Source organism: Monodelphis domestica, chromosome 4, assembly GCF_027887165.1.
Source record: "Monodelphis domestica isolate mMonDom1 chromosome 4, mMonDom1.pri, whole genome shotgun sequence".
Lineage (NCBI taxonomy): Eukaryota > Metazoa > Chordata > Mammalia > Didelphimorphia > Didelphidae > Monodelphis > Monodelphis domestica.
The window spans coordinates 110,823,761-110,935,796 of NC_077230.1; the positions used below are offsets into that span (position 1 = coordinate 110,823,761).

General features: G+C 38.4%; 1 protein-coding gene across 2 annotated transcripts; it reads left to right on the forward strand.

The window, feature by feature from the left end:
* Nucleotides 1-15,760: 15,760 nt before the first annotated feature.
* IWS1 (interacts with SUPT6H, CTD assembly factor 1) lies at nucleotides 15,761-68,769 on the forward strand. Of its 2 annotated transcripts, XM_056793711.1 has the most exons (15): nucleotides 15,787-16,657; nucleotides 18,931-19,046; nucleotides 41,908-43,204; nucleotides 48,772-48,967; nucleotides 49,482-49,539; nucleotides 50,713-50,813; nucleotides 53,113-53,263; nucleotides 54,145-54,227; nucleotides 54,715-54,844; nucleotides 60,297-60,414; nucleotides 61,597-61,708; nucleotides 62,060-62,116; nucleotides 65,586-65,697; nucleotides 66,157-66,315; nucleotides 68,392-68,528. In XM_056793711.1, the coding sequence occupies exons 1-14, from the start codon at nucleotides 16,624-16,626 to the stop codon at nucleotides 66,283-66,285; spliced, it is 2,694 nt and encodes an 897-aa protein (XP_056649689.1). In that variant the 5' UTR covers nucleotides 15,787-16,623; the 3' UTR covers nucleotides 66,286-66,315; nucleotides 68,392-68,528. The 2 variants fall into 2 exon arrangements, with proteins under 2 accessions (XP_007494058.1, XP_056649689.1); XM_007493996.3 differs by lacking the exon at nucleotides 66,157-66,315 and having other exon boundaries at nucleotides 15,761-16,657; nucleotides 68,392-68,769.
* Nucleotides 68,770-112,036: the final 43,267 nt, after the last annotated feature.

The following is a 112,036-nucleotide window of genomic DNA, read 5'->3' on the forward strand; positions in this document are numbered from 1 at the left end:
CTTTCTCTTAATGTCCTTCCCTTCCTATTTCCTTATTGAGTAATTACATCTCTATACACAACTGGGTATATTGCTTGATAATTTCTGTTGTCTACACTCATTTTTTTATCATAACTTTTGAGTTATGATATTGTCTCTTATATTGTCTCTCCTCAATATATTTTCCAGGGCATTTTCATATTTCACATTTTCTTCTATTTTTTAAAAATTATTTTGCTTTTTATTGTTTTTTGATGTTTCATGGAATCATTAGCTTCCACTTACCCAATTGTAATTTTTAAGGAATTATTTTCTTCAGTGGGATTTTCATTTTCCATTTGACCTTTATGTCTTTTTTTGTTTTTTTATTTTTAAAGGTATTTTATTTTCCCAATTATGTATAACAATTTTCAACATGTTTTCTGAAATTACAAGATCCAAATTATCTCCTTCCCTCCTCCCTCTCAGAGATGGTAAGCAATTTGTTCTGGGTCATACATGTATTATCATGCAAAACATATTTCCATATTGGCTAATGGTGTAAGAGAATACTCATATAAATCCAAAATCCCCAAATAAAAACATACATAAACTAATGTAAAAAATAGTATGCTTTATTGTGTATTCCAACTCCAACTATTCTTTCTCTGGAAAAGGAAAGCATTCTTTGTCATTTCAGAATTATTGTAAATCATTGTATTTCTGAAAACAGCTTTTACAGTTAATCATTGTACAATATAACTATTTGGGTATAATGTTCTCCTTGTTCTGCTTATTTCACTATGCATCGGTTCATGTAAATCTTTCCAGCTTTTTCTGAAATCATCCTGCTCATCATTTCCTATAGCACAAGAATGATTACCAATACGCACAACATTTTGTTCAGTCATTCCCTAGCTGATAGATATCTCCTCAATTTCTAATTCTTTATCACCACAAAAAAAAAGCTGCTATCAACATTTTTTGCGAAAGTAGGTTCTTTCCCCTTTTTTATGATCTCTTTGGGATATAGACCTGGTAGTGTATTACAGGATCAAAGGGTATGCACAATTTTATAGCCCTTTGGACATTGTCCTCCAGAATGACTGAATTATTTCACAACTCCACCAACAAGGCATTAGTGTCCCAATTTTACCATATCCCCTCCAACATTTATCACATTTATTTACTGTCCTGTTGGACAATTAGATAGGTATGAGATGATACCTCAGAGTTGTTTTAATCTGCATTTCTCTAATTATTATTTAGAATATTTTTTTCATATGATTATTGATAGCTTTGATTTCATCTGCAAATTGCTTATTCAAATCCTTCGACCATTTGTCAATTGGGGAATGACTTGTATTCTTATAAATTTAACTTAGTTCTCTACAAATTTGAGAAATTAGATCTTTATCAGAGAAATTTGATATAATTTTTTTTCCTCTAGTTTGTTGTTTCTCTTCTAATTTTGGTTATATCAGTTTTGTTTTTTTACAAAACCTTAATTTAAAGTCTTAAAAAATAATTCTTTTATATATTGTAATGCTCTCGTTTGGACATAAATTCTTCCCTTCTCTATATTTTTGCCAGGTGAAATACAGTATATTTTCCTAATTTACTTATGGTATCACCCTTTATATCTAACTCATATACCATTTTGACCATATCTTTGTAAAATATTGGTCTATACATAATTTCTGCCATACTGTTTCCCAGTTTTCCCAGCAGTTTTTGTCAAATGATGAATTCTTCTCTCAAGAGCTGGGATCTTTAGGTTTATCAAACACTAGGTTGCTAAAGCCATTTACCTCTGTATATGGTGTATCTATCCCATTGATCCACCATTCTATTTCTTAGGCAGTACCAGACTGTTTTGATGATTACTACTTTAAAGTATAGTTTGAGTTCTGGCACTGCTAGATCACCTTCCTTCACTTTTTTTTTCATTAATTCCCTTTATATTCTTGACCTTTTGTTCTTCTAAATGGATTTTATTTTTTCTAGTTCTAGAAAATAATGGGTAGTTTGATTGGTATGATATTGAATAAGTAAATTAACTTAGGTAGATTTATAATTTTTATTATTTTAGCTCAGGCTATGATGAACAACTAATATTTTTTCATTGTTTAGATATGACTTTATGTGAAAAGTGCTTTGTAATTGTGTTCATATAATTCCTATGTTTGTCTTGGCAAGTGTATTCCAAGGTATTTGATATTGCCTAGAGTTACTTCAAATGGAATTTATCTTTTTCTGCTGGATTTTGTTAGTAATATCCTTTTCTGCTTTTTAAAGAGTTCTTTCTTTCAGTGAATTTTTGTGCCTCTTTAACCATTATGTCAATTGTTTTTTAAAATGATATTTTCTCCAGTATTTTTGTGCCCCTTTTACCAAATTATTCATTCTCTTTCCATAATTTTTTAAAATCACTCCCATTTCTCTTCCTCAATTTTTCCTCAACCAATCTTGTTGCTTTCTTTAACTCTATGAATTTTTGTTGGTCTTGGGTCCAATGAACATTTTTCTTTGAAGGCTCATTTACAACTATTTTGAAATTTTTGTCTTCTGAGTTTATGTTTTGGTTTTCCCTGCCATTGTAGTGTCTTTCTATGGTCAACTTTTTTTTGTTTGTTTGCTCATTTCCCCAGACTATTTCTTGACTTTGAATTATGCTCATGTTAGGTTACGCTCAGTTGGGGGTAAAGAAGCACTGTTCCAAGTTTCAGATTTTTTTCATGCAGCTGTTCTGAGTTCTGGGCATCTTCAAATTTTTTGTTCTTCCAAGGTGGTGTGATCCTGGGAGACGTACAGTCACTGCTTTTCTTGTCTTTACCAAGGTGGGAGGGAAACTCTTTCTTAGATCTTTTTTTTTTACTTTTCCTCCTTTGATGATTTCATTTTCTCCCCATTTCTTCAAGTATCTTCTCTATGCAAATGACTTCCAGGTCTCTCTATTTTGAGATAGAGTATCTATCCATCTTTGAATTATTGTCTACTGCCTAGATCCCTTTATTTAAATATACTATAAACATCTCAGATTCAACATGTGCAAAACAGAAGCCATCATCTTCACTCCTTAGCTCATCCTGTCCTCCAAAACTTCTTCTACGTGCTAAAGGTACCACCAGTCTCCCAGTCACTCTCTTTTATAAGTCATCCTCTCTTTTGCCTCTATATCCAACAGGATTTCACGTAATCCTATGTAGTCTACCACTACAAAATCTCTCTTATAACTTCCCTCTTACTTCCCCCTCTTCTGTATCTTCCTTGATTTTTTTTCTTGGAAGATCATTGTATAAACCTTGCTCCAATCTTTTCCCTTCTCTAATGCAACAATAGTCTCTAACATGAAATAGCAATTCTTCAATCTGGTATTCAACCTTCTACAATCTGGCCCCAACTAACTTTTCCTGTCTTATTTTACACTATTTTCCTTTACATATTTTGTATCTCAGCCAAATCAACCTATTAGATGCAACCTAAACTCTATATCCCATCTCTTTTCCAGTGAATATTTTTACCATTCATCGCCCAAGCTAGCATGCCCTTCTTTTTTTTAAATAATATTTTATTTGATCATTTCCAAGCATTATTCATTAAAGACAAAGATCAACACTGCCTCTCAAACATCTTCTCTTCCTTCAAAGTTCAGTTCAGGTACAACCTCCTTCTTGAAGCCTTTTCTGATTTTCCCTGTCATTAGTGAGTGTTCTTTCTTCATATTATCTACATTTTATTTTCTTATCTGGAAGCTAGATAGCATGATGGATAGTGCCAGGCCTGGATATATAGATAGAGGCTGTTTTATTTTTGTCTTTGTATTTTCAACACTTAGCAAAATGATTTATACGTAGCAGATGCTTAATATTATTTGAGTTCTATGTAGATAACTGGTGCTTAATAAACATTTGATCAATTTTTAATCAGATGATCCTTGATCAGTAGAATCCCCCTTCCAAATAACCTAATGAAGTTATAGGATATAAACAGTGATGTATTGGAGTCCAGACTTAAAAGAACCAGTTGTTAAATTTTTTATGTGAGCACTTATGCCTCAAAAATCAACAAATGATATGAATCTTGAAAAGGCTTCCTGTAGAAGAGGGGATTTTTGTTGGGACTTGAAGGAAGGCAGGGAAGATAACAGCTGGAGAAGAGGAGGGAGAGCATTCCAGGCATCAAAAGTAGACAGAGAAAATGGCTGGAGTTGAGAAATGGGAAGTCTTGTTTGTGGAACAGTCTGGAAGCCAGTGTCACTAGATCAAAGACTACTCGGCAGGGAATAAGGTATAAGACTGGATATGCAGGAAGAGAGGAGATTATGAAGTCCAAACAGAGAGTTTTGAATTTGGTCCCGAAGGCAATAGGAAGTCCTTGACCCTGTGACTCTCTTACTCTGGTCTACAACAACTTGTTTACAAAGCCACACAATTGACTCATTTTGAGATAGACAGGCAAGAACAAGACATAAGAATACAAGCACCTAGACCAGAGAATGAGAAGAGAAAGGATGAGGGTACTGGAGCTGAGACCAAGCTAAGGTGGCAATTGTGACCGTTATGGCAGTTGGTAAGATTGGGATCCAATCACCCTCTTTAATTCCTCCACCTTTTCCCAGAACATGGTGCTGGGAATATTTCCACAGAATTCAAATGCCAATTTCTTTCTTCATTAGTTCCATCTCAGACTGGTTGGAAGGATCTTAGAGGAAAGAAGAAGGGGATTCTAGCTAAAAGCCCTATTTCTGCTTTTAATACCAAATTTGTTTACCTGAATTTCCATTTTACAATATGCTAATGAATTACAAAGAGAGGAAATCCATGGAATAGAATTCTCTGGTTTTACTCTAAGTTTATCAAGCTGCAATTTTAATAATTTACTAAGAATATTTCTTAGCATAAATCTGAACACGAGAGAAAAAAATCAATAAGGCAAGATGCAAAGATCAGTATGGTTGCTCCTGAAGAGGCATACTACTCACATTAAGATTACAATAACTGGCAGTGTTTAGTTTAAAGACTTGGAGTTGAATATTACAGATACATCCAAACACAGAAGCCTGTGTTCCTGCTTGTCCGACTTATCTTCTTGAATTGTTTTCCCCCAATTCCACAAAGATGATCCACTGAGAGAAAAAAACCGGAGGAGCAATTTCAGATGACTTCCCCTTCATTTCCATCTAGGACTCATTTGCAATAGGACAAAAGACACAAGACAAGATAAAAGGATGCTATCTGAATGTTGCAATATTCTTTTTTTCATTTCCTATCTTCCATCCTCTGACCTTGTCATTTGTACTTCTGAGGTTCAAAGTGACCAAGAACTACACGGCCAGTTCTATCAAGATACCCTAAAGAGAGTTTCCAAGGCTGGAACCAATGAAAATCCGGTATATTAGTGAGGAGAATGGACCAAAAATGACTGATAATCATCTATCGTGAAAGCTATTGGGCTGGCGAACTGAGAAGCAGATATCAGTTTTAGTATGTGAATCTGAGATGGAGGATGACTATCCCCCTATAGGTTTCTTTCTGTTTCGGATACATACAATTGGGATTCTGCCCTGTTGAACCTCTACTATTCTGGGCAACTCTCTAAGACTTTTGAGTTGTTCTTCCATAGTAGTTCCTCACCCGAAGGTTTGCTACATCACCGAAATCACAGCTCCAATCCCTATCCTTATTCCCCTCACCAACAGGAGGGTTCTTGAAGTCAGGGGTTATAGAGCTTTATTTATACTGTTATATCCCCAGGGCTTATCACAGCTTGCCCAGATGGCTCATAAATGTTCATTGTTAATAAGTGTTTGCTAATAAATGTTTGTTGAATTGATAGTATAAGGCTTAAATTTAGGTTTTTACTAAATATGAGTTATAAAATAATATTGTGGTAGCTGATTTTAAAATATTATAGTTTAAGTCAAAATGACTGTGGGCAGCTTTTATTTACAAAGAGGTGGAAAGAGTGAAAGTGTAAAATATAGTTAAGGAGACAGATTCCCAACAAACCTACCAGCCCTTCCCTGGGGAAGTCCAGCTCAGCACAAGCAGGGGCTTCCCCAAGTCCATCTCCATGTGGATTTTCCAGTAATCTTCAGCCAGAGTTCCACCCAGCAAGGTGAGGCAGGACCCAGGGAAAAAGGTCTCCTCCAAAGTCAAGGCAGGAATCTCATTCAAACACCAGGAAAGGAATGGTACCTGGACCATGCTGGTCTCTTCTTTGATGCTCCTTTCCCCACATCACTTACTTTCTCACAGAAACCAATTGCAGTCTTTCAATTTACCTAGCACTTTGGGGCAGGGGTGGGGGTGGGTGCAGTGGCCTTTGGAGGTGTGAGCTTACTCTAGTAAGTGACTTGTGACCTCTCACACTTAATGGTAATTAGGGGGGTTTTAAGTTCTTGATTTGATTAGCTAAAAATAGACAAGGGGAGAATTAATCCTATCTTCACAATAGGTTGGAACCAGATTTTAGAGGCCTTGAATGACAGGATCAGCAGTTTTCTGAGGAACTTCTTGACTTATCGCAACAAATAAGTGTACTACCATTACTCCAAAACTGAAAAGTCATGACAGTGAACATTATTTTTAAAAATCATTTTTGTGTTTCACGTCTGACAGACCTAAAATGTTAGAACTGAACACAATGGCAGCAGGAGGCTCCATCAATCAATTTGATGTACTTGGAGCAAGCAGGCACTCTGTATGCAAATTTATGTAAAACTGAATGTAAATTTAAATTGTCATCCTATGCTTTATTTTAATTGAACTATGTTACTGAGCCAATAACCCTATTATAGCAACAGACTAGTCATGACATGAAAGATGACCAGAAAACAAATCACTTAGCTTCATGAAGTGACCTATGCAGCAAATGACAAAAACCTTAAAAAAACCAAAAACACCTGCTCTGAAGTATTCAGATATTTCATATTTGGGAGATTTTTGCTTTCTACTTATCATTAGACACCAAAATCTCTCTACTTAGTCCTTATTTTTAAAATTACAGATTAAGAAACAAGGACTAGCATGGAAGAGTGTGGGGTTTTCCTTAATGGACTTCCCTGACCAGCAGGGTCCCACAAGGGAAGGGGCTCACCTTTGTGATGGGACTCGAGGAGAGGTAGGAACCGAGAACCAGGGTGGAAATGAAAGACACGGACAAGTCAGTGGTTGGACAGGGCAGGCAATCCCTATGATACTCCCTTTGGTAGGAAAGTATGAGTACAAAGGAACACGAGGTGGAGGAGAAGATTAAGATAGGAAATGCGGGCCGAGATGGTTACAGCCTCGGGGAAGGAGAAGGTCAAGAGGAGAGAGAGACAGTCATTGAGGAGCCCAGTGGAGCTCCATGAAAGGGAAAGGCCAAGAGGAAGTTCATGGGATTGCCTCTGAATTTATTCTTGTCCTGCTTGGGCGGTACTCCCAAGGACGTAGTACCCACATCACAAAGTATAGACAATCAAGATTGGGTGGCAAGGTAGAGGGAACGCCTTTGGGCGTGTAGATTGCAAACCACGCTTTCCCGGGGAATTGAGTCCGAGCATGTTAATGAGTTTGTCTTAGCCAAGGGCCGCATGGCCTGTTCAAGGTTACATTCACAAACCTCATTGGTATAACCTTATGCTTGGAGACACAGTCGCCATACAGTCATTTATATTTCATAGATGTGAATATGCTTGGGATGCTACAAAGAGTGGATAGAGTATACTTGTTATGTGACTAAGAATAAGTCACTTCATTCCTCTGAGACAACTCTAAGAATTAATCTACTCCATTCTAGATGGATTGAAATATATATTGATGATGGTGGAAAGGATCCTTGAGAACAACTCATTTGTTCTTCTCCGGGGATTGCAGATTTCTAAGTGGAATGAACTTTAGTGATCTTGTCCAACCCTACTGTTTCCAAAATGTAGAAAACGAGACCATGGAAATTTAAATATCTTGCCCAAAGTTAAATGATAAGTTATCAAATCCATGCATCAATGTGCTGTGTCCAAGGTACCTGCTACATTAATGATGGAAAGTTAACTTGGGTAAGGGCAGAACAGTGTGACTCGAACCATAATACCCTGTTAGTCCAGGTTCAATGTTGGGATGAAATGAGGTATTTCACTAGTCATTCAAGAAATAACAAAATGTTAACAGCCATTGCATAGAAAGGATGAACAACAAAAGGACTCCAATATTTAGTTTAGGGAAAGCTGGACATCTTTCTTCCCATCCTTCACCTGTCTCCATATGGAAACAAGTCTGGTTAGCAGGGCAGGGAATAGTGACTCAAAAGTCTCAGAACAACCACCAAGTCTGAAGTCATGACTTTACAGAGTGGACATTTTTTGCCTCTAGGTGATCAATAAGCCAACGAGAGGAAACACAGCTTGAACTCTGACTTCCTGGGCCAATCAAGTTCCATTGACAACTTTTTTGTCTTTTAGAGGAAAAGTAACCTAATCCATGTTGCAGAGGGCAAGATTATAAGAGGCAGCTCTAACACCAGCATAATAAAGCTCTTATAAGTCATTGAACAGTTACCAAAAAGATGATCTTTACTCAAAAGCATCAAGGATATACAAGATTAATAGAGCACTTATTTTCAACTTTGGCAGATATAGGCTCCTCACAGAAACTTATCTCAACATCAAGTCAGAAGGGTGAAAAGACCTAGATTCCAGATGGCTGGGACTTTTTATGCCCTTAGGTAACCAGGAAGCTGCATCAAAGAATCTGGACTCAATCATATCCCAAGGATAATGAATCTCTTTTTGGGAAAAGCTGATGGAGGAGGGAAAGAGGAGAGGCCTGGGTCTACCCAGGTAGAATAGGGAATGATGGGTAATGAAGAAAGCTACATGAGCTGGTAAATAGTAGTTTTATCCCTGCAGGAATCTAGGTAGCTATTGATCCTTTCATAGGGAGTCTACAAGTTCCTCATGACAGAATAGTCCCTTATTTATAGATGAGGAAATTGAGGTCCAGTTAAAATGTGACTTGCCCAAAGTCATACAGCTAGCAAATGAGAATCTGGATTCAAACCTCATCCTGACTCCAAATCAGGCACACCTTTCATTGATTTCATGATGGTTTCAATTAAATGTTTCATCAAAATGGCCAGTTTTCTTTCTAAAATATTACAAGATTTGTGCTGCATAAGACCAAACTCAATTTAAATTTTATACAATTGATTTAGCTCCTTATCAGTTTGAGTAATTAGACCTTTGTCAGAGGTTTTGTTATATTTTTTTCCCAATTTGTTGCTTCCCTGTTAATTTTGGTTACATTGGTTTAATTTGTACAAAACCTTTTTAATTTAATATAATCAAAATTATTTATTTTGAATTTTGTAATTTTTTTCTAACTCTTGCTTGGTCTTAAAATCTTTCCTTTCCCAAAGATCTGACAAGTATATTATTCTGTGTTTACCTAATTTATAGTTTCCTTCTTTATATTCAAGTCATTCACTCATTCTGAGTTTATCTTGGTGTAGGGTGTGAGATGTTGATCTAAACCTAATCTCTCCCATACTGTTTTCCAGTTTTCCCAGCAGTTTTTGTCAAATAGTGGATTTTTGTCTCAAAAGCTGGGATCTTTGGGCTTATCATAGACTGTCTTGCTGAGGTCATTTACCCCAAGTCTATTCCACTGATCCTCCCTTCTGTCTTTTAGCCAGTACCATATTGTTTTGATGATCACTGCTTTATAGTATAGTTTGAGATCTGTCCATTTAAATTTTAAAAAATTGGTGGTCAGCATGAAAGGAAAGGAATTTTTCCATCCATATTAGCCCTGAGGATAAGAAGATGGGAAGGTTGAGTTGTTACTCTCTAGAAGCTAAGTGGGTCTCCCAGATAAACAAGTCTGACTTTGCAACATACCATTTGTATAACCTGGGGCAAATCACCTTTGGCTTTAGTTTCCTCATCTTTTATACAAAAGGCTTGGATTACAAGAACTTTAAGGTCCCTTTAATTCTGAATCTATGATTTCATGGTCCCCAACCACATCAGTACCTCAACAGTAATCTCTAATAGTTGTTTAGAGAACTAAATGACACAGTGGATAAGGTGTTGGGCCTGGATTCAGAAGGAATTGAGTTAAAATCCACCTTCAGATATTAGCAGTGTGCCCCTAGCCAAGCCACTTAACATCTGTAGGCCTCAGTTTCCTTTTCTATAAAACAGGGATTATAATATCACCTACCTTCCAAAATGGCTGTGACAATCAAATGAGATATTTGTAAAGCAAATTAGCATGGTGCTTGACACATAATAGGCACTTAATAAATGCTTACTTCCATCCCTAATGAGAAATATAAATCTATAAGGACTTGGGGGGAAAAGCAAGCTTCCAGATGGGTTCTGGTATCTCCAAATGAAGACTACTGTAATTATAATCTTCGTCAAGGACATAATTTCTAGACTCAGCTAATTTTAAGGCATATTTTTCCAAACAGGATATCAATCAATTATACTTAAGCTATTTGTTAAATTTTTTTTAAATGCTTGCCTAAAATTCCTGCGTAAATTTAATTCATAACTGGGACCGAAGAGGGATAAATTCTTACTTTGAGAATAGTTTTGGGGAAACTTAGTCAAAGTCACTGAAAATGTAACTTTTTCGGTCAATGAAAACCTTTTCTTAGTAAAAAAAAACAAAACAAATATATTGTGGGGCATTAAAAACTAAACACTATCCAGAGACAGATTTCAGGTCAGTATGAGGAAGACCTGTTGAACTACTAGATTTGATCAATATTTATTGGACTGTTCCCTGAATTAGTAAGTTTTCAAATAGGGGTTGATTACCTATATATAAACTTGTAGAGGAGATAGCTCTATTAAAAAGGAAACAGGACCAAATGACTTCCCAGGGCCTTTACAATTCTAATATTCTGGGATCCTAAGTAATTTTGTAGTAATTATGAAATGTTAGTTTTATAACTATAACCCAAGCTTCAAACTCTATTTTTAAGGGACTCTTCTTATAGGCTGGGACTGATTATTCAACATTCTAAGCTTGTGTAAGGGATGTAATTGGTGAGAGCTTGGGGAAAGAGAACCTCAGACTTCTGACTTCTAATTTTGAGAGAGAAAACAGGCAGTTTTATGCTTTCTTAGAACCCTGAAAGACTGAGACTGAGTCAAAAATAGAAAGGAGCTAACAAACTCATTAATGTCTTTATCCCCAATTTACTAGAGATTTCAGAGATGACATCTGAGACTCTTGATTTTGCTTAACTCACACCCAATTTGTTCGCTGTTTTTTTTTTTTTGCTGACATATATTTTCCTATGTATACATTTCTGATTTCATGCTTGCTATTAGTTTTGGATACATGGATTTATTTTATGTTTGCTATATGCATTGTGTCACAGGTATCTGGTAGAGAGTCACGTCTTGGAAATATATATGTATGTATACATGTGTGCATACATATGTCTATGTAAATATAAATACACATGCACCCCTTGGGATCTTCCTCCCTTATTAAGGGATAGCAATCAGGAGTGCAGCTTGAACATAAAATTTGTTTGCCTTAGGCTAACCATATTTATTTGTAAACCCTTACCTTCTATCCTAGAATCAATACTGTGTCTTGGTTCTAAGACAGAAACGACAGAAGAGCTAGGCAATGGGGATTAAGTAAATTGCCCAGAGTCACAGAGCTAGGCAATGTTCTGAGGCCAAATTCAAACACAGGACCTCCTACATCTGGGAATGGCTCTCAATCCACTGAGCCACTTAGCTGCTCCTGACTAACAATATTTAAAGGAGCATACATAGATAGCTATCATTCTAGTCTAGTACCTCTTCTTTCTGAAGAGAACAGAATGCATTATTTCTGACCTCAACATTCTGGCTGGAGTGAGTCTCTTTTGGAGGAAGGGTGGGAGTAAGGAGGAGACCCTAGAGACATCTTTCCTCAGCATCTGGGCAGTGCCTTACCCATATTAGTAACTTAATAAATTCATGTTAATGACTTATCAAACTCTCTATTTTTCTCCGGTATCTTATGCCTTTTGTATTCTTCCTCTCAGGGAAAAGCAGGCCTTTGGGGGACCCAAATATTTAGCTGGCAGCTTCCTTTTTTACTTTACAGAGTGAATTCTAATAGGTCGTTCTTCTTTTTTGATCCCAACTAGGAGATTTTCTTTTGGATTCCACCGGGCCAACATGGCAAAGCAAGCAAACAAGAGTAATCATTCTGAGACAGAGCACATAAATCCCAGTGCACATGCACCTTTGCACACAACCTTCCTATTATTCTTTCTTTATACCTCTTTTTCTCCAACCCAGCTTTTGTGGATACACATCAGGGTAGATAGGTAAATTCTGTCTATATAAATCTATGTGGGGAAATATTTGAGAAATGGAAGCATTCCACATTTCTTCAGAAGTAGGGACATCTAGTGTTTTAGGCACTAAATGGAAACTGGAGCTAGAGAACTGTTATATTATTAGGGATAGAGACTGAACCTGTGATTTCACTAGAATTGGGAATTCTCAGAGAACTCCTTTTATCAGTACAGATAGCCTATTCACAAAAGGGTGCAAAGAGCACCGAAATGTTAACAGTTTGCCCAGTCACAGAGAAAAGTCAGAGGCAAGACATTTTTTTCCTGGCTCCAAGGCCTTCACCCTATACACCAGGCTATGCTGCCTCTCTTTATCATCATTATAATATCATGGTGCTTAGCAATCATCTAGAGTGCAATCATTCTTAAAAGGAAGAGATAAGCCCAAAGGAATTGAATTACTTCCCTTAGGTTACATAGCAAGCTGGAGGCAGTTCAGGCTAGACCACAAGTCTCCTAATATTTAGGTCGAAATGTTTTTTCATTATAGGCCAACAACAGCTTATCTTACATTGACTTTTGGCTCATTATAAAGATGAACAATGCCTCAGTGTCCTAATTTTTTTCCTGAATAAATGTAAAATTTGCATGAAAAAATATATATAAAATTAGGGGGCAGGTAGGTAGCTCAGTGGATAGAGAGCCAAGCCGAGAGACAGGGAGGAGGTCCCAGGTTCAAATGTGACCTCATACTCTTCCTAGCTAGCTGTGTGACCTGGGCAAGTCACTTGACCCCCATTGCCTAGCCCTTATTGCTCTTCTGCCTTAGAAACAATATACAATACTTATTCTACAAGATACAATACTGATTCTAAGACAGAAGTTAAGGGATTTTTTTTTTAAAACTCAATAAGGGAACTTTTAGGCCAAAAGTTGAGGGGAGTCATAGAATATGTGTTCCTTTCCTGTCTGCTACTCCCAAACCAGTTCTATTCATACCTTTCAGAGTTTAGTGCATGATGAGACTGAAAAGCCAAGACACTAGAAAGAGGTTAGTGGTTTGCCTTAGAAGGCTCACCAAAGTCCTTGGCAAAACCAAAAACCAAGATCTCCTGACCCTATGTACTTTCCACTGTCTACTTCTCCTTCTCCCTATCTTCCTACTGGCTTCCTCAACATCCCAATTAAAATCCCACCTTCTAAAGAAAACCTTTCCTAACTTTTCAATAAAAGAGCCTTCTCTTTTTCCTACATATCCAGTATACACTTTACTTTTACCTGTTTCATTTCTTGTCTCCCCCATTCGACTGTGAAGTTCTAGAGGACAAAGACTGTCTTTTGCTTTTTTTGCTCCAGAGCTTAGCATAATGCTTGGTATATAGTAGATTTTTAATATAAATATTTGCTATTATTGACTTTGTGGTTTTAAAAAATATCCATAGACTCCTTTCTCCTATCTCTACCTTTTTAATACCTCAATACCTAGTGTTGAAAGCAAATTTCTAGAAGAACATAACTGACTCCATCTTGTTCTGTATTAATCACTTTACTGTATATGATCCCTCATGAACTGTAAGCTGAGAAGTAGCAACTAAGTATCCATCAATGTCTCCTTTTCTCCTCTTATCAGTACAAAAAAACTTAGTTGTTGAAGATGGAGAATTCCGGATTTCTGGGAATGTCCTTCTCTCCCTTATCTGTACTGATGGGTAGATGTCTTTGATTTAGTTAAACTAGCTATAGTAAGAAGATAACTCCATTATCTATTACCTGTAGCAAATGACTTACACTTTCAACAAGTATACTATTTTTCTTGATTATGGCCACCTATATTTTAACCACTAGTCATGTTTTTCTTGTTTCATATAATGTCTGAATATTGTTAAACTGTTTGCTAAATTACAAATGACATATTCCCCATCAACTTTTGTGGAGAATGATAGACTCAATAATAAAACCTGCTTCTGATTTGTTCTGGCTTACTGGGCAAATTAAAAACCTTTGCTGTAGATTTATGGTGGTCTTCCTCTCTTGGGGTTTCTGCAGCTGTCCTTTATAGTGTCATAACTTATAGGTATTATGATAGGTAGAAGAGACCTTAAAGATCATCTAGTTCAACTCTTTTTCAGGATTTCAGGAGCAGATTTATTACATTTTCAGCAGAATTTTTACACCTAGTAAATTTGCAAATGCTACAAAACTAGGCTTATTTTGCTAATTGTATGGACTTAGAAAAACGATGGAGAAAATGTCAATAATGTAGATTGTATTTAAGTGTTGGTTTTGTTTGTTTTTGAGAGCTGGTTATTAAATATTTACCAAGCACACTCCTACCTCCTGCTCATTCTTTTGTTACCTAAGTATCCCAAAATTTGCTTTCAACACTAGGTATTGAGGTATTAAAAAGGTAGAGATAGGAGAAAGGAGTCTATAGATATTTTTTAAAACCACAAAGTCAATAATAGCAAATATTTACATTAAAAATCTACTATATACCAGGCTTTGCAAGTAGTGGGTAATTTCCTTTTTCCTTAGATTGTGAGTTTATTGAGAGCAGATCATAATTTGCCTTTTGCCTTTTTTCATAGCTCCATGGCTTAGAACAATGGCTGGCATATAGTAGTAGCTGCTTAATATCAAGAGATATTTGTAAGGAGCTTAGCACATACCAGACACTACATAAATGTTAATTCCCTTCCTCTTTAATAAAAGCATATTAATTAACTACTAACTTTCCTTATTAGAACTTAAACTCCTTGAAAACTAATTTGTATCATTTGTTTCTCCAGAGACCCTAGTATAGTCCCTTGTCATTTCATTTGGACCCTGGTTTTAATTTTTATTAGGAACTCCCGGAGGGAAACTCCCTCTACTCATGCAGATCTACAGGTGTAATTTATACTTTTACAGAATTACCTGAGACACTAAGCGATTGTGACTCTCTCCTGGTACACAATATGTACCAGAGACAGGACTTGACCTTAGATTTTCCGGTATTCAAAGCATGTTAGGTGTCTGCTTTACACAAAGTAAGACCTCAATAAATATTTGAATTGAAAACATGTGGACCGAGTAACGGGTGGAGGGCGATAACTGGAATTTTCTGTGAAAATGAAAAACTGCAATTCTTATTTTAAAAATAAAATCAACAGTCGTTGGTACCCCGATTCCCCGCACCTCCCCCCCTCAATGGAAATTCTTATTTTACAAAAGTCAGGTTATTTTCAACTATTTCAATTTCAATTTTTTTTTTAAATGTTCACTGGATCGTTGTTTGTTTGTTCCCTACCCATCCATGGTGAGAGTTCAGTAAAGTATATAGGCTCAGAAGTCCAGGGAAAAGCTTTGTCTGAGGTGAGCCTGCCCCTTCTTGCCCGGGTTTATTCGGACTACATTTCCCAAAGGTCCGTGCTCCACCGCCCCACAACCACCATCCCCAGCTCTACCAATCAGAGAGCAGAAAGAGGCTTGCCAGGCGAGGAGCTGAATTTGGGCCTAGCCCTTGAGGAGACTAGATAGCCCCGCCCCGTTCCAGATTTCTGGCCGGAATAGGAGAAGTCATCTTACCTCCCTGAAAGCATTTCTTGAGATATAGAAACTAACTGGTCCTTTTGGAAAAGAATAATGGTCAGAAACATTCACACAGTCTACTTTGAGACCCAGCGTGCATGACAACACTGACTAGGCTCGAAGAGGGGGGTAGTCTCGTTTCCTGGGGGCATGTTTGGGTCTAGTAGTTCTGAGGCACACGTTAGCATGTTGGGAACTGTAGTCTCGGTAGCTCGTCGCCTCTCCCTTCAGGAACAGAAACGCACGAAGATGAGGCCTCAGATCATTGAAGCACCCAAGATACGCACTCGAGTCGAGTCGGCAACTGGTGAAGCTCTGCCCCTCCTGGAACGCAACCAGAGTTCCCTTCTCAACGCTTTCCACTGTCTGTTCTCGAAGACCCTCCGCGGCCACCATTCCAGCCGCTCATTGGCCCTTTGACCCGTCGTAACGCCTGCGCAGTAGATCCCTTTGAGGGTCTTGGGCAGGCGCCATTTTGGTCGCGGAGGTGCTGCTGGGAAGCCTCTCTCCCGCCGGCTGGGGGACAAATCACACTAGGCCGGGCCTAGGCGGCGGTCGACTCTTCCTCCCGGAGGCTCCCGGCGCCCTCCCCGCCCCCTCACCTTCCCTCCTTGCTGCAAACTGCAGGGACCCTACCTATTTAGGGTCCTGTAGGTGGCCTCCCGAGCCCCAGGCAAGGCCGGACCTAGCCGGGAGGGGAGGAAAGGGGGTCGGTAGTGGGAAGGAAGCTGGGGGCGCAGCGCGGGGGGCCCGGAGCCTCCCGGTCCAGGCGCCCACCTCGGGCCCGGGACCGCCATGGAGATGGAGTATTACAGCGGCGACCAATCAGGTGAGGGCCTCCCGGGCGGGGATGATGAGGGCTGGAAAGGGGGCGAGAGTCAGGCTCCCCGCGAAAATCCCTGCCCTGTTCTTGGGGAGGGGATTCTTTAAAGTTTGGGGCTATCTCTGGCTCCTTCGAACGTCCCTGGGAGAAAAGAGATGATTGTGGCCGAGCAGAGAGGAGAGATCCGCGCCCTCGATCCCGGGGTTGGTGCCTGGGACAGTGCCCAGCACACAGTCGGCGTCTAATACATGGTTATTGAGTGGCCGACCGACCGACCGACCGTTTGTCCGCAGGGAGAGACCATTTTCCCCCGACGGTCAACGGTGCTCGAGGCGGGAGGAAGTTTAGGAAGGAGAGACTGAGACACTAGGTATCTTCGCAGCCCTTGTCAATTTCAAAGTCAATTTCTCTTTGGCTAGAGTTGCTAATCCGGGAGATTCCGAACTTGGTGTTTCTTTCCCGAGCATTGATTGTCCCAGGCCTGCATCTCACTGAGTTTGCAACTGTTCTTGCCTTCGAAATCCTCAACAGGCTTCCGGATTCGTTAACCAAAATTCCTACCGAAAAAAAAATCGTGGAGGATTTGGCGTTTATTTAGTGTTTTCCGTACAAAAGTACTGAGTTGAGTAGTGTAAAAGTAATCATTCCATTTTACAGAGGAAGAACCGAAGGTTTGGAAGAAATTGGGCAACTTACAGTAACTAAAACCCTAAATTCTAAATTATGCTTTGAGGACGTTGGACAAGTTGTTCTCTGTATTAGAAAAGTGTTGGATTAGGTCAGAAACTTGGGTTTAGTACCCTCGCTGCTTCTTACAGTCTTTGGCCCTTGGTTATACCGTATTTCATAGACTTCTGTTTCTTTACCTGTAAACTTAGTAATTAAGTAAGACTAGTTGGTCCCTAAAGGACATTTAAATTAATAAATTTCAATAGCCATAAACTCTTTGAATTCCTTTTCCATTCAAGAAATTTCTCTGATTTTAGACAATGGATATGTTGAAAATATGGTTCTGTTCTTGCCAAAATTGAGTAAATATTTTAAATCAAAGATGACCCAAAGTGCCATTTAGTTGTTAGTGACTTTTTTGCATTGTAAATTTTTCTTATTCTTCATTAAACCTTTTATGCCCCTGGTACTGTGTTAGGCACTGGGGATTCAAAGACCACTGTCCCCACAAAAAAATTAAGGAGTGGGAGAGAGAGGGAGTGAATCTTCAAAAAGCTTATGTTCTTTTCTTTTTCTAGCTCTTGTTTAAGTCACCCTTCTCTTCCATTTTTGTTTAAAGTCTTCCAGTGGCATCTGATGCTATTGGTTATCCCCACGGGGAATTCTTTGCCCTAAAAGCGACTAATTACTGTTTTTTAGAGTTATAGTTTAAATTGGATTCTGCTTACTTTTCAGATTAATTTCTAAGACCTTGTAATAAATAATTAATGACAATGCTTGCTAACATAAAGTACTAGGGAATGCTTAGTGTTATTTTCTTTAATACTTTCCAAATTGTTCTTACAACTCTTTTAAATAAATAATTTATTTTTACCATTAGTTGATGTAAATAGCCTAGCTAGGATCAATGGTTTTTGAGTTGAATGCTCCTTAAGTCTGTAACCATGTGTACTGTGATTGCTGGTGGATCAAAATAGATGTTGAAAGTAAAAAGTTCTTTTCAAGCCAGCGTATCTATACTGCAATTGGGAGTGTATCTAGAAGTTTTTATTTGAAAGCTATATAGATATTAACTTCCTTGACCTATTTCACCTGATGGTCTAGTCTTTGTAAGTATAAGTTGGTTTACTTTTTTAAATGATTACTTCAGATCTCTCATGTGCAAAATTAATATTTGGAATTGTTTATATTATCTTTTGGCCTTTCACATTTATGAATTACTTTGCAATGTAGTATTGTAGAGGCTCTATAATTCTCCTCACAGTAAAAAGGTTTCTGATTCTTAACATGAAAGTGAAATAGTATGATCTAGTTGGTCAAATGGGAGTGATGTTTAGAGATCTTTCACTTGCTCCCTGGCATCTCCATTGATGTTTGCTTAGTTCTTCTTACCTTTTACCATATTGACATGGTTACTAGTCATCATTACACTTGTCACTATATGACATATAACATTTTAAATACAAATCTAATGTAGAAACTAATTCCTTAGTTATGCTATTTGCTATTGGCAACTTTTGGCTGTACTTTAAACTTAATCCTTGTTGTAGCCCTAGACATTATTCATCTTACCCTTTAAGTGGGATTTTTATTGTTTTGTTTTTGAGCAGATGATGGTGGAGCTACCCCAGTACAGGATGAACGGGATTCAGGGTCGGACGTTGAAGATGATGTTATTGAGCAGCATTCTGGATCAGAAAATGGAAGTTTAGAGCATCATTCAGAGGTATTGACCGAACAGCATTATTTGGGGAGGATTCATTGTTGAATTTGACTAGAACTGCTTCCTTTAGAGTGGATCTTGGAAATTGTGTAAGAGCATGCCATCAAGGGGGAGGGGGAATTGATTAAACAACTTTTTTTGAAACAAAAGTAGAGTTGCCTTTTATTTATAAATTGGCAGTGAGAACAGTTTTGGTTGCTTTAAAATTTTCATTCCTTTCATTTCAAATACTAGGCAATTGCAACCTTAAAGGTCGGTATAAAGAATGGATTAACCCAATGGTGTCCTCTGTTCCTAGTCAAATATGCTGGTACCATTTGATGGCAGTAAGCATCGACAGCATAGTACCAGTCTTTAGTCATGGGTTGTGAATCATATTATTAATTTTTTTTAGGATACTATACCATCTGCTAAAACCTCACTTAAGGATCTGATCCTTACCAGTTTGTCTGATTAGAATAGTATATGAGAATTTGAAAGTTAAATTAAGTTGTCTGTTTTTACTGTTCAGTCAACATGAAGTTCCATCGATAAGTTGTTAAATTATATATATATATATTAATGACCAAAGCAAAATTCAACTTACAAAGCTATGGAGATTCAAGAACCCAAGATGTAAGTAAGTTCTGCACAAAAACATTTTAGAGTATTCAGTGTAGGAACTCAGGTTCCTCAGACTAGACGGCTGTAACACTGCTGGCAAACCTATGGGACAGATGTCAAAGGCACACAGAGCATTCTCTGTGGATACTCAGCTGCAACCACCACCACCCCTGCCACAGAGTTCATTATTAGAAGCAGAGGGACTCAGGCAGAGCTGCTCCCCTTCCCCTCTCCACCATGCCTGATGACATTTTTTCACATCCCCACCCCTTTGCCCAGCAGCCAATGCACAGAGGGTAAGGAGGATATCTCACAGGTGGCAGAGCTGGAGGGAAGTTACTTAGGCAACTCCCCTTCCCCTTTTCACCTGTATTGAGGACATTCTTCACAAGACCTTCCCCTCTGCCCAGAGCCCAATGAGAGCATTTCCTCCCTCCCCTATGGGGGGAGAGATGGAGTGCCAGGGCTTACCCCCACCCCCAGAGAGGGGAGGGAGGAAGTGTTCCCATTGAGTTGCTGGGCAAGGGGGCTTTTGATTAGAAGCTTGTGTGGAGAGGGGGAGGAGAGTGGCCTGAACACTCTGCTCCCCTCCAGCTGTGTGCCATGCTGTGAGCTATGCTCACCTCAAACCTATCTTCCTCTGCAACCCTACCTCACGCATCACTTTCACCACAGACTCAACAGGCTGCCATCTGTGCCACACACTCACACAGCATGTGAGCCTACCCCTAGCACCTTACCCAGACAGGGAAGGAGGAAGAGCTCCCATTGGGCTGCTGGGCAGAGAGGCGAGGGAAGTGAGGCATGTTATCAGGTGCATGGAAGTGGGAGGGGAGCAACTCCTCCCCAAGTTCCTCTGACTTTCTAGTAACAAACTTTTGGCAGGTGACCATAGGTATGCCCACAGAGAGGGCTCTGTCTGGCCTTTTGGGCACACATATCATAGGTTTGCCATCATGGATATTTTTACAAATAAAGTTGTTTGTAAAGTGAATTGAGAAGATGTCACTTAGTTTTCAGAAGTAAAATTTACAAAAAATTCTTAGTTTTCCTATTTCTTTAATGATTCCTTTGGATTATCATGGGTCTATAAGATTTTATCTCTTTCCAACTTTACATGTATGTGTAGATAACTTAAAAACCAGATTGCCACCTTCTTAGACAGTACTATACACTAGATAAAACTCACATTTATTACTTTGTCTACCATAAATTAAAATGTGTAAGATTTGAAAGAAGGAAATGGGAACAGTAAAGACACTTTGGGTTTTTGTTTAAGCAATACATTGTTGAATTAATGAAGAACCATATGTTGCATATGTGAAAATGAAACACACACACACTTCTTCAACAATGCAGTTTAAATCCATGTTCACAATGTTCCCTCGTTTGGTATAGATTACAATCCTTATGTTCCTTCCCAATCTTTGTATGTTCCTACAGATCCTTTACAGAGACTCTACCTAACAAATAGGAGGCCTTTAATAAAACAAATTTGATTTGTCAGTGGAGCAATCAAGCCATCCATTTCTCATATGCCACATGCTAACTCCCCTTTTCCAATTATTGCTTGCATGTTATCTCTTACACCATTTCTTTTGTATAGTTCATCATTTGGTATGTTATATATTTATGTGATCACTGCATTTCACCCTTGTTTCACCTGCAAATTTAATTCTTCGGAGATTATGGTGTTCATAGACCCGAGATTTGGAAGAGCCCCATTTAGTATTAGCTAAATCAAAAAAAAAGGAGTCTTTAAGATGCCTCAAAGTAGTTTTTTAACCTCTGCTCAAAGATCTCCAGTGAGGGGGAGTCTGCTGCTTCCCAAGTAGCCCATTCTTCTTTGAAACAACTCTAATTATTAGGATGCTTTTCCTGGTCTTATGCTTAAATTTTCCCTTTTGCAACTTCTAGCTCTTTAGGGTTAAAAAGAACAAATCTGAATTCTATTGCATATGACAACTTTTTAGAAACTTGACCAAAACTCTGACATTCCCTCTTAGCCTTTTCTTCTCTGGACTGAACATCCCTAAATTCCTTTAGCTGGTCCTCATGGACACAGGCTCAAGTCCTTCATCATTCTGGCTGCCCCCTCTGGTCTTTACAAAATGACTAGTCTAGTGCTAGGGACTAGAGAAAATGACACAGTTATAGTTCCTGCCCTGGTACATCAAAATCTAGCTAGGGACTACTGATTCACAAATATAAACAATCCAGAGAAGGTACCATACAGTCAGTTTTAAGACAAGTTATAAACTCCAAGAAAAAGATCGGAAGGAGCCAGAGCAACCAAAAGACCCTACCTGGAGGGAGAAGTCATAATATTTTAGATTTAGAACTGGAAGGGACCTTTGGACCTCTTGATCATCCTTTTTACACATAAGGAAACCAAAGCCCAAAGTGGCTAAGTACATTGCCCTGGGTCACCGAGGTAATAAGTGATATATCCAGGATTTGAACCTAGATCATCTGACAACAAATCTATCATCCTTTCCAATGTACCATGCTACTTTCCTAAGCACTTTAACGCCAGCTTGGAGGATGAACAGATTGGAACAAGTGGGCATGCCAGTTAAAAGAAGTGATATAGAGACAAGAATGAATATGGCCTGTGTGGCCTAGTTACAATGAAAGTTGAGCAGATACTGACATCATGAAACAAAATAGGTTGTTTTAAAGGTATTAGTAGTGAATTAAGGGCTTTTATTTAGTTGAACATTTTAAAGTGGTATTAATTTTTAAAATGGATATTTTTACAAATAAAGTTGTTTGTAAAGTGAATTGAGAAGATGTCACTTAGTTTTCAGAAGTAAAATTTACCAAAAATTCTTAGTTTTCCTATTTCTTTAATGATTCCTTTGGATTATCATTCCCTTCCCAATTTCTTAATGTGCCCCTAGGGTAGCATTAGTAAACCTTTTAGAGATCTTGTACCCAAACTGCACTTTCACTGCCTGTGAGCCCCTCACATTACCTAGACAGTGGAGGGAGGAGTGCTTGAAATGGGTTGCTGGGCAGAGTGGTCATGTGAACATTGTCCTCAGGCTTGCTGGAGAGACATAACAGAGCAGCCCCCTTCAGCATCCCAGGGCATGTGTGCCCCACCTTTGTCAACATAGTCCTAGGGACTCCTTTCCCTGTAACCTTATTTAGCAGCTTCTAACTCTCAAAAGACTAGGTTGTCATTTGAGTTCCATAAGGGTTTCTTTATTGACCTATATGACACACCTTCCTATAGTTTAGGCATATAGTAAAGACTTGTTTGATTGATCCTGATGATAGATGAAATTTATACAGCCTGTTAAAATTTACAAAGAACTAAATTCGTTGTTTAACATTTTAAAAACAGAACCTAGTGTATTTCTCTCCAAATCCGGCTCTTTGCCAGACTTCCACATTTCTGTTGAGAACATCATCACCATTCTTCCAATCATACAAAATCATCTAACACTTGGCACAGAACTTGATACCTAATAGGTAATCAGCTTAACTAACCTTATCCTCTATATGCAATCTATTCGTGAGTCTTAAAAAATGTTCTTCCACAGCATCTTTAGTACTAATTTTCTTCTTACGCATACCCCAGAGATAATTTGGATTTGGTTCCAAAACCATTGCAGTAAAGTGAATATACCAATAAAGCAAATTTAATTAATTTTTTGGTTTCTCAATTTATATAAAAATTTATTTTTACTTTTTTTTTATTTTAATTTTAAAATTTTTTTAATTTTTTTTAATTTTTAATTTTAAATACTTATTTTATTTATACCATACTATAGTCTACTAAGTGTGCAATAGTTGTTCAGTTATGTCCCACTCTTCTGTGACCCCATTATAGTTTTTTTGGCAAAGATACAGCCATTTCCTTTTCCAGCTCATTTTATAGATGAGGAAACTGAGGCAAATAGGGTTAAACAATTATACCCAGAGATTTGAACTCAGGAAGATGTCTTCCTGATTCTGGACTTGGCATTCTATGCCCTTTATCACCTAGCTGCCTGTGCATTAATATGTATTTTAAAAATCTGTACTTAAATGCAATAAAAATAAATAAATAAATACTTAGTTGCTTAAAAAAATTCTAACCCTCATCTGAGCCTTCATCTTTTGCTGATGGAGGGTCTTACCTTAATGTTGATGGCCATCAACTGATCAGGCAGGTGATGGTTATTGAAAATTGGGGTGGAGGGGCAATTCTTTAAATTAGACATCAGTGAAGTTTGCTGCATTGGTTGATTCTTTTCACAAAAGATTTCATTTATTCACAGAACTTTTAAATTGGGGTCAATCCTCTCAAACCCTGCCACTGCCTTGTTAACAAAATTTATGTAATATTCTTCAATATTGTTGTATCAAAGAGGATCAAGAGTCCTGAAGAGAAGGAGAGAGATGGGAATGGCTAGTCAGCGGAGCAGTCAGTACATATAGAACATTTATAGATTAAGCTCACAGTCTTATATGGGCATGATTTGTGGTGCCCCAAAACAATTAGAGGAGCACCATCAAAGATCAGAGATCACCATAACATAATGAAAAAATTCAAAACATTTTGAAAATCACCAAAATGTAACAGACACAATATGAGCATATGTTGGGAAAATGGCCTCAATGAACTTGCTTGATGCAGGATTGTCACAAACCTTTTTGTTTAAGGAATAAAAACCCACAATAATCAAAGTGCAGAAAAGTGAAGTATAATAAAATGAGGTATTCCTGTATACAACTTTTACTGTAATTCATCATCTTATCACTTCACTTAGCCCATTGTATTAGCCTCTTGTTTGGTCTTTCAGATTCTAGTTTCTCTATTTTCCATCCATCCTACATGTAGTTGCCAAATTGAAGTACATATCTGAAGGTGGTATCTCAACACTCAAAAACCTTCAAAGACTTCCTATTACCCTTGGGATTAATTCTTCACAATAACCCTATGACATAGGAATTATCACATTCGTAAATGAGGAAAACAGCCGTAGAGAGATTGTGACTTACCCTTGTCACGCAGTATCAAAAGTTGATTTTGAATCCTGGTCTCTCATTACTTCAAGTTCATTGTGCTCTTTTCACTGTACCACGGTTCCCTCCTGGTGTCCCCACAACACCAGTATAATTCACCACATCCTAATTTTGCCCTCTAAATTTATTCCTCCTTCCTTAATTCTGTCCAATTTTTTCAGTCTTGGGATTATATTTGAGACATAGCCAGGAACACATTGGTGTTAATATGGTGGAATTTTGTGTCCAAGTATGTGATCTGAACATGTGCCTAAAAGACTCCTTAGAGAAGAGCCTTTTACAACCACTTTTGCTTTACTGAATCCAATTTTTTTTGTGTGTGTGTGGTTTTTTTTTGTTGTTTTTTTTTGTGGTTATTGAGTACTACAGGGGTAGGCAATTCATTTAACTTTTCAGTGCCTGAGGCAACTTTTTAAAAGTTACTTCAAACTTGCAGTAATCCATTCTTATATCATAGGCCTGGACCAAAAATTCCATGTTTGGATCTTATACTATTTTTACTTCAGTCAGTTGTAAAAAGCTTAGTGAAAGCTTGCCTGTTCCTTTTACATACCATTTAATGATCATTAAAATTTGTTTTTTATAAAGATGGCAAAGTAAATGCATGAATTGGTAGTTATCAATGTCCTATCAGTTACCTTTTTAAGGAGTAAATGATTCTTATCCCATTCTTTTGTCATTTTCTCCCTGATATAAAAAAAAAAAAACAACCTCACAGTGTTTTCAAGACTGACCTCCAGCTTATATTTCCTGTGTATACTTAGTCTGGCCCAACCTTTCTTACTGAAACTTCTTTGTCTTAAATGTCATTTTTATGTTAACAACCCATTTAACATATAGCCCATTAGAAATTGTGGGCTATTGTCCATATGTGACAATGGAAACTATAAAAGCCCTGTTCCATTTTCCATTGATTTGTTGTCCTTCCAATTTCATGTGTGAATGCTCTTAGGCTAATTTTAGCTAGATCTTTCCCCAATGTGTCTATAGATTTGTTTTTGCTTCCACTGCTTTTCATTGTTTCATGAGGCAATTGTGCTCATTCTTGCCTATAGTGATTTACAAATGTTTGTATTCCAAACTGTTGACCTTTGTAAACATGCCTTTTTTTTAAAGATATTTTGTTTTCCCAGTTACATATAATAACATGTTTTTTGAAATTATAAAATGCATATTGTCTCCGTCCCTTCCCTCCCTCCTCCTAGAGATGGTAAGCAATTTGATTTGGGTTATACAGGTACTATCATGCAAAACATGCTTCCATATTGGTCACTGTTGTAAGAGAATACTCTTATAAAACCAAAACCCCAAAATAAAAACAAACTAGTGTGGAAAATTGCATGTTTTGATCTGTATTCCTACTCTAACAGTTCTTTCTCTAGTACTGAATAGCATTCTTTGTTGCAAGTCCTTCAGAATTGTCCTCGACCTTTGTATTCCTGGATAGCTAAGTCTTTCATAGTGGATCTTTGTACAGTACTGCTGTTACTATGTATTGTGTTCTGGTTCTGTTTGTTTAACTCTGCATCAGTTCATGTACATCTTTCCAGCCTTTTCTGAAATCATCCTGCTTATTGGTTCTTACAGCACAATAGTATTCCATCATTATCATGTACCACAATTTGTTCAGAATTTCTAATTCTTTGCTACCACATACGAAAAAGTTTCTATAAATATTTTTGTACAGATAGATCCTTTCCTCTTTTTTTTAGGGATACAGACCTAATAGTGGTATTCCAGGATCAAAAGGTATACGTGGTTTTATAACCCTTTGGGCATAGTGTAACTATGTCTTTACACTTGGCAAAGACATCTTTGCTAGCTAAGTCAGGTGAAATCAAGGTCAATATAATTTTTTTCTCATTTTTCAATATCATTGACATGATTGAGTATTCAGTGTTATCTTTTCATCTTTATGAATCTAATATGCTGAACTTAACTTATTTTAGTCAGTGGTTCAAGTATACAGAGACAGCCAGTGCTCATTATACCAGTCTTCTATCAGGAATTATTTTTTAAAATAATATTTGGTATTCACTGTATCAAGTGAATACAGGGAGTTCATAAAAGAATAAGATCTAGAGCTGGAAGGGCCTTCAAAGGCCATCTAGTCCAATCCCTTATTTTACAGAGTAGGAAACCAAGGCTCAGAGAGGTTAAGTGATTTGCCAATGGCCACACAGGAAATACTTTTATGTTTAGAATGTGTATAAGACTTGTGGCAGGTCACCTAAATTCTCAGTCACTTCATCTGTAAAAAGATGAGTAGATAGGCTCTCAGATGTTTTTCAGTTTTACATCAATAATACTATTAATTATCCTTAATAATAATAATAAACTTATGCTTTAAGAGTCATAAATTCACCAAATATATCTCATTTGATCTTCATTTTTAGCCTTATGTGATCTGCAAGATTGGTGTCACTATTGGGGACAGTCTGCTATCACAGTGGATAGAGCACCAGGCCTAGAGATGGGAGATCCTGGGTTCAAATCTGACCTCAGACACTTCCTAGATGTGTGACCCTGGGCTAGCCACTTAATCCCCATTTCCTAGCCCTTACTGCTCTTCTGCCTCAGAACCAATACTTAGTATTTATTCTAATATAGAAAGTAAGGCCTGTCCTCCCCCCGCACCCCCCCTTGCCCAAGGAAAAAATTGATACCACTCTTATTCTCATTTGGCAGGTAAGAAAACTTTGAAATTTGCCTGGGGTTACACATCCAGGACATATCTAAGGTTTGAACCTAGGTCTCGGCTCCAAATTCCCCAGCCACTAGACCAGTGATGGGGGGAACCTTTTAGAGATTGGAGTGCCAGGCCCTGCCCCCACCCCACCCCCAGACCAAGTGCTTGGTCCACAACAACCCCCCCCCCCCCCAATCACATTCTATGCCACTCCCCCATTGAATGCTGGGCTCACCCTACTTCCTGGCCTTACTCCACCCAGGGGAGGGAGGAAGCACTTCCACTGGACTGCTGGGCAGGGAGGCTGTTGATGTCAGGCTTTGGGAGAGGGAGAGGTAAGGGATACAAGCACTCTGCTCCCCTCTAGGCATGTGCCCCACTGAGAGCTATGATCCCCCTCAAACCTAGCCCTCTCCAACCTGTGAAGTAGAAATTGAGGAGACCTTGAAAATTTCAAAGTACATCCTCATTAGCCACTGTTTAAGGAACCAGGAAGCTATTTCAATTGCAATGCTTTATTGAGAAAGAAAGAAGACAAAAAAAGGGCAAAAAAGCCCCAGCTTACAGGAAAAACCATTATTTTTAGGAAATATAACCCTGTGGTTAAATGACCATCATCTTGACACATTCATCCCATCACATTCCAGCCTTCCTGAGGGGGGTTTCCTCCAAATTAACCTTTTTAGCAAATGGTCAAGAGTTGAAATCAGGTTTTAATATGTATACAAGCTCCAAACACTTTATAATACCCTTTGGGTGCAGGGCAGATTGGGAGATTGCTACCTCTGACAAGCCACTGTGTTTTCTAGTGCTTTGTAAGGGCCACAATGTAAGGGGTTAATATAAAAGGTTGGAATGGATTTATTTAAGAATAGGGTTGCCAGGAATTTAATCAATTCCAAAATGATTTTTAGTAATTTATAAAATATAGAAAGTGAAAGTAAGAAAATCAGAGAGGATAGGGTAAGATATCTAACCTAACACCAAGTATTTTGCTCCAACCCCTGGCTCAAACCAGGCAGGGCTAATTAGTCCTTAACTGGAGGGGCCTCAGCCTTGAAACAAGGATTTGGGGATGCATGAAGCCTCTCTCAAGAGGGGAGGCCTCTCCTGAGGCTAGTCCCTTCAGAAAATCCAAGAAAGGAGTCAGCCTTTTCCATTCACCCCATGTGGTAGTTCCAAGGGAAGAATCCAAGAGCAGTCTGAGGTCTCAAGCTGGAACTCCTTCAAGATCAAGTTCAAGGCGAAAAACCTCTTCATAGGAAGTTCTTGGTATTTTTAAAAGATCATTCCTTTTTGCCACTTCCTATGACTTCCTTCTATTTTCCGGGTACTAATTACAGCTAAAGCTTTGCTTAGGATTGCCCAGGGGACAGTCAGTCGATTCTGATTCATCACCCACTATTGAACAAGTGGGTCACAGACTTCCCCCACTCAAGTGTAAGTGGGGTATATATGCCTTTAGTGATTAAATCTAAAAATGGGTAGGGGGAGAGTTAATCCCATCTTCATAGCTTCTAGCCCACCTGGTCTCTTGAGCATGTACCCATTTAAGTGCAAATTGAACAGGCTGGGCTAGTAACAGGTGAAGGGACCAAGAATGCAAATTAAAGCAACCCAAGGTTGCTTATGAAAGAAACTGGGGAAAGGAGCTGTAAAACAGGGATGAGGCTATTGGCCTAGCCTCGGGTTCATAAAACTTATTCCCAAATCACTAGACTACAGTTTTGAACATTTTTAAAGTTCAGACTCAAAAGACACATCCCCAAAATACTTTCATATAGTAAAGACACTGGTTGCTTCTGATAGTAAAAACATAAGTTGTTTCTGTTTCACTCAGGCCATTCTGAATGGAGTGGGGCAATCTTGTCCTGCTATGGATGCTGTCTTGGATGCTTTTACTAACTCCTCCTGGGGTCCTAAGAGTATTCATTTTAGAGAGATTACTATTGCTAATATATTTGAGAATGATACACTAATTTCATAGGAATCAGCTTTACCACAGACTTGGAGACTCTCTGGTCTGTGCCTATGCTGCATTGTGACCCTCCCACCTTACTCCACCCAGGGAAGGGAGGAAGCACTCCCATTGGACTGCTGGGCAGGGAGAGTGTACCTGATGATATAGTTAGACTTGGAGGGGAGCAGCCCAGCTGCGCTTCCCTCCAGGTTTCTAGTTAAGAACTGGGGAGCTCTGCTACAGGGAAGGGCATACTGGGTCCTTCGCATGTGTGCCCACAGAGAGGTTCCTAAATGCCATCTCTGGCATGTATGCCATAGCTTCACCAACATGGCACTAGATTATGTGATAAAAGTTATTTTTGATCTATAGGCTTGAGACTTTTTAGTAGCCTTTGACTAACGTCATTTCCCAAACCTGACCTTGTTTATCTTTTCATCCTTACTCTAGAAGTTGGTACATAAGCTATAATTTTCTTTACTGTGTTTGTTGTTTTTTTAGGAAAGTGCTAAAAATCCAGGGCAGTTTATGAATTAATGTAACACTGTTCATAATCTTCTTTCTTCCATCTCTGGAGTTGAAGCACGGGTTTAAATCCCAATTCTGTCACTTAACTCTTCAGTTTTCGGTTTCCTCATCTGTGGATGACAAGTTGGATTAGAGAACTACTAAGATCTTTTCCAAGGTTAACCATTTGCTCTTTGTAGCACATTATCTCTCTTGGTTTTAATATTTTGTATCTATTACCTATGTCTTGAATATTAGATATTTATCAGTGATTGCAAATAGTAGGTGCAGGTAATTTTTTTTCTTTTCCTCACAGAGGTAGAAACAGAAATAGGAACTTCATACAGACTTGGAAAGGGACATACAACAAGCATTTTTTCTTGTTCATTGTCTTATTTGATTGATTCTACTTTGTTAAATGTTGAGGATTTTATGTAAGATTTCATGCCTTATTTTGTATGATAGTTGACTGTTTTTGCTGACTTCTAATTGTTTGTAATTTTAAAAATTGCAAATCAAGAATTTTCACTCAAACATTTTAAAAGAATTTTTGCTTATTAATAAGCTTATTTAAGTAGTTCATTCTGAATCACTCATAATTATTTCATAATTTAAGAAAGCAAAAGCATTTACATGGAACAAATTTACAAGAAATTCTTTTGAAACAACCATTTCCTTTTTATTTTTCTTTTCTTTTCTTTTTTAAACCCTTACCTTCTGTCTTAAAATCAATACTATGTATTGGTTCCAAGGCAGAAGAGTGGTAAGAGCTAGGCAACGGAGGTTAAGTGACTTGCCCAGGGTCACATAGCTAGGAAGTGTGAGGCCAGATTTGAACCTAGGATCTCCTGTTTCTAGACCTAGCTCTCAATCCAATGAGCCACCCAGCTGCCCCAAAAACAACCATTTCTAATAAAAGTAATGAAATTTTTTTCTTTTTCAAATTTAATGTCTGGCAATATTTTGTTAATGACATGATTTTCAGCAAGGAATAACTAGTATCTTACTGATTCAGGTTATATTGAGGTCTCTCATTTTACATTTTGTTTCTGGATCTCATTTGTGTGACCTTGATTTTTTTTTCAAATACTAATGGGATGAACTCTTAAAAAATGATATGAATACAAATTCCCCAGGATCAGCAAGTAATTGGATGAAGTAAAGTGGCAAAGCTACTTGAGGATAATGTTTTTTGTTATGTGTGTTGTAAAGAAGCAAGAGGAGAAAGATAGTTAGGGTTTTGACATTGTTGGAGGTATTGAAAACAGTTGAATGTTTGAATGTACAGCCGCTAAAGTGGGGAGGTTAGCTGATCCATGCTTCACTTAGTAGCATTTGTAGCTTGGCTGATCAAGTAACAGAAGATTAGATTGCAGAATCCAAAGAAGCCTTTTTGTTATTTAACAAGGATAGAGAGCTATCTTATGACAGCAAAGGAATTGGGTACAGTAAGGAGCTAACTTGGGCAGAAGCCAAATTACAGGATATGATTAACAAAGTAGATGCTGAAGATAATGGCGCATATGACTTTCTAGAATTTCTCACAGTGGTGACAAAAAAAAATGGAAAGGCAAACAGTGAAGAAAGTTGGGAAGCATTTTATTATATCTGATAAGTATAACAGTCATTATGTTTAAGAACTTCATTATATGATGATACATCTTGGCGAGAAAGTAACAAAGAGGTTGATAAAATGATCAGGGAAGCAGATAGTGATAATTATCAAGAACATATGAAGGATAATAAACAAATTATTAAGTCTTTGTACAGTGACAGTGAAGACATTTGTACAGGTGCTAAATTTCTGGTACAAAATTATTTGCCTTTTCTTTGTAACTTTTCTGTAAAAGAAACCCTTCTTGTAGAAACCTTTTACTGTGAAAAAGATATGCATATATCAGGAGTAATTAGGACTTTATTCTTCCTTGTCTTTATCTTACCAAAAATCTGAAACTCTGTTTGGAAAATTAATCAAGTAAGATCACATGAATGTGGCTTACTAAGGTTATAGATATTTAAGCTCTTCTATACAAATAAGTTTAGCTGAACTTCCCTAGAATGAGAGAACATCTTTCCTTTCCTTTATAAGAAATGGTTTTCATTAGAAGCTGTCAGCATGATGCTAAAGCATGAGGTTATAATTCTTCATAGATAATGAACAATAGGTACTTAAAATTGCATTATTGCAAACAGGTATTATCCAGATAGTTGTATACTTTTTTCTTTTTTTAAATATTGCTGGTGCTGTATCAGAATGCATTTACTTTTATTATTTGGTTTTTTAAAAGTTTGTTAAGCCACTTAACCTGCTATGCCTCAATCCCAAATTATGTTTTTTCCATTTAACAAACCTAGAGATGTGACACTGAAGAGAGGTTAAAATGGCACAGCCAGAGAGAATGATTTGTTTGTATAGGGCAGTGGTCTCTACACTTTTTTTGTGCATGTACTTTACTATGCACTCTTCTCTCAGTATGTGTGATTATTTATAAATGATGTACATAAAATATAAATTGTAAAATGTACTACTACTGTTTTTATGCTTATGTTCATTATAAAACTTAATGGCAAATATAATTTTTCCTGAGTCACTAGAATTTGAGTAATAAGGGATTGGCATAGTCAAACATTAATTTCAGGAAAAAATCTTGGCAGCTGAATGGAGGATGGATTGGAAAGGGAGAGACTTGAGGCAGGGAGACCAATTAGGAGGGCATTGCAATAGCTCAGGGAAGGGGTGATATGGCTCTGAACCAAAGTGGTGGCCATGTACATGGAAAGGAGATATATTTTAGAGATATGGAGATAAAAGTAAAATAAGTAAAATTTGACAACTGATTGGATAAATAGGGTGAAAGTGAGAAGATGTAAAAGACACTGAGGTTTTGAACCTGGATGGATGGATGGATGGATGGTGGAGCCTTTGACATTTGGAACTTTGGAAGCAGGAGAAATAGGGCGGGGTGGGAGAAGGAGGGCTTTGATAATGTATTTGAGATCTTTGATGCAAACTGTTAACAGATCTGTTCAGCCTATGGATTCACTCTGTTCTACCTCATGAAAAGAGATAGAACTCTTACTCATCTTATTCACTGGTCACTGTCCTAGAGCAGCACTTAGCACATGTATGGTATGTAAGGAGGGGGATTTTCACAATGGCATTTTGTAGCTACTGCTCTGGGTACCCAGTAGTAGTCAGGTTATAACTTCTGAGGGAGCAAATTCCTGACTGAAGCCAGGGAGATTGAGAGTTTGCATGGCCGAAGAAGGCAAGTAGAGTGCAAGGTTGTTGTGGGAGAGATGAGTGTTTTGTAGATGAATTCTATGATTTACTATCCTGGGGGGAGAGTAGGATCTCTGGAGAGACCTATTTGTGTTCCCTCTCTTTGTCATTCACACATATTCCTTGGTATCAAGCCATAGCCTCACTGTGGAAACCACTGAGAAAGGAAGAAACTACATGGCTAAGTTCTACTTTAATAGACTAAAGAATAAAGAAGAGAAAATGTTTGTACTTTTCCTAAATAGTTTCGTCTGCCATTAAAACATTTCTTAGTTCCATCTTCTTCTGTGTACTCCTCCCTCAAAAACACTACCACTACCAACAACTAGATCCTAGAACTGATATCTAAATAACTTCCTCTTCCAAAAAAACTCTCATTAAATCAGAATTTTTAATAAGAGTGATTGTGATGGACTCATTAACTGGTCTGTTCATAATTATTTCACTTTGAGGTGTAAACCTCATTTTACTTTGAGGTGTAAACACCAAATTCCAAAGTTGGAACTTATTTCTAACTAATGATGTTACTTGATTGGGAATTTCCAAGAATCTTCAGAAACTAGGCTTATACTTTCTTCAGTCCTTAGTTCCATGAAAGCCTTGTCTACCACTGAATCTGTGACTCAGTGTGTCTAACCAAGAAAAGAGGGGCAGAAAAGAAAAATGAGACCCAGCAATTGGAGACTGTCTACTGTATATTTCTTTTCATTAAGCTGATCACCAAACTACTTGGTTGCCTTAGTTTACTCATTGGAATTGTGTTTTAATAGTTTATATTCCATATTATTTTTCTCTAGATATTATTATTTAAAAGAAACAGTTTTATTCTGTGTACTTTAGAATAGACCCTCTAAAGTTAATTATGCTGTAGATAAATACAAATTGGGAATAACACTCCTTTATTTATTGCAGTTACTAAGACTTCCATCAGAGGCATCATCTTTAAGAGCAGTGGTCAATATGTAAAGAGTAGGTGAAAAATTTGTAGGCAGTAAAGAAATGGAACTTTTAAAAAATTACTTGGTAAAGTTGCTTTAGTTATTTACAATGATTTTTTTAAACTTCTATTTCCTTAGACAGTTTTGCTTTTACCTAAAAAAAGAATATTTTCATTATTTATAGGTCAGCTCTTGGTTTATAATGAAAATGTATAAAAATCTTATCTTTAAAATACTTCTGCAATGGAGAGCATTTTGCACATGGAGAATAGCATACATTCTATTGAAGGCACCAATTTTATTCAGCACTAAACCCATTCCAAACCATTTCTTTCACTCACTCATTCAACTGTACCCTCTGGAAGACCCACCACCTCTACCCAACAAACTCTGATCTCAGACTTTTCAACCAATGAAACTCCCATCTTGTTTTACTCAAAACTATATCAGAATCAGCTCTTTTGTAAGCTATTCCTTGATTGTTGTCTTTATGACTTCGGACAAGGTCTTTAAACTGCTTGAGTTTCTCCTTACCTAATAGGTGGACTAGGTTTCTCCGAGGTTTCTTCTAGTTTTAGAATTATGATCTGACCTGGAGGAAGAATGGACAGATCTTTGCTCTTTCTACTGTTGCTTCTCTTGTCTACATTCCTTAATGACCTTTTTCCTCTTGAAGCTCATTGAGTATCTATTTAAGCACTTTTCTCCAGTCTTTGCTATTACCATATTTTTTTTAACTCTTCCAGGTCATTCTCCCAATTTTTTCAGGGATTTTTTTTTAAGTAACTAGCTTGTGGTATTTGTCTCATTTCCATCCCCTGCTATCTTTCTTGGAGATGTCCCTAACAACCTGACCACACAATTCCTTAATTTCAACATTATTTAATAACTTCCCTAATTTACTTTGCCATCTCTAAACCATACCACCAAGAGCCATCACATTTGTGAATATAACCTTTTTTTCTTTCCACTTTATCCCAGGAAACTTTTTTTTTCTTTTGCAATACAATTTTTCCAAACAGTGACGTGTTCAAGTCTATCTTGGAGGTGAGAATAAGGAGGTAAGAGATCAGTGGTCAGAAGTTATTTTATGACTTTGAATACGATTCCTCCGTTAATATATTCACTTTTTTCATTGGAAAAAGTTTAAATAAAAATTTAAAGTGAAAGCTTAAAGTAAGTCCAACTTGGCAGATTCATAAGACTGGTTTGGTAAAGTTGCTATAGTTGACAGTGCTGTCCAAATATTTGATAAGATATGCAAATAAGGCCAGTTTTGAATTAGCATATGTCAAGAGGCCCTAACTACATGGATAACATCTCACCATCAGTAGGCTTTCTTCATTTGTTTTGTTTTTAATTAAATGCTTCACTGTACTTTGGAACTCAAGATATATAACTCATTTCAAGGCTTTGATTTAGTTGGACATCACTGAAAATGGTCCATTCTGCCCTATTTCGGTGGTGCTTATCACAGCATTATCTGGTTGATGACTCATGTCTTGACACTCTTCCTTCCCAACAAGGATACATTTCCTATAGGGGATTTAAAGCTTACCAAAGTTGAAAGTAACAATGTCTAGCTTATTTCCATAATCACCTCAAACCACCTTTTTAAAGCATGCTTACCATCCCATGTTAGTTAGGCATTGTAGTTTTTAAAAAGCTATATTCAATTGATAGTCAAAATATATTAAATTCTATTCTGTCATCAGCTCATACACAGGAAAAATGAAAAATAATCATAATTATATTCTTCAATTTTATCGTTCTTCCACAAGCCACTTTAGGTACACTACTTGGCTATTGTGAAAACTTTTAGCTTAACTTTCTAAATATGTATATCCTCACACTTTTAACTTAATTAACAAGTTGTGACTAGTCATCTAATCACACAAAATTTTTAACCTGACCATTATCATTGTGAAAATTGTAGCTTTAAGAGATGATTAGAGAGATTAACTGAAGATCCTATGCTTGAAATACTTTTAAAAAACAACTTGTCATAAAACTCAGTAACGGTGGGGGCATCAGGGTGGTTCAGTGGATTGAGAGCCAGGCCTAGGTTCTGGGTTCAAATCTGGCCTCAGACGCTTCCCAGTTATGTGACCTTGGGTAGGCCATTTCACCCCCATTGCCTACCCCTTACTACTCTTCTGCCTTAGAACCAATATATAGTATGGATTTTAAGACAGAAGGTAAGAGTTAAAAAAATCTATGATGACTATTTAAATAGTAAAATAGTAGATATATCTACATATCTACCATAGATCACACAAAACATTTTTTAAAATGCTTATTGTAAACAAAGGATAAAAACTCACTTGCTTAAATATTTAAATTATAACTGTTGTAATCTGAATGAAAAAAGGAATGGGAAAGGTAATCATAAAAAAGATTCACCACTGAATAGTGTAATGGAATTGCAGCTATATTATATATGAAACTCAAGGGGGACATAATTAAAGTCGAAAACAGCTAAATAAGAAGGTCCAGAATATGAATTATCAATTTTTAAAACTGCTAAATTCATTTGAAAGCCTATTCATGACCTTCAGCATCCTGTATTCTACTCAGCTATATAATAAAGTGGCAGGCTCACTCCACCACTGACCTCATTGTTTATAAAACCAAACCACTGACATGGGCCTCTAGCTTCACTCCTTTTCAGGATATTATCTTCATCAGGGAGTTCAGTCTGAGCAATCCGTAAGTCCTGCTCATACTGTGCTGCAAGTCCTGAGGCTATGACAACATCTGGAAGTGAAAGAGCAACCATGACAACACACTCTGAATTAAGACCTCTAGCAAGCCAAAAGAACTTTCCAAAATTGTTGCATTTTTCCAAAATTGTTGCATTTCACTGAAATGTCATCATACAAGAAATTATTCTTTCAATGGAAGACATTTAATTTCCTTTTGACTTTTCTGTTCTTAATATCTACTTTGTTGCCACATAATAAATACCTTAGGAATATTTCCATGTGCTTGTACCCAGTTCTCTATGCCATTTAGGTGTCACATCAGACATTAAAATGACACACTGAGTTTGGATGTGATTAATAATCACCTCTCAGACCACCAAATTTCTCTTGACCTCCTGTATCCTGTATATTAAATTTAATAGGCCCCCTGTTAGTATAGAACATAAAGGAATGGACCTCAGTACCCAAGAATTCTCAAACTCCTGTTACAAACATAGTCTTTACTTTAGTCTTTGTCAGGAGGTGGGTAACATATTTCATCATGAAACTTCTGGAATTATAGTTGGTCACTACATTGATCAAAAATTCCCAAGTTTTTCTGAGTTGTTTTTACAATATTATTGTCATATAAATTGTTCTCATTTCACTGTGTCAGTTCAATACAAGTCTTGGGTCTTTCTGAAACTATCCCCTTCATCATTTCTTACAGCACAGTAATATTCCATTACATACATATATCATAAATTATTCAGCCATTCCTCAGTTGATGGTCATCCCTTCATTTTACAATTCTGTTTTCCCTAAAAAGAGCTGCTATAGATATTTTTGTACATCTTTACAATTTGTTTTACTTAAAATTTAATCCCCCTTGTCATCTATTTCCCCTGGTTAGTGAAATGTATTTCTGTAACAAAGAATACACCAAAGATATTTTTCCTTCTTTTGACCAGGTCAGATGAAAGTGAAATTCAAGTGTCAGACACACACTCTTCTCACACTTTCCTCCTTATTTGTGTCAATGTCTACTTGTCCTGTCTCATATGAAATTATTTTCCCCAACTTTACTCTTTCTTTTTCCCCCTAATGTTTTCTTCTTCCTTATCCATCTCTCTTTTAAGATCATCAAGACATGACTACTCTCTGGCCTTTTCTAATTTTATTGTGATCTCTAATGATGATAGAGATTTAGAAAAGACAGGTGTATCAGTATCCAATATTTAAATGTGAGCAGTTTACTTTCTTTAGTCACTTTATCTTTGTTCATGTTTACCTCTTCATGTTTTTCTTCACTCCTCTGTTTATACTTTAAAATTTCTAGGCAATTCTGTTCTTTTCATCTGGAATGCTTAGATGACCTCTACTTCATTAAAGATGTTTTCCCCTTGTAGGCTAATACTCAGTTTTGTTAGGTAAATTATTTCTGGCTATAACCCTATATACTTAGCTTTCTGAAATATCATATTTCAAACTCTTACTTCTTTATACTGGTAGCTCCTGATCTGCACTCAGGTGTATGTGTGCCTGTGGCTGTTGCCCCTCAGAACTTGAATTCTTTCTTACTGACTGCTTGCAGATTTTTCTTCTTTGACTTGGAAACTGTATTTTTACTATATTCCTGTGGATTTTCATTTTGGAATTTCCTTCAGGAGGTGACAAGTGGATTATTTCTACTTTACCCTTGAGTCCTAAAAGATCTAAGCAATTTTCTTTCATGGTTTCCTTTTATTTATTTTTTAACATTTAGCTTCCATCTTAGAATCAGTATTGTGTGTTGGTTCCAAGGCAGAAGAGCAGTAAAGACTAGTCAATAGAAGTTACTTGCTCAGGGTTACACAGCTAGCAAGTGCCTGAGGTTAGATTTGAACTCAAGATCTCCCATCTCTAGGCCTGGCTCTCAATCTACTGAACCACCTAGCTACCCCTTTTTTCATGATTTCTTGAAATATTTCTAGGTTCTGTCTCTTTTTTTTAATGGCTTTCAGGTAGTCCAGTGATTCTTTTCTCTTTTTTTTTTAAACCCTTACCTTCCGTCTTGGAGTCAATACTGTGTATTGGCTCTAAGGCAGAAGAGTGGTATGGGCTAGGCAATGGGGGTCAAGTGACTTGCCCAGGGTCACACAGCTGGGAAGTGTCTGAGGCCAGATTTGAACCTAGGACCTCCCATCTCTAAGCTTGGCTCTCAGTCCACTGTGCTACCCAGCTGCCCCCAGTCCAGTGATTCTTATATTTTCTCTCCTGAATCTATTTTCCAGGTCAGTTGATTTTTGCAATAAGGTACCTTACTTCTTCTTTAAAAAAAATTTTTTTTAGTCTTTTGACTTACTTTGACTATTTTTTTTTTTTATGGAGTCATTAGCTTCCATTTGGTCCATTCTAATTTTCTGAGAATTTGTTTCTTGGACAAGGCTTTGTGACTCTTGTGTTTCTAATTCTTTCTACCTTAGCTTTCATTTCATTCTAATTTGTTCAAGTGATCTCATATCACTTATAAACACATTTTAAACTTTTTAAAAGTTTTGTTCTGTCAGTCAATAAGCTTATTAAGTACCTATTAGATGCTAGGTAGACACTGTGCTAGTTGCTGGGAATGGTCCCTGCCTTCAAGGAGGTTGCATTCTACCAAAGGACACCACGTGCTTGAACAAATAAGTTTCTTGAGATTCATTAGTATTTTACTGGGTAACCAAACAATATCTAACCTGAAATGAGGAAGGCACATCTTCCTGAGTTCAGATCTAGCTTTAGATATTTATTAGATGTATGACCCTAGGCAAGCCACTTAATCCCTATTGAATAGCCTTTACTATGAGTTTCCTCATTTGTAAAATGAATTAGAGAAAGAAATGGCAAACCACTTCAGGACCTTTGCCAAGAAAATCTCAAGTGGAGTTAGTGAACAAAATAATCATATCACAAAATGTATACAACTTCTCCCCACAGTTAGATGTTCATCTTTGCTATACACTTGATTATTATATTGGTATCATTCATTCCTTTGGGATCTTAGCCGATTCTAAAGAATTTTTACAATGAATATTATTTCAGTGCTGGTAGACTGACTATGTTTAGGATCTTGTGTTGGTATCCTACCACTCCATAGAATTAATAGTGGTAAAATTCCTAAAATAGGGAGGTCCAGAGTTCAGATATTGAGAGCTTTCTTTATGCAAGGAACTAGATGGTTAGTGTTACATAATTACTACAAAGAAAAATAAGGGTTTCTATCCACATTAAATTAGGGGACACAAGACATACATTAATTATATGCAAGTATAATTTGCAAATGCAGTAAGTTTTAATTGTTATAATTTAAAGGAGGGAGTGATTACTTCAAGTCTGGGAGATGGGAGATCAGAAAAATGTTCTATATAAGATAGTCTTTGAACAGAATTTTGTAGGCAAACTAGAAATTAGAAACGCAAAAATGGGGGTGAGGAGTTAATTTTAGATAGGCACCTTTTGTGAGGAGAGGTGTAATTCATGTTTAATTACTTTTGACTGGAACACAGAAGGTAGGAAGTTGAGAAGTAATATGAAATAAGGCTGAATTGTGGTGAGACAGTGGAAATAGTACAGGATTAAGATGTCAGGTCCTATAAATTTAAAAACCCTGTTCTGCTTCCTACTGTGTGATTTGGACAAATGATTTGGACAAATAATTTAACCTCTTTGCACCTTAGTTTCTTATTTAAAATGAGGGGGCTAGATTTTATATGACTTCGTCAGGTCTAAAACAATGAAAACATGGAAAATATGGAAGAATGTTGGGTTTGACAGGATTGTTTGCTTTTTCATCTAAACATCATACTTTATTATAAATGTGGTTGTGTTCCAAGTCATCACTTAGATAAAGGTCAAATTCAGTAGTAGGGAGTAGGGGTTAAGGGATATAACTGATTAATCTATATAATTACTATAATATGATATTTATAATATAACAATAAACCTAGTAGAACATTTGTTACCCAGGTAATACAAGTAATAGCTTCTTGACTGATATCTGGAAAAATTGATTCTGACTGTAGGAATGAGTATTCTTAATCACATTTGAGTGCAGTAAATTAGATTTGCTTTGCATTTTTTGTTAGTATATTGGGAGGACATATTTTTTGTTAGCATTTGGGAATTTTTAGTGATCCTGTGGCACTCTAAATGAAATTTGAAAATGAATGTTTTATCACATTGTTAAATTAGGAAAATGATTACATTTATCTCCTTAAGTAATTAATGCAGTTTATCCCAGCTTTTCACATAAGCAAGGATAATTGGGAACTTACAAATAGATGGGTTCTGAGAAAAGTATCATTTTCATTTCATTAGTCTTTTAATGTTGTCAATGGATCATTTAATTGATAAAGGCATACCCAGCTTTTTGGAATAGACATATTCCCATAAGATTGGTTGTAAGTTTATTTAAGTTGAATCATCTTCCTATTGATTTTCATTATAAAATTGGTTGTTTCAGTTTTTTAAAATTCTACCACATATAAAAAGTCAAGTATATAGTAAATATTTTAAGATTATGTATTTATAGAAAATAAGTCTCCAATGAAAGATGAAAAGTGTCAAGGAGTGTGCATGCATGTGTAGTTGTGCCTTTATGTGTACACATACTTCTGAAAACTTAACAGAAACCAGACCAGAATCACTTATAAAGAAACCAATTATCTGCATGTTGTTTGACCTTTTAAAATCAGATTTTGGGTTTTTTGTATCTCTGATGTGATAGCTTTTCATAGGTTGGCATCACTGATTAGGGCTTTGGAGGTTTTTTCATATGGCAGAGTGCTTTGTGGTATGTCTAATCCTTTAAATTCAGTATGTGGCTTTAAATATTTTTTACTTCATGCTTTTTTAATATTTCTTTTGGTGAGAGCTAGCTTATCTTTCCCCATTTGGAGTAAAATTTACCGTAATGGTGTTTTTTGGTTTTTGTTTTTTCACAATTGCACATTTACATGGGTTGTTTTCCTCTTCATATGTATGGCTTTGAAACAAACATTTTAATTCATAATTTACACATTTTTAAAAATGCATTTTAATTAAATTTAAAAATTTAACTACTTCAACAATTCTACATAATTCAAACTTAACTTCAAAAATTCAACAATAATCCTTTTAAAGTTACTGATTTTTTTTTCTGGGTTTTTTTTCTCACAGAATGATCATAGTGATAGAGAAGATGATGGACAGATTAAAAGGCATCATATGACAGACTCAGAAAATGAGGACCTTACAAATCACAATGTTAGTGACTCAGAAAATGAGGAGCTTCATAGGCATAAATATAGTGACTCTGACACCGAAGACCAACCAGATCCTCCTGTAAGTGACTCTGAAAATGAGGACCTAAATCATCCCACAAGTGACTCTGAAAATGATGAACCCCAGAAGCTACCTGTTAGTGACTCTGAAAATGAAGAACCTCTCAATGGGCATGCAAGTGACTCAGAAAATGAGTATGCTCCTAAGCTGCCTGCTAGTGACTCTGAGAATGAGGAATTTCAAAAAGGCATTGATAGCGATTCAGATGTTGAAGAGCCCCATAAAGGTCCTGCCAGTGACTCTGAAGCTGATGAGTCCCAGAAAGGTCCCGCCAGCGACTCAGAAGCTGATGAATCTCGGAAAGGTCCTGCTAGCGACTCAGAGGTTGATGATCCCAGGAAGGGTCCAGCCAGTGACTCAGAAGCTGATGAGCCCAGGAAAGTTCCTGTCAGTGACTCAGAAGCTGATGAATCCCGAAAAGGTGGTGCCAGTGACTCTGAAGCTGATGAACCTAGGAAAGGTCTTGCCAGTGACTCTGAAGCTGATGAGTCCCGAAAAGGTGGTGCTAGTGATTCTGAAGCTGATGAGCCTAGGAAAGGTCCCATCAGTGATTCAGATGTTGATGAGCCTAGGAAAGGTCCTATCAGTGATTCAGATGCTGAAGAGCCCAGGAAAGGTCCAGCCAGTGACTCGGAAGTTGATGAGCCCCGAAAAGATCCTGTAAGCGATTCAGAAGCTGAAGAGCCCCCAAAAGGCCCTGCCAGTGACTCAGAAGCTGATGAGCCCCAAAAGGGCCATGCCAGTGACTCTGAAGTTGAGGATGCCCCTAAAGTTGCCAGCGACTCCGAAAATGAAGAGGCCCCAAAACGCCAGCCAAGTGACTCTGAAAATGAGGGGCTTCAGAAGGCGCATGCCAGTGACTCAGAAAATGAAAATTCCTCTAGACAAAAACAGAAGATTGAATCAGATGATAGTGACAGAGAGAATAGACGGGATAAAGGGAAATCGCAGAATGACTCTTTTCATTCAGGTAGCCATCCAGAAGGGAAAATATTTCACAGCTCTGACAGTGAGGATGAAGCACCTAAAAGGCAAAAAATGGATAGTGATGAGGATGAAGAGAAGGAAGAGGAGAAAGTTGTGAAGAGGAAAGCTGCCATCCTTTCTGATAGTGAAGATGAAGAGAAAACACGTAAGATCATTTTTTACTTCTATTACTATCATTTTGTTTACCATCATATCTCCTAATAGTAAGGTGTTGGAGTTACTTGGTATTTTGTTAGTTTTATTTTTTTCATGCCTGATGTTTAAAGGGTCGATGAAATTTATAAAGGCTTGTTTTTGAATTTAACTTATGATGAGTTATCAGCAAACTACAGGTAAGGAAAAAGCATTTCAAAATAAGAAGTTAAAAGATGACCATGGATAATAGGAACATAAAGAGACTTGTATTATTTTTAGAGGGTTGTGTTTTAAAGAAACCCTGAGATTAATGTATGCAGCACAATGATTGTATTCAGATTTGACTGAGTGGTTTTGACTGAGCCTCCTTTGTGGTTTGAAATGAAATCCTGGAGATAAAGCTAAATGGCAGCTGAGCTGTTCTTCACCTTGGAAGCCCTGATGCATCTTAAATTTAAAGTTACCCTGTTAGCACAGCTGCCAATTCTGATTTTTTCACTTTCTAAAAAATCACCTTTCTTTGGATATTGGAACAGAAGTATATTCTTTCCTTGAATACAGAGCTGAACATAAGGGCTCTAGATGTGAGATGGTGAGGGCCTGAACCAGTGTGATGGCAGTATCAGAAGAGAAAAAATATTATGAAGGCAAAATTTATAGGACTAAGCAACTGATTGATTAGGAAGGGGGTTGGGGATGAAGAAGAGTATTGAGTCAACAGTGTTAATCTGACAGACTTCTAGGTTGCAAAGCCTGGTTGTTTGAGATGATGATAATGCCTTCCACACTAATTTTATTTTAATTCTTTTCCATGGTTACATGATTCTTGTTGTCTTGCTTCCTTCTTCCCTCCCCTCTCACAGAATTGACAAGCAGTTCCACTGGGTTATACGTATATTATCACTCAGAACCTATTTCCATATTATTAATTTTTATAATCCTTTACAACCAAAACCCTAAATCACATGTCCATATAAAAAAGTGATAAATCATATGTTTTCTTTTGGATTTCTACTCCCACAGTTCTTTCTCTAGCTGTTTCGCAGTAATTTTAAAGGAAGTTAGGGGAAAGGGAGGGTTTGAGGAGACATAATGAATTCAGTTTTAGATATGTTGAGTTTAAGATGTCTACAGGGTGTTCAGTTTGAATTGTCTAAAAGCGGTTATCAATTAGAGAGTAAAGGTTAGGAAAGAGATTAGTGTTGGATAAATCTAAGAATCATCAGCTTATAGATAATAATTAAATCCATGAGAGTTGATGATGTCACCAAATGGAATAGTATAGAGGATGAAGAAAAGAGCATCCAGGACAGAACTTTGGGGGAGATTCACAATTAGCAAGCTCATTCCAAACAAAGTAGGTGAATCAGGAAAGAGTAGTGTGTCAGAAGCTAGAGAATGTCAAGAAAAGGGTAATCTACAATGTCTGAGGCTGCAGAGATATCAAGAAAGATGAAGATTGAGAAAAGGCCATTATATTTGGCATTTAAGAAGCATTGGCAGCTTTGGAGACAGCAGTTTCAGGTGAATGATGAGGTTGAAAGCTTGACTGCAAAGAGTAAGAGTGACAGGAAAGGAAGTGGAGATAGTAGTTGTAGATGATCTCAAGGAGTTTAGCAATGAAAGGGAGATGTAAAGTTTGATAGTAAACTTGCTAGTAGGGATAGAATGAATGAAGATTTTTTTTTTTTTTGAGGATAGAGAAGACATGGTAGAGAAATAGCCAGTACACACAGAGAGGTTGAAGATAAAGTGAGAGAGAAATGCTCACTTAGATGGTAAGTGGTAAGGTGGTAAGAAGAGGATGAATCAATAATAGAGATAGTGGTTAAGAAGCAAATCAAGAAAGAAAAGTATGATAGAATGCAAGGGAAGAAAAGGCATCTAAATAGTGAGACAGTGTCATGCTACAGAACAGTTGAGTAATATGATGAGAGAACGGTTTTAGTAAGAGTGATGGGAGATAAGGCAAACTTCAGTAAACTAAAGAGTTGGAAAAATTATAAAGATGTTTGGTGGAGGAAAGCATAGACTTCTTAGAGTTTTAGTAGTGACAGGGCTGAAAAGGAGAACTTGAAGTGATGTCAAAGTCAAGCTAAGTATTATTTGGAGGATTGGTTTTGTTTTTTTATAATGGAGAAAATAAACATATTTGTAGGCATCTAGGAAACAGCCATTATGGTGTGGGTATAATTAATGATATCAGGTCTTAGAGGAGACCAAAGGGGTTGGCATCAAGAGCACAAGAAGAGAGACTTGAAGAAAGATTCACCTGAATGAGTATGCCAAAGAGTAGATTAAAGATGAATAAAAGGGTTGTCATGGGTTAGTGAGAGTTCAATTGAGGTTATATTGCAGTGCGTAGTGAACCCAGGATGTTTTCTTGACCTACCCACTGTGCCAAATGGCTCAAGTAGTAGGATTAGAAAAATCAGATGGTGGAAGTCAGTATTGGAGGATGGAAAATGGAAGGACAAGAAAAGAGTTTCAAGGGTGGAGGACACCTTGTTGAAATGTCTGACTATGAAGGCTAGATTGTAAGGAGACAGAAGTGAAACCATAACTGAGAGTACAAGGAGATATTGAAATACTAGATGGCATGGGGCCAAAGAATACTTTGAGAAAAAGTATCCAGAGAGGTGGAAAGATAGAGTTTGAGAAAGAAATTCAAAGTTCTGAACTTAAGAGATAGAGTAGTCATAGGGAGGTTGACATTTTGGGTAATTGAGGTCAGAGTTGAGGTAAAAGTTATGAAAGTTAAGGAGGAAGGATCATGTAACTGGCATGAATGTCAAAGGAATAAAAGTTGAGTTATGGTACCAGAAAGAAAGGTTTGGAAGTGGCATCAAGGATATTAAGATAATTGCCTCCTTTTCCTGACCTTGAGAGTCAGAAAACATTGAAGAAGTAGTGGCCCCTATTCCAGAGAAAGGCAAGGGATAGTTTCTTTAGGGGAAATTGAGTATGTTAAAAGAATTTAATAAAAAATGGAAATCTAGAACAACAGGATGCTATTAATGATATATAGTAGGAATTGAGGAGGGCATATTGCAAGGAATAGACTAAACAGACTAAAGACTGTGAGGAGCATAAGGGTCAGGTGAATAGGGGTGATAGTACACGAAGATGTAATAGAAGAAAGAAATTTCCATCAAACTAGGTGGTGATTGTGAATGTCATAGATTACTGGAGGATGTTAGTTATTTGCTAGCTGTAGAGCAGAAAGATTACTAGCATGGGAAAAACTTGTAAAATGAATCAGTCTGAAGGTTCTCTTTAGCATGTTGGCATAATCTAGGCCTGTTTATTTCAAGTCCTAGAGAGCATTTGCCTGAAAAATTCTGGGGTTCCTCCTTTGCCTCAACCTCTACTCTTATCTCTGCTCTACTATATTTCAGAAGGTTGGTTATGCTTAGTGACCATAATATAGCTGAATAAACCATTTTTCAACATATTACAATGAGAATTCCCTCCTTCTGGATACTCATATATCAGGTTCCCTTTATTCATCACTTACCTCTCTACTATTGCTTTTCTGTCTTCTTCACTAGTTCTCATCCTTAAGATGAATGTTACTTTAGGGCCTGTCTTTAGCCTTCCATATTTCCCTCCATTTCTCTTTGGGAAGCCTGTTTCACTTCTACATCTTCATTTCTTATCTTTTTACAGGCAACTACCCTTCAGTATAAATAACTGTAGCCTTTATTCCAAGATACTAATTCACATTTCCAACTACTTATAAGACAAGGCTGCCTAGATTTTTGACCAAAACTTTGAACTCAACATATCCAAAGTTGTAGAATCCAGCTCAACAAATTATTTGTGCATCACAGAACAGGATAAGAAGAATGAGAACCAAATCAGAAGGGTCACAGACAGACTCAAGGCTTCTTGCTGATCAGTGACAAAGTTTATTGATTTCAGGTATATATAGAGAAAGCAACAGGCTAAGAGATTAGGTAAGCTTTTTATAGGGACGATGGTTAGTAATTTACAGGATGGAGACAATAAATTTAGATTACCTCAGTGGCTCTAAAAAGAGTTTTCTATAGGTGATAATTCATTATGTCAATGTGTAACCTTCTAACCAAACTTCTCACAGAATTCCTGCATCAGTAATTTCTTGGAAGAACATACAGTTTCTATAAAGTACAGCAGGGAGGGGTGGAAAGAAGAGGTTTGGGGGGCCTCATGTGAGGAGTGATTCTGGCCAGACCATGACTTTGATTTTACTGGGATCCATTCTTACTACTGGGGGCTACCCAAAGTCAAACTTGTTATCTTTTCCCCAAAACATGCTTTTCTTTCTGATTTTACTCTTTCAGTAATACTGCCATTCACCCTGTTTCCTGCTTTCAAAATATTGGTCTTATTGACATTTCCCTTTCCCTTTCCTCTCATATCCAGTCAGTTCACAAATTTGGTTAATTCTACCTCTGAAACATCTTTCCTTTCATTTGGTAGAAATTTCACTCACGAGTACCTCTTTAGATAGTTGCAATAACATATTAGCAAGTTTTGCTACTATATTCCTACTATATTCTCATCTCTCCAGTCTATCCTTAATATTTCTTCCTGACTAATCTTACTTATGTATGCATAAATATGATCATATCACTCCTCTGCCCAGAAATCTTACCTACCAAGTAAATTCATTGTCCTGTGCCTGGCATTCAGGAAACTATCCATAATATTATGATAGCACCTTACCTTTTCAGACTTCTCTCTCCTGTCCAAATATTCTGTATGTACCTAAGTTTCACTGAACTACTAATTACCTTGAACATGCCCTCTTGATTTTGTTTACACTATTTCCTTTTCCTGGAAAGCTTTCCCTCCCCTTAACCTGTTGAATTCCAACTTGTCTTTTAAAAGGCCCGTTTGAATTTCTACATCCTCTAGAAATCCTTCTCAGGTCTCTGTAGTTATGTGTATACAGTTATGGACCTTAAATAACATTTTTTTGTACCTATCTAATGTGCTTTTAAAAAATTATAATTTTTTTTCCCCATCTCCTTACTAGATTGTAAACTCCATGAGGGTAGGAACAAAAAAGCTTCATATTTCACCCATTGCCTTATATATCACTCTGTACAAGAGGTACTTAATAAATGTTTGAGGCACTGAACTAAATAAGATAAGATGTGTGAAAACTTGACATAACAAATGCTATAAAATACTTTTGAATATAATTTTTATTTATTTTAATAACAAAGTTCCACTTAAGTTTTCTGAAGTTATATGATCCATTTTGTCTCCCTCACAGAGCTGACAAGCAATTCAATCTGGGTTATACATGTATTATCATACAAAACATTTCCATATTATTCATTTTTTGTAAGTGAATAATCTTATAGAACCAAAACCTCCAAACCTGTACACAAATAAACAAGTGATAAATCATATGTTTTCATCTGCAATCCTACCCGAAAAGTTTTCTCTCTGGAGGTAGAGAGTATTCTTTGTCATAAGGCCCTCAGAATTGTCCTGGATCATCATATTGCTATTAGTAGCAAATTCTATTACTTTTGATTGTTCCTATAAAAATATTTTTAACACTGCTTTGCTTTTTAACAGCTGCAAAGAAGGGGCGCATCGTCTCTGATGCAGATGACTCTGACAGTGATGCTGCATCAGAAAAATCTGCCAAAAGACAGAAAAAGAGTGTAGCATCAGAGAGTGATGAAGAAGAAGCTGGAAAGGAAGAGACTGGCAAGAAGAGTGAAGAGAAAGATCTGTTTGGGAGTGACAGTGATTCAGGAAATGAAGAAGAGTAAGTCACAATTTAAATACTTAAATTTCCAGAGGATTCTTACAAATGATGTTTGGGAAAACTTTATTTCATGTACATTGAGGTTGTCTATTAAGCTGACAGTGCTGTGCCAGTATCTTGACTTATTATGATCTGTTGGGATCTGGATTTTGGAAGTACTTTGAAAATGAGGGAGCAGCCCAATATGGTGGTGCACACACCTCTGATTCCTGCTACCAGGGAGGCTAAGGCTGGTGGATCATTTGAACTTGAGAGTTCTGAATTACAGTGGGCTTAGATGTCCCCTTAGAGTCTAACATCAATATGGTAAGCTTCTCCCAAGAACAAGATCAGTCTACAGAGGGGTAAGAAACAAAGTGAGTCAAATCTCTGGTGAGATCAGGCCTGTAAAAGACCACTGCACTTTCAGCCTAGACAGGATGAGATAAAATTCTTCCTACCCTACCTCCCCATCCAGCCCCCCTCCCAAAAGGGAAGAAACAAAAATAACTTCTCCTATTTATATCTTTTGCAGGAACTTGATAGCAGATATATTTGGAGAATCTGGTGATGAAGAAGAAGAAGAATTTACTGTGAGTATTATATGAAACATTTCCTTTAAAGTACATTGAATTTTTTTTTTCCTTAGATCAGCTTTTTTAGCCTGAACTTCTCTTCTGACCTCTAAACTTAAATCTCCAAGTGCTAATTAGACATCTCAAACTGGATATTCGGTTGACATCTTAAATTCACGTCTAAAACTGAACTCATTTATCTTTTCCCCCAAAGCCTCCTCTCCTCCAAACTTCCCTATCACTGTCTAGGACACCACCATCCTGGCATGCAATCTAGATGTCATTGTTGACTCCTCAACCTGTCTTCCCTCCCTCCATATCCAATCTGTTGCCAGGGTTCATTGATTTTACTATAACAGCATTTCTTGTATATGGCCTGCTTCTCCTGCCACCACACTGGCCCTTTCATCACTTAATGAGGATACTGCAATAATCTACTGCCTTAATTCTCTTTCCACTATGGAGTCCATCCTCTGACTGTCAAATTTATTTCCCTCAAGCAAAAGTCGGGTCATACCACTTTTGTATTCATTAAACTCTGGTGACTCCCTGTCACCTCTAAGACCAGATATAAAATCCTTTGTTTGTATTTTAAAGCCCTTTACAACCTGGCCTCTTCCTACCTCTCTAATCTTTTTGCACCATAAGCCCCTAGTGCTCTATGATCCAGTGGCACTGACCTAGCTCTTCCACCCACAAAACTCTTAACTCCAGGCATTTTCTTTTACCATCTCCCAGGCTTGGAATATTTTCCCTCATCTCTGTGTCCTGACTCCCTTCAGGTCCCAACTAAAATCTCTCATTCTATGAGAAAGCTATTCTTTATTCCCCTTGATTATCTCCAGTTTTTTTTTTCTCTCTATATCATCCATGTTATCTTCCCCATTAGACTATGACTAAGAGCAGAGACCCTCTCTTGCCCTTCTGAGTATCCTTAGTACTTAGCACATGGAAGGTGCATAATGTTATGCTCATTAACTGGTTAATATTGATTCATTTTGGTGTAAAACCCAATACATACTGACGTCATCAGTTAGGATAGGCTTGTGACTTTCACTTGTAAATTTTTCTAAGGGTATGTGGGTCTGGGTGTTGGCGGGGCGCACTTCGGGATAAGTGTACAGGAGAATACTGATCAGAAACCAACAGAAAATTTGATAACTAGCTAATCTGCACTGCCTCTGACCTTAGGGCTTTAACCAAGAAGATTTGGAAGAAGAGAAAAGTGAAACACAAATAAAAGAGACAGCAGATGATTCTGATTCTGATGATAACATAAAAAGAGGAAAACAGTAAGTCTATATGTGGGCAAAGTGTTTTAGAAAATATTTTTATAATTGAAAGCAAATGTTTATCCAGCTTTATTTTTCCCTCTTTTAAATAATGGTTGTAATGTTATTTGATGATAGTTGCTTGGCTCAATATAATCTTTACATTATTCACACCCAGAATCTTAAACTCTAGATTCCTAACTACAAAACAAGAGATGAACAGTTCCCACATTTTTCCCCCTCATTTATCTGTCCCAATTTATTCTACCCTAAGTTTATCTACAAAGCAAGAGAAAAAAGTATTACTAGTCTTAGTAACAAGATTTTAAAATATGGATTACTATGAGTCAGTCATTAAACCAATTTTCTTTATTATATTACTTTTGAGTTGAAACATTTGAATTCATAATAATAATAACAGATAGCATTTATATAGTGCTTATTGTGTGCCAAATGTTATACATTTTACTTCACAACAACCCTGGGCTGTTATTGTCTCCATTTTATAGATGAGGAAACTGAGCTAAATAGAGGTTAAGTAACTTACCCAGGATCACATAGTTATTGTGTTTGAAGGTAGCTTTGAACTCAGATCCAGGCCCAGAATTATATCCACAAGCTGCCTCTAATTATGTTCATATTCTTGGTTGGCTTTGCAATATCATGTTATCCTGTTTTAAATTTCAATGCAAAATATTATCACTTTATATTTGAATCGCACTTTATTTTGCAAACCACTTTCACCATCTATAATCTCATTCTATTTGCCCAAGAACCCTGTGAAGGAGATATAAAGCAGGTAGTATCACCCTGTTATACTATGGAAGATACTATGGCATAGATAGGTGGTTAAGTGGTTCATCTAAGACTACATTGGTCATAGGTCAGTAACAACAGTGAGACTTCATGTGAGACTTGAGACTTCAAGACTACGGAGTACATAGTGCCTTCCTCCTAAATTTCTTGTACAGTAAAAGAATTGAGCTTGGAAGTCCAAAATTTGAAAATTTACTAACCATTTGACTGTAAACCCTGGACATCCCTTATTCTTTCATCTGTAAAATGGGAGAAATACACTGCCTTACCTCATAGGATTATTTCCATTATGCCAAAAGGCCTATTATAAATGCATTTGAGGAAAAGCTTTGGAACTCCAGTGATTGCAATAATAAACCAGGAATCCAGAAGCCTGAAGATGAAATACTCTGCCTACTTCCTGCCAGAGAAGTTAAAATGCAGAATGAGACCCATGTTTCTAGATGTGATATTTTGTTTCACCAGAATGTGCACTTTGAGGTTTTCTTTTTCTTTTATTGTTTTGTTTTGAGAGAGGGACTGTGGTAGAAAGATATAATAAATGCTTAGCAAAAAAAATTTTTAGCCACTGCAGAGGAGCAGCTTTTTGTGACTCAGTGGTTAGAGAGCCAGGCCTAGAGATGGGAGGTCCTGGGTTCAAACCTAGCCTCAGACACTTCCTAGCTGTGTGACCCTGGGCAAGTCACTTAACCCCAGCCGCCCAGCCCTTACCACTCTTTTGCCTTGGAACTAAAAGATAAGGGATTTTAATTTTAAAAAAAATTTTTAGCCCACTTCAGGAAACTCAGGAGATTCACAAGTGTACAATTAACCCTTCAATAAGAGCAGCTATTATTGATGTTTTTTTCCAAGTTCAAGGCCTGTAATGTTTTGAGATTAATGCTTACTATATATAATAAGCAAGTTGTTTATTTTGCAAATAATAGACTATATATAATAAGTAAATAAATGCATATTAAACCATACTCTTTATAAATTTTCTTTTATCTGCAGTAATGTAACATCCAAACTTTGATTGCACTTCATCAAAAATCACTATTCAGCCATAAGTTCCTTGAGCATAGAGACCATATCTGATTTACTTTTACCTCCTTAAGCACCTAGATCAATTAAAAAACATTTTTTAAGCATCTGCTATATAAAGCACCATCATGTCTTATATTCAGGAGGCATGAAATATTCATTCCCCAAAAAACCTGTACACATTTTTGACTATTATAGTCAAAAACATGCAGATTAAGAATCTTATTAAGGAAGTATTATGTACTCTACAGGTGGGTAGCAGTTGAAGAACTATCTTTATTTTCAGTAGTAAATTATTATAGGTGAAAGTGTCATTAAAAAGGTTGTATTTTTAAAATATCTGTAAGTCAGCAACATTTTCCAGAGCTGAAATTGAAAATGCTTATGTAAGTTTGCAGTTATGAAAAAAGCAAATGGTAGCAAGGAGAATGCTTTCCTTGACATCTTCATTATACCTGCTTTTATCTTCCATTAACTTCAGTATGGACTTCATGTCAGATTTTGAGATGATGCTGCAGCGGAAGAAGAGCATGAGTGGAAAGCGCCGGCGAAACCGTGATGGCGGAACTTTTATTAGTGATGCGGATGATGTAGTTAGTGCCATGATAGTAAAGATGAATGAAGCAGCTGAGGTGAGATTTGTCACATTCTAGCATAGATCTTTTTTTCCCTCCACTTCTACTTGGATGGATTGGTGCCATTTTGAGCTCTGTGTTTAAAAAGCTCTTGACTTTTTCCTTTAACAACTACTTAGAGAATCCCTTTTGGTCCAGATGTTGAGAATGGAAATATTTCCAACTTTTCAGTTATGCATTGAGAAAAATAGCTAAAATAAAACTGTGGTTTCATTAAGATGTGGTTTCACTAAGTAAAAGGAAAATATAAAAATGGTTGTTATGAAATCTGTTTTCCCCCCTTTTGAATTTGAATAGTATGCTGAAGAGTTTCAAGGTTTTCTATATAAGAATCATTTTAATATAGGTCATGGGCATGGAAACTAGTTTACTTCCCAACATTAGTGGAATTCACCTGAACTTGTAGGTCTAGTTGCATAATTTTTCCTTTAAAGATCAATAGATCCAGCAATTCTTATTTATCCCAAACATTTCAATATCTGATTCTTGGGGTTATGAAATTCTTCCTAGTGTCTAAAACAAATTTCTCTATCTTTTTGTTAAAGCTTTCTGTTATGTGAACTGTCTCAAAAATTACTTTTCATTTTCATTAAAATAATCTCTTATTTGTTTTGTTCCCACCTTATGACAACTGCTCTTATTAAATGGTAATAGTTGTGTATGTGTGACCCACATTCAGGTAGCTATGAATGGCATAATTTGGGCCTCAGTAAAAGTAGTTTTATTATTTTGCTATTTTGATTTTTAAGAAGATTAGAAAATATAGCAAAAGGAAAATTTTGTATTTTTTTATTGTGAAACTTAGAACTAGATTCTCTTTTAATTTTTTAATTACTAGTGACTGTTGAAAACAATAATTTATTGTCTCACTTTTTTAGGAAGATAGACAGCTGAACAATCAAAAAAAGCCGGCACTGAAAAAACTAACTTTGTTACCTACTGTAGTTATGCACCTCAAAAAGTAAGTATCTTGTTCTTCAGTTGTCTTATAAATAAAAATTTTTTTCTGAGTATAAGGATTATGATATAGAACTTGTCTAAGGTTTTCTTGCCTTACAAAGATCATGGGTACAGTGATGGCCATGTAGTTTGTCTAAGGATCAGCCTAGCCAAATTTTGAGTGGTTATTGCCAGATTGGCTACAGGTGATGAACTTTTTGACCAAATTACTTTCAAATCAGCCTGCTAAGTCATAACGGGGGTACAGTCTATATCAGTGTAGGGACAAAGTCACAAACCTTGTAAAAGCATATTCTTCTCCAAGTATAGAATTTCATTAAAAACTGTTGGCTGCTCAGATATTTACAAAACTTTAACCATCTTTATTATTCCTATGGACATGATTAAGTGGCATCTTGAATTGTTATAAAGTGTTTCATGTATTCATCTGTTTCAAAAAGTTCTTTGAGATTCACAGTCATTATTTCTTTCGGAACTTTTCTTTGCAGGCAAGACCTGAAAGAAACTTTTATTGATAGTGGTGTAATGTCTGCCATCAAAGAGTGGCTTTCACCTCTACCAGATAGGAGTTTGCCAGCACTGAAGATTCGGGAGGAACTTTTAAAGATCCTACAAGAGGTTGGAGAATTATTTCTAGTCACTTGATCTCCAGATGTTGTCAAGTGAATTTTTATACCGTTATTTTCCAAACTTTGTTTTGTGACATAGTTATATGTTTCTATTAAGTAGTAGTTATAAAGAGAAAATGATGATGTTTTTAGTAATAACTTTTGTTTGGGTAAGATGCTCCAATAGCATCTCGGATGTTTTTCATCTACATTTACTGGGGTTCATGAACTTGTCTCAGTTTTGTTTTGTTTTTTTCCCCCGTGGATCATGTGTCAGATCTTATGCCTAATACCAGGGTGAGTTCTTATAATGTTTTGTGTTGTTTGCTACCCTATAGAACGCAAACTAGTCCTGGTACCAAGTTCTCTATCATATTACTTCCAATTCAGTGTCACTAAGTTATATTTCTTACAAAATTCTTCAAAACTACTGACTCCTGTAATATACAGTATTTCCTTTACTGATAAAGAGTTTCCTATGTTTTCTTGCTGAATCAGAATCAGAAAAACTTGTTTGGTCTGAATTCAGATGTTCACTATGCCAATTTGTGTCCCAGTCATCTAAATCTTTGTGAACTTTATCATAGAGCTTGATGTACTCATAGGGTTCCTGTTCTTCATCACTGTTTTGTTCAACTACTATTGAACCATTTGTACCGTATCATCTGGGTCTGAGTCTGACTCTTGGTTACTGATTTCTGTACTCTCTAGGTCTTTCATTAGCTTTCGTTCAGTGACCTGTTGTAATTCTGTGTCAGGTGTTGTTAACCCAGGTTTTGTGTCTTGGTCTGACCCTATTTCAGTGATTTCTGTATTTCCCAATTCTATTTCTATCTGTTGACCAGTAATATGCTCTAATTCTGTGTTCTGTGGTGACAAATTTGATTCTTGTGGGTTTACTGCTTCCTGTGGATCCGTTATTACTGGAATGCACAGGTTCTACCATATCTTTTGGATCAGGTTCTTGTGTATCTACTCTTGTGTATCTGTTGACATAGAAACTATTCCCTCTATGGTGGTATCTTCTGGGAATGACTTCAATATAGCTCCACTTTCCCCTATATCAGTGAGAGGTTTGTGCTTTTGTTCTCCCACTTCTGACCCAAGATATGGTTCTGGAGTTTCTTGTAAATTAGCTATTATGGTGTTTACATACACAGATTTCCTATTATCATCTTCACTTTCTTGCCCCAAGGTTTGTAATGCACATAAATAGTAGATGTTTTAGATTTTGTCAATGTCAGTGCAATCTACCATCCCCGCTTCAGTCATTCCATCTCCATTCAATGCACCATTATTAACTAGCTCTGTATCATTTTGGACCACTGCTGCCTGTGAGCTAACAGCTTGCTCAGAGGAAAGGTTTGTGTTTATATTAATTTCAGTTTGAGAACTGCTTGGATGAGGTTTCACTATCAAAGACTCTTCTGTTCCCACTCCCTTAAATTGTTTTGCAGTCTCTGGTTCAGGGAATAGTAAATCATTGGAAGTTTGATATTGATCTGTGCTAAACCCATCCCCAGGACTGGTATCTTCGAGTGTTATAGGATTTCGTGGGTAAAAGTCTTTGGCTTTAAGGTTTAAGTTAGTTCTCCCCTCATTTTCCTTTCTTTTCCCTCTTAGATGTATAATTTTTCAAGCTCCAAAGTCTCTTGTAACAATGTCTCATTTGGCTATTTTATCAGAATGGTCTGAATACTTTTTTTTTTTAAACCCTTACCTTCCTTCTTGGAGTCAATACTGTGTATTGGCTCCAAGGCAGTAGAATGGTAAGGGCTAGGCAATGGGGGTCAAGTGACTTGCCCAGGGCCACACAGCTGGGAAGTGTCTGAGGCCAGATTTGAATGTTATGTTTCATGTCTGCTATTATCTGTTCAATTTCATTTTCCACCTCAATAATAGCTTTTTGTTTTGTATTTAAGTTGCTTCCCTTGGCATCTTGCCCAACTATCTGTTTCTCCACCACTGAAATTTTAAAGTTTTCTTTTTCCTTTTTACCATTTCCCTTTGTGCACTTTATGCTTATTCCCTCATGTTTCCTCCCTGGGGTACCTTCCAAATTCATCTCTTTTTTACTAGATAATGCTAGAGCCTGGCATCATGCGGTATAATGCTTATTTCTCTCTACAACTTCTGAATAACGGGGTTTTGCTCCAGAAGCTTCCATGGATTTCAGGTCTGGGGTCTCCTGTTCTCTGAGTTTGCAGTGAGAGCAACACTGCTTGCTATTAGAGTCCTGTCTCCCATAGTTTTTGTTATTATATACTTTTCCCTGATAATATGCATTTTGACCTTTCCTCTCTCTCTTATTTTGGCCCTGTTTATAGTGACGTTTCATTGGGCAGTTTCTTACTATGTGTCCTTGACAAGAACACAAAAAGCAAGTCCTGTTATCTCTTTGCACCCTCTGTTGACTTTGGGGTGTCTGTCTATACTGTGTGGTTCATCTGTTAAATGTCTTTAATTGTAGCCAGGTTCTTAACCTCCTCTAATTCTTTCTGCCTTAATATTTCAGGGGTCTCTTGGAGCTTTTTCTTTAGATCATTCTTTTCTCTTTCTTGACCTACCTTGTTATGAAGATAGGTGGCAGTGTCTCTAAGTTCATTAAGTGAGATGGTGTCAAACTTAGGGCAATAGTTCCTGAAGAAATCCCTTAAGTGCTTATCACAGTCCTTGAGAAATTGTCTCCTCATGTGTACTTCTGCTTCTTTTGAATCAGGACTAAAACCTAACAGTCTCTCAGTTTTTTCAATAAGGTGATCAATAAATGTACTGGGGTGTTCATTTTTTTCTTGGCATAATCTGTCAAATTTTCCCCGTGCATTGGGTCTTTTCTAACAACTGCTTCATTCCCTGCAATAGATCCTCATGGCATTTTCTTAGAATAAGCCATTGATCTTGGATTAGAAAAATCCAGATCTTCAAAAACTTCTGGCCAGCTTGTGAGTGAGGAATCTTTTCTAGTTTGCTCAATAAAATTCTTATGTTCCTGGGGTGTAAAAAGTTCAGATAAAAGAATTTCTACATCCTCAAAATCTGGTTCATATAGGCGAAATGCTCTTTTCAATTCTTTAATTGAGCAATGAGGCTTTAATAAAAATTTAGGCATATGTTTAGGTAAAGATTCTAAGTCACAGGTGGTGAATGACTTATGAACCTTTGCATGTAAAATGCCAAAGTTATCAGTGACCTTAGCTACATTGCGCAAAGGCATAATCTTTTGAGCCTTTGATGCATTTGCAAGATTGTTAGCAGATGCATTATGTTATTGGCAAGGTCATTTCCCCCCTACACCTAATGGTGTCCCAGTATTAGTATTAGTAACTACATTGTCCTTATTAGTCTGTCCTGTCACGTCCCCAGTCTCCTCATCAGTTCCCCTACCCATGCTTTGTTTTCTCTGCATGTAATCCTGGTACATCTCAGTTATAAGAGGGATCTAACCAAACAAGGTCTCTAATCTTTTATCAATGACTAGAGCATGTACAGTTTTCTTTTGGAAATCAGATTGGCAGCAGCTTTGATATTCTTTAAGATGTTAGTCACTACCAAGAACATAACATAGACTTGGAGTATGATTTGCCAGAGGTAATTTACATCTAGATAATTCATTGGCAACTGTGTTCATCCCACAGTCATATTGGTCAATGTCTCCAGAACATTGTCTATCATCCCTGCCACTGTATTATAAATGATACAGAAGCCCCAATAAACAGCAATTATTCCTAGCACAGTCAACCATAGTATTAGTTGTAACATGTTCCCCATTGGATCTTTTCTAGGCTCTGAATGCCAGGAGATGTCAGTTAGAAAATGGTTGTTGTCCCCACAAGCTTTGCTTCTAGCTAGCTAGGATCCAAGAAGGCTAGATCCTATCACAGACAACTCTATTACAGCCTCTTTCTCAGTATTGTAACTGACCAGAGTGGCAGTTGGTAACTGACTAGTTCTCCCCCCACAAGGAATCAAGATGTTTTTGATCCTGTGTGGAAACTGCTAGGCAGAGTCAGTGACAAAGGCTGCTAGCCTCAGGAGTTGTAATTGACAACTGACAGTTGATGGCAGTTGGTGACAGTCACTAAAGGTTATTATTTTTTAAATAAATGGAATCCTTTTAAATCTGGGGTGCCAACTGTTTAAAAAATAAATAAAAAGAAGGAAGGGAAGGGATGTACCCCCAGGGAGGCTTGGGCCTTTGGTATGGAGAGGGGGAAAGATAGGAGAACCCCTTTCCACAAAGCTGGGTTCAGGGGAGACAGCAGATATAACGAGTTGGCTCAGAGAGAGGAGAGGAGGTGTGAAGATTTTCCCCCTTCTGCCTTCCCTCCTTTGCTAAAGGTGTTCTCCCCAAATCACTCTGGTCCCTCTTATCCCCCTCCACTACTAGAGACCAAAAGGTCTCCCCTTGATCCGTTCACTCACACTCACCTTGGGGAACAGTTAACTTTAATGTTAACTCAATCAGGTAATACAAAAGGAATAACAGGCAAGAAAGAATGGGAAAAAGGAAAGTGGGGAAAAGGGGTCCCTGTCTCTATCTAAACCCTTTTCCTCCCTCCTCCAGTTTGGGGGAAACTCCGGCCTTGGCAGCCTGAGCTCCCTGAGAAAGTCAGGTTGACTTACCCCTGGGCAACAGGAGCTGAGGTAAAGTCTGCTCAGGTTTCTCTTCAGTTGGGAAGTGTTGGGGGAAAGATTTCCAGTCACCAGCAGGAAAAGTGGGTAACCCTCAGGAGAAAGTCTTTATCCACCTTCTCTCTTCGAGGTTTGAAGACGGAGAGACCCTCACTGCTCTCCCAGTCAGAGTCTTCCCTCCTCTGGAAATTCACTCCTGGGGCCCCTCCCCCATCGAGGTGATCAATTTCACATACTCTTCAGTCTGGCACTTTTTCTCTAGTGCCAGCCTCTGTCACAATGTTTCTATTAAGTAGTAGTTATAAAGAGAAAATGATGATGTTTTTGGTCACATCCCTCTATAATAATATTGAAGCCTAGGAAAGTCACATTTTGTATTTTTATATAAATTTTTTTTTTTTATGATAACAACCCTGGACTGATTTGTACAACTGAAATGAAAAGTTCAAATTTTCAAGTACTCAATAAACTTTGCCCTTCTTAAATTTTCCCTTTCTTCTAATGAAATGCAGATTTTTATGCCCTTCTCTTCTTTGACAGTCAACAAATAAACTCTCTTATTGCCCATAAATGTTGTATATGCTTTGAATATTGTTTTACACCTGTATTCAGAAGTGATGATATTTCACATTTACTCTTCCCTTTCTATACCCATCCCCTAACCCTCCTACCTCCTTGATATGTTAACAGATGCTCTTAGCCAAACTCTGAAATTTTATGCCTGTGGTAATTACTAGACATGAAGTGTACCTTTTAGTTCCACCAGATTTGACCAGCAGGCTTCTCTTCTCTGAGTTTATTTAATGAACATGCATGTCTGTGATTTCCAGCTACCTAGTGTGAGCCAGGAGACTCTAAAGCACAGCGGCATTGGACGGGCAGTGATGTATCTTTATAAGCATCCCAAGGAATCCAGACCCAACAAAGACATGGCAGGGAAATTGATCAGTATGTAAATCTTTTCACAGTCTCACTTTTTTTCTATATTAGCTTCTGTCAAATATATGATCATCTGTCTGGAAAAAGAGAGTGAAATCCTGATTATGTTCATGCTCTGAACCCTTGGCTCTGTCTCCATTGATTGCTGTTTAATTTCTGTAATTTGTTAAATCCAATATTAGTTCATGTTGCAAAAACGGAAATACAATGTTAACTAACAGTGACTATATAAAAAGTTTCTTTCCACCTATTCTAGTCACCTGATGAGTAACTCTTTTATGTTTCACAGCTCCTTATCTGAAAAGATGGAGCTTATAATCCATTCATTATTTCATTTATTTTTATACATTTTTCCCAGTTATATGTTGATACAGTTTTTAATATTTGTTTTCTGACATTTTGCAATCTATATTCTGTCCCTCACACCCAGCCCGTCTCCCTCCCCATGAGGGTAGATAATATGATATAGGTCGCATATATGTTATCATATAATATGTATTGTGAAACAAGACACATATTGCTCATTTGTTATTTCAAAGATGTGTTATTTTTTGTTTTTAACAATTTAATTATGAATAATTTTGGGTTTTTTGTTAGCAGAACAAGGAAAATAAAAGAAATGACTTTACTTGTATATAAAGGCTTTTTCTAAATTTCCTTAGGCTGTGTTTATATAATGCCTACACAACTGATTGAAAAGTTAAATACTACTTTATTTGGGAATAAAGACAACTATAGTTCAGTAGAGTCAGCAGCCTGGATTGAATTCACATCCTGCCACTCTATTAGCTACATGACCATGAGTAAGTTGCTTATTTGAGCCTTAGTTCATCGCTAAGAATTTGAAAAACATGTATTCCCTATTTATTAAATTTGTTGCAAGGGAAACAGTTTGCAAACCTTAAAGTAGTGTATGAAGTTGAGTTATTTTTAGACTAATTGTGTATCACTGAACTAACAGGAAATTGGAGGATGGGAATGAGGAATGAATATGTAGCCTCAGCTTTTTGAGTCTTTAAATTTAGAAAATTATCTGTTGTACTTAACTGTAAAATGAGCTTAAAATTGTTTAATTTTTAAAGGTGAGGTATTGTAAGGGCTTTGAGCATAATTGGTTTGGGAGTGGGGAGAAGTATTTTTATGATTGCAAACAGAGGTGTGGTATAACTGACCATTTTGTTTATTTTGTAGATGAGTGGTCTCGGCCTATCTTTGGCCTCACCTCCAACTACAAAGGGATGACCAGAGAGGAGAGGGAGCAGAGAGATCTGGAGCAAATGCCTCAGCGTAGACGAATGAACAGGTAAGAAGGAAAGTTAGCAAACCTAGGTATCATGTATTTCGATCCTTGATGCTTCTATCTCCACTTCTTTGTAGTTATTTTACATCATTACAAAGTCTGAATGTTTATGACTTACTCACTCCTGTTTAATTTACTTAGCCAGTAGAACTGTAATAATGCTCTGAAATTTAGTAATGAAGGAGATTCCCCCCTCCCCCCAGGTTCAGTTCAGAAAGCGTTTCTTAATATCTTAGTATAAGTAAAGGAAGTTACCAACACTGATAGGTTGAAAGAGCCTAATATTTTTACTTCATTTTCTTCTTAATAGAAAAAAGATGAAACTCTTTAACACTCTGATTTTTGTCTGTATAGTTCTGGTGGTCAGACACCACGAAGAGACCTGGAAAAGGTGTTGACAGGAGAGGAAAAGTAAGCATTTTCTTTACAACTTAATTTGCCTGCCTGTGTGCTTAAAGGGAAGATACGAAAAGGTTAAAACAATACTATCCAGTCTTTAAGGGTTTTGCTAAAGTTCCTCTTTTTTCTTTTTAGATGTTTCATTGATTTTTTATTTTTGCTTGTTACCTCACTGTCACTTCTCAATTACTTCTTTCCCCAAAAAGTCCTCACCCACACTTTGCCATAGAAAGTGCTGCTATCAATAATTCACTAATTATTTTTTAAGCATTTAACTTGTATCGGGCCCTGTGCCAAATATTAGAGATGTAAAGAAAGAACAAAACAGTCTTCTCTTAGGCAACTCACAAGCTAAGGGGAAGACAAATGTGTAAACACCTCTGTACAAAGGAAATGAGCTCAGATTAACTTTGGAAGTAATCTCAAGGAAGGCATTGACATCATGAATAGAACCTTTTCCTCTCTCTTTGACCTCCTTGGGTATATGTCTGGTAGTGGTATCAATGGACCAAAGCTACTTGTAGCTCTGCTTTTTTTGTTTTTCAAGTATGATTCCAAATTGTTGGCCAGAACAGTTGGACCAAGTCACAATTCCATCAACAGTGTGATGATGTTGCTTTCCTGCAGACCCTCTAACATTTACCATATTCACCTTTTGTCAAAAATCTTTGCCAGTGTGATGACAATGAAGTTTTTTGCTCACTTAAAATTGTTTTCATTTCTGACTTAAAAAGACAAAAAAAGTTTCTAGATACGCCACGGAACACAATTCTTTATTGCTTGGCTGTGCTTCCTTTTATGCATTTTTTTAATATCTTCAATGGCCTTTTGGGGGTGGAGAGACAGTTGCTATTCTACCCCTTAAACTTCCCCTCCCACACTAAAAAATCAAGAAGAAAGCCTTTTATTTAAAAAACAACCTTTTGTAACAAATAATCATAGTCAAAGAAAACAAATTCATATAGTAGCCAAATACAAAATGCATATCTCTTTGCAACTTTTGAGTTTATCACCTCACTTTTAGGAGTTGGATAACATGCTTCATCATGGGTCTTTTAGATGGTCATTGCTTTGAAAAGAGTTCTTAGATCTTTCAAAGCTCTTTTTTTTTTCATAACATTACAATATTAATCTTGCATAAATTGTTCTCTGCTCTCCTGACTGCATCAATTGCCACTACCTGAATTCTCTGAAATTCTCTAGTCTCTCATTATATAATTATATTCCAACACATTCACTGCCAGAATTTGTTCAACTTTTCCCTAAATGATGATCACTCCCTTAGATTCTAGTTCTTTGCTCTTTTTTTTTTCTGGGTAATTTCTCAAAAGTTATTTGCATTTCTTCCACTATTAATGCTTTGGGATATTCTTTCATATGGTTATTGATAGTTTATATTTTTTCAAAAGATGTCTATACATGTCATTTCACTATTTAAATATATAGGCATGTCTCCTGTTTTATATATTTGTGTCAATTCTTGGATAAAATTTGCTGAGATTTGTCTCCAAATGCATCACTTTTGTCTTGCCAAAGCTTTTCAATTTTCTCTCATCAAAATAGTCTGTTTTATCTTTTATGATTACTTTTATCCCTTACTTAGAATAATTGCAATTGGTAAGATGAGGTATCTCCTCTTAATAACTTGTGATTTTTTAAATGATTTAATCTTTGATGTTTAATTTATCTAAGTTCTTTTATTTTTAGGTTAGACACTAGTCTAAACCTAATAGTTTGAAACATCTTTCTAGTATTCCCAGCTTTTTTTTTGTCAAATAGGGCTTCCTTGCCCAAATAATTAATAGTCTTGAGTTTATTGAATATAGTAGTCATGTTCAGTTGCATTTGGGTCTTGTTTGTCTACTTTTCCATAATTAACTGTTCTATTTTTTTAATCCTACCTTTTTTTAATATTTCTTTTGAAATTTGTGAACTTTCCCCCCTCTAGATCAAAGGTATCAAACCCACAGTTCCTGGCAGTTGCTTAACAAAATAAATAAAAATGCATTATAATGTCAATAATATTCATTTAATTTGTAGTTTCCTAAGACAGTATGCTGCCCCAGGGATCTCTTTTTATTGGAGTTTGACATCACTGGACTAAGATTAGTAGTTCTAAACCCTTTTTATGTTATTGGTGCCATTAACAGCCTAATACGCATGGATTCCTCAGAATAAGAAACAATTTTAATTTTTGTTATTTTATAATTAATTGTTCTCCTACTTTTGTTCACTTCACTTTGCATGGGTTTTCATAAGCTTCTTTGAACCCTGTCCCTTCCTTTTTTAAATAATACAACAGTGTTTTAATCACATTTATATACCATAATTCGTTCAGCCATTCTCCAGTTGATGAGAACCTCCTCAGTTGCCACCATGAAAAAGAGTTGCTATGCATATTTGGGGACATATAGGTTCTTTTTTTCTTTTCTTTATCTCTTGGATATAGATCTAATGGTGATAGTACTGCTTGGTCCAAGGGTAGGCACAGTTTAAATTTTTTTTTTTTTTGCTATTTAATAGCTTTTAGTTGTAACACATCCTGTGTGTTTTAATACTACAAATAACAAATGCTAGCTTCAAATATTTTTGAGCATAGTACCAAATTGCTTTCCAAAATTGCTAGACTAATTTACATTCTACCAGCGGTACATTAATGTTTCTGTTTTCCCACAAATGTTAGCTCCTTTACTAGTTGTAATTTTTCTAAATGAATTCTTGTTATTATTTTTTCTGGGTCTATAAAGTAACTGGTAAATCTGTATATTAATTTAGACATTATTGCCAATTATATTATTTTGGCAAAACCCCATCATACCCAGTATTTCTCCAACTACTTGATTCTTCCTCTATTTCTGTACAGATATTTTATAGTTGTAATCATTTAAGTCCAGATTGCGTTTGTAAAATGACTGCAGTAGTTTATTCATTTTGTAGTTATTTTGAATGGAATTTCTTTTTTTTTCTTTCCTGCTGAGTTTTAAAAATAGAAAAAAGGTCTAATACTTTTTTGTGGGTTCCTTTTATATCCTCCTACTTAACTAAAGTTATTAATCATTTTGATTTTGTTCTTTGAATGGCTAGGCTCTTCTTAAAGTAAACTTTCATACCTATCATATCTGTAAATAAAGACAATTTTGACTTCTCTTTGCTTATCCTTAGTTTTTCTTTTCCATAACTAGCATTTTTAGATCTGTATCACATAAGTTTTAAATATTATTTGTTATATGCATAAATGGATATACATTTACTATTAAAAATTCAATTTGTTTACAGTATACAGTTAACAAAGTATTTCAGATCCATTATTTTGCTTGTTTCCCTTGAAAGTTTGTCCCTTTGGCTAAGAAGAAAACTAAGACCTAATCTTACTGGGAAGATTTTTGTGGGTTTCTACACTGCAAATAATGCTAACTCCTAAAGTTTATTTTTCTAAGACTTGGCCTTTTAAAAAGAAATGCTTTCCTTTTTTCTTTCCCAGAGCTCTTAGACCTGGAGATCCTGGCTTCTGTGCTCGTGCCAGGGTACCAATGCCCTCCAACAAGGACTATGTTGTTAGACCCAAGTGGAATGTAGAAGTAGAATCATCAAGGGTAAGTGGCAATGCAAAGAGAAGAGATGTCACCTAGTTAACACGTACATGTAGTGATTGTGTGTTGAGAGAGGTCTAGTGATTTCTTATCCAGCCAAACCATGTACCCAGAAGCAATACAGTGAATATCAAGAACATGAACATTTTCACTTGTGAAGATGAGTATTGATCCAGCTTCAAACAGTAGTCTTTTCAGTAAGACATCTTTTATTGTGATCTTTCTTGCCCTACATAAGCCTAGTGTCCTAGGCTATCTGAGCAGTTAATCCTAGAATCTAGTGAAGCTATTTTCACACGATCTTCACCAGTTTCAGCAAATCTATCCAGAGAAATAAAGGATGAAACTTTATGATCCAGATCTTTAAATTGAAAATGGAATGTTAAGCAAAATGAGTCAAATGGTCCTTCATTTCTTTAGTTAATTTTGTTTTTATCCATTAATTGAAAATACTGTTTTTAGCCTGGTATTCTTAGAAAAGGCCTAAGCCGCTTGGAAAAACACAAGAGGCGATTTGCAGAGCAGAAACGACTCAGCAAAGTGCATCGGGCTGTCAAGTTCAGCATTGAAGGCAACAGGATGCCCTTGTAAACCTGGCCACTACCTGAGTTTATCAGAGAGGTATCTCTGAGGAAGTGTGAGCTCATGCATGTGCTATAGCTAATAGTAGTTATGGAGTGAGGAAAGTGTGCGTTCATTATCTTAACCAGGAATGGCAAACTTTACCGTTTGTGATTATGGCCTTTCAGAATGAAATTTGTGCAAATCATGCTTTAATAAGACAGTTTTTTCAAGTCCCCAAGTGGTAACAAGGCAGGCACCACATTCAAAATCATAGGCTCAAAACTACTTTTAAAACCATTTCCTCTACTATAAAGGTCTATAGACCCTTTCCTCCCTACTTCTTCTCTTACTTACCTTGTTTCCTTTTTTTAAAATAACTTTTCATTTTCCCTTCTTCCCTGCAACTTCTCTCTTCTCCTTCCATTTCTTTTTGCTTTACTCTCTCTTTCTGCCACCCTCATCCCTTTTTTCTTCCCTTTCGTATGTCCAAAATCTCTTCTTTCTACCTCTGGATTTCTCTTCCTTTCTATTATTAGCTCTTCTCTCAGTTGCTGCCATCTAGCGTCAAATTTGAGAAATACATATAACATGCCTGTGGACAAAGAGGCATCAATTTTTATTCAATCAATGTACACAAAGTCCCTTCTGTGTTTCATCAAGATGTATTATGTGTTGTCTGTAAATGTTTCCATTTTAACTTGATTAAGGTGAATTGCTGCATAGTTTATGCCTTCAAAGGCCCTACAATATATAGGAAGAATCATGGAATTTTAAAGCTGACCCTCCATCTCACATGTGCCAATGGTGGCTCTAGTTTGACCTAGGACCGCCCAGAGATCTGTCCCTTTTTTTGCACATGTCTGTTGAAGGCCATATTCTCAGATAATTAAATCTCGAGTTTGCTGTAGCCCTTCCTATTCTTGTTACACTGAGTAGGGTGGAGAGTGTAGTTTTCAAGACCTGATTCTGTTATTCCAAGTATCTCTATTGTTATTGATCAGGAAATAGCTAAATTTGATCTTCTAAAGAAAGGTCTGAATAGGGTGGAGTAGTTTTGAAATTCACACTACAGACCTCAAGTTAAGAACACCTGACTAGTCGAACTCCTTCAGTGTACAGATGAGTTCAATAAGGTTAAGAAACTTTCCAAAAGATTTGTGCTAATAGGTTGAATGACCCATAATCTGGTGTGTTTTCCTTGACTTTTATATAAAGATATACTGGCAGGCACACAATCTCTCCTTAATTTGGGAATTATATTTCTTTCTCTCTGTGACCTGGGGCACCAATTTTGCTTGACTGTAAGCCCAGTATCACTTTTCATCCTCCTATGAGGAAGTGGAAAGGCACAGAAAGCTTAGTATAATAAAAATTTTCATAAAAGACAGATTTTTTTATAAGGGAAAATGATGACCATTGTCTTGGACACCAGAATTTTTAGCAATTAAACATGATGATTTTAGGTTATAAAAGAACAATTGTAGAGGATAACTAGGGATAGAGGATAAAATGTCATAATTTGTAGTGGTAAATCTGCATTATCAGTTCTTTCAGACTGCTTTTAAAAGTTTAATTCTCTCCAGTTAAAAAATTTCTTTTTTTCTCCTTTTCTTATAAAATATTAGGTTTTCATGTCATATATATTATGTATGAAAAAAGTTACTAATCATTTCTTAATGTTTAGATTTTGACAACTTGTCATTGGTATTTCTTCTCCCCTTGAGTGTAATATGTCTCCATTTGTCATATAAGATTTATCTTCTTTCATGCTCAGTGTTCTGTGGAAGTGTGGTTTTGAAGTGGTCTTAGTATGAGGCTTAATTTTAATTCAATAGAATAGGGCAGAGTTGCTCTTTTTCCCTTTTCACCTAAGCATCCTCAGGAAATTTTCTTTGTACTCTGTAACAGTAAATAAGCACCGGGCACCAAACATTCCTTTAACTGCAGTTTTGTATATTGAATTATTGTTACCACTTGCTGTGCACATGTCTTGTCAGTACTTAGCCTACTTAAAGCCTGTTATTGGAATGGTAGATCTAACTAATTTGACTGCTGCGCTTCCAATGCTGGAAGATAAAACTCTGTGTGTGTACAATTTTTGTTCTCTATTAACTTTTTTCCCAAATCTATTAGTTTCAGGGCACCTCTAAGAAAGGAATCAGTCGATTGGATAAACAGATGCGGAAATTCACAGATATACGGAAAAAAAGCAGATCTGCTCATGCAGTGAAAATCAGCATTGAAGGCAACAAAATGCCATTGTGACCTTGCTGAGTTCCTTCATCTCTACTGTAAGAAATGCACCATTGGACTCTTGGGAAAAGATGACATTTTAAATTTTTTTAGTGTATCTGTAAATTGTTGGTCAACTTCTGTATCATGTCCTTGGACTGAGACTCCAGGGGCATCTCTCCCAATTGTATTTAAACCGTTCTGTTGTGTACTTTGTACAGATGAATACTCGTTGTACTGCTCCAGACTTTAGACAATAAATGCCCATCTGGTTTTGGGGAGGTGTCTTTTCATTGTTTCAGAAGAAATGTGTATATATTGTAGCAGAAAATGACATTGCCTATTTTATTTAGTTACATGACTAGAAAAGCTGGAGGCAAGAACTATGGCTATTTTTGGAAGATTTTTAAAATCCTCCTATTTCTTCCATACTCTATAGTTTGCCAGGTTGCCTGATCCATTTGGTTTTACCTAAGATTCTTTGTCTAGGGATTTTCTTAGTATCCTGAAGTTCTAAGTCTGAGAAGATGAGCCTGTACGAAGGCCCTTCATCCTCACAATCACTAACTAGACATGCAGCGACCTCAGTTATCCAAACACAGCCAAGAGACCTGGATAGAGGCCATTGTCCATTTCCCCAAATACTACGCCTATCGGAACAAAAGAGAGATCACAGGTTCACAGAAGGCTCTTGCATTTTTGTCATAGGAAAGCCTCCCAGGTCTGCCCCCATACAAGACCCAATTGTTCTTTTTCTTGACGCAAACTTAGTATCTGAGTTCATAGGGCACAGCAGCACAGTAGCAACAAAACGGGGGCAGGCGGGAGGACTGCTGCTGAGGTGGGCTTGCAGAAAGCAGAGGAAGAAGACTGATTTTGTACTTCACTGGATCCGTGATCTCATTGATTTGGGCTTACATCCTATAAAAAGTACAGTTTGAAATCTATTATAGCTTCTCATCCTTGGTGGTGATTCTTAGCTGTGTTCTCCCATAAATTCTCCAGAAAGCATCTATCCGAGGTGCATTGTGTGGACACCAGTACAACCCTGAGGTTGACTCTCACAAAAAGGCAGAAAAATAAACATTGACCTATTTTAGCATGGGGACAAAAAACACTCCACACCTCATTAACTTTTGGAGTTCATCACCATACTATAATAATAAATAATAAATGTATGTCCTTTTCAATAACCTCAAATCAAAAGAAATGCCATTTCAAGAGATAAGGAAGTATGCAAATTTAGAAAACACATTCATCAAAAATGGTTATATTTCTAACATGAATCTTAGAAAACCAATAAGCAAGGGCAGCTGAGTGACTCTGTGAATAGAGAGCCAGGCCTGGAAATGAGAGGTCCCCAGTTCAAATTTGACCTTAGATACTCCCTAGCTGTGTGACCCTGGACGAGTCACTTAACCCCCCACTGCCTAGCCCATACCACTTTTCTGCCTTGGAACCAATACCTAATATTGATTCCAAGATGGAAGGTAAGGGTTTAAAAAAACATTCCCTGAGAGTATCATAGATACAGAAAATAGCAAAAATTAATATTCTTGTACCAAGTTCAAATATCACTAGTTTTTTAACTAGAGATCTGGAGAATAATAGGGGCCAGATTAATATTTCTTAGAACCAAGAGATTGAGGAGTTTTAAAGGAGATTCACCCAACATATTTGTGACAGTGGCTCCTGCTGTTTCCTGGTCTCTGTTAGTCATTGCTTCATTCCTGGTCTATCTGTCTTCTCTTCCCAAACCAGCAAAAAGTGTCACCGTGGTAATGTTGCCACTTCCAAATCCTCACGCTTTACCGTAGTTAGTGGCAGTTGGCCCGCCTCAACACCGTTTCTTGCGGAAGTCCCAGGAGCAGTAGGACAATCCCCGAACAACGGGGATGCTGTGGGGCCCCGGGACCTTATGAGTATAGATTTAGCAAGTCGGCGAGTATCAAGCGCCAGCTCGGTGCCAGGCACTTTGCTCACGACCAGATAGACAAAGGGGTGAATAGCCCTTCTCCAGAAGCCCGTAATAGGATGGGTGAGGTGACATGAAAACAACCACATACAAATAAGCCACATACGGGATACAGAGAAGATGACCTCAGAAGACACTAGCACTGGGGGACCAGGAAAGGCTTCTTGTAGAAAGTGGCATTTTGGCTGAGACTTGAAGAAATCCAGGAGGGAGAAATTCTGGGCATGGAAGGCAGCCAGTAAAAATGCCTAAACCACGACACGGAATGCTGTATGCAAGGAAGAGCAGGAAAACCAGTGTCACCGGATCGTAGAGTCCAGGTTATGAAAGGCTTCAAATGCTAAATAGGATTTTATCATTTGATTTCCAAGATAACATTAATTAATTGAACAGAATGGCATAGTTTGATGCATTATAAAAAGATAACATTGACAGTTGATTGGAGGATGGACCAGAGTGGCAACAGACAAGTCCAGGAGAGTAACCAGCAGGTTAGGTGATGGAAGCCTGCAGAGATCAGATGCATATTGCCTGTGTAAAAAGGGAGGGACGAGGCGAGGCTTGTCGACATAAGCCCTTTATGATGGAGTCGTAGGCCGAAATTATTACAACAGAAATGTGGGTAGCAAAAGATTGGATTCTCCAGATTCGAGCCTCTCGTATGAACCTCGTCCTTGGTGTTTCTCTTGAAATGGCAGCATAGAACAGACCATCAGGGATGCAGCCATCTCGAGGCGTATTTGGCACTAAAATGTAAAGTTCTCATGGTAAAGAGCGGTAGGCCATGTCCCAGGCTCTCAAAAGTTCTCCAGCTTTGCAAAAAGGTGCTCTAGGATCCCTTTTAATGCCAACTCCCGTAGAGCACTCAAGAGGATTTGATGTATGGAATTTTAATTCACAAAGCACTTAAGGAGCACTGCTGTTCTGTATGCCACAGTACGACTTTCACCCCTCAAATTTGTAGTTCAAGACCAGAGTTTGGGATTTGGGGTGCGAAAGTAGAATTACCACAGAGTGGCTGATGGTGTTCAAAATGTGCCCGGCCTGGGCCAGTTTCGCTGTGAATGTGAAATCAATAGTACATTATTTACAATCTGAGGAGGCTCGCCTCTAAGTCTGCCCAATGGCCCTGGTGCTGGTGCCACTCTGCTCTCAGCCTATCTTGATAGCCAGTGAGCCAGGAGATCAGGCTGTAGACCTTGGAAGTCTTCAGAAATTTCTCTGGGAGGTAGAGAAGTGCCCTCATATGTAGATATTTGCGTCCTGCCGTTAAAAGATGGATCAGGATGGAGAAAAGGAATACTCCTTTTGTGTCCAGGGGGTTACGCTTTAAATGAACAATTCCTCTCTTCCTCCCTTGCTTGTGGGAACGAGACGACACCAAAGCGCTTCCTTCTTGCGTAGAGATGGAGCAGATCCAGGCCCAGACCTTCATTTTTACAGATGAGGAAACAAAAGCCCCACAGTGACAGGTCCCTCCCCTGAATCCCTCCACAGTGACTCCTGCCTACCATTACAGATTTTCCAGCCAAACTGAATTCTTTTGCCTGATCTTTATATCTCTGCTTCTACCTCAGTGTCTCCCCTGGCCGGGAGGCACCGGCTCCTCACCTCCACTTTAGATTTATTACAACCATAAAATCTTGAATCATGCTCGAAGCTCTTCTTAACCACTAACTCCCCAGTTTGGGGTATTCTCTCCTTTAAATGACTAGTATTTAATTATCTACATGCATGTTATTTTCCTCGACCCTCGCCTCCATAATGGAATTAGCATGCTGCCCAAAAGAACATAGAGAATGGGATGAGGCCAGGACAAAACTACAGAAATCCAACAGAGAATCTGAAGTTCTATAGATGTATGCTTTCCAAGGGTGGTCTGGAAAATAGCCTATTTAATTTGGTTGTAATTTGTAAATTTAGGGGCAGGGGGAATATTGCAAAAAAATCAGCTGAATCCTTTGGGGGGGTAGTATGTCTTTTTAAAAAAAACTTGAAATATCAAACTTTTAAAAATGCATTTTGTTTATTTACATCTGAAGGAATGAATTTCATCATGTAAAGTATCCAGAACGACCTATTATTGCAAGTTTTTTACCTTTCCTTGTCCATTCATTCCTGTACATTTTAAAAATATAGTAACAGTGTATACTCTTCTGGTTCTGCTTTCTTTGCTTCTTTCTTTTTTTTTTAATGCATTCTAGTATTCCATTACATTAATATGCCAGTTTGTTAAGCCAGGGCTTATTTGTTGGAACATTTTGGATTCCAGGCTTTTGCAATTACAAATAAGGTCACTGAATATATTTGCACAAACCTCTCTTTTTTAAACAAATTCTTTAATAATGTTCTCTAGCCTATAGCTCTAATAATGGGATCATGAAGTCAAAGAGTATGATTATATTTTTAGCTTTTGCAGTGTACTACCAAATTATTCTCCAAAGAGTCCATCAATTTGAAGTTCCATTAAATTTTTATGGAGTTTACATTGGTTTTTCCCAGGCTTTTTCTAATTCCCAGGCAGCTTTAAAAGTGCACAATTACATAATCCGAAAAAAACCAAGCAGCCTACTATTGCGCCAGGCACCATGTTAGGAGCTTACGTTCTGATGGGGAGGCAGCAGGGACACATAGAAGTATATACAGAATAAATATAAAATGAATACTTTCACAGGTTGTCCCTGTGCCTAGAAGGCTTTCCCTCATCTCTGTCCTCCCAGCTTCCTGGGAAGCTTTTTCTGATCCCTCTTCATATTAATGCATTTCTTTGTGGATTATCTCCAATTTATCTTGTATATCATTTTGTACATAGAATATTGTCTCTCCATCAGGCTGTGAACTCTTTAAGAGCATCCCCATTCCTTGGCATAGTGCCTGGCACATAGTAGGTGTTTCATAAGTGTCTACTCACTGACTTTGACAGAATTAAGTATCCAGGACATGTCTGTAATTGAGGGTTTTTAAAAAAAACTTTAGTCTCAGTTTTAGAATAATTTTTTATTCTAAGGCAGAAGAGCAGTAAGGGCTAGGCAATGGGGGTCAAGTGACTTGCCCAGGGTCACACAGCTGGGAAATGTCTAAGGCCAAATTTGAACCCAGGACCTCCTAACTCCAGGCCTAGCTCTCAATCCACTGAGCCACCCAGCTGTCCCATAACTGAGTTTTACAGAAATTGTTAGGATTTAAAGGGTAGGAGTGAGTTTAAGAGTTTGCCTGTCTGTGATCCGCACTGAGAGTGTCTGAGGTTACTCTTGGCATGTTCTATTTCTACCCCGGGTGGACAGTTACATCTCCTGTTTCCTTTCCTCCCATAATGACTCCACATCCTTCTTTCCTCAGGTTTGGCCCTGACTGCTCATCACGGCTCAGAGAGAGAGTGGGGAGAGCTCACGTGCATGTAAGTAGTGGCCCGAGTCCCCAAACAAGTAGCGATCGCTGACATTTTTCTGCCTTTGCTTTATTCTAAATTTAACAAACAACCCCAAAAAAGAGAATTTCTGAGTATTAAAAAACAGGAAAAAGGGGGCAGCTGGGGGGCTCAGTGGATGGAGAGTCAGGCCTAGAGATGGGAGGTCCTGGGTTCAAATGTGGCCTCAGACACTTCCCAGCTGTGTGACCCTGGGCAAGTCACTTGACCCCCATTGCCTAGCCCTTACCACTCTTCTGCCTTGGATCCAATACACAGTATTGACTCCAAGACGGAAGGTAAGGGTTTAAAAAAAAACAGGAAAAGAATATTTCATGTGAAATGGAAAACTTTATGTATTATATGTATGTGTACAAACATGCATAGACCCATGGATTTGGGTGTATATAGGCACATATACACATGAGTAGGTGTGTATGTGTATAATGCACATTTTTATATGTATGTAGATACATATTTACACCCATGTACATGTGTATTCCTTGTACCTTGTTTGCATATGTGTATAGTTCTATGTTCATGCTTATTTCACATGGCTATGTGTTTGTGTATGTCATATTGTTTGTGTGTGGTTGCGTGTCATGTGTTCATTTACACACGCGTGCATGCCGTATTTGTTTATTGTGTCACATGTTTATGTGTTTCCTGTTTGCAGTTATGTGATATGTTTGTGTGCTTCTGTGGTGTTTGTGTATGTTTGTATGCTGTTTGTGTCATGTGTCCACATTTGTGTCATGGTTGTGTACATGTGTATGTTGTGGTGTGTGTGTGTGCATATCTACGCTTGCCTGTTACTTTCCCAGCCAGCCCGCTTGCCTGAAGGCTGCTATTTTCGTCTAGATGTACCCCTTGCCTCAGATTGAAGACGCGGAAGCCAGGCGCTCCTCCAGATACTCAGGTACAAATCCGTGGTGCCAAGCCCCGGCGTGGCTGCCGCCCCCTGGCTCGCTTCCTCGGAGGGCGCGGGAGCAGGCGGTGGGGGCGGGGCAGGGGAGCCCACGTGCCTCTGGGGCTCTTGGCCTCAGTGGGTTCTGCTTGTGTAGGAAGTGGTTTCCAAATACTGACCTAGAGCAACAGTTTTAATAAATCATGATTAAATAACAATAAATGCCTTTGTGAGTTATTTTTATTGACTAAAAACAATGCCAGCACGTGCGCGCGAAGTTTCACTGGACGAGGCGCCTTCAGCCTTCCATACTGCGTCACCAGGAGGGGCCCTCCCCCCTCTCTCCTCCCCCCCTCCCCGAGTCCCGGCTCACTGTGCAATGGGGGCGCCATCCCCAGCTCTAGTCGCAGCCTCCACAGTCTCTGATCCGCGAAACATCACTGGAAACGGGCGTGTAGACCCGTACTGGTCGGCCTCGGCACACCCAGCCTTCGCCCCTGCTAGCCACGCCCAGCAGGTACCAGGTGTCTTGGCGGAACACAGCCAGGGGGCGCTGCTGTCCCCTTTCACGAGTCCTTCACCTGCACCCCGTAGCCCGCACTCGGCATGTTGTCTGTGGGGAGCTTGTTTGTGGACTCCCGGCAGGGCTCAGTAGCGACCATTTATCAATCCACGCGCATGAGGAAATGGGAGGAAGGGCTCAGCCCACCCGCTCGTCATCCTCGTCCTCCCTTCCGGGCTCAGCCGTGCCCCCGGATTAGCGCCGGGATGGCAGAGAGGAAGAACGTGTTTATTACAAACCACCTCTCGGCTCAGGCAGACAAGGGCTCCGTCGTTGTCACAGTTCTCCAGGATGAAGCAAGGATGCTGCTGAATTTTCTCCACTGTGACCTCCTCTTCGCTAGGTCTCCTTAGGAACTTGTCTCAAACATCGACAGTGATAGAAATAGAATAAAAACGAGCATTTATACAGCACTGTGTGCTTTACAGTTATCTCTGTGGATCCTCCCACTGATCCTGGGAGGTAGCTACTATTATTATTCCCATTTTACAGATGAAGAAATTGAGGCAGACAGAGGCTAAATGACTTGCCCATGGTCACACAGCTAGCAGGATTTCCTATCTGAGGCTGAATTTAAACTGGGGTCTTCTTGACTCCCATCCCAGGACTCTATCCACTGCACTCCCTAGTATCCTCAAAAAACAAACAAACAAAAAATGACTTATAGTATACTCAGGCACAGAAAACACAGAAACAGATACCCTATACTTTTCTCTAAATTCATTTTTATATAATAGTCCAACATATCCCAAATATTGTTGCTGGTCAGTTAAATCTGACTCTTCCTCTCTTTGTAATCCTATTTGTGTTTATTTTTGGCAAAGATACTGGAGGGGGTTGCCATTTCCTTCTCTAGAGGATTAAGGCAGAGGTTAAGTGACTCACTCAGGGTCACACAGCTAGTGAGTGTCAGAGGCCAGATTCAAACTCAGAAAGATAAGTCTTCTTGACCCCAGACCCAAGGCTCTGCTTTCTCTCATTATACTTCATTCTTCAAGATGTTACTATGGTGAGATCCTAGACTTGGAGTCAGGCTAACCTGAGTTCACATGTCACAGTAGCACTTATTGGTGATGGTGGGCTAATCACTCAACAATCTAGCCTCAGTTTTCTAATCTATAAAATTCTAATAGTACTTCCCTCACAGGGTTGTGAAAATTAAATGAGATGTGTGCAAAGTACTCTGTGAACCTTAAAGCTCTATTATTCTCATAATAAACATCCTGAAAAATGGGCTACAGCACAGAGGACCTCCAGGAAGAGGAGGGTAAGTAGAGAAAAAAGGAATTATAACTCCTCCAAAATCCTGTTATTAATATCACAGTATCCTATATTATTCTCTCTTCATTTCATGTGTGGTTTTTCTTTTCCTGAAGACAGTAAGTTTCCTGGGGCCCTTGCACAGGGTAGGTCCTGAGTCAGTGATTTACTGATGATTGACAGCTTCTGACTTCCCTCATAGGAAGCTAAGGACACAGGATGGGTCTCACTCACCTAGAGTCACCTACTTTGGCTTCATGCTCTCCAGGCAGTATTCAGCAGTGACCACGGAGCAACTGCTGATGAAACTTCCACCGCAGAAGTCGTGATTTTTTTTTATTCCAGATCAAGACCTTAGGAGAGTCAGACAAAGACGCCATTCTCTTTGTAGCCTCCCAGGAATGAAGCTTCCCCTTTTAGGGGGGGAGGGGGGCTGTATACTCTCAGCCCTGGAATGAAGTCACATTCTCCCCAAGTGACCTTGGGATGGAGCCCCACAACTCACCCCTTCCATGATCGCCAGGTACCCTTGTCCATTCATTCAAGATAAAAATAATTCACTGTGTAATGTGTTGTGAGCACCGCCAAGACTGAACAAAACATGAGGAAATCCATGCACAGCCAGCCAACAGAGAGCCCAGTAATCCTGAATCTCCCATGTGCACAGTGACTTGAACCAAACGAAAGGATACAAGCCATTTTTTCCAGGACTTTATGCAGTAAACAGGCCAACGTGGCTTCCATCTTGAGATCACCATCGACTCTCTGTCCCTCCAGAGCAGATTTTCTGGAAAATCCCCTAGGACTAGTGTTGTAGTAAATATAGGATTTGCCTTTTGCTGCCAAGCAGGAGATCCTACAGGCCAACTTTCTGGAACTCTGAAAAGAGACAGACAGTTTTTCTTCTCTGGAGGAGAGAGGCAGTTGGTGGAGCTGGTCTTTGGAGACGGAAATCTTTCTTCATTCAAGTCATCTTAAGGAAATGGTAGAGAGGGTGGTTAACATTAACCCAGCAGACGGTGTATGTGTGTGTGATCCTGTATGCTGCTGATCTCTACTGGGACTTCTCACAGATCTAAGAGGACATCGCTTGTAAGACTTCCTTTGGCCTTGTTCCTGTTCATACAAGCCCTCCCCTAATCTTAAGTAGTAATTAAGGAATTAATAAGAATAGTATAGGTTCACTAAAGGAGGGGCACAAATGATATCCCAAAAGTCTTAGTGCAATTATAAGTCACTAAAAACTATCAAAGCTTTAAAGCCAAACCAAGGCTTTTGGGATATCTTCTATCTGTTGTAGGAGTTCGTGATTATGGGATTCAGTGTTCAGGGAAGGCTTTATGGAAGGGGTGAGGATCATAGTTAATTATAACAACTTTTCCTGTAGTAGACATCTCTTTAACTAGACTCTGAGTTCCATAAGGAGATTGTCATCTTCTCTTGTCATCCACAGGACTAGGCACACAGTAGGTGTTCAACAAATATCCCCTGAATGGAGTGAGGCAGATCTATTACCTTTAATTCTGTAATTAATTATCTCTTTCCAATTTTGACTTTGTTGAAAACTTCTTTTCCTGGTCCTCCCCTGTTTCATTGCCCCAAGAAATCCCTTCTCTGGGATTTACACTCCAGGATGCGTTCCCATGTGTCATGTTCTCCTGGGAAAGTTCTTTGTGGAGATCCCTCGTGTTGGACACTTTAATGAGCCCACAAGGAAACAAAACTGAAAAAAAGGGATGTCTTTATCTCAGGGTTCTGCCTCTGGCACATGTATCAATCAGCTCTTAAAACCACATTCCAAATTATTAGAAAGTGACTCTACTGGCTATTTTTGGATTCTTCATAATTGTTAAATAGTATGTTATGGAAATCCCTCACGCACACAGTCCTGTGGTTCTGACTATCCAGTTCCACATTCATGAACACAACTCAACAACAAAAGGGATGACTTTTTTCCCCCCCTTTCAGGACAATTGAATGAGGCACCCAGGCGGTAAAGTGAATAGAGGGCTAGACCTGAAGTCAGGAAAACCTGAAATCAATTCTACGTCAGACACTTCTTAACTGCGTAACCCTGGGGAGTCACTTAAACTCAGTCTGGCTCAGTTTCCTCATCACAAAATAGAAATAAAAGTACAACCTCAAAGGCTTCTTGTGAGGATAAAAATGAGACATTTGGAAAGTGCTTTGTGAGCCGCAAAACTATAAATACTAGCTGTTGTTATTGTTAATATTACTATTACTATTATTATTATAGGCAATCCAAGGGATAAAGCAGAAGACCAAGTGTTGACAGACCTGGACTATGCCACTAGCTAGATGACTAAGCTTAGAATCATCGGTTTTCAAGCTGGAAGACATCTTAAAGAGCATCTAGACTAAACTCAAAGAGAAGAAAGCTAAGCTAGATGACTCAGTGGATAGAGTGCTGGGCCTAGAGTAAGGAAGACCTGAGTTCAAATCCAGATTCAGACACTTACTAGCAGAGCAAGAATTTGAACTAAGGCTTTCTGACGTCCCAATCTAATGCTTATCTCCTTGTGTATTTTTAACAGAAGTCTCAGCCTCACCTTCCCCCTCTATTGAACAAGATCAATATTTCATATAACTTCAAAAATAAAGCATTTACTAATTATTACTCACATTTATTTTTTGCCTTAAAGTTTACAAAGGCACTTTCCTCACAAGAATTCCATGAGGTAGACAGTGCAAGAATTATTTTCCCCATTTTATAGATGAGAAAACTGAACCTCAGTGAGGCTATAACTTCCCCAGGGTCACAGAGTTGAAATTTGAACCTAGGTCTGATTCCAAGTCTCTTTCCTCTACAGCACTCTGATCCAAATATTTGAGTGTCCACTGGATTTTCAGCACTGTGCTAGAACAAAAGGGATATTAAAGTGCTTCTGTGGGGGAAAAAATGTATTAAAGCATCATCCATATAAAGAAGGCTATTATTTTACTGTTATTCCAGGTAACTTCCAAATATTACCATCAGGAAAGAACTATTAAACATCACTAGTAGAGTCTATAGGAACTTTATAAGGGGTGTGTGTGAGCTTCTCAACTTTTTTTAATGGGTAAAATATTTATTCACATAAATACATTTTTTTACCCAGGTATCTCATCTGCGAACGATGGAGGAATTTTGAGACAGACTATCTCAGCCGTAGTTAGCACGCTGGCTAAGTCTGGATCACAAACACTCACGAAGAGAGCTGGTGCAGAAATGTTCCATAAATCAGGGGGCAGAGATGGAGGACCACTATTTTCATGGAGTCTGATTGCTAGGGGGTCTGCCTCGCTGGGAAGTTAGAACGCACTGAATATGAGTGCTCCTTTTAAAAACCAGCTCTCGCTAGGCTGTTGTTCCTTCTGGAAAGTTTGGGGGGGTTGGTTGGTTTTTTTTTCCTCAAGCTCCAGATGTAATTTTAGTGCTTCTTCCTTTTTTAGATGAGCAAACATTACTTGCTAAAGCTTTCAAAATACATGTACAGATACAAACACTCTGTAAAAACAGGGGGATAATAATTAATTCATATCAACCCCTCCCCTTCCTCCTCTCCCACTTTTAGGGGAAGCAGAGGCAGAACAGGGAGGGAAGGGGCATTACAGAAATAAGGGGCTTGATCATCCTTCATTTTCATTACTTTTTCTGGGATGAAGTCTTTTCCCACCACCCCATTTCCCAGCATCCCAAATACCCTATATTGACACTTCTCACAATACATAAGTGGATCATTCTGCTGACCTGTACACAAAGCAATTTTTACAGAATGTAAATTTACCCCTAGCCACCCACCCACTTCCCTTAACCTATATAACAGAAGAATACATAAAATAATACCTTTACACAAGTCATAAAATGTACTAAAATGCAGACATATTAAATACAAGACTGTAAAATTGAGATTTGAACTCTGGACTCCATTCCCCAGGAGTCCTTGCTAGCTCCCAAAATGCCCTCTAATCTCACTGAATTCTCACCTGGGACGAGAACAAAATTTTATTTAAAGGGTCTTCCCCGTAGGCGGGGTCTCTTTTGGACCTCCGTTTTGGGGCAGACGTGGCTCTTTCCATAATGTAGGTGAGGTCTTGTCTAGGCCTCCCTGGCCTAGGCACGTTTTCCTTATCCTGTATTTTCTTTAATCCTTATCTTCAATAAGCCTCATAAATATAATACACCTTGCAGAGAGAAACTAATTTCTACCTGCCTCAGTCTCCCCTAAATTTTAATCTTTATAAGACCCATCATTTCTCAGCCTTTTGGCTCAGATCGAGTATAGTAAATACAGATTTTATTTATATAAATACAAATATTAAGAATCAAAATTATGAAATGAAAAGTAAAGTAAAAATAAAGTATCCACAATAAAACTTTTTTTAAAGTATCTATAGGACTTAATCATAAAATTAACATAAGTGTGCAGTATGTTATCCCTTCTCCACTCACTGTATCCAGCCTTTAGCACTGGGGGTTGGCTCTACAATATTTTTTTTTAAACCCTTATCTTCCATCTGAGAATCAATACTGGGTATTGGTTCAAAGGCAGAAGAGTGGTAAGGGCTAAGCAGTGGGGGGTTAAGTGACTTGCCCAGGGTCACATAGCAAGAAGTGTCTAAAAAAATAAAGAAGAAAAATGAAACAAAAAATCATGTAACCATGGAAAAATATTCTAATTTTAATATTAATATTTAGAATATTTTTCCATGTTACATGATTTTTTCTTTTTTCTTTTTTAATTAATTAAATTTAGAATTTTTTTCCCATGGTTACATGATTCATGTTCTTTCCATCTCCTCCTCCCACCCCCCTCCCATAGCCAATGAGCAATTCCACATGTTGGACACACTTTGGGAAGACATTTTGGAATTATAATAAGCAAGTCACTAAACTATACACAGGGATACCACTACTTGAGACATACCCCAAGCAGGTCAAAGAGAGAGGGAAAAGTCCCATCTCTACAAGAATGTTGATTGCTACACATTTCATAATAGCAAAGAACTAGAAGGAAAACAGGGGCCCATCAAACAGATAATGGATGAATAAATCATGAGAATAGTATTACTCTGTTTTAAAAAATATAAAATTATGCAGAACAAATTATCCAAAACCAAGAGAACAATTTGCTTGATGACCCTAATAAAAAGGAAAACAACACTGAGAAACTTAAGAACATTGATCAGTGTGGCAGCCAATCATGCCTTGAGAGGACTCACAATGAAGGAAGCCTCTGACTCACAACAAAGACATGGTAGACTATGGGTACAGAAGAAGGCACGTGTTTTAGGCATGGCCAATGGGTTGACTTATTTCACTTGACTAGACTTATTTGTCAGAAGGAAAAGTTCTGTTGGAAGTGAGGAGGGAGGGAGGAATCATTGGGGAAATGATAGTTGTTTTTTAAAAGAACATTAATAATAAATTTTTTTTTAATTAGCACATATATACTTATCTGTTTGCATGTTGTATTTTCCCATTCCCCCTGGAGAAAGTACATTCCTTGAGGTGAGGTGAAACTACTTTTCTTTTTGTCTTTATATTCTAGCAAAATGCCTTGCCCGTGGTAGACACTCAGGACATTTTATTTGCATTCGATTGAATGGCCCCTGCATGTGTTTGCCAAACCCTCTCCACCACATGCTCTTGTCCTTATTCCCTTAATCTTTCTTTCTCAAAGCAACAGGGCTCAAAGAACGGGCAATGATGCCAATGTCAGCAAACATTAAGTGTTTACTCTATATCCGACAATGTGCCGAGTATTGGGGATGCATAGCAAGGTAAAAGTACAATCTCTTCTCTCAAAACACTCATATTCTAATGGGGGAGAGATGTTTCAGTTGTGTCTGACTCTTCGTGACCCCATTTGGGATTTTCTTGGCACAAATACTGGAGTGGTTTGCCATTTCCTTCTCCAACTCATTTTACAGATGAGGAAACTGAGGCAAACAAGGTTGAGTGACTTGCCCAGCGTCACTCAGATGGTAAGTGTCTGAGGCCAGATTTGAACTGATGAAGACGAGTCTTCCTGATTCCAAGCCCAGTGCTCTATCCACTGAGAAACTTAGCTGCCTGGGGAAAGGAGTGATATCTTTGCATAAAGGAGAAATTCAGAACAAACCCTGTTTTGACTTCAAAGTCTCCTTTACCTTTTATCACCAATAGCACCAACCATAGATATTACCTTGAGCCTCCATGGAGGAGAGGCACCATCCCAGGAACACTTGAGTTTAAGCATAGAGTTCTCAAGGTATGAACCCTGGCCTCTAGGGACTCAGCCAGATAAGGGGGCAGGACCTCTAATGGGAATGTCTGATGCTTCCTTATTATCATCTATAGAGTGGGATATTCTATGTCTTCCAGTCAATGGACATATACTAATGTGTGTATTTGCAGTACCACAAAACTAAAAATGAGAAATGTACAATATTTTATATTTTATTAATATTATTTAGACCATATATACTATAATATAATAATATTGTTAATTATATATATAAATATAAAATAAATATAAATTGCAAATAAATATAAAAATAATTAAAGTGAGATAAAATTTATAAATTGCTTACTACAGTGCCTGGCAAAGTAGATACTTAATAAATGTTCATTCCCTCCCATTTGGGACCAAACCATTAGTCCTTCCAGCCCAGGAGTCAATCTTTGACAGGAATGATGAAGGATGGTCAATCACCTGGATGTTACCTTTATAGTCTGATTTTATTTATTTATCAGATTATAGTCTGATTAATAAGCATTTATTAAGCTCCTACAGCATGGCAGGTGCCATGCTACACCTTGGAGTTAAAAAGAAAGGCAAAAGGGACATCTAATGGATAAGAGGAGCACTAGGCTTAGAGATGGGAGGTCTTGGGTTCAAATCTGACCTCAGACACTTCCCAGCTATGTGACCCTGGGCAAGTCACTTAACCCCTATTGCTAGCTCTTACCACTCCTCTGCCTTGGAACTAATACACAGTGTCGATTCCAAGACAGAAGGTAAGGGTTTGTTTGTTGTTGTTTTTTGTTTTTTTTTTAAGAAGATATAGTATAGTGTATGAGGAATAGTAGTAAATGCAACTTGGCTAGATTGTGTAGTAAATAAAGAGGAGTGGTGTGCAATGATGCTGGAAGGGTAGCTGTAGCTAAATTTTGAAGGACTTAAAAAAACAAAGTTTATTTTTATCCTAGAGGTAATAGGGAACTACTAGAGTTTCTTGAGTAGAGCGATGCAGTTAGAACTTTACTTAAATATCACTTTGGCAGCTTGGTGTAAAATGGGTAGGGATGGGGGAAAAACTTGAGGCAGAGATTTTCATGTCTCATGACCAATGACAGGGCAGACTGCATACTTTCTCTGATCTTCATGACCTATTAAATTTCTCAAAAATAAGAATTTTACCCAGGAGATAAAGTAATCTTGGTTTTCTCCATAGTCTAGGACTCTCAGAACTCAAACAAGTTAACAGTTGAATGAATGAACAGTAGATAAAGCTAACTGCCAGCCCTAATGTGCTCACTTAGTATTTTTTCCCCTTATTGCCCACCACTTCTGGTGGCAGGGATATATAAGCAGATCCATGGATACTCAGTAGAACTCAACTCTACAACCCCTCTTTTTCTTCCCAATCTTAGGGGAAACCAAAAGGCAGAAGTATGCTTAGACTAGAACACCAGCAAGGAAACTCTCTGAAGCTCATCTAGAAAACTGGAAGACAGACATAACTGGGGCAGGATACATATGTTAGCTGTGTGGCACTCCATTAAGTCTGAGATAAAGAGTTCCATTTCCAGTTGGGGCAAGTCCAGTCTCTCCACCCTGCCCCCAAAACACAGAAGTTACTTAGGGGAGAGGTTAAAGCTGGTGAACTCAGTTATCCAACATGAGAGGAATTTAAGATGGCTTTGAAATCCAACACCAAGGTATATAGCACTCAAAGAGGATGGAGTTAGAAAACGAGCAATAGGGGATTATAAGAAAAGGGGGGGGGGAACCTGAAAATACCAAAGATCTCAGGAGGAATAAAACTTAATTAAAGACCTAAGGCATAAACCAACAAACCAACAGAGGAGATATTAATAACAGAAGGCAATATGACCTCCTAATCAAGTAAAAGAGGTCAGTCATCGATGAATAAATATTGCAAAACAAAGAACAATGACTTAAAATCCAATTGGTTAGAATATCTTGTGGATTACAGAAAGATCATGGAACCATAGCAGGATGTTCCTGAATGATTTAAAAGAGAAAGAAGAATATGAAGTCAGATTTATAACCTGCACAGCAGAAAAGGTTGATAATAGAAAAAGCTAAATGCATGGTGGAACGTTCACTAGAGAAACGAAAGAGAAAATAACTAAATGGTAATTCAAATACACAAAAATGAAAGATAGGCTGGAAGGAGTGAAGCAAAAATCAATGCATTAAAAGGCAACATTATCTGCAAACAAGCAAGATATATCAATCTCAAAGACAGGAAGCATAAGGAAAATTTAATAATTATAGGTCTTCTGGAAGAACATGACAAATCAAAAAATCTGATCATGTTACAAGAAATGTATTATTTATTTGCATTATTTTATTATTAATTAAAACTCATTATTAAAAATTCAAGAAAACTGTCCAGAACTTCTCTGAACACTGAAAACAAAAGGTCAATCAAAATAATCTACACAGGGGTTTTTTCCACCAAAAAAAGCCCTATTTTGAAAACTTCAAAACATATTAAATATAAATTTCCCTGACAAACAATAAATCCTGCAAGTGATCACAAGAAAGACCTTTATAAGTGAATGGAAATTTTAATAACTAAGACTATTCTAAACCCACCAAAAACTACAAGAGGGAATGGAAAAAATGTAACCCAAAGATCAAAGAAGCTTAAAATGAAATAACCTGCAAATCTAAGCCTAGCCATTAATGAAGGAACATAGGCAGAACAATTTTTTAAAAAGGAGTTTGAAATGTTCCTAGAAAGAAAACCAGATCTGAATAAATTATTTGCTTTTTAAAGTCTCAGATAACAACTGATATGCAAGAAAGGCAAACAAAAACAGCAAACATACAACAAAATCACAACAGGGAGATCATTAAGAGATTTCTTTCTAAATAAATACACACTAGGAGGCAAGGATGAATCAGAAATCAGAAAGAAGTAATAATGGAAAAACAGGCCAAAAACATTATAGACTAAACCTCACAACACCCATCTATCAGCAAATCAATGTTTTTTGAGGAACTAATTTTTTTAAAAAAGAGGACACATAAAAGGGAGTAGATAGGAGAGATATATCTTAAGTCAAAATGAAGCAAAATATGGAAATATTTTTTAAAAGGCACAAAAACGAATTTTAAAAGCTAACAAAATAAAATGAAAGGGAAGAGAAGAGAAGAAAGGGGATTCTATTTGGCTATTTAACTGAAAGAAAAAGAGAGAGGAAGAATTGAATAACTAGATAAAAGCAAGAAAGAAAAATGAACTAATAAGCAAAATTCCAAAAATGGGGAAAAAAGTATAATAAACCAGGTGGGGCTAGATTGAGGGAAAGGGCAAGAAAATAAGTGAGAATAGAATTGCTTTAAAAAAAAGATTAAGCTAAAATAACTGAAGAAACATGTATTGTGTTTACAGAGTAAGAGGGGGAAATTATCCTAATTTGGGCACTAAATGGGGCCACAGTAATAATCCAGGTAAGACTGATACAGTTCTGAACTAAGGTGACAACTGTGGACCTAATGAGGAATCAGAGGTAAGTGCAGGTAGAAATAATGAGATTTTATAACCAATGGATATGGTTTTTGTTGGTTTTGTTATTGACATGGTCAGTTCTGATGCTAGTTTTCCTAATATTGAACCATCCCTACAATTAGATATGTGGAGAGAGAGAGTTTGAGTAGTTGAGGATAATGCCAATTTTGAACCTAAATAGATTGGAAAGATGGCAAGACAAAAAAAGTGAATTTCTTTCTCTTCTTCTTCCCTTTGTAGTAAAACCAAAACTCCATCTGCAAAAACAAGCACATAGCAAAGAGCTATCAGAGACATCAGCTCTACCTTCCTTTCCAGGGAGAGCCCAGCATCCCCAAGACTTGGTCTCAAAATCACTGGAACAATGAATTCAAGCCAGGGGGGAGACTCTCACTTTAAACAAAGAGCCAGCAGTGCCATCCCAAGGAGATGGGGTGAGAGGGGAAGAAAAAGAGCCTATATGTTCTAAAATATTTGTAGCAGCTCTCTTTGTGGTGGCAAAGAACTTGAAATCAAGGAGATGTCCATCAGTTGGGGAATGGCTGAACAAAATGTGGGATAAGAGGGTGATAGAATATAACTGCACCATAAGAAATGATGATCAAGCTAATTTTTTAAACTTGGAAAAGGAGCTATATTTGCTCAATGACAATAAATCTGATAATCTAGGTGAAATGGTTGAATATTTACAAAAATAAAAATTGCCTAGATTAACAAAAGAGGAAAAGAAATACTTAAATAATCCCATCTCAGAAAATGAAATTGAACAAACCATCAATGAATTCCCTAAGAAAAAAATCCCCAGGACTAGATGGATTCACAAGCAAATTCTATCAAACATTTAAAAATTAATTACTCCCAATACAAATTATTTGGCAAAATAAGCAAAGAAGGAGTCCTACCAAATTATTTTTATGACACTAATATGGTGTTGGAAGTCAGGAAGACCAAAAACAGAAAAAGAAAATTATAGACCAATTTCCCTAATGAATATTGATCTAAAAATCTTAAATGAAATACTAGCAAAGACACTGCAGCAATATGTCGCAAGGATTATTCACTATGACCAGGTGGAATTTATACCAAGGATGCAAAGTTGGTTTAATATTAGGAAAACATCAGCATAATTGATCTCATCAATAACCAAACTAATAGAAATCACATGATTATCTTAATAAATGCAAAGAAAGCCTTTGACAAAATCCAACACATTCCTATTGAAAAACTAGAAAGTATAGGAATAAAAAGGTTCTTTCCTAGAAATAATAAGTAGTATTTATTTAAAACCATCAGCAAGTATCATCTGCAATGAGGTAAGTTATAAATCTTCCCAGTAATATCAGAAGTGAAGTAAGGATGCCCATTATCACCACTATTGTTTAATATTATACTAGAAATGTTAGCTTTAGGGAAGAAAAAGAAAATGAAGGGATTAAAATAGGCAATAAGAAAACTAGAGAATCCTAGAAAATCAACTAAAAACTGGTTGGAATAATTCATAAAATTAGCAAAGTTGCAGGAGGATACAAAATAAACCCACATAAATCATCCTTTCTATACATTTCTAGCAAAGCCTAGCAGCAAGAGTTAGAAAGAGAAACTCCTAGACAATATAAAATATTTGGGAATCTATTTGTCAAGACAAACACAGGAATTATATGAACACAACTCCAAAACACTTTTCACACAAATAAAGTTAGATCTAAACAATTGAAAAAACATTAATTGCTCTTGAGGAGGCTGAGCTAATACAACAAAAATGACAATCCTATCTAAATTAATTGACTTATTCAGTGCCATGCCAATCAAAGCACAAAAAAAAAAAACTATTTTATAGACCTGGAAAAAATAATAACAAAAATCATCTGGAAGAACAAAAGGTCAAGAATATCAAGGGAACTAACAAAAATGAAGGAAGGTGGCCTAGTAGTACTAGATCTTAAACTGTACCATAAAGTAGTGATCATCAAAACAATATAGTACTGACTAAGAGATAGACGGGTAGATCAATGGAATAGATTAGGGGTAAATGACCTCAGCAATTGAGTGATAAACCCAAAGATCCCTGCTTAGAGATAAAAAGTCACTATTTGACAAAAACTACTGGGAAAATTGGAAAACAACATGGCAAAAATTAGGTTTAGATCAGTATCTCATACCCTATACCAGTGATGGTGAACCTTTTAGAGACTAAATGCCCAAACTGTACCTTCACGCTGCTTGTAAGCCACCCCTTTACTCCAGACAAGGAAGGGAGAAATCACTCCCATGCTGGACAGAGGGGTGGGTGAAGTGAGAAATATTCTCAGGTATAGTGGAAGGGGGCAAGGAAGCAACCCTCTCTGGCACACATACCATAGGTTTACCAACATGGCCCTATACTAAAATGAAGTCAAAGTGGTATATGATTTAAACATTAAGAATGGTATTGTAAGTAAATTAGAGTAATGTAGAATAGTTTACTTGTCAGATCTATAGGGAGAAGGGTAGAATTTATGATCAAACAAGAGATAGAAAACATTACAAGTTATAAAATGAATAATTCTGATTATATTTAAAAGTTTTTGTGCAAGCAAAACCAATGCAACCTAGATTAAAAGGAAAGCAACAGGGGGCAGCTGGGTAGCTCAGTGGATTGAGAGCCAGGCTTAGAGATGGGAGGAAAACATATACATTATATACATTATATATAGCTACAGATTTAATACTTGATTAACTTTTGAATGTCACCTCCAGAAAATGAACTAAAAAATGGAAACATGAAAGATATAATCTATGCAACATATCTCTATCTCCTGGATGATGCTTTCTATGATATAGGGATGAGAGGGAGGATCTGAGACATTTGCAAATAGTCTATTAATTAAAAAACAACAATAACAACAACAACAACAAAACACAAAAGACCATATCTCTAAAGAGATGACGGGGTAGATCTCACCTCATCCTTTAACTTTTCTGATCCATGGCTTCTGGTGACATTTTCTTTCTTTCTTTTTTTTTTTGCTTGTCCAAAGATACTGTGTTACTTAATAATTTTCTCACTCTTCTGGTGACTAGTGGGGAAGAGAAAGGAGGATGTGAAAAAGGAAGTGGTTTTTCTTGGGCAACTCAGTGAACATGTATTTTTTTTTCCCCAAAAAAATTTTAGTGTGTGTGTGTACACTTAATTTTTTCCAGATGAATTTTGTCATTTTTTTTAGCTCTATGAAATAATTTTTGGGTAGTTCAATTGCTCTGGCACTAAATTGGTACATTAATTTAGGTAGAAGTATCATTTTTTTATATTAATTCAATCTACCCATGAGCAATTAATGTATTTCCAGTTGTTTGGAACTGACTTAATTTGTGTGAAAGGCATTTTATAGTTGTGTTCATGAAATTACTGATAGCCTTGACAGGTATTTTATATTGTCTAGAGTTATTTTGCCTTTCTACACCCCCTCCCTTCTTATTTTCTTTACAGTCTTTTTAAACTACTCCCCCTACTCTCTCCCTCCCTTGTACTGCTTCCCTCCCCACCAGTCCATTTATTACCCTTCAACTTCCCTATAGGGTGTGTAAAAAATAGACTCGAACTCTGGACTTCAATCCCCAGAAGTCCTTGCTCCACTTCCCCAGAATGCTTTGAATTCTCACATGGGCCGAGATCGAGAAGGTATTTAACCTGATTGCAAAGGTTTTTGAGCTCTCTTTTTGGACTTCCGTTTTGGAGCAGAGGCATCTCTTCCATGATGTGAGGTTATCTTGTCTAGGCCTCTGGCCTAGGCATGTGTTTTTTCTTACTTGTATATTCTTAAATCCTTAATCTGTAATAAGCCTCATAAAAATATAATACTCCTTGCAGAGAGAAACTAATTTCTACCTGCCTCAGTCTCCCCTAAATTTTAATCTTTACAGTCGCATATCAATTCTCTGCCCCAATGGATTGAATTGTTCTTCCCTCTTTGAATCAATTTCAATGCACATAAGAATTGAGTATTTCTTATCTCCAACCTCTTTACCCTTCTAGTATATTGATGTTCTCCCCCCTCCTGCCATGCACTTCTTTGTGACATATAAATTTACCCCATTTTGTTTCTTTTCCCATTTCTCTTAGTATTAACCTCTTTTTTAACCTAGTTGTATATAAATATATATGTACATATATATTTATGCATACATATATCTATATACATATTTATGTCTTGTCATTTCATCCTATACAGTTTGTCACGGTTCCCTCTGAGTATAATTCTTCTAGTTACACAGGTGATAATAACAATCTTTAAGAGTTACCAATGACCTCTTTTCTTATAGGGATACATATCATTTTAACTTATTGGGTCTCTTAAAAAGAAGTTGTTTCTTTTTTGTCTTGTTTCGTTTTTCTTTTTTTCCTCTTTCTTAATTAACTTTTGATGATTCTCTTGAGTTCTGTGTAGACCTAATTCCTTTGCTTTCCAGAATATCATATTCCATGGCTGCTGTGTAGATGCAGTTAGATCCTGTGTTATCCTCACTGTAGTTCCATGGTATCTGAATGACTTCTTCTTAGCAGCTTGTAATATTTTTTCCTTGGTCTGATAGTTCTTGAATTTAGCTATAACATTCCTGGGTGTTGTCAGTTGGGAATTAAGTACAGGAGGTGATCTGTGGATCCTTTCAATCTCCACTTTTCCCTCTTGTTCTAGAATATTGGAGCAGTTTTCTTGGATAATTTTCTGTAGTATGATGTCCAGGCTTTTTCTTTTGTCATGGTCTTCTGGTAGACCAATCATTCTTAAGTTGTCTTTCCTGGAATGATTTTCTAAATTTTCTGTTTTGTGAATAAGGTGCTTCCTATTTTCCTCAATTTTTTCATTCTTTTGATTTTGTTTTATAGTGTCCTGCTGCCTTGTGAGGTCACTTGCTTCTAATTGTTGTATTCTGGTTTTTAAAGACTGGATTTCATCCCTGGTTTTTTGGTCACCTTTCTCGTTCTGGTCAGATTTTCTTTGGAGGTCCTCTTTTATCTCCTTTGCCTCATTTTCAAGCAGATTAATTTTGACTTTCAAGACACTGTTTTCTGTTGACAGATGACTTATCTTGCTTTTTAAGTTCTTTTCCCAGTTGTCTTCAGCCTCTCTTAATTGTGTTTTGAATTGTATTTTGAGTTCTTCCAAAGCCTGTATCCAATTCGCTGGAGTTTCTGTTTTTTGGCTTGTTGTTCCTTTATCCGTCTCTGTTCCATTAGCTCTTTGTTCATTGCTTGGATAGAAGCTGTCAATTATAATTTATTTTTTTTCTGTTGTTTGCTCATATTTACCCCTTCTTTACTCCCTGTAGTTGCCTGCTCTCTTGCTCCTCTCATTTTTTGTTGGATTTGTGGTTTGGGGCTTTTCTTTCAGCCTTCACATTTGGAGCTTAGTCAGCAAATCTCTCAGCACAGTCTGTGGGGGAGGGGTGTTGGAGCTTGAGCTTCCCAGCCCTCTGAAGACTTTGATGAGATTAAGCCCAGCTGAGTTGCAGAGCTAGATGTGCCCTGAGGCCAAAACCTCAAGAAGACAGAGGCAATATGGAACGTCTCTGCTGCTGCAACAAGGCTGCCTGCTCTGCACTTCTTCTCCAACTGCTGCCCCACCACCTATGTTCAATGCTCTGATCCTGGCACAGCTTTTCCTGCAAGGTACTCCCTCCAGACCAGCACCCTTGCCCACCCAGAGGTTCCAGCTACCTCTGGAGGCTCAGTGCTCTAGGTGGGGGAGGGATCTGGGGATCTTCCTTCTTCATTCCCTTAAAGAGTGTTCTCAAATTCAGGCTTTTGGGGGTGTACCTTTTAAGTGAGTCCAGCAGGAGGGTTCTTTGGCTCTGTCCTATTGTTAAGTTTGATTTTCAGTCCCCTAGGAGCATTTAGTTTGTAATGGGTAAGGAAGGGTTTTCAGAGACCTGAACTTTTGTTGCCTCTATGCAACTCCCCTACAGTTATTTTGAATGGAATTTCTCTTTCATTCTCTTGCTGTTGGACTTTACTGATAATATTAAGAAATGCCAAATGGTTCTCGTGGGTTTATTTTACATACTATAACTTTGCTAGAGTTGCTCATTGTTTAGATTAGTTTTGTGGTTGATTCTCTATAGAGATCTTATATACTTATAGGACCTATAAGTATACCATCATGCCATCTGCAAAGAGGGATAACTTTATTTCTTCATTGCCTATTCTAATTCCTTTAATTTCTTCATCTTCTCTTATTGCTATAGCTTGCATTTCTAGTACAATATTGAATAGTAGCGATAATAATGGTCTTTGTTGCTTCATTCCTAATCTTAGTGGGAAGGCTTCTAGCTTACCCCCCATTATAAATACTTGCTGATGGTTTTAAGTAGGTGCTATTTATCATTTTAAAGATTTGTTCCTTATTCCAACTTTTTCCAATGTTTTCTTGTGTTTTAATAGGAATGAGTATTTTATTTTGTCAAAAACTTTTTCTGCATTGATTGAGATAATTATATGGTTTCTGTTGGTTTTGTTTTTTATGTCATCAATTATGCTGATAATTTTTCCAATTGAAACAGCCCTACATTTCATGACCTACCTGATCATGGGGTATGATCCTTGTGATATATTGCTGTAATCTCCTTGCTAGTATTTTATTTCAAAATTTGGCATCAATATTTATTAGGGTGATTGGTCTATAGTTTTATTTCTCTGTTTTTTCTCTTAATGGTTTAGATATCAACACCATACTTCTGTCATAAAAGGAATTTTATGGAATTCCTTCTTCAACTACTTTTTCAAATAGGTTATATAGTATTGGAATTAATTTTTCTTTAAATGCTTGGCACAATTCACTTGGGAATCCATTGGGCCCTAGGTACTCTCAACATTTAAATCTTCCTCTGGAGCAGGGTTATAGTGCAGATAATCCAAAGCAGCAGAGAATCACAGATGCTTAAAAGGTAGAAGATAGTTTAAAGATTATCTAGCCCAACCCCATTTTTTCAGAGATGAGGAAATCAAGGTCCCAAAAAGAAAAGACTTGCCCCAGTTAGTGGAAGAGCTACTAGAATCCAGGTCTCTATAAAAGGGGTCTATGTAATGTTTTAGAATGTATATTTATGACTGAGCTTTGTTTCACACTTATAGTTATTTCAGCTACTGTTAAAATAAATATCTACTCTTTGAAACATATCTATTGATGATGGGAGGGAATCATCCAGGTATGAAAAAATTTGGAGCAAGAGTTGGGGGAAAAGGAGAACAGCACAATGTAATGATTACATGGGAGCCATAGATTATCTTCAAAGTAACAAATTAATTAATATAAAACTATGACTTGACTTGGACTATGAGGACCAGATTATACTAATGGGATGTCATAGAGGAAAGATAGGCAGACATAACATTATAGAAGGAAAGGAGATTAGAGGAATCACATTTTCTCTTGAGACTCAAAAACCTCCCTGGCTTCTTCAAAGGAGCAGCTCTCCTCCAAACACTCTCCAGATCTCAATGTTTCCTTGTTTCAATTCCTCCAGGAACTGGTTTGCTCTCTTTTGTAGCCTCAAGATTCTGGTGGCTTCAATTTTTCTCAAAAATACTTTAGAAATACCAATATTCCTTTGTCTTAAGGTATCATTAGTTGACAGGGCCAACCTTAGGGGTTATGGTGTACCAGAGACCTTCCTTGGAGAAAATTGTAGCCCAAGGCAATCCCCAGGGTATTGATGAGGGATAGATATCTAGTAACAAGGTAGCTCAGTGAATAGTATTGGACCTGGAGTCAGGAAGATCTGAGTTTAAGTCCTGCCTCAGAACTTACAACTTGTGTGACTTTGGACAAGTCATTTAAACTCACCTGGCCTCAGTTTCCTTAACTGTAAAATGGGAATAATAATTGTATCTCCATCAGAGGGTTGTTGTCAAGATCAAATGAGGGAATATATATATATATATATATATACATATATATATATATATGTTACTTTCAACACTTTAAAGAGTTTTAGAAATGCTAGCTATTATTGTTATTTTTTTTAAACCCTTACTTTTCATCTTGGAATCAATACTGTGTATTGGTTCCAAGGCAGAAGAGTGGTAAGGGCTAGGCAAAGGGGGTGAAGTGACTTGCCCAGGGTCACACAGCTGGGAAGTGTCTGAGGCCAGATTTGAACCTAGGAACTCCCATCTCTAGGCCTGGCCCTCAATTCATTGAACTATAAACTGCCCCTATTATTATTATTAAGGAAATGTGGGGGCCCATGGATGTCCCTACTTGTGTTATGGACCCATAAAACCCTTGTGGGGATATAGAGGCCCAAGGTTGTCTCTAGGGAGATATAAGGATTCAGAACCATCCTTAGGAGGATGTTTGGGTCTAAGCTTATATTTGTAAGTGCATGCCTAGGGCCATCTCTATTGAAAATATGAAGGTCTATGGCTGTATCTTAGAAGAATAGGAGGATCCAGAGATGCCATTAGGAGAACGTACATGGGGCCTATGGATGTTCCGAAAAAAGATGCAGAAGCCTATGAAATTGTCTAAGGGAGTAGGGGGTGGGAGGAGAGAACAAATCACAGTAAAATTTTAAAAAATCTTTCTCCTCATCTCAAATATGTGCTATCAAAGCTAACTCTGTTTAAAACATAGGAGTTAGACCAGTTTTTAAAGTCCCTTTCAGATCTTTACCCCCAACAAATAGTCACTCAAGTCTCTCCTTGAAGATCTCTCCAATAATGATGAATCTCCAGCTCAATAATAATAACAAATAATAGTTAGCATTTATAATAGTATCTTCTATGTACCACATACTATGTTAAGTGCTTTACAAGTATTATCTCATTTAATCACCATAACAACCCTAAGGTAGATATTATTATTTTCATCATTTTACAAATAAGAAATGGAGGCAACGAGCACTTAAATGACTTGTCCAGGATCACATAGCCAGCAAGTAAGTCTTCAAGGCTGGATTTGTACTTGTCTATCCTAACTCCAGGACTAGTGTTCTATCCCTTGCACCACCTACTTACCTAACAGTGCTCAGTGCTCTCTGAATCATAGTCCAGTCCGCTACAGAATATGACTCTGGAGTGAAATTCATTAACTCTCCAGAAATAATTCTGGATGCTGGAACACCACATCCCAATGGAATAGAGGAAGACATGGAAACTTTGGTGTAGTGGGAAGAGCACTGGACTTGGAGTCGGAGGCTCTGGTTAAAAAATCCCATGGACTATATTCTCATATTGGTAGAATTCTTTGGGGCAGATAACAGAGGATCTCTTTTCTTATCTTTTTCTAACATGAGGACCTGATAGCATGTGCTATTCATGTCCAATATCGAGAACCACTGACCAACCCACAGACAACTCTGGGTATCATCTTTGGCATAGCATCCTCATTAGAGAATCACATCAAACATCCAGTCTACCCTAGTTCTTTTATTCAGTCTTTGGTGATCCTCACACAACTTAATCTTCTCAGTCTTTTTTGAACTATTAATATGGGTAAAGTACAGGCACTCCCATGGTGCCATTGACTGAATTTTTTTTCCCCTTAGGTCTACCATCTTGGAGAGAACTATTTTTTTTTTCTGGCAGCCTTCTTCAAAGATTAGATAGTCATAGAAACGGATTGTGTAGCACCCTCCCTAGCCAAATCGTAACCATGCAAAGAAAATAACCCATCTCCTACCACTGAGTTTCCTCAAGTGACACTTCTATTGTATGGGCACCAAAGAATTTCCAAAAATCAAACTTCTCTGGCTTTACCCCTAAGGTTAAGGATTTGGGGGATGACCTCAGAGTGCTGGTTACCATAAACCTGTGTGTTACCTGACAGCATTACCTTCTGCCCTTCTTGAAGTTTCTGCCAAAAAGGCATGGATGGTGTAATAGATAATAATAATGGGGGTATATTTGATTGTTACTTGATGACTAACAGATCAGGCAGTTATCCTATTTCTTCTGTCTTCCCCTCCTCCCTCTATACCTCCCTTCCTCCTGTTTGCTCCTTCTCTCCCAGCCTCCCTCTTCAGCCTGTTCAGCTTCCCTCCCCTTTGTCTTCTGCCTACTAAATCACTCAGGGTGAGTTGGTGGTGTCTCAAATGAAAGTACTTTATCTTCTTTTGTCTTAAGTAAGGGTTTATTTGGGGAAGACAGGAAAAGATGGAGAAGGGAGGTAAGAGGGTTAAGGATTTCCCTAGACAACAGATTGGCCTTAGGTTGGAGGATATTGGGATAGAGTTCAACTTGAGAGGAAGGATTAATAGGTCTGGCTTTCAGTCACTATCACCAACAGGGCAAGTCAGAGAGATTATTCCAAGTCCAAGAGATAAATCAGCTCCTCCTTCCCTGATATGTGACTACCATCAGAAGTCAGGTCCAGAGTCCAGCCACAGTTGGCTTTTGCCTTCAACTGTTTCCAGGTAACATTCCAAATGGAACCTTCATTTGATTGACAGGTCACCACTCAGCCACTGCTTCTTGTCTTGCTGTATGCCTTTCCCAATTCCTCTTTCACAATGGTAAGATGGTTCAAGTGTTGAATCCCAATTCACCACCTAAGTACAGTGCCATATGAGCATTATACATAGCTAGACTTAGTCTAAGTCAGGCAGAAACTCAAGAAATATTAGTTGAGTAGAGACACATCAGGGCTATAGTATCCATCTCTTGAATGGCTCCCATGGAAACTCTAGATGTTTCAATATAACCCAAATAAAGGTGGTCCCTATGAAGTTTCAGGGAGACATAATTCCTTTAGAAATGACACATGTGCTTTATTTTTAGTCAAATTAGTCTTATGTAGATATTACTCGGGATCCACTCTTTATTTCAGCAGGACACTTTTGACTTTCATATTTTCTTTCTTTTTTTAGTTTAATTAATTAATTTAGAATATTTTTCCATAGTTACATGAATCATGTTCTTTCCCTCCCCTTCTCCCACCCCCTTCCCATAGCCAACAAGCAATTCTACTGGGTTTTACATGTGACTTTCATATTTTCAAGGTAATACTGTGTCTCATATTTTTCCTTTTTCTTCCCATGCTTATCAAGGTGTATGACAGGTACTCAGATCACATCCTGGAAACTTCCCTGCCCTTCTCTACCTATCTAAGTCCTTTCTTTAAGGACTAAAAGAAATCTTACTTCAAACAATCGACTAGTACAGTGATGGCAAATCTTTTGGACACCATGTGCCATGCCCCCAGACTGGGTTCCATGCCCAGCCCATTCCTAAGAGGTCCCCACCACCTTACCCCAGACAGGGGTGGTAGAAAGGGAAGGAGTGTCCCAGGATGCTCTGCTCAGGAGAGGGAATATGTGCTTCCATTGGGCTGGTGGGCAGAGGGGCAGGGAGGCATGGTAGAAAAGGGTAAGAGAATAGATCCACCTAAGTCCCTCTGCCTTTCTAATAACTAACTCTGGTGGGTTATGGCACACATGTCCACAGAGAGGGCCACCACCCCCTTGCTATCCTCTGATGGTGACACTCTCATAAAAGACAAAAAAAGCATCAGCAACAGGTGGAAAGAACACTTCAGCCAGCTCTTCAACCTACCCTCCTCAGTCGACCAAAGGGCCCTTGACCAGATCCCCCAAAACCGCATCATCGAGCAACTTGATGTCCCTCCTTCATTAGAAGAAGTCCAAAAAGCCATTAAACAAATGAGTGCAGGCAAGGCACCCTGTAAAGATGGGATCTCAACCGAGGTGTACAAGGTCTTAAATGGAAAGGCGCTCCAGGCATTCCACATAGTGCTGACCAGCATATGGGAAGAGGAAGACATGCGCCCAGAACTCAGAGATGCCTCCATCGTAGCCCTATACAAGAACAAAGGCTCACAAGCAGCCTGTGACAACTACAGAGGCATCTCACTACTCTCCACTGCTGGAAAGATCCTCGCCCGTGTTATACTCAATAGACTCCTGTCATCTGTTTCAGAGCAGAACCTGCCTGAATCACAATGTGGCTTCCGACCAGATCGCAGCACCATTGACATGGTCTTCACAGTGAGGCAAATGCAGGAAAAATGCCTTGAGCAAAACCTGAGTCTCTACATTGTCTTCATAGACCTGACAAAGGCATTCGACACAGTGAACAGGGACGCATTGTGGGTGATCCTCAGCAAGTTCGGTTGCCCAGCAAAATTCGTCAAACTGATCCAGCTCTTTCATGTCGATAGGGGAAGTGCTATCTGGTAGAGAGACTTCCGATCGCTTCAACATCTCCAATGGCGTGAAACAAGGCTGTGTCCTCGCTCCGGTACTATTCAACCTATTTTTCACCCAAGTATTACGACATGCTGTGATGGATCTAGACCTGGGCATCTACATCAAATACCGACTGGATGGCTCACTATTCGACCTTCGCAGCCTGACTGCAAAAACAAAGACAACAGAGAGACTCATCCTGGAAGCTCTCTTTGCAGATGACTGTGCTCTCATGGCCCACCAAGAACATCATCTCCAAACCATTGTGGACAGGTTCTCCACCGCAACAAAACTGTTTGGCCTGACTATCAGCCTCAGCAAAACAGAGGTGCTGTTCCAACCTGCACCAGGGAGGCCAACGAACCAGCCGTGCATTACAATCGAAGGCACGCAGCTTTCTAACGTCAACACTTTCAAGTACCTGGGCAGCACCATCGCCAATGACGGGTCCCTAGACCATGAGATCAATGCCAGGATCCAAAAGGCCAGCCAGGCACTCGGGCGGCTGCGCTACAAAGTCCTCCAACACAGCGGTGTAAGCACTGCGACGAAGCTCAAAGTGTACAATGCAGCGGTCCTCAGCTTGCTCCTGTACGGTTGTGAGACATGGACACTGTACCGGAAGCACATGAAACAGCTGGAGCAATTCCACCAACGCTCCCTCTGGTCAATCATGAGGATCAGATGGCAGGACTGAATCACCAACCAGGAAGTCCTCGACAGAGCCAAGTCCACCAGCATCGAAGTCCTGGTCCTCAAAACCCAGCTACGATGGTCTGGACACGTCATCCGCATGGACCCACAGCGAATACCAAGACAGGTATTCTATGGTGACCTGTCAGCTGGACTCAGGAAACAAGACCGACCAAAGAGAAGATTCAAGGATCAGCTAAAGTCCAACGTGAAGTGGGCTGGCATTACACCAAAGCAGCTAGAACTCGCTGCCTCTGACAGAAGCAGCTGGCGAGCCCACATTCACCATGCTGCCACCACCTTTGAAGATGAGCGACGTCGACGTCTTGCCGCTGCACGTGAACGCCGACACCAGGCCACAACCGCAGCTCCCGTAACAACTGGCGTCCCAGGCCCCATGTGCCACAGGCTGTGCGCCTCAGCCTTTGGACTCCAAAGCCACACGAGGGTACATCGTAGATGAAACTGCACAAAGACAGTCGTCATTCTCAGCTTCCGAGAGACTACCACTACATGCCCAGGCACTGAGGATTTAAGTACAAAGAATGAAATAATTCCTACTTGCAATGTGCTACATTTTAATGGAGGAGACATCAAATATTTGTGAAAAATTTTACAAACTCAGCCTACAGAGGCAATGATAATAACAATAATGATAAACCATGCTTATGTGAAGTGTCCCAAAAGTCTTGATGTCATTTTGAGTTTTAACATTCTTGAATAATCCTTTAAAGCCTACAAAGCATTTATCTCATATGACTCTGTGAGATAGGTAATATAAGTATTCTTATCCCCAGTTGAGCCTTTCCAGAGGTTAAATGGACCCATTGAGGGTCATACAACTGCTAAGTATCTAATGTGAGATTTGAGCCAGCCTCTAACCCTAAAGTCCAGCACAGTATTCTACCACATCTGTGACTTCTACTGCAGCTTTATTGTCCATTTACCAGTGTTTATTTACTATTTTATGTCATTCTCTACCATCTCATGTATGTTAGTCTTCTCTCTTCATCCCTTATCCCCCAAGTAAACTATAAGTGTCCTAAGCCCCCAGGTCGTATCTTATACATGATATCCCGAAAGTCTTAGTGCAGTTTTAAACTTCAGTAGCTGAAAACTTTACTAAAGGGGTTGCTAGATGGTTCAGTGGGTACAGAACCAGGCTTGGAGGTCCTCAGTTCAAATCTGACCTCAGACACTTCCTAGCTGTGTGATTCTGAGCAAATCACTTAGCTCTGATTGCCTAACCTTGTTGTTTTTCTGCCTTAGAACTGATTGATTCTAAGACAGAAAGAGTTTAAAAAACTGCACTAAAACTTTTTAGAAACTGTCGTGTGTGTGTGTGTGTGTTGCACCCAGCATAGGGCTAGATAAACAAAGCACCTAGCACTGAGCTGGGTAAACAGATGGTACTGTTAAGACTTGTTTGCAATCTGCCTCAGTGGAGGGAGTATTTACATTGAAGAAATCACAGTATCAAATTGGTCAAGAGACAATTAGAGGAATGAACTTGGATCAGAAAAATAAAAACAAGCCGCTGATATCATCAGAATGAGGTCCATTCTTCCCATCAGCTATCAGCTTTCCCCACCTGACTGTGCTTCGGCCACACAGGGGAGAACCAGTCCTAGGCCCAGGAGCATTATTACTAGTGGTAACTGCCATGTCATGATGGGAGAAGAAAATAAAGGGTTTCAGACGTGCCAGGGGCTATCTGTCACAGGAATTCTGAAACAGAAGGGGCAAAAGGTACATTAGAGAAGGGAGACCCACACAGGTCAAATGGATGGAGAAGACATGGAAGGAGGGAGAGTGCCAGGGCCTTTTCAACATCTTTTTCACTCACCCTTCTTTAGGAGCGTGTCCCTGCTCTAACCCAGGGTCACCTTCTTCCCTGAGTTTCTGATGTTCAGAAACTTCCTTAATCTAATATTTGATAATGTAGCTTAATATCATTCTCCCCTTCATCCCACAAAGATGTAAGCTCTTTGTGACCAGTGACCATAGGCCCTATTTCTGATTCCCCTCCCTCACTATCTGGGTCCATAAATTAGTTGCTCAATACATATTTGTGCATTCCACAGAATGAGTTGTTGAACATCCCAGAAATATTTATAAACTTGTGCGACCCTGGGCTAGTTACTTTTATAAGTAAATAAGATGTAGTTTCTGCTCCCAAAGGGCTTAAACTCTACTCGGATCCATAGAGAAAGAGGCTGAACCTTGCTCTTGCCTAGTGATCCTTTGATGGAATGGGTTCTGAGTGAAAAAGAACAATGCCAGGCAAGATAAGATGGGCTGAGCAAGGACAGTCCTAGCTCTGCCTCCAAGTTCACTGAACACTGCCCTCCTCTGTTCCCTCCCCCAAAGGTGAGATTGGCTGCCCTCATATTTGCCAGCTGGAAGCACTGACCATTCTGGAAGGCTTATAGTGACAGGGCTTGACAGAGAGGAAAGGAAGAGGAAATGACATTTTTTTCCTCTCTGGATTCAAGGCAATCGGCTAATCCCCAAAGGGTTGGATTCCTGTTTCCTTAGTACTACCCACCCCACAGCTTTCCCCAGTTATCTCCTCATTCTCTCTGCAGGCTGCCCCACCCAAATGAATCCTAGTGGTGGGAATGAACACTCACCTTCTAGAGAGGTCTGGACTGTGGTGGCTCCTGGAGCCCTAAGGACAGCCACCAGCTAATGATTGACATGTCGCAAATATTGACAGAGACACGGAGTCTACGCTGGCCATTGCCCAACCAAACATGATTGTCTGAATCACCCCTTTTCCCCTGTAGAAGTGAAGAAAACTTCCTGGTAGCCCCCTTTTGGGGGGAGGAGATTCTCAAGGACCACAAATTGTGTCCCCTTGAGAGGCAGCTCCATCAATGAAAACTTCCACCCATCATCCCCCTCCATCTGGGAGCACCTCTCCACCCTCTACAATTTGTCTCCTTCTGAGGCTGACCTCTTCACCTTTCCCTCACCCTTTCTCATTCTTGTGTTGTCTCACTCTTACCTTATTCTTCATGTCAAGAATTGACTGACTAATTGATTTAATTCTAGGACAAATTTTTCTCAGGTCATAGATTCTAAAAGAAGAAGCTATTTTGATAGGTATGAAGTGGGAGAACATGACAGGCACGAGTGCTTCCCCAATGGGGTCAGTGTCATAGGATCATAAATTTAAAGGTGAAAGGGACCCTAGAGACTAACTTTCATTTTACAGGTAAGGAAACTAAGATGGATCAGGTGACTTGCCCTGAGTCCCACACCTAGGAAATGGGAAAGACAGGTTTTTAACTGAAGCCTTATGGATTCCAAGGCAATCCCTCTGCTACTACAGCCTGCTGCATCCAGACCTTTCACCTCTCCCTTTTCCAATCAGCTGACTTTTTTATTACTTTGACTCAAGGGCAATCCTCACCTCACCCCAACCCCAGGGCACCTCCCTAAAGGAGGAACGGGAAATCCTGCCTCTTACGAGAGAGAGAGAGAGAGAGAGAGAGAGAGAGAGAGAGAGAGAGAGAGAGAGAGAGAGAGAGAGAGAGAGAGAGAGGGAGGGAGGGAGGGAGAGAGAGACTGAGAGGAGAGGGGGAGAGAGAGAGAGAGAAAGAGAGAGAGAGAGAGAGAGAGAGAGAGAGAGAGAGAGAGAGAGAGAGAGAGAGAGAGAGAGAGAGAGAGAGAGAGAGAGAGAGAGAGAGAGAGAGATTGGAGTTTACTCAACTGACAAAGTTGACTCACCCATGCCAGGAAGCCCTGGGCATCATCAGTGATTACCCAGCCTTGAAATAAGTACAAACCATCAACTTGGCCACATTGGTCTCATTCCAGGGGAATTCTTTCTAACAACAGCTCCATGGATTCTTTTTTGTTTGTTTGTTATATTTGAAGGTCACTTCAGTGATGGGCATTCCAAGATATTTTTTTGATAACCTGACCCAAGAAGTCTTCTCTCTGGTCACTCCAGATAGAAATATCTCTTCTCTCTTTCTTAGTCCCTTCAGCTCGGGACCCTGCTGGACATCTCCCAGAAACTCCTTCTCTATCATTCCTATGACTCAGCATCAAAATCTTTGTACAATAGTTATTGGGCTGAGTGTAGTTATATTGCAATTGTATTGAGGAGATAACATAGTATAGTGGAAATATTGTAGCAGATAAATGGAGTCAGAAAGACTCAGTTTCAAATATAACTTCAAATACTACCTATAGGACCCTGGGCAAATCACTTTGTCTTTGTCTACCTCAGTTTTCTCATCTACAAAATGGGGGAAATGATAGCACTTAGTCTTAGGGTTATTGTGAGGATAAAATGATAATATTTGTAGAGTGATTTGCAAACTTTAAAACTAGTAAAAATACTAGTGATTATTGCTACTTATCTATAGTCAGGAGACACCTAGGTTTAAATCTTGCCTTGACATTAACTATTTCATTGTGTGAAAAAAATCACTTAATTCCTCAGCACCTCAGTTTCCTCATCTGAAAAATAGGGGTAATAATAGTTATAATAAAAGTTTAAAATAAATTTTTTACATGTAATGACTATAATAATCAGTTTATTACACAGATTAATCATTCGTGAAGGTACAAACTCCAGAGGAGCAATTGGGTATTTAAATATACACAGGTATTTCTGTCAAATGATTTTTACTCTTGCATCCAGATAGATCTAAGCAGTTAAAAAACATAAGAAAAATTAAGAGCTATTAACTATGTATTAACTGAGAAACCACATACAAAATACCAAAAAGTATTGGGGGAGGAGGAGGTAATGGAGAAGAGCTGGAAACATGGAGCTGGGCACGCATTCTAGGTCCATGGAAATAGACACATGCCTTGACCTCTTTCCATAGTACATGTAGTCCAACCTCTTGCTAAAAGACATGCTATATAGCAGTGATGGGGAACCTTTTAGAGATGGAGTGCCAGTCCATGCTCCCACCTCTAGACTGAATGTCATGCCCAACCCCGCCCCCCAGATACCAAGTGCTGTGCCCCTCCCCCCCACCAAGTGCTGGACTCACTCTGCCCCACCCCCTTTACCCCACACAGGGAAGGGAGGAAGTGGTCCCATAGGGCTGCTGGGCAGAGGGGCAGGGGAAGTGAGGAATGTTCTCAGTGAGTGTAGAGAAGGACAGGGGAGTGGCCCAAGCACTCTGCTCCCCTCCAGCTCTGCTGCCTGTGTGCTGCCCACCTTACCCCCTGTGCGCTCCCATTGGGCTGCTGGGCAGAGAGGCCGGGAGGTGTGTTGGAGAGGGGGAAGGGAACAGCTCCATCAGAGTCCTTCTGCCTTTCTAGCAACAAACTCTTGGGGTGGGGAGGAGGGAAGGAGAGTGGCTGAGTGTCCACAGAGAAAGCTCTGTGTGCCATCTTTGGCACCTGTGCCATAGGTTTGCTATCACTGCTATATAGCAACTACTGATTGGTCATTTGGCCCCCTTGACTTGGACTTCAAAGAGGATTGGTACTGGGTGCTGAGAAAGAAGATCCTCTCAGAAGAGCTATACAAAGTCACTGTTCCTCTCCTTGGAGGTGAACACTTTAGAACTGTGTCAAGTCTTTTTTGGATTTCCAGTAAAGAGAGGGGGAACCACACACACACACACACACACACACACACACACACACACACACACACACATGCAGCAGCAGCAGCAAAGGCAACCCATAATTGGAACTTGTCAGTAAGAATAGGTATCTACGTAGGCAAATCAGTCTGAACCCTGAACTTTCAGACCCTGGCTGCCTCTTCCCTGAGCACAGGTCATGGCATCATCACAGGATTATAGCTTTAGAGCTCCAAAGGAAAGGTCATCAAGTCTAATCCCTTCCTGCCAACACTTGCCAAGGGTCACACAACTAGGAAGTGTCTAAGGCAGCAATCCTGAGAAGTGAGAATTTCTTGTCCTGTCAATAACCTTGTAGATACGAAAATTCCTAGGTTCTAGAGTTCATCATGCTGGCTGCTTGCAACCACATCACTTCTAAGAGATGTCCAGGACAAGCAGGCTCCTGTGCTGAAGGGACTAAGAAAGCTTAAACCATGTCCTCCAAAGTTATTTTTTTTACCTCTCAAGGAAGTATAGTGAGTGTAGTTTTATTATGCTATTATTTAAGGTATTTGTTTTTTTATTTAATTTTTATTGTCATGCAAAACACACTTCCATATTGGTCATTGTTGTAAGAACAAATTCATACATAACCAAAACCCCCAAATAAAAATAAAGATGCACTGATGTGAAAGACGACTCCCACAGTTCTTTCTCTTCTCTGGAGGTGGAGAGCATTCCCTGTTGTAAGTCTTGTACGGTTGTCCCAGATCATTGCATTGCTGAGGGTAGACAAGTTTTCAGAGATGATCATCGTCCGATATTGCTATTACTGTGTTAATTCTCTTAAGGGGAGGGCTAAATAGAAATCAAATATAAACTTTGTTTAAAAGATTTTCCACAGAGTTCTTCTTTGGGCCTAATGGAGACAAAATGAGCCAAAGAATTCAAGAAAAGCCCGACTCCCCACTTTGGAGTCCCACTGCTCCAACGATGAATGCAGACTTCAGATGAGTCCAGACTCAGAGGAATGTGACATAATGGAGATGCTATCTCACAGAATTGTTGAAAATAGGAGAATTTGGGGGCAGCTGTGTGGCTCACTGGATTGAGAGTCAGGCCCAGAGATGGGAAGTCCTAGATTCAAATCTGGCCTCAGACACTTCCTAACTCTGTAACCCTGGACAAGTCACTTAACCCCCATTGCCTAGCCCTTACCACTCTTCTGCCTTGGAGCTGATATATAGTATTAATTCCAAGATGAAAGGTAAGGGGAAAAAAGAAAAGAAAAGAAAAGAAAAGCAAAGAAAAGCAAAGAAAAGCAAAGAAAAGAAAAGCAAAGAAAAGCAAAGAAAAGAAAAGAAAAGAACTTATGGAATGGAAATTTGGACATTGTGTTGCCTCGTAGCCCTCCGGCCCTGCCTGTCTGTTCCTCTGTCTACCTTCTCCCCTTTTTAGTGTTTCTGGTCCTAGCACTGTTTTGTGGTTCTCGGAGTTTCTCTCGTTCGTTCAGACAATATTTGGACATGTGGGAAATAGAAAAGAAAAAGCAAAGGGCTGAAATGGTTTTCACTGGTCTCAGAAATGCTCAGCAAGAAGTGTTGACATGTCGGAGAGACCTGAACCCGACTGCCTTCAGTGTGGGAAAAAGGTTCAGTTTAATTGGATTCTCCTAACTGCTGAAGAACCTTCCTTTGAGAAAGCATTATCAGCAGGTCTCCAAGAGGTCATCCTCCGTCCACACGTATTTATTAGGCGTTGATGCCGTGCTAGGTTGTTCTAAGCACCGGTGCTTCAGAGAAAGGCAGAAATCATCTTTTCCCTCGAGCTGAACAGAGAATGTCCTGTGAGGAAATGATCTGAAAACAACACGTACGTACGTAGGAGATCAATTGGGAGTCGTCTCGGCAGTCCGCCTGGCTCCTGCGGGGTATGCTTGTGTGACTTTGAGTAAGGCTATGAATTCAGCTAGCCCAGCACAGTGCCTGACACATAGTAGGTGCCTCGTTGTGGTGAGTTAATTTGTTGGCAGATGGATGGATGTGTTAAGTAATCCATAGGCACTCTGGTGGTCCTGGCTACAAGAGCTGTAACATTTTCTTGAAAGAGAAGCTGGATGGAAATGCACAGAAGCTGCCGTGGGGCAAAGAAACAAGAAGCCTGGGCAGGGGTTCACAAAGGTAGGTAACACCATGCATAAAGTGCCAAGCCTAGAGTCTGGAGGATATGGGTTCAAATCTGACCAAATCACCTAACCCCAATGGCTTAGCCCTTGCCCCTCTTCTCTCTTAGAATTAACACCAAGACAGAAGGTGGGGTTTGTGGGTTTTGTTTTGTTTTTTTTAAGTTTCTGGGTCAAGTTGAAGAGCAAAAGATACAGAGACAACCTGGGCCTTTCCTTCGGGTTATATGAGCTATGAAGGCCTAAAGGGAGGCTCTCTAACAGCTAAAGTTTTTTTCCTCATTTTAGAGACTTCAACTCCAGGGTGACTCCTTAAGACTGAAACGACTATAGAGGTTTCTAGGGAAAATGGGTTCCCCAAGAAGGTTGAGTTGCTTTTGTCTTTAGAAGCCCCCAAGTTCTTTCCCTACTTGAGGGGGGGCTTCACCCCAGGATGTTGGTCTAAGTCTAAAATAGCTGGGGGAAGGCAAGGATCCTGAGAGGAGAAAATATTCCAGACTGACTGTGGGCTCAAATATGAATCCTATTTCTGGTCTTTGTGTGTGTGTATAACAAATTAAATAATAATAGTAATATATGTGCCATAAAGTTCTATTTTCATTCTTTATTAACTTGCAAGAAAATATCCACTTTAAGGAAGATTCCCAGGCTAACCATGTCTTCTTTCCTCTTCCAGCTCCACTCCTGATTCTCTAGACTTTTCCCATGATGAGCCAGCCTAGATATCTTGCCCTCCCCATTCTTTTTGCCTTCCTTTTATGTGTTGTCTTCTCTTGTCAGAATGTAAGCTCCTAGAGGGCAGCTAGGTGGCTCAATGAAAGCCAGACCTAGAGAAAGAAGTCTTGGTTTCAAATCTGGCCTCAGACACTTCCCAGCTGTGTGACCCTGGGCAAGTCACTTAACCCCCATTGCCTAGCTTTTACCACTCTTCTGCCTTGGAGCCAATACACAGACTTGATCCTAAGGAAGGTCTTTAAAGGTTTAAAAACAAAAAGGATGTAAGCTCCTTGAGGGCAGGAACTGTCTTTTCTTTCTGCTTCTACTTTGTATTCCCAGAGCTTAGCATTGTGCCTGGAAAAATAGTAAATGTTTAATAAATGTCTGCTGATTTTGCTTGTTGACTTGTGTGATATGGAAATCACATTAAAAGATTGATATATATTAATTTAAGGTTTCCAAGGAATTCAGCTATGTAATTCCTAAATGAAAACTCAAGTCAGCAGTCAACCTTTTATGGAGTTTTTACAGAGAGAGAGAAAGAGAGAGAGACAGAGAGAGAGAGAGAGAGAGAGAGAGAGAGAGAGAGAGAGAGAGAGAGAGAGAGACAGAGAGAGAGAGAGAGAGGGAAAGAGAAAGGGGAGAGAAAGGAATAGGGCTTAAATACCTCCTCTGCTTAGGCTGGGCCAAAGGCCCAAGGCCTTGGATAGCCTAGGCAAAGAAAAGAGATCAGTCCCTATCACTCACATGACCAAAATGGAGAAACAGTCTCAGAGCCTCCACTCACAAGCACCAGGCTCCAACAACTACCTCCTTTCCTCCACACAGGAAGTCCCCAGACTCCTCAGCTGTCCTTTACCTCACTTCCTGTGTCTCCCCTGTGCCAATGGTGGCTCTAGCTTAACCCAGGACAGCCCAGAGGTCTGTCCCCTTTGCACATGTCTGTTGAAGGTCATATTCTCAAATAATTAAATCTTGAGTTTTGCTGCAGCTCTTCCTGATCTTGTTACACTGAGTAGGGTGGAGATTGTAGTTTCCAAGACCTGATTCTGTCATTCCAAGTATCTCCATTGTTATTGTTCAGGAAATAGCCAAATCCCATCCTCTAAAGAATGGTTTGAACAGGGTTGAGTAGTTTTGAAATTCACACTTGAGAACACAAAAAGAACAATAAAAAACAGACCAAATTCAGATGTTACTAAAAAAGAGATTCTAAGTAAGGGAGCAGAAGCCATACTGTATATATGTATTTTTAAGAGGCCTCCAAGACTAAAACATGTTTGTTTGTCCTTAGTTATCACACGTTTCATGTAAAGTTCTTTGCAAACCTTTAAGCATTATACAAATGTTTACTGTTTTTAGGGAGCATCTTCCTTCCTAGGTTGTAGACTACATAAGGCTAGAATTATAACTAAGGTGGGATAACTAGAATTCTGGGAGTCAGAAGGCCCTGATGGAACTTGTGAAGGCCCTGATGGAACTTGTGATCTCCACCAGATTAAAAAAAAACTATATTTTGTATGTGGTTAATAAGAATCATTCTTTAAAATAGGAAGCTACCAGATGGTCTTCCTGTTGGGACAATTCTACTGGTGATCTTCCCATCCCAGTATTGCTTTGCCCGGTCCCTTCCCTGGTAGTGGCCTTCCTAACAGTGGCTGTGTAGTACCCTCACAGCATCCTGGAATCTCCAACATGGTATTTGAACCCAAGACCTCCCATCTCTAGACCTGGTCCTTGATTCATTGAACCATCTAGCTGCATTGGAGAAAATATTTTTGAAGAGCTTAGCACAGTTCCTAGCACTGGCAATTAATACTCCTTCCTTCTTTCCTTCTTTGCTTCTCTCCTTCCTTCCTTCCTTCTTTCCTTCCTTCCTTCTTTGCTTCCTTCCTTCCTCCTTCCCTCCCTCTTCTCCTCTCCTCTCTTTCCTTCCTTCTGTTCTTCCATCCTTCCTCCCTCTATTCCTTCCCTCCTTTCCCTTCTTGTCTTTCTCTTTCCTTCCTTTATTCCCCTCCCTACCTTCTCTTTCCCTTCCTTCCATCCTCCCTCCCTCTTCCTTTCTTCCTTTCTCTCTCCTTTCTTTACATTCTTCCTTTCCTTCCACCTTTCCTGCCTCCCTTCTTTCCTTCTGTTCTTCACTCCTTCCCCCTCCCTTCCCTTCTTTCCTCTTTCTCTCCTTCTATTCCTCCCTCCCTCCTTTCCTCTTTTCCTTCTCCCTTCTTCCCTTCAGGCCTTGTATAACTGAATACGGCAGGTGTGGGAAAAGTCATGCCACCTCTCTGGACCTCAGTTCCCTGATCTATGAAATGAGAGAATTGAACATGATGATCACTTAGATCCTTTCCCACTCTGACATTCTATGGTTCTGTAGCAGGGATTATGTTTTATCTTCCATAGTATCAAGCTCAATTCCTTGGTCACACTGGTGTTTCAATAGATATTTGTTAAACAAATGAGTCTTTTTCTATATTTTTCCCCCTCCTATTCCAATATTTTCATTATTTAAGGGATTCCCAGGGAGGAAAGTCCCTCTGTTAATGCAGATCTGCAACTGCTATGGAACTTGGACTTAGAGAGTTGTTTGAGGCCCTAAAAGGTAGTCACGGGGCCAGGTACAAACAGCCAGTTTGTGTCAGAAGCAAGATATGAGCCTAGGTTTTCCCCATTCCAAAGCCAGCTCTCTGCCTATGCAGAGGTTTCCTCTCCAGTTATTTTTTTCCAGACCATATCCCAGTTCACACTTGCAAATCTATGCTGAGGACAAATCTACAGAAAAATGGTGAAGCCAGCAAAGTGTGCCTCTAGTATTCCCTTTCCTGGCCCTTTGTTTCCCCTATCTCTCTTCTTGATAAGACTTTATCCAGATACCTGAGATGAGGCCCTCTGCCATTCTGCTCCCAGCTTGCTCTTTCCAGGCAGGGCCTCATTCTCTGGACCTTCGCCATGTTCCATTTCCTCTGACCTTCAAGGTTGAGTGCCTCCCTAAAAGTCACTGATAAGGTAATTCATGCTACATTGCTAATGATTTAACAAGTAATCCATCTCAGAGGCAATCACATTTTTCTTAAAAGAGCCTAGAGACAGTAATACTTAACCCCCAAAAGTACCTAATTATAAGGTGATCCGATTCTGTTGTGGTATGGTGAGGGAAATATTTTATAATACAAATATGGTGCAGATACCTAAGCCAGAAAGAACAAAAACAGAGAAAAGAGAGTTATAGGCCAATTTCCTTAAAGAATATAGATGCAAAATTTTTAAATAAAATACCAGCAAACTAGACTACAGCAAGGATTATTCACTGTAACCTGGTGGGATTTGTACCAGGAATGCAAGACTGGTTTAATATTGGGAAAACCATCCACATAATTGACCATATCAATAACTAAACTAACAGAAATCACATGATCATCTCAATAGATGCAGAAGAAGCCTTTGACAAAATACAACACTCATTCCTATTGATAACACTAGACAGTATAGGAATAGAAGGGCCTTTCCTTAAAATAATAAGTAGGATTTATTTAAAACCATCAGCAAGTATCATCTGCAATGGGGACAAGTTTAAGATCAGGAGTAAAGCAAGGATGCCCATTATCACCTCTATTATTTAACATTGTACTAGAAACACAAGCTGTAGCACTTAGAGCAGAAAAAGAAATTGGAGGTATTAAAATAGGCAATGAAGAGAACAAGCCATCACTCTTTGTGGATGACATGATGTTCTACTTAATGAATCCTAGAGAATCAACCAAAAAGCTAATGGAAATAATCAAAACTTTAGCAAAGTAGCAGGATACAAAATAAACCCACATAAGTCAGCATTTCCACATATTACCAACAAGGTCCAGCAGCAAGAGATTGAAAATTCCATTTAAAATAACTCTAAATGATAATATGTGTATTACCCAGTGGAATTGCTTGTCAACTCTGGGAGGAGGGAGGGAAGAGGAGAGGGAGACAACATGAATCATGTAACCATGGAAAAATTTGAAAATAAAATAACTCGAGACAATATAAAATACCTGGGAATCTACTTGCCAAGACAAACACAGGAATTATGTGAGCACAATTATAAAATATTTTTCATACAAATAAAGTCAGATCTAAACAATTGGAAAAAATGCTCAAGGGTAGGCCAAGCTAATATAATAAAGGTGATAATCCTACCTAAATTAATTTACTTATTCAGTGCCATATCAATCAAACTACCCCCAAAAATTATAGAAATAGAAAAAAATAACAAAATTCATCTGGAAGAACAAAAGGTAAAAAATACCAAGGGAATTGTTTTTTTTTTTTATGTGAAAGAAGTTGGCTTAGCATCTCAAAATATATGCTAAAGCATTAATCATCAAA

Bases quoted from the DNA above. Each gene is read 5' to 3' on its own strand.
- IWS1 (XM_007493996.3), top strand. From the start codon at position 16,624: ATGGAGATGGAGTATTACAGCGGCGACCAATCAG. The intron at 43,205-48,771 runs GTAAGATCATTT...GCTTTTTAACAG, and splicing joins TGAAGATGAAGAGAAAACAC to CTGCAAAGAAGGGGCGCATC. The intron at 61,709-62,059 runs GTAAGAAGGAAA...TTGTCTGTATAG, and splicing joins CAGCGTAGACGAATGAACAG to TTCTGGTGGTCAGACACCAC.